Source organism: Mesocricetus auratus, unplaced genomic scaffold, assembly GCF_017639785.1.
Source record: "Mesocricetus auratus isolate SY011 unplaced genomic scaffold, BCM_Maur_2.0 Super-Scaffold_6730, whole genome shotgun sequence".
Taxonomy (NCBI): domain Eukaryota; kingdom Metazoa; phylum Chordata; class Mammalia; order Rodentia; family Cricetidae; genus Mesocricetus; species Mesocricetus auratus.
In genome coordinates this window covers 74,017,759-74,161,937 of record NW_024429184.1, presented here as the reverse complement: position 1 = coordinate 74,161,937, position 144,179 = coordinate 74,017,759, and the positions used below count along the sequence as shown (strand labels likewise).

At 41.5% G+C, this 144,179-nt stretch overlaps 1 protein-coding gene and 1 long non-coding RNA gene across 12 annotated transcripts; one reads left to right on the top strand and one right to left on the bottom strand.

The window, feature by feature from the left end:
- Nucleotides 1-36,703: 36,703 nt before the first annotated feature.
- LOC121138797 lies at nt 36,704-37,948 on the bottom strand. Its single transcript, XR_005875660.1, has 2 exons — nt 37,852-37,948; nt 36,704-37,748 (listed from the first exon to the last, which is right to left on the bottom strand). It is a non-coding gene; the product is annotated as an uncharacterized LOC121138797 (long non-coding RNA).
- On the top strand, nt 37,128-126,840 carry Rgs20 (regulator of G protein signaling 20). 11 transcript variants are annotated; one of them, XM_040741514.1, is made up of 7 exons: nt 38,498-38,767; nt 95,438-95,597; nt 99,491-99,655; nt 108,919-109,067; nt 114,119-114,202; nt 122,781-123,015; nt 125,928-126,840. In XM_040741514.1, the coding sequence occupies exons 3-7, from the start codon at nt 99,608-99,610 to the stop codon at nt 126,114-126,116; spliced, it is 705 nt and encodes a 234-aa protein (XP_040597448.1). In that variant the 5' UTR covers nt 38,498-38,767; nt 95,438-95,597; nt 99,491-99,607; the 3' UTR covers nt 126,117-126,840. The 11 variants fall into 11 exon arrangements, with proteins under 11 accessions (XP_021078569.1, XP_021078572.1, XP_040597448.1 ...); XM_021222912.2 differs by having other exon boundaries at nt 38,499-38,767; nt 99,491-99,631; XM_040741515.1 differs by lacking the exon at nt 95,438-95,597.
- The last annotated feature ends 17,339 nt before the right edge of the window (nt 126,841-144,179 follow it).

The window sequence follows — 144,179 nt, the reverse complement described above, 5'->3', positions numbered from 1 at the left end:
CAGATAGTGTCAGGCATGGGGTTCCACCTTACAGAGTGAACCTTGAATCCAGTCAGAGTGGTTGACTACTCCTACAACTTTTGTGCCACTATTGTAGCAACATATCTTGGAGATAACTATTGTGCAACAAAACTTTTGGGGGGAAGACGCTACATACATGTCTACTTACCCCAGATATATATCCCATGACAGATCAAAGCATGTCCAATTTAGAGAGCCAGTGAGTTTTACTGAGGTTACTTCAGGAACGTGGGTAAGGGGTTACTTATAGGAGCAGAAATGACTCACAAACAGCTGTAACACCAAAGCCCACTCCAGCATAAATCACAAAAACTGGAACACACTGCCCCACCTGAAGGCAGATCAACAGATTATAGAGATTAAACAGATTGAATTTGTTTTTGGCAGCTTGGCTGGGTTTTGCTTCTTTCCAAGGTCAGTGCTAACCACAGTCTTTGCAGCTTGTCTTGTCTGAGTCCTTTTGTAGCTCTGCTCCTCTGAGGAAAACTCTGAGCTTTTATTTCTTACTCTGTTGGGGAGGGGCCTAGTGAATCTAGTAAGTTTCAGGTACTTCCTGAAGCTATTTTGAGTTTACCTTCCTGTTTAAAGCGCTTTTCCTACAGGACCAAATATTTCAATCTCATAGGAAATTGTTACACAACAGCAGGTCACCATTGTAGATCAAAGGGTTTTAACTGTGTTGGTGTTTGCCTCTCTTCTCTGGTAGTATGCAGAGTACCTTCTGTCTGTGGGGTAAGCCTCCAACAGCACAGGGCTTTTACAGGAATCCTTGGAGTCTGTGAGGTTAAACTTTTCTGCCTGGTGGGGGGAGTATGGAAAAATGCACTCACAAACTCTCTTGATGATTTCCTTCTTTATTCTCGTGTTTCTTTATTTTCTCTCCCCCATTTTTTATTCTTGCTCTCATGTTTTTTTCACAGCTTTTATATACCCCAACAGAATTGTCCAGGCAGTACAAGAGTCAAAACAGCTGCACTCCATTTCTCAAGTGAATGGTTATAGGTAAAAACATGTTTTTCATCTCCCTCACATGTTTAAACATTTTATGTATTGCAGGTGAAAAACAAATTATTCCCAAGAACACACATACATTCATATCCAAGGAACTTTTTGTAAATTAACCATTTGGGCAAGCAAGGTATTCTTGTCAGGTCTTTTACTGGCAGGATTCATTTTGCAGTTGCAAACAAAAGGCCAATTATTTTATTACTTATCTTGAAAGGTAATCTTTTAAGGAATCTTAAAAGAATCACAAACCAAAAAATAAAAAGAAGAATCACAAACCTAAACTTTTATATATGAAAACAAATCAACTCTACTTTAAATCTTTAGAGTATATATCCATTCATGAATAATTTTTATATCATGATATTGAGGGCAGAAATGGGTATGAGGAATTAATCCATCCCCTTTGGTCAAAACTAGCAAGGAGAGTACATCAGCCAGTAATAATTGGGCTACTTTGTTCTTGTTCCCTGACCTTAAAGAGTTCCATATTTAGCTATGTGCCTTTCTAAAACTTTAGATTGTCTTCTTGGGTTTTTCATCTCAAAGTCGTTTAACTAAAACATCTTAGTCTAACTTTGTTGCTTTCAAAGCTTTGTTTCAGCTGTGATGCACTCCAAGACCTGTGAACACATCTTCCAACACTAAAATTAAAATAATCTAAACTAGTTGGGCTACTAGGACTCAATTGTTAAACCTTAACTTGAGTTACAATCCATGCAGCTCCTTAGATGAAACTCACAGACCCTGACTGTGAAACATATCCTTGTATTTATTTTTATTCATCAAAAGTCTGTATAGGCTATCATTATTATTGTCAAATTAGACAGTACAGATTAGGAAAGTGTCATCTTCTTGACAATTCACAGGTAAAAATGCCCAGTAGAATGGGATTTTTCCAAGAGATGAACACATTGGTATTGCAGGCATTGGAGATCTCCCCACATCTGATCACACCATTCTTGATACCAGAGAAAGAGAGCTGCAGCAAACATGTAAAGACACAGCAGAAGTAAAAAGACATTCCAGAGTCTGCAGTCCCATTGTCTTGCCTAAATGAGACTGGCCCATCAGAAGATTTCCTTCTGGTGGGGTGACACCTGGAACTTCAATTGCAACTGCTCCTCTGGCATGACCACCAGCAATAAACACAAGTCAGTAGGGGGTGAAGGCTCTAGGTAGGAACCAGTTTGACTTCTCTATATTCAATGAGTTGTGTGGTTGTCTTCAACAATAGGACCTTACCATCAGTTTGTAGAAAGGATATTGTGAATAGCTGTGGCAATAGCCTGAGTTGTTGGGGACTTTCCATGGGGTCCCTTTGGCCAACAACTCAATTAGCTGTAACCTTAGCACTAGAAGTTTCATGAAAGCTGTCTAGTTGTGGCTTTTGCTCTTCTATTATTTGATGACTCCATTTAGATTTCTTTTTTATATGTATATATCTAAAAAGCCTCTACTGTATTAGGTTTCCATACAACTTCTCAAATGGCCTTTAGTGTTAGCTGTCCCTCTCTGTATTCCCTCCTGGTCTTTGTTAGGGTTTCCATTGCTGAGAAGAAACACCATGACCACAGCAACTCTTATAAAGGAAAACATTTAATTGGAGCTGATTCAAAGGTTTAGTCCATTGTAATCATGGCAAGAAGCATGGCAGAATGCAGGCCGACATGGTAATGGAGAAGGAGCTGAAAGTTCTACATCTTGAGCTACAGGTAGCAGAAGGAGACTGCCACACTCAAACTAGTGTGAGCATATAAGACCTCAAAGCCCACCTTCACAGTGATTGACATACTTCCTCCAACAAGGCCACACCTCCTAATAGTGCCACTCCCTATGGGCCAAACATTCACCCACATAAGTCTGGAGGGGGCATTCTTTTTTTATTAATTTACTTTTTTACATTCAGATCCCAGTTCCCCCTCCCTCCTTCCCTCCCGCTACCTCCACTCCCCCCAACCTCTTCCCATCTGCTCCACGGAAAGGGTAAGACCTTCCCTAGGAAGTCTATTAAGTCTGTCCCATCATCTAGTATGGGGACCATTCTTATTCAAACCACCACACTTGCCTATCCCTCCTTAACACAGCCCTCTTTGATCCTCCCATTCTAGTCTCCCCAACCCCAGACCATCCATAACTATATATTTTACTTCACCTTCCTAGAAAGAACCTTCCCTCTGATCTAATCCCTTCCAGTATGCCTAACCTCTGTGACCTTATGGATTGTAAACTGTTTATTGAAGAATTACTAACATCCACATATAAGAACATACATATCATATTTATCTTTTGAGTCTGGGTTACCACACGCAGGATGATTTTTTTTCCAGCACTGATGCTGCAACGATAAACGGCACATTTACTGAAAGTATAAGTATTTATTGTAGAAATTACTCACAAGAGAAAAACAAGTAACCCAGATGAGCCGAGTAGTTTTCCGCCGCCGAACTGGAAGCCAAAAAAGAGGGCGAGACTTCTGCTGTTCAGTCTTTTATTCTTTCCTCTGTACATGCCCCTAGCCAAAAGTGGGCCTGGCTAGTGACGCAGTTCACCGACTACGTCCGTCCGTATACCTCTATAGTCATGCCTAAAGTGGGTGTGGTTAGCGGTGAGGTAAACTGTCCTTTTATTACCTCATCTGTATGCACCTCTAATAAGTCACATGGCTAATGGCAGAGCACTATTTCCTCCTACACAGGGCCATCCATTTACTTGTAAATTTCATTAATTATTTTTAATAACTAAGTAATACTCATTTGCGCAAATGTAACACATATTCTTTATCCATTCATCTGTTGAGGGACATCCTAGATAGTTTGCAATTTCTGTCTATTAGGAATAGAGTAGCAGTAACGTGGTTGAGCAGGTTTCTCTGTACTAGGATATAGAGTCCTTTGAGTATGTGTCCAAGAGTGGTATAGCTGAATCTTGATGTACATCTATTCCTAACTTCCTGAGGAACAGCTACCCTGGTTTCCATAGTGACTGTTTTGCACAACTGTCAGCAGTGGATAAGTGTTCCCTCACTAGTCCACACCTTTGTCAACACAATCTGTCATTTGTCTTATTGGTATTAGTCATTCTGACTAGTGTAAGATAAAATTTTAAAGTAATTTTGATTTGCAGTTCCCTGGTGATGAAAGATGTTGAACATTTCCTTAAGTGTTTTGCAACCATTTGAATTTCCTTGAGAATGCTGTTTAGATCTATACCCCATAATTTTAAATTTGTAAGTATTTTGTTTGTTTGTTTTACATCCTTATCATAGTTTCCCTCCTTTCTCTCCTCCCAGTACCTCCCCTGCACCTGCCTTCTGCCTCTCCCCCTGTATCCACTCAGGCAGGTCTCCCACGGATACCAAGGTTCAAGCTGTAGTAAGACTAAACATCTTGCCTTGTATTAAGGCTAGACAAGGTAACCCAGTATACACATCTTTAATTGGGTTATCTGTTTTCTTGATGTCTAGTTTTTTGTTGCTGTTGCTGCTGCTGCTGCTACTGTTTGTTTTGTGTTGTTTTTTTCTTTATAAATTTGAAATATTAATCCTCTATTGGATGTGCAGCTGGTGAAAATATTTTCCCATTCTGTAGTCTGTCACTTTGTCTAAACAATGGTGTCCTTTGCTTCACAGAAGTTTTACAGTCTCATGAACTTTTATTAAAATTGTTGACCTTAGTGGCCATGCCATTGGTATTCTGTTCTGGACGTCTTCTCTTGGGCCAATGAGTTCAAGGCTATTCCTCGCTTTCTTTTCTATCAGGTTCAGTGTACCCAGTGTTATGTTGAGGTCTTTGATCCATTTGGAGTTGAGTTTTGTGCCAGGTAATAAGCATGAATCTATTCACATTCTTCTACGTGCAGACAACCAGCTTGAACAGCACCATTTTTAAAGATGCTGTCTTTTCTTCCAGTGTTTATTTCTGGCTACTTTATCAAAACTCAAGAAGTGTCCATAGGTGTTTGGATTTATGTCTGGGTCTTCAATTCTATTGATCTGTTTCTATGTTGTTTTCTATTACTATAGCTCTGTAGTACAATTTGAGTTTGGGGATGGTGATACCTTCAACAGCTGTTTTATTCAGGATTTTTTTTAGCTATCCTGGGTTTCTTGTGTTTCCATATGAAGCTGAAAATTGTCCTTTAAATTTCTGTGAATAACTGTGTTAGAATTTTGATAGGAATTTCATTCTGTACAATGCTTTTAGTAGATTGGGCATTTTCACTATATTATATTTTTATACTATCTAAGCAAAACTATGAAACAAAATGCAATAGTAACCATTAGTTGTCATGACAAAATACTGTAAACTAGGCAGCATTATCAAGAAGCAAAAATATGTTTCTCAAGATAGCCTAGAGTGTATGCCTGCAATCAGGCTGGGGCAGCAGGATCTCCAATCCCAGACAATCCTGGGGTGTGTTTTGTATATTTGCTGTATTTTGTTTGTTGTTTTTTTTATTTTTGTTCTAAAAAGGGGGAGGGAATGCATTAATTTCTAAAAGATCTGGAAACTTTAAGTCCAGAATTAAATTGAATTCCTGGTTCTGATTTTCCTGTGTGTCCTACAAGGTGAGGAGAGAGCAGCTCCCTCTTGTGTTTTATGATGAGGGTTGGGTATTCTATTGGATCAAGTCTTCAACTTTTTAAACATCCTTTAAGCTTAGTTGCGTGCGCAAAGGCACAAATGCACTCACATTAGGGTTGGGAATTCAACATGGACTGAGGAAGAAAGAAAGTAGCACAGTATCAGACACTGTCAACCAACAGCAGGTACTCAAAGCCAATTTAAATTAACACTGAAGCTGGACACAGAAGGGAGGAGATGCTGTGTTAAATGAGCCAAAGAGGCTCGTGCACTAGGTATAACCACACAGCTTTCTGTTTAACTCGATGTTTAATATGGCTATTTCTGTGTGCACACTAATATAAAGTATAGAATGATAGCGTCAGAATGTACTATTCTTACTTCTTTTTACTGTGGTAGGCTTTGAAAAGCAGTGTCCCCACTGAGCTACATCTTCAGCTCTTTGGGGTGTTTCTTCATATGAATTAACTTGGGGGAACACAGTGTGATCTGCTCATTTTCCCTTTTTACTTTACTTTGTATAATTCTATGCATTTTCACCAGCAAGGATTACTTTGTTTTCTGTGGTTTTTATTTATTCTTTGATGTATATGTATTTTGATCATATCCCCTCATGTCCCCCTTTATCCACCTTTCACAATATCAGGAAGGCTTTCCCTCACATGTCCATCCTATTTTTGTGTCTTTTTTACTTTTTATAACCTACTGAGCTTTTATTCTTTCCTAAATTTAGTGTATTTTAATTAAAATATGACTGCATCATTCTACACTTCCTTCCCATGTTCCTCAGCTTCTTAAATTTATGGCCTCTTATTCTTTTCTAGTTACATATATTTATTCTAACAAATCCATATATGTGATAATTATAAAGCTACAACCTGTTGGGTTCACATAGTATTGTTTCTATGTGTATATTTTATGGCTGACCACTTGGTGTTGAAATACCAATTAGGGAGCTCATCTCTGGTTAATTCTCCCCCTTCTGCAGTTTTTAATTGCTTATAACTATCACATTGGCATGCCAACTGTTTCTGTCATTGTTCAGGTCTTGTTTAAATGGCCATTTTGCTGAGAGTTCATGGGTCTAGCTTCCCTATCATATCTAGAAGGTACAATCTTGCAGCAAACTTTCTGGTCTCTGGCTTTTACAATCTTTCTTTCTACCAAGATGTTCCCTAAGCCTTGGGTACAGGCTCTGTGTTGTAAATGTGTCAGCTGGAGCTGGGATCCCAGACCAGCTAGTTCTCTCCATTGTGACCAATTATGACTTCTGTAATGGTCTCTGTATGCTGCAAAAAGAGGCTTCCTTGATGACAGCAATACTTATCTGTGGGTATGAGCATAAGTATTTATAATACAGTTAAGAATTATTTAGGAAAATGGCAGTAGTAGGTTCTTCTCTAAGAACCATGACATCACTAGCCACAGAACCCACAGTTTAATTGGGGTTGCTTGCATGTACAAGTGTATGGTGTTATTTAGTAGAATATAGGCAACCAACTTACCAGTGACTATACGCTTCAGAAAAAAATACTACTCCACATCCCCCAGCAGCCATTAACTGCCATTAACCCCCTAGATAGAAGGGAGCCCCATGTGTCTATCTCCATCCAGGCTAGAATGTTGAAAGGCCTAATCTCATGTAGATCTTATGCAGGTAATCACAGCTGCTATGATTTCATGAATTCAACATCCATGTCCTGTACAGAAACAAGCATTTCACAACACTCCAATCCTCTGAATCTTACATTCGTTTTGAACCCTGTCTTCTGTAATACTCTCTAAACCTTGGATGAGATGTTGGTACATGTCCTATCTAGGACTAAGCACTCAGTTGTCACTTATTCTCAGTACTTTGATCTGTTATGATGGGCCTCTGCAGTAACTACTGCCCACTTCCACAAAAGCTTCTCTGACCAAGCTTGAGAGGAGCACTATTCTATGTGTATAAACATAAATATTTAGAAGACAGTTTGACAACATGTACATTCAACAAAAACCTCTTTAGCTTTTGACCAGTCAGAGATAAACTCCCTCCAATGGGATGAGCCTCAAACCCAATCAAAAAGTAGTTACCGCCGGGCGGTGGTGGCACATGCCTTTAATCCCAGCACTAGGGAGGCAGAGGCAGGCGGATCTCTGTGAGTTCGAGGCCAGGCTGGTCCGACAGCCTCCAAAACAATACAGAGAAACCCTGTCTCGTAAAAATAAAAAAAAAGTAATTACCTGTACAACATTTATGTTATTACTTTACTAGTGTCCATGGTATGTGTGTGTGTGTGTGTGTTTACACACCATTTGGATGCATGTACACATGGAGGCTAGTGGTTAGCCTTGGGTGTTTTGTTATTTCACTATGACTTGGGGCTCTCTGATTATGCTAGACTAGCTTGAGCAGTGAGCCTCAAGAGTCCTCCTATCTCTGCCTCCCCAGTATTAGAATTACAGGCATGTGCCACTGGGTTCTGGAAATCAAACTCAGGTCTGTATGCTTCTGTGACAGGTTACCGACTTAGCTGTCTCCCCAGCCCAATGTGTTACTTTTAACTGTGGAAACTAAAGTTAGGATTCAGCAATAAAGGCATGAAATTTGCCTTGTAAGAATACTTTTATATTTTCTATTTCCTATGTAAAGCTATTAAGGTAATTTATTTTCCCTTAACTGAACTTTGAGAGTTTGAATCTTTAGAGAGATTTATCCATTTTGCCTAATTACATAATTTATTAGTATGAAGTTGTCCATAATAATATTTACCTGTCATTAATCTATTGCCTTTAAAACTAGATATCAGATGAATTAGATAGCAGACTAAGATTATATTTTCCATTCCTGATATCAATAATTGATACTATGTTCCCCTCCACCTCTCTCTCTCTCTCTCTCTCTCTCTCTCTCTCTCTCTCTCTCTCTCTCTCTCTCTCTCTCTCTCTCTCTCTCATTTATGCCACTATCTCTCTCTCCAAAGTTAAGGACCAAACTCAGGGCCTACCTACTGGCTGAGGTTTTATTGACTGTTTTTTCTATCTCAGACAGAATTTTTTCTTCATTGATTGCTGTGTTTTTGTTGCTGCAGGTTTTTTTTTGTTTTACTTCATTCACCTAAGATCCAAACCATGTGTCCACACGTGATGGGCTCATATCCCACTTCCAAGTCATCCCCAACTCCTCATTACTAGTGTTTCCCTTGAAACAACCTTTAAGGAGTATTAAATCATTTTAGTATCTTTGTAATTAGCCTCAACCTTTACCATTTTGATTGGGGTTTTGATTATCATTTTATTTGTGCATTAAAAGATTTCATGTAACAATTATCATAGTTATGGTTCAATACTGATTAATTATTGCAGTCTTTGACTGTCTGAAAACATCTGTACTTTGCCTTCGTCTTGAGTAAAAAAATTCTCACTGACAATTTTTATTTTAGAGGCGTGATGTGGATTCTTTAAGTTCCCTGTCTTCCCGCCAGCATTGTCCTTGTGCACAATCCTCTTGTCTTCTTAGCTGAGTTTGTTTCTTACTCATTTTATGATTTTCTCTGAATGCCCTGAAGATTTATCTTTTTCACTCCTTTTATTAGTTTTAAGATCATGTGTCTTTTCATGGATTTTTAAAAATAGTTCTTAAAATTTATGTTTATTGACATTGTCTAATATGGAAACATTTGGACCTTGATTTCTTCCAGTTTTTCATCCCTTTTTAAATTTGTTTACTTACTCCTGTGTGCCATGGCACATATGTGATGTTTAGAAAACAATTTTTTTGTTGAAGTTGGTTCTTTTCTTCTACGACATTTGTCCCCTCCCCAGAGATCAAATTCATCTTCAGGCTTGACAGCCAGCAACTTTAGCTATTGAGCCATCTTGCTGACTCCTTATCTACTCCCCTTCCCCCCCATTGACTATGTGTATATTAGATGGCTTGAAAGTATCCCATAGTTCATGAATGCTCTGTTGATTTTTCCATTTTTTATTTCTATATTTAGTTGATAGTCTTCAAATTCACTGTTTATCCTACATTATCATCGAGTGAATTTTTCATCTCCAAAATTTTAATTTGAGTCACAGTTGTATCTCTCTTGTCACTACTTAATATGTTTCCCTTTCTATCTTTTTGAGCTTGTGGAATACACTGTAAAATACTGCTTAAATTTCCTACCTACTAATTCTATCATCTGTGCCATTTGGACAATAATGTCAACTGAATTACTCATTTCTGATTATGGGTCATATATAGTCCTGCTTCATGGCATGTCTGGAACTTCTTAGATGCCTTAGCTGGTGAATTTTACTTCATTGGGTGTTGGGACTGCTCTTGTGTCTCTACATAATATTGAGCATTGATCCAGGACATAGTTCCATCTCCAAGAGTTTGATCTTTTACTGTAAGCTTTGGTGGGGAAGACCTGGGTGGTGTGTGGCCTATGTTTGACTTGCCCAGTAGTGAGGCAAAACTTTTCTGAGTTCTGAGTACCCAGTGAGATATGGAGTACAAGGTCTTTGAGAACTGCAGTACTGTTCCCAGCCTCCCTCCTGCACTCTAACCCTGACTTCCCCTATTTGGGGGTGGCTTCATCCCTGACCTCATCTCATCTGTTCCCACCAGTGCACTAAAAGCGATCAAATGAACCTCTCAGAGAAACCTCTGAAGGTTTCAAGCCTCCACTCTGCATAGCTCTTCTTTCTAGCACTCTGCCTTAAGCACCTCATGCACAAGCATCAAACAGAGCCCCTGCTCAACACTTCACCTTCCACCTGAATCCAAGTCTAAATCCTTCCTCTCAGCATGCAGCTAGGAACAAATGGGCCTCAAGGTATTTGTTTTCTGTCACTTGGGAATCACTGCCCTTCAGTACTGATGTCCAATATCTGGGTACTGTTGCTTTTTTTTTTTATAGCTATCAAGCTTTTTGTTTGCTTCTCTGGGGAGAGTAAATCGGGCTACTGGCATTCTATCTTGACCAGAAATAGAAATCTGAATATTATTTTAAAAACAAATCTAAGAGGAAAGTTTTTGGATAGGAGAAGCAGAAAGTGATTGGGTACTAGTAACAAACTCCTCCAAAAGCTAAAACAGAGTTAACTTTAATGTTTTAAAGAGTCAAGAAAATAAGCCTATTGTAGGGGCACATGCTTATAACCTCCACGCTCTGGAGGTGGAGGCAGGAGGAGCCAGAGTCCAAAGTTAACCTTCATTACTTAGTAAATTAAAGGCCACCCTGAGCATGGGACCCTGTCAAAAAAACAAATAAATAAATAAGGCCAGAAAAAAATGCCTGCTTTATTCCCAAGAAACAACTGACAAATTAGATTTCCATCTAAATATCTAAACATATTCCTCATCTTTGTTCTCAGAAGAACTCCCTGCAATCTTCAACCAGCATCCTGCATTTTCCAGCATCATTCACATCCCACACTTAACAAGAGACTGAGATTCTAATACTGCACCTACTGCTACTGTTGGAGTCCATGCCATAGTGGGTGCCTTGACAACAGAGAATAGATGCACATGGCCAAGATGTGTACATCCTAATAAAAACCATGAGGTGCCAACAGTAGCTGAGAAGAGGGTGGAGATTTGAAGCAAATACCTGAGAAACCAAATATGGAAATCCTTTCTTCCTACAACTTCCATTAATAACTTACAGCTATGGCCTGTGGGTTGACTTTGAGTGAAACTGAAATGGGTGAGATTAGAAGAGTTCTTTCTTTCCAAATGTTCCTCCGTACCACCCACAAGAAGTTTCTTTCATAAGTCAGCTTGAATTCATGTCTTAGCTTACTATATCACATAAAAGCATTTTATACATATTATGCATTTGAGCAAAAGCTGAATTACTGTTTACTGAGCTTGTTTAAGTCTCTGGTGAAAGACAGTAACAAGGAGAGCAGAAGGACTTGAGAGACGTGCAGTTTTCTGAAGAAGGAGCTTGAGTGATTTTTGAGCTGCAGGCAAGAAAAGTTAAAAAACAGCCATATGATGGGGAATATTGTCTAGAAACAATCTAGAAACACACAGAAGATGAACCTTGGTGGCTGGAGAGATGGCTCAGTGATTAAGAACACTGACTGCTCTTCCAGAAGACCTGGGTTCAATTCCCAGCATAGCTCACAACTATCTGTAACTCCAGTTCCAGGGAACCCCACACCCATGGCAAAACATCAATGCTGTGAGTTCGAGGCCACCCTGTTCCCCAGATCGAGTTCCAGAACATTTTCCAAAGTAACACAGAGAAACCCTGTCTCAAAAAACCAAAAAAAAATGCATGTATATTTATACTTCATACTCATGAGCTCTGTAGCCATGGCAACTACAGTCTGAAAATGTTCTTGAAAATGTATTCCTTGAGGCTAGAGAAATGGCATAATAGTTAAGAGCGTTTGCTGCTCTTTCCAGAGCATGCAAGTGCAATTCCTAGCACCCACATCGAGTGGCTCACAACCACCGAAACTGCCCACTCTAGGGGCATCAGATGGCTATGGCCACAATGGGTACAAACACAGGTGCACACCCACACACGAACCAACATACACATTCAAAATTAAAAACAATAACTTAAAAAATCCTTTTTCTACTAGCTATACTTGAGTCATTTGCAGATGGATCCAAGTTTCACTTTGTGGCATGTCTGTGTATCAAGGCTCCTCCCAGTACCGACACAACCACTGAGCAGCAGCAGCAGCAGCGTTCGTCTCCCGGAGGCTTTAGTTTCAGAAAGGCACAAAGGCATGAGGCAAAAATCAGAAGGGTACAGTGAGCAGATGGAGGGCCTCCTCACAGGTTCCCTCAGGCTTTCACAACATATTCCCTTGCCTTTTGTTTAGCCCAGGGGCTTCTAAAGAAGAAAATTTACTTACTCACCTACAGAGGGCAGTCATGACATACGCACTCGGTGAGCCCTTCTACCTGGAATAATAAATAGCTAAGATACATGGCTAAGCCACTACTGATCCACAGTTCGGATCAGCCTTTTGCTTTGCTTAGTAACTTGTAACTCTACCGGAAGCTCCCCCAGCATAGTCAGACATAGCCCAGCATTAGCAAACGGAAGAACAGAGAGGATCCACTAGTGTTGGTAAAACCAGGTGACAAGATTCCCCATGAGGCATTTGTTGGGAAAATATGCCCAGCCTTTCCCAAGAAAACCAAGAGTACCTCGAGGAGCATCTTCCCAGGCAGGCTACGTGGGCACAGTTGCTGCATCTGTTCAGAGCAAAGGAAGATTATAATCTCAGTATTCACCAAGCCACAGAAAATAAAGGGGACTCTCAGGCTGTGATGGGTGCCAAGGTAAGATGATCTCCACAATCCCAACACCAACCTCAGCAGGGAAAAGGTTAATCCATAAAGTATATAAAACCAGCAGCCAGTTTCAATAAAAGCAGAAAACCTATACTTAGCTTGTAAAGTTATTGCTATTAGCTCTTGTGTATTTCTCTCTGATGTAAATACTATATGCCAGATAATTGTGAAAGAAAAACATAGGCTTCTTCCTAAAAACATTCCTACAGAATAATGATAAATTTCTATAGGGATATGAATATTAAAGAACTAAGAGGTGCTGTTTTTAAAATGTATAGCTTCCTGAAGTGTGAATTTCTGCCATGTGGCCATTTAACTGTTCTCCTACTCAGTGTTGAATGCTTCTCTGCAGACTGTACAGTGTAAGACTACAAATCCTCTTAACTATTTATAGAAGTATCTCTTAAAGGTTACTGGTATGGAGAGGAATGGGCATGTGCCATCGTTGAAGAAATAATTGACAGAGCTCAAGAATAAATGATGCAAACAAAACCAGGCCACAGAAAACCTGTTCAAGTATATGAGGCAGCACTGGAAAACTCAGCTGTCAGTCAGTCATGGTTTATATCCTGATCATCATGTGGCAGGCTCTGCACTTAATTCTCTAGATCTTTCCCCTGATGTTATTTTAACCAGTTCACACAAACAGAAGAAAGATGAAAAGAAAAGAAAGATAAATGTATTGTATTTTTCTGTAGAAATAATTTTACATTTTTAATGTAGGTGAGCAGCATAAATTTCTGCCACTCCAATCATCATCATCATCATCATCAACAACAACAACTAAGCACAAGTGTTTATTTGACTAGCTGGTCATCATCTAACTAGAATACAGAGATAAGTCATGAAGTCAATTAGCATCTAAAGATGACAAATACACAGAAAGACTTCCCCCAGCATCAACTACAGACAACAGCAAATTAAAACCACAGTGGGAAGAAAATTACTATATACCTAGCAGAATGGCTAAAATGAAAAAAAAACACAGCTATAAAATATTAGTAGACAAAACCCACAATTTTAAATGCATGCTAATATCAGATGCCACCATCAATAACAAATAATTAGGTGCTGAAATAAATATGGCTTATGGAATTTTATATAACTGATATTTTAAAATATGTAATTGCTAATATCAGTATGTCTCAGCGTTCCCAACTCCATAGAACTTTTTACAAGAATAAATCTGTAATAAGTTCTATGGAGTTGGGAACTGAAAAAAATTAGTAAACAAAAAAGAATGCCTCAAAAAGCCACAAAGAATCAGACTATTAACTATTTACAAAAAAAAAGAAAAGAAAAGAAAAACGGAACAAAAATCCCACCAAAACCTACAATGTGCATACTTCAGTGTATATATGCACTATATATAGTTATAATGAACTTTTCTTACCTGGGATGATGCTACTTCCTCCAAGATACAAAGACCATCTAACAAAAACTCCAATAATAGACATGAGAAGTCCTCTTCTGAGTTGTTGGCCAGAGATGTCTAAGAGACTCCCAAAACATACAGACTATTGCTGTTGCCCTTGGTTACCACTATCCCCCCAGTGGAGGAAGGTAAGTTCCTATTTCTGAAGACACCTTGTACTTTAGAAGCAGGAACAAGAGACCGCTGAGCTGGAAGTAATCTGAATGCCCCCCAGGGACTATTTTTCATGGTACCAAAGGAGGGAAACCAACCTATGAACCATACCAATAACTAGCATATCACAATAACCCTATGGGTGAAGTGATGACTCACATGCCTTGATAGTAACCAACAACTCTCTAATTGTACTTAAGATCCACTCCACAAGAATCACACCATGCCTAGTACTGAAATCTAGCTAACTGCTCAGTGCAAGTGAAGTCATGGATGATGGAGGAGAACCTACAACTACTAATTTACTAAGCTAGCATAATCCCTAACAGCAATCTATATACCTTTGTCCTTATACACCCACAAGTAAGTGTAGTTATCACTCCCCATGAAGGAAACTTCTCTTTGTACCAGATGGAGACCATTTCAGAAAAGCACAACCAATCAAAGTGCAGAGTTGTGGAACCCAGTCCCAGTGATACAGCTAGAAAACACTCCTGCACCTAAGGCTCATGGAACATTGTGGAAGAGGGGCAGAAAGGTTATAAAAGCCAGAAGATCAAGGAGTTCATTGTGAGATTATGTCTCTTAGTAATATTAGAAGGTACATCCATAAAGTCTCACCAGCATCTGAGCTGAACAAGGTTGTCACCAATATATACGCTAAACTGGATGGAGAAAGGCCCACAATGCCTCAACCCTAAGTAAAGAACTATAGACAAATGAGGAAAGCAGTGAGTGGGAGAGGTAGTCTTCCTCAGGGAAGTGCATACCAAGTGACTGTCCAGTGCTAAGTAGTCAGCCCTAAAGACATACATACAGTAACATTATACAGACTCAAGGGGTTGTACTTAGGAATGTGTATGTATATATGTGGTGCTTTGAGCTGGAAAGTCCTCCACAGGCTCGTGTGTTTGAAAGCTTGATCCCAACTTAGCAGAACTGTTTGAGAAGGATTAGGAGGTGTGGCCTTGTTGGAGAAGGTGTATCATTGGGGGATAAGCTTTGAAGTTTCACAAGTCAAAACCAGTGTCTCTTTCTGCCTCTGGATCACAATCTAAAGCTCTCAGTGACTGCTCAAGTACAATGCCTCCTGCTTCCTGTAGCTGAATGTTTTTTTTTCTGTCTCACCTGGTCTCACTCGAAGGTTTCTCTCCTGCCCATTGGTCCCCGCTGCTACTTATGAAATAATCACTCAGAGACTAATATTAAATATAATTGCTTGGCTGATGGTTTAGGCTTCTTACTGGCTAGTTCTCTCTTATAAATAAACCCATTTCTCCTAATTTATGTATCACCATGTGGCTGTGACATTACCTCTGTTCTGACATCTTTCTCCTTAGGCTGCAGCTGGCATCTCTCTTCTTGAGTGACTGGCTCGAATTTCTCTCAGCTTCTCTTGTATATCTGTTTGGATTTCCTAACTACCTGCCTAGCTATCTTCTGTCTCGCCATAGGCCAGAGAAGCTTTAATTATCAACCAATGAGAACATGCATTCATAGTGTACAGAAGGACACCCCACCTCATCTTCCCACCATGATGATCATGAACTAACCCTCTGTCTTAGGGTTTTTATTGCTGTGAAGAGACACCATGACCACAGCAACTCTTATAAAGAAAACATTTAATTGGGGTGTCTCACTTACAGTTTTAGAGGTTCAGTCCATTATCATCATGATGGGGAGCATGGTGGCATGTAGGCAGATGTAGTTCTGTGGTAGCTGAGAGACCTACATCTTGCAGGCGACAGGGGAACAACTGACTGAGGCACTGAGTGAAGTTTAAGCAAAAGGTCTCAAAGCCCACCCCCACAGTGACACACTTTCTCCAAGGCCATCTACACTTCAACAAAGCCACACCTCCTAACAGTGCCACTCCCTATGAGATTATGGGGGCCAATTACATTCAAACCTCCACACCCTCTAAAGCCATAAGAAAACCTCCAACTAAATGCTTTACCTTGGTCTTGATGTCTTTTCACAGCAATAGAAAAGTAACTAAAACAATAAACAAATACATAGATGCATACAATAACATTAGTGGAAAAAAGGCCATGAAGGAGTATTTGGGAGGGCTTGGAGGAAGGGAGAAATGTTGTAGTTATAATCTTAACAAAATACTACTAGATAGAATAACTAAAAAGTGGTACTACCTAATGCTGGCAAAAATGCAGAGAAACCCGATCTTTTTGTTGTTGTTATTTTGGGTTTTGTTTTGTTTTGTTTCGAGACAGGGTTTCTCTGTGGCTTTGGAGGCTGTCCTGGAACTAGCTCTTGTAGACCAGGCTGGTCTCAAACTCACAGAGATCTACGTGCCTCTGCCTCCCGAGTGCTGGGGTTAAAAAAGGCATGTGCCACCACTGCCCAGCTGAGAAACCCAATCTTTCACACATTGCTGTGAGGACTTAAAGTGGTAAGGTCAATCTAGAAAACTGAACATGAGGGCTGGAGAGATGGCTCAAAGGTTAAAAGCACTGGCTGCTCTTCCAGAGGTCCTGAGTTCAATTTCTGACAATGGTGGCTCACATGGTGGCTCACAACGGTCTGTAATGAGATCTGGTGCCCTCTTCTGGCCTGCAGACATATATGCAGACAGACCACCATACATAATAAATAAATAAATCTTGGAAGGAAGGAAGGAATCAAGGAAGGAAGGAAGAAAGGAAGGAAGGAACATGCCTCTTCCTGTACTTTCACTATTATGCATGTATTCCAGAGGGATGGAGAATCTGCATTCATACACATTTTGTACAATTCTACAGCAGCTTTATTTGCAATAGTACCCAAACCCTTTAAAAATGAAGTAACAGACTGTGATAATCAGTGTATCGTATCTTTGAATATTGTGAAGCAGCCAGAATTAAGCAACATTTTTAAACTTGAAACACGAGTTTATTACACAAAGGTTGATGCATAATTGGAGACTTTTCTACTTTGTACACAATTATTCTCACTCTCCACAGAAAGGCTGATTCTGAACTTCTCGTCTGGTGACACAAGAGTAAAAATGACCCTGTGACTTAAAATGAAAGCAAGATACTGGTATATGACTCTTGCACCCAGTATCAAGAATGTACAAACATCTTGATTTTAAAATATAAAATTAAAAAAAATCTGTAGATATGGACAATGACAGCAATAAGCCGTTATATTTTGCTAATGGAAACCATTAACTGATAGCTACACTGATCAGTCAGCCAACCTTCTGTCTAGTCATTTTCTTCAGGTGACTTCTCTGATGTCATCACAGAGGACTCTCCCCTAAGCTTCCCACCACAGAACATTGATAAGGGCAAAGCACTATTCCAGGAATTGAACATGCCACCTCCTACACCCCTCACATTTCACCCATTCCACCCATGCCAGGGTCCTTCTGTTCTGTAAAAATTTCTGTCACTACAACTTCTGCTGTAGTTAACAAGGAGGCCATCCCAGCAGCAGTCAGTAAAGCAGTTCTTACAACCTTTGTTAGATCAATGATTCTCTTTTCTACAGTTGTAGTGAGAGATGTAACTACATACCTGTGACACTGACCACTGGTCTCGTTTGGAAAAAGATGATTGGTAGTGGAAGTGTTTTTGTGGGACTGCATGGGAGTGCAGGAGGCTATCAGTGGTGAATGGGGGAAGAGAAACAACTTTTGATACAATACAGCTCATACAGAAATCAAGGCAATGCTGAACAACAAGAAACTGATTCCCAAAGATTGTACCGCATTATTCCACTTATATACCATTCTTGAAATAAAACATAGAAATGTAGAAGAGATTAGTTTTTGCCCAAGATTAGAGATGAAGGGAAAGTGGTGGGTATAGCTAGAAAAAGTGAGGAATGGTTTAGTGGGAGCCTTGTAGTGACAAACCTTGAGTGTCATGGCTGGTCTACAAATCTAGCATCTGATAAAACCTCACTACATGCATTTATTCACAAACACACAAGTGCATGTAATATATGGGAAATCTGAGTAGCCACTATGAATTATGCCCATGTTGATCTCCTGGTTTTGATATTGAACTGTAGTTATGCAATCTTCATAGGGCTAAATTGAATACCAGCAATGCACTTTTTAATAGCAATTTCCTGCACACTTATACTGATTGCAGAATAATTTTAAAAATCCCACAGATTAGGTTAGGTTGATGTTACTGACATGCTAATCACTTACATTTATCATTGTGGCTTTTCTGGTTGTTCCTTTCATTTGGATCCTTGCCCAGCTTCATTAAGTCAGTAGATTGAGGCTGTCAAACCAGGTTTAGAAGTTAAAAAACAAGTTTGGAAATACTGTTGTTACATATGGGAAATCAGAAGTCAGATGAGTAGTATATGAATCTGGGTTTTCTCACTGATTTCAGTGCTAAACGAAGAGTTGCCAAAAGCAATGCAGAAAGTAGATAGATGGGTTGGTCAGTAAAAAGTGCTTGATGTGCAAGCATGAAGCCATGGATTAGGACCCCTAACATACACCTAAAAGCCGAACATGGTTCCATGTGCCTGTAACCTCATCATTAGATGGCAGAGATGGGCAGATCTCAGGAACTCACTACCCAGCCAGCCTATCTGCAACAGATGAACTTCTTGTTCAGGGATAGACCCTGTCTCAAGGGAATGGAGTAGACAGCAATTGATGCCCTCTGCTGGCTTCCACATCATGTGTAGAGGAGTTCTGTACAGGAGCAGGAACAACTCACACACAGCAGTATCTCCAGAACCCCACTGCAGCGTGAGTGACAGCTTGTGAAGTCTGGATCCCCTCCAGCTTCCTGCAGAACTTGCAGTCAGCAGAACAGATGCAACAGATCAGAGGGTGTCTCCCTCAGGCAGCTTAGGATCAACTCTGTGGCCCGTCAGGAGGAAAGGCCTTTGTATAGTTGGTAAATTTCAGGTATTTCCTAAGATTTCTGAGCTTTGTCTTCCAGAATCTTAACGAGGCTCCCTTTAGAATTTACATGATCCTGTCCCTTTCTTTCTTTCCTTTCCTTTTCTCTTCCATCTCTTCCTCCTACCCTTCCTCCTTCCCCTTCCTTCTCCTCCTCTTTTTTTTAAACAGGTTCTTACTATGTAGTCCTTGTTGCCCTGAAACTCACTGTGTAGATAAGGCTGGTGTTGAAGTCATAGAAATGTGTCTGCTTCTGCTTCCTGAGTATTGTAATCAAAGGTGTAGGGTATCATGCCTGGACAACTGCCAAGACTCTACAACCTCAGAGGAAAATGCTAAACAACTGTGAAGCTAGCACTTGGTAGGGATGTAGAGGCAAGAATTCCAGACCACCCTTGACTATATAACAAATTCAAGACCCTGTCTCAAAAGAAGAAAAGTAAACAGATCTTAAGCATCTGAATACAGTATTCTCAGTGAATCTTTCTCCATGAATTAATTACAAGTTTTCTAACATGGCACTACCCACCAAAACTGCAAGTAGGTGAGATGAAGCATGTTAATAAACTTGGTGATTTAATCATGTAACGTGTTTATGCATAAAAACATCATCCTGCACCTCATAATTACACAAAATTGATATAATTTAAGTAAAAATAAAATAGAAAGCAGAGTAAAGGATAAAACAAATTAAACAAAAATAAAGTCAAATAATATTTTTTTGTCATAGGAAATTTTTGTTCCACAGCTATCTAGACAATTCTTTAAGTTGATGAGGTATCTAATATATCCGTCAATGCCTTGGCAGTGACAATAAAAATGGTGATCTATTTAAAAGTGATTGGCAAATGAAAACCTTCTCAGTGTCTCATAAAATGATTTTGTCATGAATCACAAAGAGATTTCACCTTTACTGACAAATAGCAGGTGCCAGATGTTAAATCTTCAAGTTATCTTACTGCCATAGTTTGGGTGTGTTCTCCAAACCATATGTTGGAGGCTTGATCCCTAGGGTGACACGGTTAGGACCTGGGGCTTACCCACAAGTGATTGATCACGAAGGTGTAGCCATCACAGTTAATGTCCTTGTCACAGGAGTGAGTTAATTATCACAACAGAGCTTTGCGACAATAGCACCTTTGGCTCTCCTCCACCCTCTCTTGCTAGCTTGCTCTCACCTTTCCACCTTCTACCATAACACAGCACAGCACAGCAGAAGCCAGGGTCGTGTTCTTGAATTTAATGATTTCTGAGATCTTGAGCCAAATAAACTTCCTTTCTTTTTAAATGATCTAGTCCATAGTACTCTGTGTTAGCAGTAGATGTGTAGCAAGGCATAACTCAATTCAGGCATCCTGTCTGTGTCAGCCAGGGAGGTCATATTGTGCTACAGTAGCAAACACTGCCTAGGCTATCACAGGGACGTGAGTCCCATGGCTTCACTCAGGTATTCCATGATCAGAACTAGGCCCTTAGACAATCTAATTGCAGAATTGGCTGGAAATGTAGAGAAGCCCAAGGTACCAGTAAACATTAACACACACACACACACACACACACACACCACACCCTCCAGTTAAATCATAATCTGAGCATCTATAAATCCCATTTGAAATTCTGATTGAGACACTGGTGGTTAATTAATCTTCACTAATAGTTTGACTAGACTTAGAATCACTAAAGAGGCACACCTTTGTGTTTGTCGGAGAGGATTTCTGGAAAGGACTGACTGATTATGAGTGGTGTCATCCCATGGACTGAGCTGCCAAGCACAAGAAAAAAGCCAGCTCAATGCCAGCATGCTCTTTTCACTGTGTCTTGATGCACTCAGATATAAGAAGCAACCTCACACCATTGTTGTTCCAGCAAGATGAGGATTCCACCATGCCTTCCCCACTATAACAGACAGCATCATAAAACCACGAACCCAAACAAAAAGCCTGAAAATACAGTTCAGTCGTAGAGTACTGTCTAGAGATCTTTAGGTTCTGTTTTAAAATACAATCAGTAAAAAGGTCTTAGAAAACTGCATGGTGTGATACAGGTTAGTTTTACTAGGAATTTCATGAATAAATTTTATAGAGGTTACAGAGAAACCATTTGCTTTTATTCAATGAATAAACATAATTCAGATCAAACTTAAGCCACTCAGGAATTTATTTTCAAAACTTGCACAGAATAGTTCATTTTGGGGGAGTAGTGAGTCAGGCTGTCTTGTAGCCCAGACTGGCCTCAAATTCTCTATGCCAGTGAAAATAACCTTGAGTTCCTGATCCTCCTGCCTTCATTTCTTAAGTGCTGGGATGCTAGATATATGCCATATTCTAGCTACAAGATGATTTTCATAGCAACTTTACTAAAATGACTGGAACGGGAATTTTTAAGATTAAGTAAATATGTTGCCAAATCATAGACACAATGGAAATCAAATGATGAAAAGTTTCTACACCCCATAAACCATTCCACCAATGCTGCAATCCAAATCAGACCAAATCAAACCTAATTAGAAAAATCCCACATTTAATGTATACAGCATTCCCAAATAGCCTTCTAGTCCCCCAGAGAGGAGACAGGAAAGGGAGACCAGAAAAACTACCGGTCTGGTTTATGGGGGGAAGTTTAAATATCCTGTGGGAGTGGTCTTGAGCATGTCTGGGGGAGGGGGTCATCATTTGACTAGCTTTCTGAGATGCAGCAAGGTTTGGAGGGAGATGGGAGAGTGGCTGCGGTGGAACTTCCACCATAGCATCCCAAGCTCTTTGGGTATATGGATGCCAGGGGCTGGGGCTAAGTTTTCACTATAACAATAGACATTATTATTGATCTACTTTTCAAGGTCCTCATTTTCTATGCAGTCTTGGTCAAAAGCCAAGTTACAAATCTGCCTTGGTTTAAACTCCCAGCATTAGGGGAAAAACAACACAGTAAACTTTAAAGATGCAGACTCTTCAAATGTTCTTAGAGAACCTGCGTCTGTGTGTCCAGAGTTTCATGAGTTCCTGGGAACCTGTGGAAGCCAATACGCTTGGTTTGTAGCCAGTTTTATATCCAGAAACTCCTGACTTGGTTATCTCTATCTACAAGTGGGGCTCATGCTTACTGGGCACATAGTAGGAACCAAATCAATTTTGATTGATCAATATATTAATAGATTTAAACAATGTTTCCCTGCATCATCTCCACTGTAATGCATAGTTTTGTTATTTATTGACTTCTTCAAATTAAAATTGCTTTAAAAAATCTTCTTTCAGACACTCATGTGTCCTAAAAGAACTTGATGTTAATTATGAAACCTGAATAGTTCCCAAAATGTGTCATTTCAAAACAGTGTCAATCTCTAACTTCACCAAGAAAAACAACCTTTAAAATGCTAAGCAAATCAGTCTAATTCAGTTACATCCAACTCAAAGAAATCAATGACCACTTACAAAATTTTCCAGTAGCCAGGCCAGAAAAGGAAGAAAATCAGAGAATAGCAGGCCTCTACATGGCCAAGCAAGGCTTCACAAAGCTCACTTCATTAGAAACCACTGGAAAAGCTACAAAGCCCAGACAGCCTTTCTTAGCTCTGCCTCAAGTTGCCCATTTGAAATACAAGAATGTCTTCCCTTGTTCTTGCCATTTTGTTTGTTGATTTTCTGAATCTACCAGCATGAAATTGAGAGATCCAGTCTGGAACCACGGGGAAAAGCTGGTGTTCCCTTTGGCATCCGGCCTTTTCTGAATACCCATTATGATAAACCTCTTACCTATGAGGCTTGCCCATGCAGCTGTGACTGCTTCTATCCCAATCTCTGATATGCTGCAATTGAAAAAAAAGATGAAATACAGTTCTTTAAAACATATCTACTAAAGGATTATAGGCATGATGGGCCATGCCTATAATTCAAGCCCTCTTGATGCTGAGGCAGAGTTCAGTGAGTGTGAGATCAGTTTAGGTTCCCTCTCTCTTTCTCTCTCTCTTTCTCTTTCTCTCTCTCTCTCTCTCTCTCTCTATATATATATATATATATATATATCTGTGTGTGTGCTATGTGTGTGTGTGTGTGTGTTATTCAAACATGTGTGGCTCAGCTCAGTTAGTGAAGTACTTGGTATGTAAACATGAAGCCCTGAGCATTCATTCCCAACTCCTGTGTAAAGAAAAGACAAAGTAGGCCCTCTTGGCCCACTCCTGTAATCCCAGTATTGAGAAGTGGAGGCAGGAGAATCTCTGATCGGTTAGTCTAGCCAACTGGTGAGCTCCAAATTCAGTGAGATACTCTTTCTCAAAAATAAGATAGAGAAGCTACTGAGGAAGATATTTAATGCATACAAATAAACAGAAGAAGAAATCTCCAATATTTCTTATCATAATGGAACTTTATCTGCACATTATAATAGTCAACTTCATATAACATTTCTAAGTTCAATCAGTTAACAAATATTCAATACATACATAGTTCATTTTATTATTATTTAAGTTTTTAAGATATGAGGCTGAATCAGCAAAATCCTGGCACTCTTAGAGCTTACAATCCAATAGGGAAACTGAGATCTAACACACAGCAGTCAATGCTGTGGTAAGACTAAGCCCAGCAGATGGTTAACCAATCCAGGAGCAGTTCCCTGAAGGAAATGATCTAAGCTGAACCTTGAAGAACTAATAGGAGATAGCCCATAGAATGGGGAAGAGGGGTAGACTTCTCGGTCCAAGAGAGGAAACAGAGAAATTCCCAGCAAAATTTAGAAACTGAAGGGGTATTAACCAGACCGCAGTTTTGCATTCAAAGGAGCAGTTAAAGAAAAATGGATCCAAATCAAGTCACTGCAGCTCTTGGATACCATAAAAACTTATCTAACTCCATCCTAGAAGGAAACAAGAGTTGTGAGTCACAGGATAATTAAAGAAGGCAATAATAGAAAGATCATCATGGGTAGTCATGGGAAGGGTAGGGGTAAACAGCAATGCTGTTAGGCCAGAAGCAGGAACAAGCAAGAAGGCTGCAGTGATTCCATTAAGAGGTCTGCAGAAATCCCAGACGAGGTGGTCTGAAGCGCACACCTGAGGAGGCAGGTTGGCTTTGAGGATTCTTCTCCACCTTTCTAAAGAAAGGCCTAGGCTTTGGGGTATGAGCGTGTATTCAAAGAGAGGCCTCAGGAGATTGGCATGATGGAAAGTGAGTGCTATGTTGAACTCCAAATTGAGATGGATAGAAGTCATCCTCCCTGAGTGCCTTGTTATTTGGAAGAGGAAACCAATGTCTCCATCTTAGACAGGGTTTCTGTTACTGGGTCAGGAGGAAAGGGCTTATTTCATTCTACAACTCTCAGATCACATTCTATCACTGAGGGGAGTCAGGGCACATACCTAGAGGTGTTACAGTCCAAATGAGAATGTTACAGACAATCATGCATATGAAGCCAAATCAGAGTCCTTTATTTAATTCAGATACTGAGAGCAGGATCTTGCCTCAAAGAAACTCTGAGCACCGAAGCTCAGGGGCACATTGTTTATAAAAGGAAAAACCACAGTGGCTAGGGAAACCTGGTGACATTTGTTTTGACTGTACATTCAGCAGATAGTTTGGGTTATGTATCTGGGCCATGGAAATTCCCAAATATATTGCCAAGATGGACGTAACCATTCCTGGGCAGACACCTGAGCAGACACAATTATGGAATAAGATCAGGAAGAAGGTATTACATCTCAGGTTCTTCAGAGGCAGGGACTGAAGCAGAGGTTATGGAGGAATGGTGCTTACTGCCTACCTAACCAGGGCAGAAATCCAGTTTCTTGTACACCTCAAGATGAAATTCATGAATCACTGGTAAAGAGGAAGGAGAGAAAACCCACATCAAAGACAGAAAATACTTTTAACAAAATTGTAGAAAAAAGTGTTCCCTAATTAAAAGACATGCCTATGAAGGTACAAGAAGCATACAGAAGCTGGAATGGTGGCGATGCATGCTTTTAATCCTTGTTCTCAGAAGACTGAAGCAGGTGGGTCTCTGTGATTTCTAGGCCAGCCTGAACTATAGAGTGACCTCCAAGATAGCTAGGGCTATCCAGAAAAACCCTGTCTCAAAAAAAAACAAAACAGAAGAAAAAGAAGGAGAAGGAGTAGGAAGGAGAAGGAGAAGAAGAAAGAAGAAGGAAGAGGAGGAGGATGAGGAGGAGGAGGAGGAGAAGAAGAAGAAGAAGAAGAAGAAGAAGAAGAAGAAGAAGAAGAAGAAGAAGAAGAAGAAGAAGAAGAAGAAGACTACAAAGGCAGTATCAGAAAAGAAATTCTCTATAATGTAAGAATCAAAGCACGAAAGCTGGGCATTGGTGGCACACACCTTTAATCCCAGCTCTCAGGAGTCAGAGGCAAGCAGATCTCTGTGAGTTCAAGGCCAGCCTGGTCTACAGAGTGAGTTCCAGGACAGCCTCTAAACAATACAAAGAAACCCTGTCTTGAAAAACAAAAAGACAAAAAACCATACACGCATGCATACACACAGTAACATATAAACCTATTGCTGTAAAATGGTCCTTTCTACACTATAAATATGCATTACTCTCATTGGTTAATTAAAAAGCTGACAAGCAAGTAGCTGGGCAGAGAGTGAGAAGGGAAAGCCAAACTGAGGATGATGGGAAGAAAGAGGGTGGAGTCAGGAGATACGCCAACCAGCTGCCAAACAAGCAGAATGTGTATAATAATATAAGTTAATTTAAATGCAAGAGTTAGTTAGTAACAAGCCTAAGCTATTGATAGAGCATTTATCATTAGTATAAGCCTCTGAGTAATTATTTGGGACCCAGAGATCAGGACAGGAAATGTTCATTTACAAGACATAACCATTAGAATGTCATCCAGCATCTCAATGGAGACTCTGAAAGTCACAAGAGACTGAACAGATGTGCTTCCAATTCTAAGAGACCACAGATGCCAACCCAGGCTACTATATCCAGCAAAACTATCAGGCACAATAGACAGAGGAAAATAATCCACAATGAATACAAATTTAAACAATTTCTGTTTGCCGGTCTAACTATACAGTAGGCATGTGATGACAATTCTTGTTTGCCAGCTTGACTCCATCTGGAAAAAACAAAAATGGAGAATACATCTGAGAGGGAGTTTTGTTAAGATCTACTTCGAATCCAGATCTTTAAATTAGGAACACAGGTCTTTAATCCAGATCATTTGAGCTGGGAAAACCCACCTCTAATCCGAGCCACACCTTCTGCTGGAAGCCTATATAAGGACACAAAAGGAAGCTTTTGTTCGTCATCTGCATACTCTCACATTGCTAACAAGTACATTTTTTCACTGACTAGTGCCTGCTACTTCAGGATTCCAGTGTATACTAAAGACCAGCTGAGACATCTAGACTGAGCAACTACTGGATTCTTGGACTTTCAATTTATAGCCAGCCATTGTTGGATTAGCTGGACCACAGCTAGATCAAATATTTCAGTCTGAAGAAGTTAAGAACACATATGAGACCTCTAGAACAATAGACATGAGGCCTCTAGAAAAACAAGAAGAAATAATACTTAAAAGAACAGACATGAAGAAATAATCAAATTCAGGACTGAAATGAATAAAACAGAAACACTCAAACAAAAAAAAAGAGAAGTATCTGCATACACATGAATTGGTACAATTAATACAATGAAAATGTCCATCCTACCAAATGCAATTTACAGATTCAATACAATCCCTATCAAAATCCCAACACAATTCTTCACAGAAATTGAAAAAATCTTCAACTTCATATGAAAACCCCAAAACACCCAGGATAGCTAAAACAATCCTGAATAATAAAAGAATTGCTGGAGGTATCACCACTCCAGATTTCAATTCTTATTACAGAGCCATAGTAATAAAAACAGCATGGTATTGATCTAAAAACAGACCCCTTTATTGACAGATTTGAATGAAAGATTCAGTCATAATTTATGTACCAATGATAACCTGAGTTTGGACAAAGAATCCAAGACACTGGAGAAAAGACAACATCTTCAACAAATGATGCAAGTCAAACTGGACAGCTGTCTGTAGAAGAATGCAAGTAGATCCATATTTCTCAACTCCATACAGAACTCAACTCCAAATGAATCAAGGACCTCACTTGAGACCAGATATCCTGAATCTGAAAAAAGAGAAGAGAAATGGCTCGAACTCACTCAATGGCTTGAGAAAGAACTTTCTGAACAGTACACTGATAGCAGAGACATTAAGACCAACAATTAGTAAAGCTGAGACACTTCTGTGTAGCAGAGAACACCATTATTGCTGGTGGGAGAGAAAACTGGTACAGCCACTATGGGAACTTGTGTGGTAAAGGACACCATCATTGCTGGTAGGCGAGCAAACTGGTACATCCACTATGGAAACCAGTGTGCAGGCTCTTAAGGAAGCTGAGAATCACTATACATCAAGAACCAGTTATACTACTCTTTGGCATATACCCAAAGGATTCTATATCCTACTCTAGAAATACTTGCTTCTCCATGTTTATTGCTGCCCTTTTCATGATAGCCAGAAATTGTAAATATCCTATATGTTCCTCAACTGATGAATGGGTGTGGTCACCCTCTGTATAACCCCACGTTGCTGCGCAATATGTGGGAAGCTGTCTGTTTGGGGCTGCAGTCGGAGCCAGCTGGACAGACCACAGCTCATACCTGAGAGGGGGACTGTGGACTAAAGAAAGGCTAGCTAAAGGAGTTAAGAGACAGAGACACAGGATAGGTGTCAGAAGGACCCTTCAAGCCATACTGACTGCCCTTAGTTTATTCTTTAACAATCTCCAGTACCCAACCAGAAGTGGGGACAATGGCAAAAGACTTCAATTACCATGTATAAGAGGCAAAGAGACTTACTTCCCTCAATCCTTCAGGTATTTGGTAGCCATCCAGCCTTCAGGGTCAAGAATAAATACACCTGAGCCAAAGTCTGTTGTTAATCACATAAAGATATCTACTACCAAAGCTGAAACATCTTATAGCAGCCAAGCTTAGTCTTATAGGTATAAAGACACTTTTGAACTTTCTGATCTTTAGTCAAGATGGAGTGAAGCCAATCTTCATGGGCCCCGACAAATGGGTAATGAAAATGTGGTACATACACAACAGGATATTAATCAGCTTTTAGGAAAAAATGGAATTTGCATGTAAACGGATTGAGAAAAAAATCATCCTGAGATAACCCCGATGCCCAAAACGTAAATAGTGCATGTTTTCTTTTATGTTAGCTTTTAAGGTTTTGGTATGTGTGTACAATCTGGATAACCATAGAGGTTAGGTACCTAGTAAGGGGATGGGGACAGGAAAGGCTCTCCCAAGGAAGGGGAATACAATTTAGCATTATGGAAAGATAAAGGGGAAACTAAGAGGATTAAATGTGGGGTTGAGGGAAAAGAGTAAAGGAGGGAATGGGTAGAAGGACAGCTGACACTAAAGGCCTTTTGAAAGACCTATTAGTTCTTGACCTGACGACACATCAGGTACCAGATGATAGGTTGGTATGAGACTGTTGTTAGCACAGGTAGGTCAGTCTTCCCCAGGTGAGGGAGTTGTGCCCTTTCCTTGGTCTGTAGTGTTTGATAAACTCCTGGGCCTGGTTTCCCTGATATGAATGCATGTCAGGGAAATATATATAATCTATATATATATTCAATATGCGTGTCAGGGAAATATATGTGCATACATATGCATATATATATGTATATATATATTCAATGTGCTTGCACCTACCTTTTCACTCAATCTTCCCCTCTCCCCATTCTCCAGGGGCCCAAGGGCTTTAAGCACTGTATATAGATTTTTTCTAAATATGGAAAAAAATGACCTGTTCAGTCCATGTAATGTGACTTGTATGTATATTCCTAAAAGTGCCCTGAACAAGGATAACACCAATAGATGTGCTAACATGGAAGGGGAAAAGCTTAAGAGGCCTTAGTTTTAGACAGAACTACAGGCAATTAAGGAAAGCTGAGAGTGCGAGAAATAATCTTCCCCAGGGTTTGTCAGCCCACTCTTGAAACCTCTGCTGTTTCTGTAGCCTCTTGTATTCATTCTGCAAACTACACACAAACACACACACACACACACACACACACACACACACACACACACTCGTGCCCAGAGAGAGAAAGAGAGAGGGAGGGAGGGAGAGAGAGATAGAGAGAGATTAGACTAAAAGAACCTGCATTCACCTTGTCCAGGTTACTATGGTAGGTGGAACTATCTGGCAGATTGCTGCCATTATAATTACTGTGCCTTGTGGAATTATGTGAAAGGACTCAAACATATTCTTTTACATTTCCTACATAATGCATCTACAACACCTCTTCATTTATTTCTGACCCTTTTAACACTTTTGGATCAGGCCATGATCATATGTCAAAATGTTATTGCAACAGTATCTGGTGTGGTTTCCTTCCCCCTCCCCCTCCCCAGGCGTACTTGTTTCTAAGGAGCACCAGAGGGAAAGAGATCTTTCTGAAGTACAGTCATGATCATATTGCCTTCCTGACTAAATTTTATCCATGGTTCATTCATAGCTAGACATCTTTCAAGCTCCACAAGCTGATTCAGTGTGCTCGTGCACTGCCCCACTTCCTCATTCTCCAAGCGCTTTCAACACTGCTTTGTGCTAATGACACATTTATCTTCCTACTAGAATTCTACTTTGAGCTCAACTCTCTCTTGGGGCAAACTTCTTGACATTTCTGTTGGAGTGACGCAGAGGCGTCTCAAAAACCCATGTCACAATTTTGTCACTTCAGCAAGCCACCCAGCTGTTCATGAGAGAGGGGCAACTCTAGAAAATAACCTTTATCCCCTTTGACCATCCTGTTCATTTGATCCACCCAAAGTTCTATGAATTCCACCTCTAAAAGTTGCACTAAATTTATCTTTCCACATTTTCACTAGCCAGACCTGCCTAGACTGTCATCTTTCACACAGACCAGTGCAAAGCCTCCTCCCTCCAGTCAGTCTAGTACACAGAATCTCAACCTTATCCTGTCATTTGCTTCCTTTAAGATTTTTAGCAACTTCCTGTTGCTTTTTAAATAACTCTTTCAAATGATTCACTTACCTGGTTTATTCTATATAGATTCTTCTTATCCTCTAATTCACCACACCATCAGGAAAGATGCCTATTTCCTTTCCTACTCACTTTGAATTCTAAGCCTTTAAACAATGTAGAAGATGTACAATAAATAGTATTGAAAGAATGACTAAAGTGGGGTATGGTGGTGTATGTCGATAATGCTAGCATTTGGAAGGCTGAGGCTGCAGAGTTCTAAGTATGAGGCTAGCCTAGGCTATCTATGGACACCTTGTGTTTTAGCCAGTGTTCTATTGCTGTGAAAAGACACCATGATCACGGCAACTCTTACAAAGGAAAGCATTTAGTTGTAATTGCCTTACAGGTTCAGAGGTTAGACTATCATCATGGTAGGAAGCGTAGCAGCATACAGGCAGACATGGTGCTGGACAAGGATATGAGAGTTCTACATCTGGATCCACATGCAGCAGGAAAAGAGAGACATGGGCTGGCTTGGGCTTTTAAAACCCAACAGGGCCATACCTTTTAATCCTTTAAATAGTGCCACTTGCTAAGCATTGAAATACACGATCTTATGGGGTGATTTTTATTCAAACCACCACATCTTGTCATTGAAAAAAATGTAGTGAAAGTGTAGAAGCATGAAAGTGTAGTCTACCCTTCTTACCCACTCCTTGCATCTGTGTCTGTTTTAGATATTTCTTTCTACTTCCCTATGTTCAATTTTCAGAATCAAGGTGGTGAGGGAGGGACCTAAAAGTTGGTGGCATGAGATTGTTTTTTACTTGGACAATAATAATCAAGTTGTGGAGACTATTTCTTCGGAAACCCACCTCTATGCTCTTGGGTCTGCCTTACTCTTTCCTAGGTAAAGTACCTCTCATTCTATTAACCCCTGTTTTAATTGTTTAAAAAATGTTTCTCTAAATAAACTTTCACTCTGCTTCAAAAAATAATAACCAAGTTGGCATTTACTGGTCTGATGAAGACTTCAGCAGGAGAAGGCAGTAAGGATCTGGAGTTTATTTTGGGTGTTGTCTTACTCTATCTTGATGTCCATAACAACAACAAAAAAAGGATCAGCTTTTATTGGCCACTGAAAAGTCCAGGAGCTTAGTGCCAGCATCCATCCTGTATCTGGCTAGAGCCTTCTTGCTGCATCATAACACACTGGGGGGCATCACATGACAAGATAGAGCCAGTAAGCTAGAATGAGCTCAAGGTTGTAATTCTGCCAGTCCAGAGATGCCAGAACCTTCATGACCAAATCACTTTCTGAAGTTCCCATCTCTGAACACTAGTTTACTGGATGCCAAATTACTAGCACATATAGTTTGGGGTGGCACATTCAAGCCATAAAAGATATGAAAAATACGCAAAGGCCCTTTTTTTTCTCCTAAGCCCTTTTATTGTAACTAATGCTGCAGATGGGCCCAGCTAGTTCTGAGTGTTGTCTGTCCCAACTTAATTGGCCCCTAAGTAACTCACTTCTGCCTCATTTTACTCTGTCCTCAGCCTCTCCTTCCTCATCATCACTATTCCCATTATACAATGTCTCTACAACTTCTCCACACAGGCCTTAGGTATAAATACATTTCAAAAGTCATTAAATAATATGTGAAGTCAAAACTAATTATGAGTTGTAGAAATATTGTTTAAAACCATTGTGTTTCCAGAGATAACATGGAGATTTTAAATAAATGCAAATACAAGTATGTTATTAATACTTGAGTGGTCCTTGAATTAATAATAATCTATGGCTCTATTATTTATTTCAAGCATCACCTCCCTATCTGCCCAATTATATCAGTGCAGGAAATCTATGCCTTTTTACTTCTTGATTGCTGTCTACTGGACCCTTGGGTCCTAGAAGAAGGATGATCTTCGTGTTTCCAATAGCAGAAATTTTAAAAATGCAACATGGCTATGCCACGGCAAAATAGAATTTTAAACATAAAGTTTTGTAAAAAAAAATAGACCACTTCATAAATTTAAAGCTAATTTCAAACTCTGTCTTAACTGTGATTAGCCTATTTTGGGAAAGGGGTAGTTTAATTTGCATTGGATATTACCTTTGTGAGTGCTTTTTATTTTAAATGCAAAGAACCTCAGTTTGCCTGGGAAGTAAGAAAGTACTGTTTACATTGATTTAAGTCTGTCTTGTCTACTTTGCAGAAAGTCATTTTGATGATCTTCAGCAGGCAATATGATTAATTAGGCAAGTCAATAGTCAATCAGCATAGAGCCTCTAAATGGTCTGTGCTTTCAGGAGTAAGGATTGCATGGTGATCCCACTTTGTGACTAATGTTACCTACACCTCAGACTGACTCTTAGGATCTAGATGAAAAGGCAGACAGGGGCCTTTGCAGTGCGGCCGGAGTGGGTGTAAGTGTTTCTGGATGGGTCAGGACAGGATGCAACAGGAGTGGGTCAGGTATTCTGGCACTCGGGAGCCACAGAATACTCAGTGTTACACAGCTCAGGTGGAAAGGTATCCTGGAGCTCGGGAGCCAAGGACCACCACAGGTTGCAGTAAGCTTGGCAGCTTAACAGCCTTGCCTCAGAGAAAGGCTTCTCCGGTGTATCAGCTCCGCTCCTGCAGGACAGGGTCTTCCAGCTGGGGATGTTCGCCTAGAGTAGCAGTTTTGCTAGGCAGGAGGTTTCTCGGGCGAAGTTGCTACAGTTCAGCTCTGCTCCTGGAGAGCGGAGAGCCGGAGTGTAACAACTCTGCTCTGCCAAGGAAGGTTTCCCCGGGCAAGTGTTACAGTGCTGCTCACTCTGCTCTGCTCTGCTCTGCCCAGGGTCGCCTCTACTTGCTCTGCTCTGCTCTGCCCAGGGTTGCCTCTGTTCTGTCGCTGCCACAAAAGAAGATCTTCACCCGAAGCTCATCCAAAGGGGTTTATTGGAAGGCAGCTGGACCAGCCAAGCTGAACATACACAGGGTTTATATTCTTGGGGTTGGGGGAAGATTTTCCAGAGTAGGGATTGGTCCGATTTCAGTGCTGAGCTCAGATTGGCTAGAGCTCTGCTTCCAGATTGGTTACTTTTTTACACAGGATTAGGGTCCGATTTGGCTCTGGTTTCAGGGCCAAAGTGTGTTTCTTTCTCTGGTCCTTTTTAGCCTTTTGGCTCCAATTTTAGGGCCAGGGTACATTTCTTTCACTGACTGATTCCAGGGACAAAGTGTGTTCCTTTGGCACTGGTTTTAGGGTCAGGGTACATTTCTTTGGTTGTGGTTGCAGGGCCAAAGTGTGTTTCTTTGGCTCTGCTCAGGGTGTGTTTCTTTGACTGGTCCCTTTTCCCTACAGTGGGGGTCTCTGCATTGCAGGGAGGGCAGACAGGGGGCCCTCTGCAGTATACAGGAGTAGAGAGTCGGGTGTGGGGCATAGGCATACAGCTGAGGTCTTTTCTGAGATAGCTTTTCAAAGATCGAATTTTGTGGCTGCATCAATATTCCGTGGCTCTGTTCTTGCTGTTGGAGCCTACAGATCACTACCACCCATACCCACCATACCCACACCTGGGGTCCCAGAGCAAGAGGCTTTTAGGCCAGAACTGGTGGGCAGGCTAGTCTAGGGAATCCAAACGGTGAGTGTCTCCAGATGAGTAAATGAGTACAAACTTTGTTTCTCTGGGATCTGCTAGGACTTTTATTCTGGCCAAACACTTCCACAGCTCCCTCAAAAGAGCCTTTGTGTTGAAGCAGAGGACCGGAGCAAAATGCCTAATGAAGCATACCCAGGAAAGGGGCTTGAGAGATTGGGGAAGACTGGCTGGGCATAGGGGGAGGAAAGGGGGGTCGGGTTTTCACAAACGATGGGGTCTACAAAAGGCCCTAAACTTTTTCAGGCCCCATGGAGGCAGCACAAACAGTCTCGGAAGTGTGCCGAGTGCTGCCAGCGTTTTGACTGCATTCTAACTTTCCTGGTGCGTGGGCGAGTTGCAATGGTTAAGGCTGGGCACGGCCTTGGTGTAGGTCGCTGGGAAGGAGCCAGTCCTGTTTTAACTTCATAGCTTCACCCAGCTTCTGACGTCCTGCACAGGCTGGCGAAGGGTTCTGGGACTGCCCTGTGGCCACTCTACACCTGGGGCTCAGGAGGTGGGAGCAGGTGTGGCCCGATGTGGTCCGGGTAGCTGCGCCCATAAGAAACACCCAGGCCCGGCTCCTCAGTTCTGCCAAGTATGTTGGCATGCATTGAACAATCCCCCTCCCATCAAAACACACACACACACAGAGAGAGAGAGAGAGAGAGAGAGAGAGAGAGAGAGAGAGAGAGAGAGAGAGAGAGAGAGAGAGAGAGAGAGAGGACAGGAGGGAGGGAGGATGTCCGCTGCCCCTCTCAGGGCAAGGCAATCCTCGATCTCTGGGTGAGATGGTAGATCTGAGTTTTCCAAATAGCTCATTTGCCCTCCACAAGTAAGCTGTTGGTATTTCTCCAGAAACTTCCAGTGCTCATAATCCCATCCGCAAAAGAAAATGCATCATGCAGAAGGCCGGCGCGGGGGCCTATGAATCTGGAGACTGAAAATTCTAGAATGACCCCATTCCCCCACAAAACGGTAGTGAAGGAAAGCAACACTGTGTGTACTTAAGCGGAAATCAACTCAGATCAACTCTCTACCACGCATACAAACGAAGAGACAAATCAGACAGGGCTAGGCGGCTTCCCAGAAAAGGCCTCATGAATGAGAATGGGTTGCTAGGTTTCCCTGCCCCACCCCCATCGCCCGACAAACCCTTCCCACAAGGCTTCCCACCAACAAAAGAAAACAGGCCGGGTGACTAGCGATTCCGGGAATTCAGCCAGGCCCGGGAGTGCCCGGGGCCCGCTCCCGCCTTCAGGACCCTGGAGAGCGCCCGCGCCTCGCCCCTGGGACCTGAGCCCAGCTGTCCCTGGCGCTCACCCCAAGGGAGCCCCAACACACTGTCACTTTTATTCGCTGCTCCCGCCTCCACTTTCATTTTTCTTGGCAACCACTATTCTTTTTTTTTTTCACAGACAGATTGAAATGTTTTTGTGTTTTGCTTGAGGGAAGTGTTTGGATTGGCAGAGTTAGATCGGTTTGTAACTACACTAAATATTAGTGCCCAAGAAGCTAAGAAGGACTTAAAGATAGAAGCCTAAAGCAAGTGGACTTCAAACAGCACCAAGGCACAGGGTGGCACTCCTCATATCCAGGAAACTGAGGTCAGAATGGAGTTTAAGACTGACCTGAGCTACTCAGCAAGGCCTTGTCTCAACAACAACAACAAAGAAACAAACAAACAAAAAAATCCAACTTTTTAAAAGCAATAAAACTTTTTTAGAAGTAGCTCTTTTGGCAATCTGTGTATTTTCTCTTTCTTTCCTTCCTCTCTCCTCTCTGCTGCCCCTCCTTCTTCCACTCCTTCCTCCTCTTGTTTGAAACAGATTCTCAAGAACCTTGAGTTGACCCCAAATTCACTAAGTCGAGGATGATGGACGATGGTACCCCCACCTGCCTCCCCACCTCCCCAGTGCTGAGATTACTGACATATGGGCAGTTTTGCTATGCTGAAGCCAGGCCTAGGTAAGCATGTTAGGAAAGCAACCTACCAGGTGAGCTACATTCCCAGCCTTAGCTGCTGTGCATCCTACACTCAGGCTAGACGCATTAAAGTTTAAAGATTCTTTAAAACAAACTAAGGTCTCTCTGTACTTTCTACATAGCCCTGGTTGTACTGGAACTCATTCTGTAGACCAGGCTGGCCTTGAACTCACAGAGATCTGCCTGCTCAAGTGCTGGGATTAGAGTCATGTGTCACCACTCCCAGCTAAAGGTTCTTTTAAAATACTAACTTCATTCTTTCATTTTATGAAAGAAGTAGATAAACTGTAAAGTTACAATCCATTCCACAGTTGGGGGTTGTTGGTGGGAAAGCTATTTCTAGGACCCTGTGCTCCTGACTGCTATACTAAACATGCCCAAGAATGCTATTTTTAACTCCCCCCCCCCCAAACATGTTTACTTTCACCCTCCCTTAATGCCTAAGTCTCCTAGGAACACATAGAAAGTATAAGAACTCTGAGAATAAGCTGTACAAATGGAGATCAGAAAAGAGGCCTGCAGTAGAAATGCTTACAAAAGCGAACCCTGGTCTCCTCCACTCTGCTGAACACTGAGGCCAGTAGGCTAGCTAGCTTTCTCCCCAAAGCCTAAGGCGGGTCTGGCATTCTCCAGTCACCTGCATCTACCATCCAGGTCTCACTTAATAGCAACTCCAGTAGGACCAGGTGACCAAGTGTATCACTGTCTCGGGTAGGTAATGATTTATTGGGAAAGGACACATCGAGAAGGATTCCGATGATGGAAGGGGAAGAATTGCAGAAATTATCTGTGAACGTAAACCTTCTTACACAGGTATGCCACGTTTAATGTACATGAACTAGGCTGGGGTAGGGACTCAAGTTTTGCTTTGCTATGGAGCCTCTGCGTATTGGCAACAGCTGCTGGTCCAGGGGCCACAGCGTAGAACCGCATCATTTTAAAGAGAAGTGAAGGGAGACTCTGACCTCGCACTTTCTGTGTTGCTTTCACCAAGCTTTCTTACACCCCCAAAGTAAATTCTCAAAATGCTTCATCAAGGGGCCTCAAGTAGTTGACTGGACAAGAGCCTAATGTGTTGGGTTTGTTTCTCTCTTTTGCCCACACCCTTCCCGCCGCTCGCCTTGCTCCCAGACTCTCCCGCCGTCAGGAGCTCCACCACCTTTCTCGTCTGTCCTGCAGCTTCATGCGATTCTTCTCGGGTCTTCTGCGGCGTCCTCTTCCTGTGGCTAGCCCGCGACTCTGGGATTTCTCCCCTCAGCTTCCTGCCTGGCCCGCCTTCTGGCGCTCTCCACGACCCCGCCGCCTCCTGCTCCTACTCGCGGCCTCAATGCCAGGCCGAACTCCGAGGGGTCGTCGTCTGAAACTGACAACTCCAAATCCAGAGTCCAGAGAAGAGGACCCCTGCTCCGGGAGGAGTTCGCCAGAGTCCGTGAGTACTGGGGACTCCACCAAACTCATCCTCGGTCTCCCGTGGCCCCAGCCTTTCCCACTCGTTCTAACACCGACTGACTCAACCCAGTCGGCACAAAACTGGACACACTGGGCTCCCTGACACTCCCACATCCGCGGAGGCACCAGAAGCTGCTTTCTCCCAAGCCATTCATTCCCTGTATGCAGTTCCTAGAAGCGGGAGGAAGCCCTCTGACGCCTCCGAGAATCTTTGCAGCTCCTTCCCCCAGCCTGGCTCGTAGAACATCCCAGCGCTTCGCCACCGCCCGCGGTTGAGTTGACGTTCGAACTGCTCTGCCCTCTCTGCAAGAGAGGGAGGAAATGACGTGGGGTTATTTTTGTGTCAGGTTACTTTGCTGCTTTAATTTAGCCCTCGGAGCTCAGGCGTACTGCCCCAGGGGCGCACCCCAAGGTTTACTCTGAGAGCCGCGGGACCTGGGCGCTGGGAGTCTTCAGAGCTAGGAGTCAGGTGGCGCGGCCGCACAGGGCTTCTCCTCCCTTCTCTAAGTCCTAAGGGGAAAAAGGGCGTCAGAGAGACTGCGTGAGACCCGAGTCCAGGCTTAGGTTGTCCCGCCATCCCAGTCGCCAGGTGGGACCATCCGACTCTGGCTGACCTGAACCAGGTGAGACCACCGTCTAGAGAGAGAACTACACCAAACGAGTTGGGAGCAGAGGTTGGTAGCTCTCGGGCAGCGGGAAGAGTGGCGTCTGCAGGAATTGTTCCGCAGAGGCCGCAGTTCACAGGCACGCCCCAGGGTACAGAGCATCTGCTCCTCTCACGACGCCTCCCCTTCATACCCGCGCTGAACCCCCAGCCTCACTTCATTCACAAGGTCCTAGCACTCATTCACTCATTCTGAATAGACCCGCGCAGGCTAAGGCCAGAGAATAAAAAAAGAGGGCTTTGCGGGAACCCTCAAAGCTCCTTCCGCATCGCACCCACTCTTTCGGTGCTACTGGAAAAGAGGAACCTAGGTAGGTGCTCCTCTTGCGTGCCTTGGGACTACGGAATGCCCCCAGCCTCCGAGTGCTGCGCGCCGCCGCCAGTAGGAGGCGAGCCGAGGGAGTGTCCAAGCCTGGGAAAGCGAGCGTGGAAGTGGAGAGGAGTCAGAAAAGGGAAAGGAGGAGGAAGAGAGAAAGACTCCGGAGCTTAGACCCAGACGCGCAGCAAAAGGCGGGAGGCAGGGAGCCAGCGCGGGTGGAGTAGGAACCGCGCTTGCTAGTGAAAGAAAACCAAGGCACACTCTGGACGCATGCGCACGGCCAACGGAGGCCAGAGGGCCAGCGCTTCCCCTCCGGCTAGTCCAGTGGACCCTAGCCTGGTAAGAACCTGGCGTTGTACCCTTCTTCCTCTTAGACTCTCTGAAGCCCTGGACCCGGCATTGGAAGGAACCCCGAGGGTGGGCTCGCTCGAGGGACCCTGAGGCGTCAGTCCCTACTTGCCCAGTGGTAAAAGCCCTGGTTAGTGATCTTCCCCTGGGTTAGTCAATGCCTATCGCGAGTGGGTTGTGGATTAGAAGCATGACAGTGTCTGAAGGAAGGCTCGAATCATCGTGAACAAATATCAGAGCCACCAAGCAGGTGGTCCCGGGCCTGAGATTCAGTGCGGGACGAGAAATCAAGGTCTAAAGTGCATATTGGCCGTGCCAAGCATTTTGGGAAAGCCTAAGCGCTCTCACTGAGTTGTGGGAAGGACATGCCCGTGGCCGAGAGCCGGATGCGAGCAGTTTGAGCGCAGGTGGGAAGGAGGTGGCACTCCGGGAACGCACCACCTCCCTTTCAGAGAAGCAGCCCAGGCGAGCCAGCAGATCTGGGTGGGAAGTGGGAGCTCAGACTGCACTCCGAGTGGTCTGAGGTCTGCACGCACCCCAGACGTCTGCATGCACCGGACAACTGAGCAGACACAACAGTAGTTGTTTAAGGGACCGGCGCTGGGGGCTTTTCCTTAGCAGGCCTGGCACTAGATTCTCCACACTCGGAGGAGCTTTGGAACCAATCGGGCCACTCAGGCGGCGAAGACTGGAGGTACGGGTGGTAAGGGAGAGGCTGCGAGGTGAGCGATGGATGGGGAGTCAGCTCTTTGTAAGCTGGTGCCCTGGGCCTTGGAAGAATTGTGTTGGCTAGGGACCTCAAGGGAGTCAGCTCCCTGGGACAAGGGTGGGCTCTTTCGGAGATTTGGGTGCCTGTGAATATCCCCAACCACTGCTTACTTAGAGTAGGTAAGGGAGCGGCCCGGCAGAGGTGGCTCCGGGTCGGGGTGGATGTATGGGGAGAGGCTTGAATGTACTTCAGGATTTCCACACACAGGGAGTGGGCGACCGGAGGTGGGCGTTGGGGAGGAGCGTGTGGGCGCTGCGACCCACCCATCCCACGCGGGTCTGGAGGTGGGGCGCCGGGAGAGGTGGCTCTAGGGGGCTGGGATAGGTTGGGAGCTTCCTGCATTCGACAAGAAGCAAGGAAACCCTGGGTGAGAGCAGCTAGTGACTCACACAGCCCAGCGGCTGATGGACGCGGGATGAAGGTGTTTGGGACCCAGCTTGGGGGATTCCAGAGGGAGCATCTGTTGCCTCTGCGTCCCCAGATGGTGAACAGCGCCACAGCGCGTAGAAGGTAGTGGTGCAGGATTTCTGTCCTGAAGGATGTTGAGGGAAGGGAAATCTCTCTTCCTTCCATAGACTTTTGTGAAGGCCTACCACTCTCTTGGGGTTCCTGGCTTCACAGCCAGATAGCTGTCCGGATGGGCCTGGAGGCCAGTCGCCACAGCAGTCAGTGCTCTGGATGCTGGCGATAGCCCCTAACCCACTAGCTAGCAGAAATGCTCCGGGGTTATGGGGTTCCAGATAACTCCAGAAATGTGGGAAGTGGGGAGCTCCAGCATCAATCACTTCCTACCACCACCTCTGCTTGGCCAGTCTGTACCCTTCTTCAGGGACACTGATGACAAGGTTTGCTAAAGGCTTTCTTTCATTTGCCTCCTTTACTAAACAAAGGTCCACATTCACTGAACTGCCTGACTTCCTCAAGAACATTTGTGCTAAAATGACACTTACCTTTAAGTGCTTTGGAACAATCTGAATACACACTACTTACTGTTTTTATTAACTAGCTTTTGTAGGCTTCATCCCATTTATCTTCTGTTTGTTAATGTGCATCTTTTATAACTTAAATCAGCAAACGTTACGACGTGAAGAGCCTTTCCTTCAATCTGTTACTGTGGTCTCAAATCCCAACCAAGCTGTGTGACTTTAAGTGGTTACTTCATCTCTCTGTGCTTTAGTTTATCATCTGCAAAAGGAGGAGTGGCCTACCTTTGATAAATTAATACAGTACAATTTCTGAGCTCATGCTATGCAAAAACCAGTCATAGGGCTAGAGAGATGGCACAGTTTAAGAGAATATGCTGCAGCTCGTGTAGAGTTCAGCTCCCAGCACCAGTGCTGGCTGCTCCCAACAACTTGTAACCCTAGTTCTGGGGGATCCAGTACCCTCTTGCCTCAGCAGGCACTGGGTACACTTGTGGTGTTCCCACATACAGAGTCATAAAATAAAAGAGAAGTATTGTTAAAAGTTATTCATACTATTGCTGTATTGATGCTACATTGACTTAGTGGAGTTAAAAAATCTAAAGACATGAAGGTATACATATACATGAATCACTAGCCCCAACTCCTCAAAGCTAAGGAAGAAAAAGTTAAGCTTTGAGATCAAGAGAGCAACATTTTGTCATGTCTCAAAAAATAAAATAAAAGAGAGAGACAGAGAGACATAAAGATCAGGAACATGAGGTCTATGTTCATGTGATATAAAGAGTATGTTTTACACACTAAAATGGGTGTTGATTGTCAAAATCATGAAGCAGTAAATGTTTTCTCTCGATATTTAAATTTAAATACAATTCATTTTTATCACATGGACTCTTTCGTTATGAATAATTATGATATATTTTCATATAAGCATCAAACAGCATTTTAAGAGGAGTTTATTCTTTAAAAAGATTTGGGTTTGGCACAGAAACAGCTGACCTGAACAAGGGGGGAGCTCTAGAAACCCAGACTGATGACTAGGAGGCCAGCATGGGACTGATGCAGACCCCCTGAATGTGGGTGTCAATGAGGATGCCTAGGCAGTCTATGGGACCTTGGGTAGTAGATCAGTATTTATCCCTGTCATACAAATGGACTTTGTGTGCCTATCCCACAATGAGGGATGCTCTCTCAGCCTAGACTCTTGGGGGGGGAAGGCCTAGGCCCTGCCCTGAAAGAAATGACAGACTCTGGAGATCCCCCATGGAGGGTCCGACCCTCCCTGGGGAATGGAATGGGGATTGGGTGGGGGTTGGGGGGCCTTGTGGGGAGGGATAGGGGTGGAGGGGAGGGAGAGGGAGCTGGGATTGACATGTGAAACAAACTTGTTTCTAATTTAAATTAATAAGTAAAAAAGAATTGGGTTTGATGAGATGTTAGAGCAATTAAAGGCACTTACTATGCAAGCCTGAGGACCTGAGTTTAAACCCAGGATTCCAAGAACACACATAAAGGCGGAAAGGAGAGAACTGATTGCACAGACTTGTCCTATGACCTCCACGTGGGCCATTATCTTGAGCACCCCTCCCATATACTACATACAAAAAGAAAATGGTAGTAATAAATATTTTAAAGAGTTGAGTTTATGGGGGCTGGAAATATCTCAGTTGATAGAGCACTTGCCTAAATGCACAAAGCCCCAGCACCAAGTAAACCACTGGTATCCATGCAGGTAATCCCAGCTCACAGGAGATGAAGGCAGGAGGATCCAGCCATGCTCAACTATATAGAAAGTTCAGAGCCAGCCTAGGCTACATGAGGCCTGGCCTCAAGAAAACAGAAAGAGAGTTTGCTAAACACACATTTAAAAATTACACAGTAAATCATGGTATTTACAAAATATCCAATATTGTCACTGAAATAAGGTACTTAGTCTTTTATTTAAGAAGGTTTGGAGACTTACTGTAGGAACTAGACAGGTTAACTTTTCTGAGAATTCTAAGAAGTCACTCCAAAAGCTATGAAAATTTAGGATTATGATAACCCAGTTACTTACTCTAGCTTCTTCATTTTATAAGCAAGGAAACATTCAGAGAGTTGAGGTTTTCAGGTATGGGGGCTGTAGGGAGGTTAGAATTCTTACTCTTTTCTCATAGCTCTCACAAATGGCACTGAAGATTTGTGACTCCTTTCACAAACAAGAGACTAGGGTGCATGTAAACGAAAAAACATAAAGTATGTGTTAGCTTCAACACTAAGTTGGTACTTGGTATTGTAAAGACATGATCACAGAGGTCACAGGACAAGCAGATGTCTGAAGATCATTCCCATGAGAAAGCTTTTTAGGCAAAGCCTTTACAATTACACAGGACATTTTGAATTCTTCCCCATTTTGTGGACTAGCGAGTGAAAGAGAAAACCTTGCCTGTTTGAGTGTAGGAACTTAGCTAGTGATGTGGAATGTCGGTTCTTAAAATTCCACTGTGTGTTCCCACTTGTGCGTTCTTGTCTGTATTTCTCTGAAGTCACATTCACTATCTGTGAGGGGGTGTGGAGGTCAGCATAAAGCAGCAGCCCTCACAGGAACAGCTGAGCAACTTCATGGTGGTGTCTTCTCTCACAAAGTTATTTTAAGGAACAGGGTGATTTCTGGGGAAGGTATTTCTAGGAATCGTGCCTACACCCTTGAAGAAGGAAACTATGGTTCTTTCTGTTGTGCAGGCTGAATGTTGCCCTTGACTTTGCGTCTTAGGAAGCCTACACATTCTTAGCACTGAGCAGGGGTGACTTTCCAGCGTGCTCCCATGTCAGTTCCACAGAAAAGAATTTTGAAATGACATGCGTTAGTCAAGTCAGGTCACAGTGCCATTATCGTGTGAATCACTGTCCAAGTGGAATTCTGAAGGATGGTTTTTGGGACACAGCAGGTGACTCACAATGTGAGCATCTATTCAAGTAAGCCCAGTGCCATTCAGCAGTTAATGGATTCACTCTGAGTCACAGTTTAGCATTTAGTACAATAAGTGTGAGTCACTGGCTACCAGCACTGTCTGAAATGTTCCCTGAATGTTACCTTGAGCTGAGAGTTTGGGGGTTTGGACATGGCTGCATGGGTAAGTCAGTTCTAGCACAATTGAATGGGCTCTGGCAGAGGCTGCTCACAATCGACTTCAATGACCCTCCAGTTGGAATGCTCAAGGTATTCCAGTACTAGGGATTCACAGAATACATTGCCTTGATTCTAGTCTGCTGATTTGATTGTTTGTACTGGGGATCATTTGTGAAACACAAGAAAGGAGCTGCCTTGCCCAGCAGTGCTATTTCACCTGAGCTCTCTCCCAAGTTATTATAGCCAGTTGACTGTTGGATTGTAGAGTAATTAATTTAACTCTAAATTGTAAAATCCCTTCAAATTCATATTGCTATTTGCATTTAAAACCAAAACAAAATTACACAGTAATTTGACTTGACGTGGAGCTGTGCCATGTACTTCTCTATCTAACAATGAGAAAACAGGCCTGGGATCTGGCTTGTCTTTTCTGTGTCCCTGAGTGAACTGCTCAGAGTTGCATCACACATCTTATACTGCTGTGTCAAGAATAACAACTCCTGCTGACACTGTGTCTGCACACACACCACACACACTTGTGTGTGTGGAGAGATACATGTGTGCATGTGTATGTGCGTGCACGTGTGTGAGCACATTCGTGCTTGGGATGAAATGAAAGGCCTCAAACGTATTCAGTTGTGATCATCACTAAACTACACCTCCAGCCCCAAATATGAAACACGTGTAACTCCTTTAGGGCTATATGGTCAGATACAAAGATAATAAAAATCATATTCCTTTCTAAACCTATAAATGACTGGTGACCGATAGTGAGGAGATAATGAGATTTAACGAACTAAGAGATTTCTTAATTTCTATATAGGTTTTGCTGATAATTAGCAATGAAGGAAACAAGATTAGACTAGTGTTTAAAAGTGAATGTAAGGGGCTGGGGAGTTAGCACATTTATAGGGCACTTACCTAGCAAGTGTAAAGCTCTGGGTTTGATTTCCAACACAGAAAAAAATATGAAATTGCACTTATGTTTTCTTTATTCATCCTATTTGAGTTTTTAAAAAGTAGAACATAAAGTTTTTCATCCTCCAACTCTGGTCTCCTGAGTATTGGGATTACAGGCCTGTAGCATTATGCTGGCTTCTTTATCTATGTTCTAATGCTTATAAAGAAATTTAGATCCACAAGCTGTAGGGGTTACCCTTTTGGGGAAGAAAGAGGTGCTCACCTGATACATAGGCATGCCATCTTCTAATTGCCATTTAGGTCAGGGCTCCCAACCTCAGGAATCCTATATTTCAAACTGTTGCTTACTGTGAAGGTCTTTTCCATGGGATGTATAACACATTCCCAACCTCTACCCCTGGGTGTCTGTAGAGCTCTCCTAGTCATGACAATCAAAACATCTCTAGGTTTTGCCAGATTTCCCTGAGGTTGGGCAAGAAATCACCTCTGCTCAAGATCAAACTATAGAATATTTCAGCCCCCACACATCAAGGTGCCATCTTGCTTTCTCTGAGTCTGTGTTCCTCAGCTCAACACATTCACAGCCTCTTATGTGCCAAATTCTTAACTTCATATGGAAATTCAAAATAATCATCTATGAGAAGTTTCTTTTTTTCTGCCTTGGAATTACATTACATAATTATTTATTTGTTTTTTTTGAGATAAACCTTCTCTGTCTGTATTTTTGGCTGTCCTGGTCATTTTGTAAACAACATTGCTGGCCTCAATTTCACAGAGATCCTCCTACCGCTGCCTCCCAAGTGCTGTGATTAAGGAAATGGTACCACCATTACTTGGCTACATTACAGTTTTATCTTTCTATTATATCGCTTGTTTTTTGTAGAACTCAGAAAATGCATAATATATTTATAATATTTGTAACTATAAGATAGACATGTATCTATGATTGTTAAATGTTGGAGAAGCTCTTAGGCTTTATAGTATAGCTCTATTATTAAAAATATTAGGATTGGAATAAAGAAAATTGGGTTTCAAATTTTGTTCTATTTATTACATTGCAAACCTCTGAGTTCAAATGCATATAATTCTCATAACATTTAGTAAGCATACAGACCATGGTCCATGAAAGCAATTAAAGACTCAGGCCTCCAGCATGTATCTATCTGTAACTATTTTGGCATTGGATCATGCATGACTTTAAACATTTGTGCTTTGACATAATTTTGTTTTGTGAAAAATTTACATTTTTTTACTATTTAAACATGGTTCTGAGAAAGGTTTTGAAATATAAAAGTCTGTAGCCATCACCTTATATCTAAGAAACTATTTCTGAATAAATCAAAAATTTACATTTTGCCAAATAATTGGTCATTTATAATTTTTAAAAAATTACCCTGAATCTGAAGAATTCAGATAAAATTTAGTTGTGGGAAATTACATTGATAATAGTCACTATTTATTGTTGTATGACAAAACTTCTTGGAGAAATGCAGCACACATACATGTCTATGCACCCCAGATAGGAAGACCTTGACAAATCACAGTATGGATACCATCAAAGTTCAGTGAAACCTGAGTTTTATTGAGATTACTTACAGAAATATGGATGGGAGTTACTTATAGAAGCAGAAACAACACAAAGACAACTCACCACCAAAGCCCACCTCAGCATGGTGACAGCTCACAAAACTGGGTGCCTGGAATACACTGCATAGCAGGTGCTCAACAGTTTTGACCCTGTCCTTCCCAGTTGATTTAAACCCGTCTTAGGCATCTGGGCTGGTTTTTGCTTCTTGTAGACACCTGTCTGGTCTCCCGAGTTGTCTTTGCAGCTTGCCTTGTCTAAGAATCTTTGCAACTTTTATTGCTTACTCTGGCAGGGAGGGGCCTAGTGAAACTGGTCAGTTTCAGGGACTTCCTGAAGCTCTTTTGAGTTGTTTACCTCCCTGCTTAAGGAGCTTCCCTGAACCATGGAACATTTTCAATCTCAGGGGAGACTGTAACACAACATCAGCAAAGCCTTCTTGTTATAGCCAATGTTTATAAGAAAACAGTATAAAGAAACATTAAGAAAACACTAACTGTATTTTCTATAAAGAAAATTTCTTTGTCCTTTACAAGGAAACATCTGTAGGGACTGTAAGTTATTTAAACATTATCTCTACTAATTATTTAGATATACTTAGTTGTACATTCAATGTCCTGTTACCAACGTGCTTTTTCCCCTATATCATTCACTTCTTTTCAAAAAATACTGTGATAATGTGTTGGGGGGGGTCACCTAGATTCGACTTTAAATCTGAGGTGAAAGCAGTAATCCTGGAGGCAGACAGCAGGAAGGACTATCCCATCTGGAGCAAGGACAGTGGCTTCTCCTCTGTGTGCCTGAGGCCTAGGCACATTGCCCTCTGCATTTCTGTAGCCTGAGCACAGGCTTCATGACTCTGGCACATTCAGGGAGGACTGAACTCCACACAACTATGAACAGATGTCAAGGCCTGTTATACATCAATCTGGAATTTACCAGATTCTCACTAGAGCTAAGTTTTGCAAATAATTCGCTTCTGGGGTTTTGAATAAAGTTGTGTAACATTAAGAAAAAAACACCATGGCATCACAACTCATCCCTACAAATAAATTTGGTGTAAAAAATAAAAAGGAAGTGTGAAAGGTTTAAAATCATACAAAACCAGAAGAAATGAAAAATTCAATCTGGATTTGTTGAGTAAATATCATAAAATAAAGGACTTTATTATTTTCCTCATTTTCTAGTATCTGTTTTCAAATTTATGAACCATGAAAAGCATAAATATGAGTTAAGAGAATATATTTGTTTAGTTTATATGAAATCTGTGTCCAAGAACCAAAATGTTACATTTTACATGAACTTTTGATTACTATACCAAGAAATGTGTTTCACAGTAACACATTTGTATTTGTTACTCTTGCAGAGGACCTGGAGTGGATTCCCATGGTGGTTTGAAACCATCTATAACTCCAACTCAAGGAATCAAATGCTCTTTTCTAACCTCCCTGGGCATGGAGCACATATGTGATACATATACAGACAAAGCACTCATTGTCTTGGTCACTGCTGTATTGCTGAGAAGAGACACCATGACAGGCAACTTTTAGAAAATAAAACATTTAACTGGGGGTTTGCTTACCATTTCAGAGTTTTAGTCCATTGTTATCATGATGAGGAGCATGGAGGAATTCAGATAGGCATAGTGCTGGAGAAGTAGCTGAAAGCTTCCTATCATGTTCCACAGGCAGCAGGAAGAACAAGAGAGACCAGGCCTGGTACAGGCTTTTGGAACCTCAAAGCCTTACAGTGACACTCCTCCTCTAACAAGGTCACACCTCCTAATCTTTCCTAACAGTTTATCAACTGGGGACTGGGCATGCAATATATAAGCCTATGGGGGCCTGTGATGGTTTGAAAGAAAATGGCTCCCAAAAAGGAGTGGCAATATTAGCATGTGTGGACTTGTTGGAGTATGTGTGGTCTTGTTGAAAGAAGTGTGTCATTGTGGAGGCGGGCTTCGAGGTCTCATATATGCTCAAGCTGTGCCCAATGAGACAGTCTACTTCCTGTTGCCTGCATGCTTCCATGTCCCATCATGATGATAATGGACTGAACCTCTAAACTGTAAATGAGCCACCCCAATTAAATGTTTTCCTTTGTAAGAGTTGCCATGGTCATGGTGTCTCTTCACAGCAATAGAAACTCCAGCTAAGAGGTCATTCTATTCAAACACATAAAATAAATCTTAAAATTCCTTTGAAAGAAAAAGGGATAAAAACTGAAGCAAAAGGAGATAATGTCACCCAATAATGATAAAAATGATAGAAACATTTAAATAAATGTATGAGGGAAAATGAGAGATAATAAAATAAAAATATGATTATATAAAATACTATTGACAGTATAGTAAAAGCAAGGATAAACACAAGATGCAAAAAGAAAGAATAAAAGGAAAAAATAAAAAAATTATGAAGTGTTGCAACATCTTTTCTAGGCTCTGGAAAATTGGAGACAGACAGACATATGGTAGGAGTGGACTGCTGAACTATGGATTCTTCCCTATGGTTTTTGCTAGTGCTGAGCCTGAATTGAACAAATGTTCAGTGTCTACAAGCTTTGTTTTTACTCAAGGGGCCATTGCTGGCCACATTCCACTTTTCAGTGCATGGGCTGGGCAGGTTCTCCCATCCTCCTAACTCTCCCCAGTTTTTGTGTCTCAGGGTTGCTAACTGAGGGTGTCTCCCAAGTACACTGAGACTGGGGGAAGCAACATAGCTTCCTTGAGGTGTGTACGGGTAGGCCTGTCTTTGTACTTTCAAAACCCACTTGCTTCAGCTGTGGGATCACTCCTATGTATTCCCAAAGCTCTTCTTCTTTCTGTCTTGGAAATAGAATCTACTTTTTCTTAACTTGACACTAATCACCTAATCACACAGAAGCAGTTTTTAAGGCGTTCCTTCTTAGAACCACACCACCTCAACAGGAAAGGAGATGGAATTTAATTTACTTTTGTCTAGCTTTTTATTGAAACTGGTCATGATCTTTTTACTTATCCTTTTGTGTGGCCCTGTGTTCAACTCTTGGGCCCCAGCTAGTGGTTCTATTTTGGAGGGTGAATGAAATGTGAAGTGGAACCTACCTACAGGAATTAGGCCCCCGGGGGTGGGTCTCTGGGGGGTGTATCTTCCAGAGGATCCTCTCAGTCTCAATTGGCTTACTGTCTGCCAGGAGCTGAGTGCCACATACTTTGGCTACCTTGATAGTTTTCTTTGCTGTGGACCAGAGTCCGTGTCCACAAAGACCACCAACTAAAACCATGGGCTAAGATTAATAATTCCATTTAAACTGTTTTTCATGTATTTCACTAAAGCAATGCAAAAGCAGTAATACAGGATTTTCTTCCTGAATCTCATGATCTCATGCCTGTATGAGTGCCTTGTTCTCTCTCTCTCTCTCTCTCTCTCTCTCTCTCTCTCTCTCTCTCTCTCTCTCTCTCTCTCTCTCTCTCTCTCCTTCCCTCCCTCCCTCCCTCCCTTGCTCCCTCCTCATCTCTCACTCACATGCACACAACACCTTTTCCATCCGTATTCAGCTGATTTAAGATTTTATTGTAAATATTTACTTTATATATAGGATATAGGGCACTAAAATTCAGTGTATATTTTGATACAATGAAAGAGTCAGGGAACAAAGACTACTTCATGTACTCCCTACGCACATCAAATCAGAACATTCCATCATCTCAGCCCGTAGAGATGCCTTGGGAACAATCAGGATGTGGAGGGATAAGGTTTCCATTCTCCAATTCTAAAAAACTGTACATGTGCTGAGGAAAGGCTCATTGATAGCCACCCAAAAATAACCCAACTCTGTCTAACTGTGGCTAGTGCATACCTATGATACGACTAGCATAGTTCTGTGTGGTGGTGATGTGCTTCCAAACATGGAGCTAAAATACCGGGATTCATGTCTGCCTGTAGGCCAACTTACAGACATCAGGGACCTTGTGGGATTCTGGGAGTCTGAATTTCTCCAGTGATTAAAAAAAAAAGGACCATGAGCCTGGAGATGATGGCCCATGCCTTTTTATCCCAGCACTCAGGAGGCAGAGGCAGGTGGATCCCTGTAGTTCAAAACCAGGCTACAAGAGCTAGTTCCAGCTTCAAAAGCCACAGAGAAACCTTGTCTCAAAAAACAAAACCAAAAACAAAAAATCACCAAATTAACTGAAAACTAAGACTTGAGGAAGGCATGTGTCTTAAGTTTCCATTGCTTTGATAAAACACTAGCCAAAAACAACTTGGAGAGGAAAGGGTTTATTTGGCTTACATACCCCAGGTCACAGTCCATTGAGGGAAGCCAAGACAGAAACCCAGAGGCAAGAACTGAAGCAGAAGCCACAGAGGAACATGACTTGCTTGATCCCCACGGCTTCCTTAGCTTGCTTTCTTATACATCTGACATCTAACTGTCCAAAGATGGCCCCACCTACAGTACTCTAAGCCCTCCCAAATCAATCACTAATCAAGAAAATTCAGCCAGTGCTAAAGTAGCGGATCACAACCAGTTACAGATTTCTTTGCCATGTGTGGTGTCACACACCTTTAATCCCAGTACTTGAGAGGCATAAGCAGGCAAATCTCTGTGAGTTTGAGGCCACCCTGGTCTAAATTGTGAGTTCCAGGACAGTCAGAGCTGTATCTCTATCTCCCCAAAAAGGAAAAAAATGTAAAGGAAATAAAAAGGAAATACCTGACAGTCTCGCCTACAGGCCAGTCTGATGGATGCATTCCCAAATAACTGTAGCTTGTGTTAAGTTGACAAATTATAACCAGGACAGTATAATACATTTGCTGTTGTAGCCAAGGAAGTGTGTGTGTGTGTGTGTGTGTGTGTGTGTGTGTGTGTGTGTGTGTGTGGTGAGGGGTTGTGCATTCATTGGAAACTGCTAGGGAAAAGGAGGCTCTAATAAGAAATGTAGGCTTATTCTAGTGTCATGGATTGGCACTGAAGTTCCCAGGAAGATGAGCATAAGCTAGCCCACATCTTAAGTCAGTAGGTTTTTATTATTCTTTTCAGGCCATTGCCCTTGTATTAGGTTATGCTATGCTACAAAATATCTAAGGCAGGCTCAAGAGTATGCTGCTGGCATTGATTGAGGTCTGGGGAGGCCAGCAGAATAGAATGCAGGTCAAAGTTTTTATGGCTGAGTTGATGTCCCAGTCACACTTCTGGGAGATTTGCATGGTTATAGAAGATGGCCAGTTTGGGCTCCATGTCCCCCATTACTAGGAGACTTCACTAGGGTCATTCTCAAAAAATTTAGGAAGGTTTCATTGCAGTATGTTTCTACATTGGTCCCCAAAATGTCCCCCAATTTCAGAAGTCTCTCCCAGTACTCTCTCCCTCTACCACCCCCACCACCTGAACCCTCCTGTTGCCATCCCTACCCTCCTGTCCCAAGTTCACCTTCAAAATCTGTTTCCCCTTCCCTGGAAGATTCATGTGTTTCTCCTTGAGCCCTCCTGTTTACTTGGCATTTCCAGGTCTGTGGCTTGTAGCATGATTACCCTTTGCTTAACAAGCTAATATCTACTATAAATGAATAAATACCATGTTTGTTTTTCTGGGTCTGGGGTATCACACTCAGAATGATTTTTTCTAGCTCCATCTACTGGTCCACAAATTTCATGATATTTTTAACAGCTGAGTAGTACTCCATTGTGTAGATATACCACATTTTTTATTATCCACTCTTCTGCTGAGGGACATCTAATTGTTTCCAGGATCTGGCTATTATGAAATAAGTTGCTATGAGTTGAGCAAGCGTCCTTGTGATATGATTGAATATCCATCCTTTGGATATATGCACAAGAGTGGTATGGCTGAATCTGGTGGTAGATTGGTTCCCAGTTTTCTGAAAAACCACCATAATAATTTCCAAAGTGGCTGTACAAGTTTACACTCCTACCAGCAATGGAGAATTGTTCGCCTTGCTTATTATCCTCTCCAGCACAAGCTGTCACTTGTGTCTTTGGTCTTAGCCATTCTGACAGGTGTAAGATAGAATCTAAGAGTCATTTTTAATCGTATTTCCCTAATGTCTAAGGATGTTGAACATTTCTTTAAGTATTTTTTGGCCATTTGAGAGTCATCTGTTGAGAATTCTGTTTAGACCTATACTCCACTTTTTAATTGGATTATTTGCTTTGTTCATGTCTAGTTTCTTGAGTTTTTAATATATTTTGGGTATTAGCCCTCTCTGAGATATGGAGTTGGTGCAGATCTTTTCCCATTCTGTAGGTTGCTGTTTTGTCCTGTTGATGGTATCCTTTGTCTTACAGAAGCTTTTCAATTTCATGAGGTCCCATTTATTGATTGTAAATCTTAGTGCCTATGCTATCAGTGTTCTCTTCAGGAAGTTGTCTCCTGTGCTGATGCATTCCAGCCCATTCCCCACTTTCTCTTCTGTTAGGTTTAGTGTGTTTCATTTTATGTTGAGGTCTTTGATCAACTTAGACTTGAGTTTTGTACACAATGATAGATATGGATCTATTTGCATTTTTCTACATGTCAGCATCCAGTTAGACAAGCACCATTAGTTGAAGATGCTATCTTTTTTCCATTGTGTATTTCTAGCTTATTAAAAATCAAGTATCCATGGGTGTGTGGGTTTATGTTGGATCTTCTATTCTGTTTCTTTGATCAACCTGTCTGTTTTTATGACAATACCACGCAGTTTTTATTACTATAGCCCTGTAGTATAGCTTGAAATCAGGGATGTGATGCCTCTGGATGTTCTATTATTGTACAGGAGTGTCTTAGCTATCCTGAGTTTCTTGTTTTTTTCATATGAAGTTGAGTATTGTACTTTCAAAGTCTGTAAAGAATTGTGCTGGAATTTTGATGGGGGTTGCTGAATCTGTAGATAGCTTTTGGTGAGATAGTCATTTTTACTGTGTTAATCTTACCAATCCATGAGCATTGGAGATCTTTCTATCTTCTTCAGTTTCTTTCTTCAAAGACTTGAAGTTTTTGTCATACAGGTCTTTCACTTGTTTGGTTAGATTTACCCCAAGATATTTTATATTATTTGTGGCTATTGTGAAGGGTGTTGCTTCCTTGATTTCTTTCTCAGTTTACTTGTCATTTGTGTATAGGAGGGCTCCTGATTTTTTTAGTTACTCTTGTATCCAGTCACTTCAGTCTAGGTGCTTATTATCTGTAGGAGTTTCCTGGTAGAATTTTGGGGGGTCACTTATGTATATTATGATATCATCTGTAAATAACTATACTTTTACTTCTTCCTTTCCAATTTGTATCCCTGTGATCTCCTTCAGTTGTCCTATTTCTCCAGCTAGAACTTCTATCATGATGCAGAAGGTTATTTTGAGACTTTCTTTGTGACAGATTATGTAGTCAAATTTGGAGAGTAGTCTATGAGGTGCTGAGAAGTTATATTATTTTGTCCTTGAGTGAAATGTTCTTTTGGTCCATTTGGTTGATGAAATTTATTAGAATTTCTCTGTTTAATTTTTGTCTGGATGACCTGTCCCTCGGTGATAGTGGGGTATTGTAGTCTTCCACTATCAATGTGCGAGGGCTGGCATGTGATTTATGCTGTAGTAGTATTTCCTTTACAAATGTGGGTGCCCTTGTGTTTGGATCGTAGATGTTAAGAATTAAAATGTCATCTTGATGGATTTTTCCTTTGAGGAGTATGAAATATCCTTCCCCATGTTTTTTGATTAATTTTGATTTGAAGTCTATGTTGTTAGAATGGCTAATACCAGCTTGCTTCTTAGGTCATTTGCTTGAAAAATCTTGCCAACCGTTTATTCTGTAGTAATGTGTACCTTTGATGTTGAGTTGTGTTTCTTGTATGAAGAAGAAGGATGGATCCTGTTTTTGCATCCATTCTGTTAGTCTGTGTCTTTTTATTGGGGAATTGAGTCAACTGACATTAAGAGATATTAGTGACCAATGATTATTAATTCCTATTATTTTGTTGTTGGTGGTGGTGGTGGTGATTCTGGTTGTATGCGTGTGGTTTTTTTTCTTCCTTTTTTGGTTCTGCTGATGTGAGGTTATGTATTTCCTGTGTTTTCCTGGGTGTAGTTAACCTCAAGTTGGAGTTTTCTTTCTAGTATTTTCTGTAGGGCTGGAATTGTAGATAGAAGTTGTTTAAATTGATTTTATCATAGAATATCTTTTTTTTTCCTGTCTACGGTGATTCAAAGTTTTGTTGGGTGTAATAGTTTGTGGTTTCTTAGAGTCTGCAGGACACCTGTTCAGGCCTTTCTGGCTTTTAGAGTTTCAATTGAGACTTTTCTATCATATCTTCAAATCCTGAGAGTCTCTGTTCAGTCTCTTGTATTCTGTTGATGATGCTTGCATGTGTAATTCCTGTTCACTCACCTAGATTTTCCATATCCAGAATTCCCTCAATTTGTACTTTCTTTATTAGTTCTATTTCTATTTTCAGATAATGGACAGTTTTAATTATTTCCTTCAACTATTTGTATTTTCTTGGCTTCCTTAACTTTAAGGGATTTATTCATTTCCTCCAATTTTTGCCTTTTCCTGTTTGTTTAAGGGATTTTTCTTTTCATTTTTCTCTTTAAGGAACTCTATCATCTTCATAAATTGCTTTTAAGGTCATTTTTTTTGTGTTTCAGCTGTGTTGATTGAGGTCTTGCTGTAGTAGCATAGCTGGGTTTTAGTGGTGCCATATTGCCCTGACTGTTGTTGATTGGGTTTTTTTTTTTTTGGTTTTACCAGACAGGGTTTCTCTGTATTGTTTTGGAGGCTGTCGGTCCAGCCTGGCCTCGAACTCACGGAGATCCGCCTGCCTCTGCCTCCCGAGTGCTGGGATTAAAGGCGGTTGATTGGGTTCTTACACTGGCATCAAGGGTCTGGGTTTGCCATGGTGCCAATTTCTGTGTTTGCAATGTTGGATGGGTGTGTTGTTCCTTGGTTTCTGTTACTTCTTTGGTCTTCTGGCCAGATTGTCCTGTGATTGAGTAGATCTCCACCCAAGTTGGGGACTGGACTTCTGATGACTATGGTCATCTCTGGTTGAACAGGAGATTTCCCCATGAGTTGGAGGCTGAAGTTCTGGTGACCAGCATGGCCTCTGGTCTAACCAAGGGCTCTCCACAGATATATGGTGATGTGAGGAATGAGGTAATTGGGGTCAGGCTGGATGGGCACTGAGCAGGAACAGTATGGACAGGCAGATTATCTGTAGTTCTGGTGGACCGCATGGCCTCTGGTCTAGCAGGGGGCATTCATTGGAGTTGGAAAACAGAATACCACAACAAGGGAGGAGTGATTGGGGGTAGGGTTGGTAGGAACTGAGAGAATGGGGTGGTCCACAGGCAAGCAGCCTACCTGGGGTTCTGGTGGTCAGTGTGCCATCTGGTGGGGCAAGGGATTCCATTGGAGTTGTCAGCTGGGATGTGGTGATGAGGAAAGGAGGGGTGGTTGTGGGTAGGTTGGATAGGCAATGAGGGAGTGGTGGCAGTCTGTGGGGCAGGGGCCTTACCTAGGGTTATGGCTGCCTGCATGTCCTCCAGTGGAGCAGGAGCTATTTCATTTTTTAACAGCTGAATAATACTCCTGTATAAATGTTCCATCTTTATTATCCATCTCTTGAGGAGCTTCCAGTTTCTTTGCAATTTCTGCATATTATGAATAGTGCAACAATGAACATGGTTGAACAAGTTTCTCTATGGCAGGATGTAGAGTCTGTCTTAGTTAAGGTTTCTATTGCTATGAAGGGACACCATGACTATGGCATTTAATTGAGGTGGTAGCTTACAGATTCAGAAGTTTAATACCTCATCATGGCAAGGAGCATGGTGGTATTCAAGCAGACCTGGTGCTGGCTACATCTTTACCAGAAGACAACAGGGAGTGGACTGACTGCCATACACAGTACAGCTTGTGCAAAAGAGACCTCAAAGCCCACCCACACAGTGACACACTTCCTCCAACAAGGCCACTCCTCCCAATAGTGCTACTCCCTTTGGGGGTCATTTTCTTTCAAACCATCAATGTCCTTTGAGTATATGTCCAAGATTGGTATAGTTGAATCTTGAATAGATGTATCCCCAGCTTCCTGAGGAACCACCATATTGATTTTCATAGTGGCTGTACAAGTTTGCACTCCCACTAGCAATGGGTAAGTGTTCCCCTATTCCACATCATCACCAGATTGAACTGTCACTTGTTTTATTGATCTTAAATTATTCTGATAGGTGTAAGATGAAATCTCCAATAGTTTTGACTTGCATTTGCCTGTTGACTAATGATACTGAGTATTTCTTTAAGTTTTTCTTGGCCATTTAATTTCCTCTATTGAGAATTTTCTGTTTATATCTATTCCACATTTTCAATTGGGTTATTTTTTTTGATATCTAGTTTTTTGAGCTCTTCATATACTTTGGAGATTAGTCCTCTATCAGATATGTAGTTGGTAAAAGCTTTCCCCATTCTGTAGCCTGTCATTTTGTTTGAATGATGGTGTCCTTTGCCTTGCAGAATCTTCTCAGATTCACAAATTCTCATTTATTAATTATTGCTCTTAATGCCTGTGATAATGATGCTCTGTTCAGAAAGTCTTTTCTGTGCCGATGGTTCAAGACTACTTTCTACTCTCTCTTCTATCAGGTTCAGTGTATCTGGATTTATGTTGATGTCTTTGAACCATTTGGAGTTGAATTTTGTGCAGGGTGAAAATATGGGCCTACTTGAATTCTTCTACATGCAACCATCCTATCTGGTCTGTCTTTTTTCCAGTGTGTAGTTTTTGCCTCTTTATCAAAAAACAGGTGTCCACAGGTGTTTGAATTTATTTCTGGATCTTCAATTTGATCCCATCAACATGTCTTTTTATGGTACCACCATTCTCTTTTTATTACTATAGCTGTCTACTATTATTTGAGAATAAGGATGGTCATACCTCCAGCAGTACTTTTATTAATCAAAAATGTTTTAGATGTCCTGTTTTTTGTGTGTTCCTGTATGAAAATTGTCTTTTCAATATCTGGGAAGAGTTGTGTCAGATTTTTATGGGGATTTAATATATCTCTGGATTGCATTGGGTAGGATGGCCATTTTTACTATGTTAATCCTACTAATCCCCATGAGCATGAGAGATCTTACCATCTTCTGATATATTCTTCATTTTCTTTCTTCAGTCTCCCATTTCTTAAAGGACCAATTACCATATACTGCTACGTGCTGGGGCCAGACTACAAACACTTGACCCTTGGAGAAAACCCTGTCTAAACCTAGAGGCTTTCTGAGGTGATTACTTAACTCTGCCACCATAGCTGGAAATCTTTGGAGAATAGAAGCAAGTGAGTGTATCAAGTTTTCATTATAATCATGTAGGCAAGAGACAGAACCTTTGTTAGGGATGGGACAGGATGGATGCAATGTGCAGACCTGACATACACCCCTGAAATGCAACCATCTGGTCAAGAGAGAAAATTGTAGCAACTCCCTGGATGTAGGTAGATTACCACTGTGTGTCTGGTCATGAAGAAAATAGGAGGAGGAGCAGAAAATGATTCAGGAGTCTATTTTGGATCCTAAGGTTGGTGGTCCCCACTAGAGCCCCGATTTTGGCATCGGGTAGGCAGCTGTAAGTTATTGAATACAATCATCAAAGATTTAGTGCTCTTCTATCCCTCACAGCATGAATTTGACTAGCCCTGATATATTACACAAATGCTGAAGGAAGACCCAAAACTCAAATAGGATGCAAGAACAAAGAACATCTATTACTATGACCGCATGCAGGGGTCGATACCTGTACAAAATGACAACAGCCCTCAGAGGAATGTGCATGCTAGAGTAATTTCCGGAACAGTTAGGTCATCTCAAGCATAGCTGATCAAGCAATCAGCAGTTATACTAGTATACTTTTCATTGGCTGAGGTTTAGTTTTACCAGTTTTGGACATATTAAGTCTGGACATGACTCAGAAGGGGGGCTTCAGGGCTTGTCCTTGAGCACTGTGTGTGCTCTCCTCCTCATCCCTGAATAAGGGGCATTGTTGATAAATAGCCCTTTGTTGAGAGAGACACCTGTTTTGCCCCTCTCAGAGAACCGAAACTTAATTCAGTTGTGAAATTTAAATCCTTCAAAAGAAAGCCACAGAATATTAAGAGGCTTCTAAATAATCAACGTGAAAGTGAATGTGAAGTTCAAACAATAATATTCTTTCTTGCAGAGACTGTATACTTTCAAATAAGTTATTGTTGATTTCCAAGGCCAGACATCAGGCAAAGGCAGACAGTTCTCTATGAATTGGAGGCCAGCCTGGTCTAAAAGGCCAGCCAGAGATACAATGTGAGACTCTTATCTCAAAAAAAATTTTTGAAAGACAGACTGGGATCTTAAGAGGTGCTTGGTGGTTAAGAGCACTTGCTTCTCCCCCTGAGGACCTGAACTCATCTCCAATTACCCACTTTGGGCAGGTCACAACTGCCTGTAACTCTAGTTCCAGAGGGATCCAGTGTCATCTTCTGGCTCTACATGCATCACAAGCACTTGGTGCCCAGACAGACAAGCAGGCTACTACATGCACACATAATAAAAATAAATAGAAAGTTTTTTTAAAGGTAGGCTGTCTTAATTAACTTTAATTGTCAACTTGACACAGCCTTGAGTCATATGAGAGGAAAGCCTTGCTTGAAGAATTGCCTAGGTCAGATTGGCTTGTGGGCATATCTGGGGGGGACTGTCTTGATTACCAATTAATGAGGGTCAAGGCAACTGTGGGTGGCGCCACCCGTGGGCAGACGGTCCTGAGCTGATAAGAAAGCTAGCAAAGCATGAGCCTAGGAGCCAGCCATGGAGAGTCACCAAGCAGTGTTATTCCATGGTTCCTGCCTTGGCTTCTTGCTTGAGATCCTGTCCTGACTTCCTCGGTGATGGACTGTGATCTCTGGAAGCATAATCCAGATAAACCTTTTGTTCCAAAGTTGCTTTTGTTTACAGTGATTTACTTTTGGAACAGAAAGGAAACTAAAACAAAGAGGGAAATTCCAACTAAGGACTGGAAATAAAATCAAAGGTGCCCAAACTTTCCTTTGAGAGTCCAGTTTCATATTAGCAAGAAAACTTAATGGCAATTAACAAGTCCCCAAAGTACTAATGAAGAAGGACCATGGGGAAATAATATGCACAGAGGTTTTGCACATAAGAGCTCAAACAACTTTCAGAGGAGCACGTTGTAGCCTGAGAGCTTTAAACAGGATGGTAGTCCGCTACTTCTTACCATCTATAACAGAGCACATCTGATGGTAGAACTTTCTAACAGTGGACGCAATGCGATGTTAGAAGGGCCAAGCTGCTATCCACAGGTATCACAGAGAATTTTCTGTATGGGTTAATGTAATTTATAGGAAAAAATATAAAGAAAGCTAGGTATTTATGCCAAAACTTTATGTTCAATTTTATTATGCTGAATTTCTATGTAATGCAACACATTTCACAGTCCATTATGAGTCATAGAGAAGTCCTCGTACAGTACAGACAAAAGGGCACCAACAGAGTGAACCAAAAAGATGTCTTTCTGCAGGACAAGCAAGACTGGTAGGCAAGCTGTTAAGGAAGAAAGGCATGGATGATCTTACCTAGCTGTGAACCCTATGAACTACAGTACCAACCTTCCAAATAAGGAGTATTCACTGGTGCAGCAGTGACACAAATATTGGGGTGGGGGTAATCAACTGCTTTCTGATTAGAATTGAAACCTGTTCCATGAGAGGGAATTCAGGCCTGGTACTATAAACCTAAACAACAAATGAACCAAAAACTATAGCTGAGGCAGTCTTAGGCCCTATCAGCGAACTTACTACTGTTGTTTAGCTAATTCTCATAGCACCAGACTGTCTTCTAAGTATGTTTATACCCATAAGCTTACCCCTGCCTTCATCAGAGAAGATTGCCTTTGCAATAAATTCAGAAACACACCGCTGCTCACATTGCTAAGATACAGTGACAGGCAAGTGATAAGACATTTATAACATTTCCTTTAAGTCTCGGGGATCAGTGTGAAAAGGTAGGAACAAGAGAAAGAATGGCTATGAAACGCTGTCTTCTGGGCACTGCTCAGACATGGGGTCATGATCTCACAACACCTGTGGCTGCCTGCACTGGTCATGCACAACGCTGGACCTTTAACAGCCAATCACGGGTCAGAGAGGGGAATCACAGGGAGCTAACCATTCCCACTGTTGGCTCCTGGTGGAATAAGGAAGCAATCTTCGTCTTCAGTTGTCTCCCCAATGAGGAGGCCACCAGGCTCCAATGAATAGTTCTAAACTCATGTTATTAAAATAGATACTAGTTAAACTCAATGGAGACATGAATTGTGAAAGAGAGAGGGTAATTAAAATGGGAGGACCACAGTAATCAGGATGTATTTCATACATGTTTAAAATTGTCAAAAATAAATTCAGTAAACTATGTAAAAAGTACATATGATTCTATGATACACAAATTCTAAATAATACTGTCCACACAGAAGCTGCAATATCTTTGTCATACCCAGCAAAATTAGTAACCAGTTGGGCTAATCTAATAGCTAAGCATGCCACATTCTTTCTCAATCTCTTTGTTACTTTTCCCTTATCCCCCAGCTTTCTCAGCCCCAGAGAGTTTTTTCTCATTTTCCATCTATTGGCTGCTTCCTTGTGGTGCCGACTTGTTTTCTTTGGTCCCTAAATCCCTGCAAACTAGATTTTAGCTCTAAAGACTCCAGGGAGTTTGGGACCAGCAGCTGAGGGAGAAGCCCCATTGAGGGTGCTTGTTTTTCCTGCTGTATCAGCTGGAGGGACATCATGGTTTCACAATAGGCCCTCTTTGGTGGCACATGGAATTTTATTCCCAAGAGCTGATGCATCCAAAAAGTGCTGCAAAGGTATTGGCAATGACCTTCCAAGCTGCCCTTGGAAGCCCTGATCCTCAATAGGCATGGGGGATGAGTCCCACATACTCCCTTTATTTCACTATAAACAGTTCTTCTCTGTCGCCCTGGTTGTAACTACCTGCCAGCATGGGGATCAGAAAGAGAGTGATGATGATGATACTTCTACACCATTAAATTTGGAAAAGGTTCCAGATAAGGAAAATGTGTTGTCTTTACAAATGTATCTGCGGGTTGCAAATGTTGCCTGGTCCCTTGTCCTGAGTGCCTAGTGTACTGAGGAACTGGAGAGTAATTTACAGTAAATTACAGCCCAGAAGTTCTTCATTGTCTTGGAAGTCCATGCTCCTTGTAGCACTTCAGTACTGGAGAAGATGCTGGCTTCATCACTCTCATCTTCACTCCAAGCACTTTATTAGAAAGAGGGATTTGTGCAGGATTTCAATTCACATCAGATTTCAATTCTCATTCTTTGGGTTATATGAAGCATAATACCCGGTGAGCTCTAGATTTACTTAAACTTCAAAACCAGAGATGGAAATGAAATGTGTGCAAAACTGAGCACAGCAGAGAATCATGTGGCATTAATTGCACATGTTCACGGTGTTTGTTATTAAATAAAACCTGAAGTATCATTAGTTCAGCTTTATGCACTGCTGTCTCTCCAGATGCACAGCATCGACATGGGAAAGTCTGGATGCCATCACTGGCAAGTATGTCAAGTGCTTTTCTCCAAGAAAAGAGCTTACAGAGTCTCATCTTCGCAGACTTAGGTCTGTAAGGGAAAGTGCTAAAATGCCCCAGCGTGATGTTCAATAAAAGTATTTCCTGGCACATTTCTTGCCAAATACACACATTGAAGTATCCTCTAAATATTACAATCTGTAGTGTGCTAGACTTGAGTTGGCATTTCCTTCTGAGTTGGGCAACTCCTCCCCGACTGTGGCTGAGATGAGTGGTGGATGCTGTAAGATGCTGATGCTGGCTGTGTGATTCCCCTGGGTCCTTTCTCCAGCAGGACATGCTGTGTAGGCCACTGAGGTTTGTCACAGTTGTTTGCCAGCACACCAAATCTGTCTTTCTTATCTCCTTGGTTTTCCTCCTTGGATATTTTTCTGTATCTCCTGTGCTGTGTCTCAGCACACAATCACAGAATCTTAAATGCCTGGGATAGAACTGAGGATGACTCAGGAACCAGCAGCCCAGAGCACACAGATACCTCATGACCTTGCAACCTGTGCTCCTGTGGATGCTTTTCTATTCTCCCGCTTTGCACTGAATTAAAATGCAGGCCTATGAAAGCTGTGTTATTCCCACGTGGCTAACATGCGATATGATACACCCTTACACAGAGTTAAGCAGATTCCCAAGGTGATAGAACCATCATCACAACATGCTTTAGAACATTTATCATCCCAAGAAGAAACCTGGTTCCCGTTAGCCATCACCCACAGACTCTATCCTGTGGCCCCTGGCCAGTTTGTGACGACTTGAAGGGGCAAGTATTGAATACTGATGAGTTGACGTGCTGTGTGGCTTGTAACTGGCTTCTCTCATGTTTGAACAGTTAAACCATGCTAGACCCTATAAAGGGAGAAAACTTGATCATCATGCTCCTCCAGTTTACAGAGTAGGTAAATCTGGGCCCAAGATAGCTTCACTGTCAAGGCCACAGAACCTATTGGTAGACAAGGGCACCAAATTGGAGCCTTCCAAACTCATTCCTCCTGGCAGACTTCCTCAAGATGCCTGGTATGAGAAAATGCTGTTCGGCAAACTGGCAAGATGACCTCCCTCTTCCTTAGCCTTTCCTTTCTCAGGTTTGCAGTGCTATTGCTTTCCCTGCTTACATGTGCTCAGGGGCATTCTGAGTTACTAGTTCTAGTCTGTGAGTGGTATGGGTACCAGATGCCTGAGTGGGGTTCCCCGTGGTGATATCTTGTTTGTACAAGCATGTCTGAAGATCAGAGAGATGAAGGAGCAAGCCATAGCCACACCTTACCTCGACAACTTCTCAGCTGAAAACAGACCAAGTTCCTGTTTCCTCCCACCTATGTTCCTCTCTCTGCCCAGACATCTCACTTCCTGTCTGTCTGTCTGTCTGTCTGTCGGCTAGTGGGAAAGTTCTACCCTCTGATCTTCATACACGGTTTATTGGTAAAAACAAGATATCACCACCATCACCAATCTGTCACTCTGCTGGCGATAGACACAAACACGCAGCACCAATGTGCCAGTGACCTTAAAAGAATGCGGGTTGAATATCTTTGAACAGAGATGCTTAGACTAGAAATGTTTTGGATTTTCGATTTTTTTCGGATCCCCATGACAAGTGTTCTGCCCACTGAGTCATTGCCCCAGCTCATCTGCTTTTTTAAAAAAACCACAATCCAGTTCATGAAGTCAGGTATGGACATTTCTATTTATGACATATATTGGTTCTCAAGTTAAGATTCCAAAGCATTTATTTCAGTTTTCAGATTTTTGGATAAGGTTGTTCAACCTGTGTAGTCTCTTTGTATTTCCCAGTCATCTTTCACATCAAGAAACAAGTGAAAGCAAAATGACTGGCTTGGGATATGTTTTCTTCTGGGTACCAACTGATATATTTTGGAAACTAAATCTCTTTCCTCTAAATCAGAATGAACAGGCTGGCTTATTGATCAGACATGTATGAACATTAAGCATGTATTTGTTGATGCACATATATATAGGCATGCACACACAGCTCGATTCACACAGAATTTCAAGTGTCTACTGTATGCCAAGTACTAGACTATCACGCCAAAAGTCAGAGCACTGCACCAGTGTCTCCATGGAGATTTCTTTTTATTCTGTTAAATCAATACCGAGATTTTCACAGCTGTTACAGCAGAAGCTCAAACTTGGAGAAATGCAGCAGATTGACTAATCCAGAGTGCTAGTGACCTAGTCTAGAGTTTGTTCTTATCCTACCTACTGTGGCCACATTTGTTTCCAGCTAGCCACTTTTCCCTAGCAGTGAAGTCCCCCCAAAAAACAAAAACAAAACAAAAAAAAAACCTGACTGGTTTCTGCCCTTTAACTTGCCAGCCTCTTCCAACTCTGGGACCTGGGTTAGACCACCAGCCATTTGGATGCTTCTTCCCTGAGGTCAGAATCTAAGCAAATCAACCTGTCAGCCAGTCTTCCCTTCTAACCTGCCCGCAATGAAGGTGCTTCTCTCAGGACACACTTGTCCCCAACCACTAACCATCCTAGTTAAGTCCCATTGCTGCTTCTGGGGAAAGAAGACTGAGTATGATGCTCTCCAAGATCACCAGATTTTACATTTTCTTTCATTGTTCACAGGGAAAATGGAGACAAAATTACAGAGAAACTCACCTCAAAATCTAGGTCCAAAGCGTAGAGCCAAGGAAAACACAAAAGCCCTCTGAGAGATAGAAACTTCATTTGGTTTTGTGTGAGTTAAAGGTGAAGAAGCTGAAACTACCCCAACACCACTACCACTGGTTTTTCTTTTTTTTTCCAGTTTAAATTTAGATAAGAAACGAGGTTGCTTCACAAGTCAGTTCCAGGTCCTGCTCCCATTCCCTCCCCTCCTCCTGTGCCCTCCCCCCAGCCCCCCCTTATCCCCTCATTCCCCCAGGGAGGGTGAGGCCCTCCATGGGGGTGTCCATAGTCTGTCATTTCATATAGGGCAGGGCCTAGACCCTTCCCCAAGAGTTCAGGGTGAGAGTGCACCTCACATTGTTCTATGGGAGTCCAAAGTCCGTGTGTATACTTGGGATGGGTACTGATCTGCTGCCCAAGGCTCAATAGGTTCCCTAGGCCTCCTCACTGACACCCAAATTCAGGGGGGTATTGATCAGTCCCATGCTGGATTCCCAGGCAGATGCCTGGGATTCAAGAGTTAACCTTTGTCTGGTCAGCTGTTTCTGGGGGTTAAACCAGCCCAGTCTTAATCCCTTTGATCATCAATCCTCCCTCTCTGTTACTGGCTTTCTTGAGTTCAGCTCAGTACTTAACCAGCCACTAAATGAAGTTTCTGTTTCCCAGACTCTCTGGCCATAGGATTGTAGGCTGGCACTCCCCAGATCTATGTCTAAAATCCATATATGAGAGAGTACATGCCATGTTTCTCTTTTTGTGACTGGGTTACCTCACTCAGGATGGTTTCTTCTAGTGTCATCCATTTGCCTGCGAATCTCATGATTCCATTATTTTTTTCTGCTGAATAGTACTCCATTGTGTAGATGTACCACATTTTCTCTATCCAGTCTTCGGGTGAGGGACATCTAGGTTGCTTCCAAGTTCTGGCTATTACAAATAAAGCTGCTATGAACATAGTGGAACAGACATCTTTGTTGTATGAATGGGCATCTTTTGGATATATGCCTAAGAGTGGAGTTGCTGGGTCTTGTGGTAGGTTTATTCCCATTTTTCTGAGGAATCTCCATACTGATTTCCAAAGTGGCTGAACCAGTTGGCACTCCCACCAGCAATGGAGGAGTGTTACCCTTTCACCACATCCTCTCCAGCATAAATTGTCATTGGTGTTTTTGATTTTAGCCATTCTGACAGGAGTGAAATGGTATCTCAGAGTTGTTTTGATTTGCATTTCCCGGATGGCTAAGGATGTTGAGCACTTTCTCAAGTGCCTCTCAGCCTTTTTGGACTCCTCTATTGAAAACTCTCTAGTTCTGCAGCCCACTTTTTAATTGGGTCCTTTGCTGCTTTGGAGACTTGCTTCTTGAGTTCTTTGTAAATTTTGGAGATCAACCCTCTGTCAGATGTGGGATTAGTGAATATTTTTTCCCATTCTGTGGGCTGCCTTTTTGTCTTGCTGACTGTGTCCTTTGCCTTACAGAAGCTTCTCAGTTTCAGTAGGTCCCATTTATTAATTGTTGATCTCACTGTCTGTGCTACTGGTGTTATGTTCAGGAAGCTGTCTCCTGTACCAATTCGTTCAAGGGTACCACCCACTTTCTCTTCTATGAGGTTCAGTGTGGCTGGATTTATGTTGAGGTCTTTGATCCATTTGGACTTAAGTTTTGTGCATGGCGATAAACATGGATCGATCCGCATTCTTCTACATGCCAGTCTCCAATTATGCCAGCACCATTTGTTGAAGATGCTTTCTTTATTCCATTGTATATTTTTAGCTTCTTTGTCAAAGATCAGATGTTCATACGTGTGTGGTTTAATATCAGGGTTTTCAATTCGATTCCATTGGTCTACCTGTCTATTTTTGTGCCAATACCAAGCTGTTTTCAGGACTATAGCTCTATAATAGAGCTTGAGGTCAGGGATGGTGATGCCTCCGGACGTTGCCTTGTTGAACAGGGTTGTTTTGGCTATCCTGGGTCTTTTGTTTTTCCATACAAAATTGATTATTGTTCTTTCAAGGTCTGTGAAGAATTGTGCTGGGATTTTAATGGGGATTGCATTGAATCTGTAGATTGCTTTTGGCAGGATTGCCATTTTTACTACATTGATCCTACCTATCCAAGAGCATGGGAGATCTTTCCATTTTCTGAGGGCTTCTTTAATTTCTTTCTTTAAAGATTCAAAGTTCTTATGATACAGGTCTTTCACTTCTTTGGTTAGCGTTACCCCAAGGTATTTTATGTTGTTTGTGGCAATTGTAAAGGGTGATGTTTCTCTGATTTCTCTTTCAGCCCTTTTATCATCTGTATATAGTAGGGCTACTGATTTTCTTGAGTTGATCTTGTAGCCTGCCACTTTGCTGAAGGTGTTAATCAGCTGTAAGAGTTCCCTGGTAGAGTTCTTTGGGTCATTGATGTAAACTATCATATCGTCTGCAAACAGTGAAAGTTTGACCTCTTCCTTCCCAATTTGTATCCCCTTGATCCCCCTTTGTTGTTGTATGGCAATAGCTAGAACTTCAAGTACCATGTTGAAAAGGTATGGAGAGAGTGGACAGACTTGTTTTGTTACTGATTTTAGAGGAATTGCGTTGAGTTTCTTTCCATTTAGTTTGATGTTGGCTGTTGGTGTACTGTATATAGCTTTTATTATGTTTAAGTATGTCCCTGTTATCCCAGATCTCTCCAAGACCTTTATCATGAAGGGGTGTTGGATTTTGTCAAGGGCTTTTTCAGCATCTAGTGAGATGATCATGTGATTTTTGTTTTTCAGCTTGTTTATATGGTGGATTACATTGATGGATTTTCGTATGTTGAACCATCCCTGCATCCCTGGGATGAAACCTACTTGATCGTGGTGAATGATTGTTTTGATGTGTTCTTGGATCCGATTTGCCAGTATTTTATTGAGTATTTTTTGCATCAATGTTCATGAGGGATATTGGTCTGAAGTTCTCTTTCTTAGTTGTATCTTTGTGTGGCTTGGGGATCAAGGTTATTGAAGCCTCATAGAAAGAGTTTGGCAAAGACCCTTCTGCTTCTATTGTGTGGAACACTTTGAGAAGAATTGGTATAAGCTGTTCTTTGAATTTCTGGTAGAATTCTGCACTGAGGCCATCTGGACCTGGACTTTTTTTGGTTGGGAGACTTTTGATGACAGCTTCTATTTCCATAGGGGTTATAGGTCTATTTAAATTGCTTATCTGTTCTTGATTTAGTTTTGGCAAATGATAGCTGTCCAGGAAGTCATCCATTTCCTTTAAATTTTCGAATTTTGTGGAGTACAGGTTTTCAAAGTATGACCTAATGATTCTCTGGATTTCCTCAGAGTCTGTTGTTATGTCCCCCTTTTCATTTCTGATTTTGTTAATTTGCGTGTTCACTCTCTGCTGTTTGGTAAGTTTGGACAAAGGTTTGTCTATCTTGTTGATTTTCTCAAAGAACCAACTCTTCGTTGCATTGATTCTTTGTATTGTTTTCCTGGTTTCTACTTTATTGATTTCAGCCCTCAATTTGATTATTTCCTGGCGTCTACTCCTCCTGGGGAGTTTGCTTCTTTGTGTTCTAGAGCTTTTAGCTGTGATGTTAATTCTCTGGTATAACTGTTCTCCTGTTTCTTCATGTGAGCACTAAGTGCTATGAACTTCCCCCGTAGCACTGCTTTCAAAGTGTCCCATAGGTTTGGGTATGTTGTGTCTTCATTCTCATTGAATTCGAGGAAGTCTTTAATTTCTTTTTTTATTTCCTCTTTGACCCAGGGATGGTGCAGTTGAGCATTATTCAATTTCCATGAGTTTGTAGGTTTTCTGCAATTTGTGTTGTTGTTGAATTCTAATTTTAAAGCATGGTGGTCTGATAAGATGCATGGAGTTATTCCAATTTTTTGTAGCTGCTGAGGTTTGATATGTTGCCAAGTATGTGGTCGATTTTTGAGAAGGTTCCATGTGGTGGTGAGAAGAAGGTATATTCTTTTTTATGTGGATGAAATGTTCTATAGATATCTGTTAATCCCAGTTGGGTCATTACTTCTATTAGACCCTTTGCTTCTTTGTTGAGTTTCTGTCTGGTATTCCTGTCTAGTGGTGAGAGTGGTGTGTTGAAATCTCCCACTATAACTGTGTGGGGCTTTAGATGAGATTTAAGTTCTAATAATGTTTCTTTAACGAATGTGGATGCCTTTGTATTGGGGGCATAGATGTTCAGGATAGACACTTCATCTTGGTGGGTTTCACCTGTGATGAGTATGTAATGACCTCCTTCATCTCTTTTGATTGATTTTATTTTAAAGTCTAGTTTGTTAGATATTAGGATTGCTACCCCTGCTTGTTTCTTGGGTCCATTTGATTGAAAAAATTTTCCCAACCTTTAACTCTCAGGTAATGTCTGTCTTTGAGGATGAGGTGTGTTTCTTGTATGCAGCAGAAGGAAGGGTTCTGTCTTCGAATCCATTCTGCTAGTCTGTGTCTTTTTATGGGTGAGTTAAGGCCGTTAATATTGAGGGATATTAATGACCATTGATTGCTCATCCTTCTTCGATTTGCGATGGTTGTTGTTGGTGGAATTATGTGTGGAATTTCACCCCTTTGTTCTTTTGGCTGTTGGTAGAGAGGGATTCTCTAATGCTTATGTTTTTCTGGTTGTAGTTAGCTTCCTTCGGTTGGAGTTTTCCTTCCAAAATTTTCTGTAGGGCTGGGTTAGTGGACACATATTGCTTGAATCTAGTTTTGTCATGGAATATCTTGTTTTCTCCGTCTATAGTGATTGAGAGCTTTGCCGGGTATAGTAGTCTGGGCTGGCATCCATGGTCTCTTAGTGTAGGTAGAATATCTATCCAGGACCTTCTGGCTTTCAGAGTTTCCATGGAGAAATCAGGTGTAATTCTGATAGGTCTGCCTTTATATGTTACTTGACCTTTTTCCTTAGCTGCTCTTAATATTCTTTCTTTATTCTGTATGTTTGGGGTCTTGATTATTATGTGGCGAGGGATTTTTTTTGTGGTCCACTTTATTTGGTGTTCTGTAGGCTTCTTGTACCTTCATTGGCATGTCTTTCTTAAGGTTGGGAAAGTTTTCTTCTATGATTTTGTTGAATATGCCTTCTGCCCCTTTGAGGTGTATTTCTTCTCCTTCTTCTATACCTATTATTCTTAGGTTTGGTCTTTTCATGGTGTCCCATATTTCCTGGATGTTTTGTGTTAAGGATTTGTTGGATTTAAGGTTTTCTTTGATTGATAAATCCATTTCTCCTAGTGTATCTTCAACACTTGAGATTCTCTCTTCCATCTCTTCTATTCTGTTGGTAATGCTTGTATTGGTAGTGCCTGACTGTTTGTCCAGCTTTTCTATTTTCTGCCTTTCTTCAGATTGTGTTTTTTAATGTCTCTATTTCAGTTTTCAACCCTTGCAGTGTTTTCATTGCTTCTTGAAATTTTCTGTTTATCTGTTCGTCCGTTTGTTGCCTTTTATGAATTTTTTGGTTTGTTCTTTCTTCCATTTCTTGCATTTTTTGGTTTGCTTTTTTTTTCCATGTCTCGCATTTTGTGCTTTGTTTCTTCTTCCATTTCCTGCCTTTTTTTGGTTTGTTTCTTCTTCCATTTTTTTTCATTTTTGCTTTGTTTTTTCTACCATTTCTTGCATCTTTTGCTTTGTTTCTTCTTCCATTTCTTGCATTTTTTGCTTCATTTCTTCTTCCATTTCCTGCCTTTTTTGGTTTGTTTTTTCATCCAATTCTTGCATTTTTTGGTTTGTTTTTTCTTCCATTTCTTTGAGGGATTTTCCAATAGCCTCTTTTAGGGCCTCTATCATTTTCATGAAAGTGCTTTTAAGGTCGTTCTCTTCTGCTTCGTTCGCATTGGAATGTTGGGGTCTTGCTGGTGTGGAGTCTCTAGAATCTGGTGGTGTCATATTTGTTTTTCTGTTGCTGACTGTGTTTTTGTATTGTCTCTTTCCCATCTCTTCTTCTAGTGGGTGCAGAAAGAGCCCCTTACTGGTCTGGGGACCAGAGTTCCCTTTTTGGTGGGTGCTAGCAAGTCCAATAATCTGGTGGTTCTTCTATTCCTTGTCAAATGCTGGTCCGTGGGTGGAGAAGAACAGGAATCTGGGGCGCTTAGCCTCCTACCTGGTCCCCTGGATCCTATGCTGGGTCCTGTTGTACCTGATCCGGAACAGCTACTCCCCTGGTCTCCCTGGCTCCTCTGGTTTCCTGGTCTCGTTGGTGGGAGAGAAGATCTGGAGTCTGGGGTGCTTGGCTCCCGCTAGGATTGGGAGCTCTGTGCAGTTCCCAGGCGATCTGCAGGCACTGGAACACAGGCTGGGAAGCCGGCCTGTTTACCTGATGCTGCCGGAGGGATAGCTACTTCCCTGGACTCCCAGGCTCCTCTTGTTTCCTGATCTCGATGGTGGGAGAGAAGATCTGGAGTCTGGGGTGCTTGGCTCCCGCCGGGATTGGGAGCTCTGGGCAGTTCCCAGGCGATCTGCAGGCACTGGAACACTGGCCGGGAAGCCGCTGGTTTTTCTTTTTTGTTTGTGTGTTTGGTGTCCTGTTTTGTTTTGTTTGAGGCAGGGTCTTGTTATGCAAATTAGGCTGATTTTTGAACTCAAAAGACTCCTGCTTCAGCTACTGCTAAAGAATTACAGACATTCATCACCATGGCTACTTAAACTACTGAACAAAGAGCAATGTCCCTTATCAAGTTAGGAGAAATAGGTATATTTATCCAGTGAGATGCTGTTTGATTTTACAAATTGATTTTCCATGTTGGAAGTATCTTGTTCTTTTAAAAAAAAACATTAATTTACAAAGATTGCTCTACAATTCTCAAACGAGAGTTCTTTCTTGCTGGGAACCTAAAAAGCTAGCAGACATGCTCACACAAACCAGTAAGGATTGGATGAAGAGGCTCTCCCTCAGAGAAAAGGTTTAATATGTGCTAAATGCTTTCAGAAGTACCCACGGTTAGCTTATCATTGAAGATACAACCTACCTGCATTCTTCCCAAGAAGCTCCTTTTATTTGGGGGTACAGAAAGCCAGGCAGGATTCATTCAGGGATGGTGAGCTCCTTGGTCATTTGCTGCTGCTAAGACAAGCAGACAATTGATAGCCCATGCCTGCAAACCAAGAACTCCAAAGGCTGGAGGAAGAGCGGGGTTGAAGACCAGTGTCAGCTAGGCTTCATGAAACCCTGCCTTGAAAAGCAAGAGAAAAAGAAGAGAAAAGAGATGCATAGTTTGCTAATATCCTGAAGATCATATTCTTATTTCTGGTATTTGTTCCAAATAACAGTAAGAGTTGTCTTATTTAGTATTTGTTCAGTAAGAGCAGGAGAGAAGAGAGACCACAGCTACAGTCAGACTTTTCTGTGGCTTCAGACCTACAGTGGCTTACAAATTTGGCAACAGCTATATAAGCAAAAGTATAAAAATTTCTATCTAAGTCCCTGCAATACAGTAACATGCTTAATTGGCTTTCCAAAAGGCAGGGAAATATGTGAGCAGCCACCCAGGGGCAAGAACTTAGAGCAGTCTTTTGTTACCAAGCTGTCGGCAGACTTCTATGTGAATAACTTGGAGACAACCTTTTCTTCACATTCATCCCAGGCTATTCAAACAATAAATCCACAGGCAGCACTTTTAAGATTTCATTATACTGTTGCTCACATAGAAAGACCTCTAACACCATTCATTACCAAAGGCTGGCTGCCTTGCAGTATCGTTTGTAGTCAAAGACAAAGCTGTGGTCTACTTATCCTGAAGTCCTTTTCATTCTAGGCCTTCATTAATATTCATGAGCTGGAGCTAAATGGGCTTTTTAACGGTGAAGGCTATGCCACAGGATAATGTACCAGCATCCAGTCTAACTTAAAAATCAGTTCATTTCAGCATCCTACTAAACAAAACAGAAACCACTGTTGACTGGGAGTCACTTCCCAGCAGTTAATAATAACAGGTAGCAGCCTTGGGCAGGCAGAGTGCCTGTTTGTGACTTAATTAGCATCAGGTGATCTGGCAGTATGCTGGGAGGATGAGATTCATGGAATCTGCTTTCACCTGTTGCTATTTTCAGAGTAGGCAGCTAAACCCATAGAAAGATTAGCATGCAATCTGCCCTGCTGCTGGCGGGGGATGTTTTCCAGTCTCATCATGAGGACTCTTGAAGGAGAGACAACGAACAATCTACGGCAGACATCCTGCAGACTGAACAGTCTGGAAGCCTGTCTCATTTTCTTGGACTTTTCCTTAGGTTCTAGATGCTAATGCCCATACATCTGATGTATCTCACTCCAACGCACTTAAGTCTCTTGTATGGACAAGTTGACTTTTCCTTCCTTTTCTTGCCCCCAGTTCATCTGGTTCCTTGCAGTTCTGCCCAATGTGAGAGGCACTGACTAAGAGAGGTGGGGTGATAGGTTTCTTCCCCTTCATCCACAAGGAAGCACTCAGTTTTAGAAACATACATGATGCTCATGCCCAACCTTTTGCCACTCTGCCCATCCATATTCATCTTCTATCTTACCCTTCATTCACCTCGAGATATGCTAACAATTGTACATCTATGAAAAACAGGCAGTACCCATGGCAGAATACAGCAGGAAAAGATTTTCAGGGGCAAGGCAAACCTAGAAGGCAGGAAAACCAACAGGAGGTAAAATTAGGAGCAAATTGGAACATATTGTGCTAAATTACTCAGAAATGCGGCTTCAGAGAACAAGAAAATGAGGGTGTCTCTGAAGGTCACAGGATGGAGATATTCCTGGAATATCTGTGCTTTCCACGCACTGAAGTACCCCAGCTCCCAGGGCCTCCATGAGCAGGAAAATTAACTGGAATAGGACTGGGAACAGCAACAAAACCCGATTATTGTAACCCACTCAAACCCAAAGCACTGAGGAAATGAGGTAAAATGATAGCATCCTGTCCTGGTACACGTCATCCACCTGTGGCGGGGAGAGAGAGCCTGCTGGTTGGTAGCTAGCCCTGGATGCTTTTATTAGAAGCAACAATACCTGAAAGCTCAGCTATGAAAACGAGACTGCTGCTCAGTTTGCTTCCTTGAAATGGGGGGACTTGAGGGTGCAAGCCTCCTGCCTCTGCCTTCCCCTCACCAGCTAGCTAGAAAATGGCTTAAAGAGAACAGACAAGCATGGCGTGATGGGAAGCAAAGCTGTAACCAATGACAAAAAGTGGGGCTGATTGATACAACTTAAAGGCAGTTCTGTGGTAAGCAGGGTCTGCAAGACATCAGGAATGAATTGTGGCACACAGACAGAGATGGGAATATTTTAAATCAAATGTAAATAATGTGTACAGGTTTTTGTCCCGGGTCCCACACGAGTTTAGTCCCAGACAAACACAGAGAGGCTTATATTAAGTATTAACTGGTTGATGGCTAAGGCTTCTTATTGGCTAGCTTTCTCTTAATTATTATCCATTTCTATTCATCTGTGTATCTCCACGTGGTCTTGGCTAACCAGTGATGCCAGGACCTCTTTCTTCCTCCGCAGCTACATGGCATCTTCCTCGAGACCCATTCTTTGCATTCCCCTTCTGAGAGTTCTCCTAGTCTGGTAACCCTGCCTATACTTCCTGCCTGGCTGCATCCTGCCTGTCCATTGGCTGCATCAGCATTTATTCATCAACCAATAAGAGAAACATATATTTACATCATACAGAATGACATCCCCATCATGCAAATTTATGTCAATATATTTGAACATCTTACATAGAATGGACACTTGTCTGAGAAAATATATGTAAAATGTTGGTATAGCATGGGGGGTTATAGTTTAGTGGTATAGTGTTTATCTACCTTACAAGGCCCTGGGTTCTATACCCATGAACACACACACACACACACACACACACACACACACACACACACAGCAAAAACAAACCAAAATAACATAAAAAACTGAATTAAGTTGGAAATCCTTACTCACATGAAAATTCTGTGCAGATGAATTGGAAGGGTATTGGTATATGTAATAGCCTCTCATTGGTAAATATCTAACAGAAAAACATAGAGGCAGATAGGTCCATTTAGGCTCATGTTTAAAGAGTCTCAGGCCCTTATGGCAAGGAGGGTGCAGCTGGGGTGCTTCACATCTGCATGGACCAGAAAGCACAGACGGCAGACAGAATCAGAAGTGGTCTTCACCCTGAAGGCTGCTGAGGTTCCACAACTTCCTCAAATGGCAATACCAATTAGAGACTAAATGTTTAAGCAAGCCTGTAAGGTTATTTCACACCCTAATCATAGTAAGTATTAAGAAATCTGACCCTAAGAAAGGCATCAGAACCAGAATTCCTGGGTTGAGTCATATCTTCAAGGATCAGGTGATTCCAGCATTCCAGCTTATAATATCCCAACTTAAACCTCCCAATCTCACTTTGCCACAGGACAGTCTAAGACTTAAATCAGATAAGGGTGGCCCAAACAAGAATATTCTTTTTATTTTTAAATTTAAATTACAAAGTTGCTTCACATGTCATTCCCAGGTCCCTCTCCCTTTCCCCCCCCCTCCCACCAACCCCCCAGTACCCCCTCATTTCCCCAGAGAGGGTGAGGCCCTCCATGGGGGTGTCCATAGTCTGTCATTTCATCCAGGGCAGGGCCTAGACCCTCCCCCCAAGAGTCCAGGGAGAGTGAATCTCTCATTGTTGGGTGGGCACCCAAAGTCCATTTGGATGTCAGGGATAAATACTGATCTACTACCCAAGGTCCAATATATTGCCTAGGCATCCTCACTGACACCTACATTCAGGGGGTTCTTGATCCGTCCCATGCTGGATTTTCAGACATCAGTCTGGGATTCAAGAGCTAACCCTTGTCAGGTCAGCTGTTTCAGGGGGTTAAATCAGCCCAGTCTTAACTCCTTTGCTCATCAATACTCCCTCTCTTCACTGGGTTCCTTGAGTTCAGCTCAGTGTTTAGCTGTGGGAGTCTGCCTCTGCTTCCATCAACCATTGGATGAAGGTTCTGTTCCCCAGACTCTCTGGCCATGGGATTGTAGGCTGGCACTCCCCAAATCTATGTCTAAAATCCATATATGAGAGAGTACATACCATGTTTGTCTTTTTGTGACTGGGCTACCTCATTCAGGATGGTTTCTTCTAGTGCCATCCATTTGCCTGCAAATTTCAGGATTCCATTGTTTTTTTCTGCTGAATAGTACTCCATTATGTAAATGTACCACATTTTCTCTATCCACTCTTCAGTTGAGGGACAAGAATATTCTTAAAGGGACATACTATTCATAAAAGACAGAACTCAGAAGGTTGCAATCCCTGTACATAGAAATAACTGCTTAGTGAACGTTCATTGAGCACCACTGGAGGTTACCAGCACAGCTCAGTTACTTCATGGTGTGTTCACACTTAATCCTCACTTCTCATCCTGGCTCTGTGGCTAAGAGAGGCAGAACCCCAGACATACAACTTCAGGTGATCAGCCTTGAACTGGAGGTTAAATAACTTTCCTCAAGTCCTAAGCTTTATCAATATGTGACGGATTTTTTTTTAATTTTTATAAATCTGACAAGTAAAATGTGATCCCTGGCTTTAAATTAAAACCTCCATGTCCCAGAACTTTCCTCCCTATAAATTTTATTTCTTATATTTGAATTACATTTATTTATTTTGTATCACTAATTCTTAGGAAATGCTTTAGTGCACACATTTCTAGTCACTAACAGGTTCATCCTGTTGTGCACCTGTTTAGCTGTCTTGGACACTCTGCTCTGGGTGCCAAGTGCTTTTAAATATGGAAAAAATTAACCTTCTTTTATAGATGGCTTAATTACACACAATTGCTGTGTTACAGGAAGTTCTTTCTCGCCAGGTCCTGCCGCTTCAGCCCCAAATGAACACACAGAGATGCTATAGTAATTATTAAACTGTTGGCCGATAGATAAGCTGAGCTATTTACTGGCTATGGTTCTATTAATCTAAGTATTTCCACGTGGTATTGGCTGATGGGAGAATGTCTGGACCTGTTACTCCTTCCTCCACTACATGGCATCCCTTTGCAGTCTCTTTCTATCTACCTTTCCCAGAATTCTCCTTGTCTCCTAGTCCTGCCTGTCTTCCTGTATCTATTGGCCAAGCACTGTTTTATTCATCAATCAATAAGAGAAACATATACAGAAGAACATCTTTCACCATTGCTGTTTACATGGAAAAAGCAGAATTACGATTCCTCCCCCTTGTTTACCAGCATTCATAGTTTTTTGCTTCACTAAAGCCTTCTAGAAATGATCAGTGAGATATTTTTGTATTGTTCAGTGCATTGTTGCTAATGTATATTTTTTAAAAAAATTCCTGTGTATGGGTGTTTTGATTGCATGTATGTCTATACACCATGTGTGTGCCTAGTGCCCTCAGACAGCAAAATAGAGTACTGGGTCCTCCGGAATTGGAATTATAGGTAATTATGAGCCACCCTGTGAGTGTTGGGGAATCAGGTCCTTTGAAACAGTAGCCCATGCTTTTAACCATTGAGCTACACCTCCAGCCCTACTAATATTATTTATGCTTCAGTTTGCCCATTCTTGGCCCGCAGCAGCCTTGTTTGTATTTATCTCTCGCGAACTGGAGATTTAGCATTTACATATAACCAGTCTGCCAACTTATTACGTGTGGTCACTGGGAACTATTAAGCATGCCAACTCTGTAGATCAAAACATCTTAACTATAAAATACAATCCAGCTGCTACAATGAATGTATATAAACCTTCAAAGATGACTTTTGAGCCATTTAAAAAATAAAAGCAATCAAGGAGTGACCCTTAGTGATAGTGTTTAGAGGTGTCAGGCTTAATCTCCAGCTCCAGAACAAAGGTCATATGAACATGTGTGTTAGAAATAAGTTTGGGGTTAAAAGGAAAAGACCGCCACGCCACATAAAGTGTCTCTGCAAATAAAACTTGAATTCATATCAGAACTACGTCCTGAATTCAGCAGCAGAAGCGAAAGCACACTGGAGCAGGATGCACACTTACTTTTTGTTCTAAATCAAGTGGTGACTGTGTCTTTCCCCACTGGCTGAGAGCCGGCCTCATGGTCTTTTGAGATTGGCTAACTTTAAAGAGCAAGCTCAGAGGAAAAGAAGGGAAGGGGGCAGCTGACTTCTGCCTAAGTCACTTAAGATCAGAGAGTGCAGCAGGCCTCTGTGAAAACAAAGGATACATACATAACCCCTAATGACATTTAGATAAGTGCCCCGAAACTATGTTTTAAACTAAAGTTATATATGTTTTTAAATTCATAGAAATTTCTCAGAAAATATTCACATTAAAAACTAATGCCACTTCTGGGACTAAAGAAGAGTATTCGTACGTGTTTGGGGCAGAGAATGAGAAATGTTAAGCATACGTATTCCTTTTGCATTAGGGACAGTGTTCTTTGAAATCAGTTGCTTCTTTTTTAAAAACCAATTTATTACAGAATTTAGTTATTGTGTGTGAATATGTGGAAGAAAGGGGTAGTCAGAGGACAACTTGCTGGAGTCAGTTTTCTCCTTCCACAACGTGGGTCCAGACTTGGCAACAAGTACCTTTACAGCCTGAGTCATCTCTCCAGCACCAAACTCAAGTGTAAATTGTTTTTCCTTTGAATAAAACTTATAGCTATCAATTTCATTTGGTTTCTGTATTTGAGACAAAACAAATGCAAAAATTTAGAGTATCAAGAGACAAAAGTGTGTTAATGTTTATAAAAATTTGTGGTTTCATGGGAAACTGATGTTTAGAAAAGTGTGTGTGTGCGTGTGTGTGTGTGTGTGTGTGTGTGTGTGTGTGTGTGTGTGATGTGGGAAGTAAGTCTATAGGATTGCACTTTTGACTAGTCGAGTGACGATCAGCAAACCCCTTACTTGCCCTTGGCCTGAGTCTGATGTGGTGGCACACATTATCAATACTTGAATTCCATGCCAGCCTAGGCTGGAGATCAAGATTCCTGTCTCAAGGCTGGGCATGGCTATGGATGTCCTTATTTCCAGCACTCTTGAGGAAGAGATAGGTAGATCTCTGTGACTTTGAGATTAGCCTGGTCTACATAGAATTCTAGGACAGCTAAGGCTATGCATAAAGAGGATGCCTCAACCTTTGCCCCCACTGAGAGAGAGAAGCAGAGAGAGAGAGAGAGAGAGAGAGAGAGAGAGAGAGAGAGATTCTGTCTCAAAACAAAACAATGAAACAAAAACCTCTCCTAGCCTAAAATATAAGTATTAGATTCTGTTAAGTAAAAACAACTCTTAATGCACGAGTGCTTTGAGGTGAATATGCCTGTAATGAGCCAACGAGCTGGTATAAAAAGGAGCATTAATTGGCACCTCAGTGACAAGGTTAAAAGCATACTGTGTCATATCAGGGAGATGAGTTATGCATATTTAATCCTTGTTAAGTCATACTTAAGAGTCATAGGAAGGGCAAAGTGAGATAACACATATAAAAGTTTCTTATAACATATAAAAGTATAAAACAAAATATTTTTAATCAGTCTTGAAGGTTGTGCATCAAATTGGGGCCTTCAAATATAATATTAATAGAAAGATTGCAGCATAGCAAAAACATAATCATAGCACAAGCATGCTTACCTGTGGTGCGATGGTCTCTGACTGGGTGAGTCACAGATTTTAACTTTGGAGCAACCCATAATGCCATCAATAATTGCATAAGAAAATACTGGGAATGGTAGGAGAACCTTGAGAGATTGATTTTGATATGGTTAGGTATTGCATTAGTTACTATTCTATTGCTGGGAAGAGACAGTATGATCAAGAAAAATTATCAAAGAAATTGTTGACTTAAGGGTTTTAGAGGGTTAGAGTCCATGATGACTGAGCAAACTGATGTTGACAGAAACACCTGAGAGTTCATGCCTTGATTCACAAGCACAAGGCAGAGATAGCTAACTTTAAATATCAAGAGTCTTTTGAAACCTCAAAGTCTGTGCCCAGTGACTTGCTTCCAACAAAGTCACATTTCCTAATCCTTCCCAAACATGTTCACCAACTGAGGACCAAGTATTCAAATATATGAGCTCCCTCTTCCCTATAGACTCTGGCCATATCATAATGCAAAATTAAACTTCAAAAATCTCTCTAGTCTTTTATAGTCTCAACTCTGTTTTAAAATTCAGAGTCCAAGTCTCTCCTGAAACTCAAGTCAGTCTCTTCAATGTAACCACCTGTAAAACCGAAAAGCAAATCCCATGCTTACAATATACAATGCCATTGAATGTATATTACCATTAATTTAAAGAGTGGAATTAGGACATAGTGAGGAAATACCGGATTAAAGCAAGACCAGAATCTAGCAAGGCAAATTTCAAATCCTGCAGCTTCTTGTCCATTGTCAAAGAGTTAAGCTGGCTCTGCCCTTCCAGCTTCCCCGCCTAAAACACACACACTTCTTTAGGGCTTCTTGCTCTCTGTGTTTACAGCTCTTGCTGGCAAATGTCTCATGATTCTGGCGTCTCCAGGATCTTGGTGTCTCCAACAAAACCCAGGTTTCACTTTCAGAGCTTCTTTCAGTGGGCTCTCAGGACCTTCATGCAAGGACTGCCCTGCCACACATTGCCTGACTTCCAAGACTCTCCTTAACTATGGAGGAAGATTCCATAACGGTTTACTTACTACCCTCTCAATACTCTAAAGCCAGATCCACAAGGACAATGTTGTCAAGTTCAGTTTTCCACTGATGATGGAGATTGCCCTACTTGACCCACATATGCTGCTTTCCTTTGCTGCTGGTTTTTAGGCCTTTACCTTTAACAAGCTGGAAGTTTTGTTGTGAGGGGTCAGAATTAAATCTTCTGGTGCTCTTTTTCTCTTCAAACTACACATTTTATATATCTTTGCTGCCTTACTTGCTATTTACATTGTAGACCTGTATAAGAGTGATTACTAACAGTGACATTACAAAGCCAATATTAGGTTTCCTTATAATCTGCTCTCACATGTAAATTTGTCTATTGATTTTGCTTTTCAATTTAGCCTCAGGCAAATTTTTTAGGAAAGGAGCAGAAAGCAGTCACATTCTTTGCCAGCATATCACAATAATTGTCTCTAGCCCCATCGCTATTGTTGTTCCTGTCTGAAACCTCTTGAGCTGGGCCTCCATAGTATAGATGTCTCTGAATACTGTCTGCCAGGGCCCTACTAGAAAAGTCTATGAAGCCTTGCTTACATCATTCCAGCACTTCTCTAGTCTAGAGTCCCAAAGTCTCCTACATTCCTTCAAAACACAGCATGGTCAATCCTATCACATCAAAACTCCACTCCTTCTGTCTTACTTAATTTTCTATTGCTATGAAAAAACACCATGACCAAGGCAATTTACAAAAGAAAGTGTTTAATTGGGCTTAGGGTTTTAGATAGTTAGAGTCCATTATGGCTGAGCAAACTCATGGTGGCAGGAACATCTGAGAGTTCACATCTTGACTCGCAAGCAGGAGGCCAAGAGAGTCCGCTGGGAACAGGAGGTTTTTCCAACCCTCAAAGTACACTCCCAGTGACACACCTTTTCCAACAAGGCTACACTCGCTAATCTTTCCCAAGCAGTGCTACCAACTGAGAACCAAGTCATATCATCCATGTTCTACTTTATGTTGCTGTATAAAACATTCTGATGAAAAGCAACTTAAGAAAGAATTTATTTGTCTTACACTTCAAGGCTGCCGTTCATCATTAAAGGTAATAAGGGCAGGAAGTCCAAGGCAGAAACCATGTATGAATGCTGATTGCTGGACTGATCATAGGCTCAGGCTCACAATTACTTTTCTTATACTTCACAGGAACACCTACCCAATGAATGATGCCATCCACAGTGGGGTGTGCCCTACATCAGTTAGTAATTAAGACAGTTCCTTACAGACATGCTCATAGGCTAGTCTTATCTAGGTAATCCCCAGGTCTGAGAGTCCCTTCTCAGATTACTCTAGGGAGAAGAAAGTTGACAATTAAAGCTAACTAGGCCATCCCCCAAAGTATCCAGACCCTCACGTACAGTTTTCCTTTTCTCAGGTTCAGTTACTCAAAATCAAACATAGTTCAAATGTATTTCATGTAAAGCTTCAGAAATAAACAATTCAGAAATGTTAAATTCTACTCTGTCTGAGTAGTGTGATGAAATGTCCTGCCCAGACATGATTTACCCCTTTATCCCCTCATCCACATTGCAGGCACTATACCCAATCATCACTTAGGTGTTAAAGTTATCAGACTGGACATTGCAGTACAGATATAGAGTCAAGCTACATTCATTACAGTGCATTGTAACTGCTCTGTTTCATCATCGTTAATTGCTTACTAAATCTAATTGATGACAAACATTATCATAGTATGTAGAGTAATAATACTGTATGTATAGGTTGGGTACTGTCCTTGGTGTGTGTTAGACATGCATTGGTGTGCTAGTTTGTTTTTGGAAGCTTGTCACAGGCTAGAGTCCTCTGAGAGGAAGGAACCTCAGTTGAGAAAAGGCCTCTATAAGGTCCGTTTATGGGGCATTTTCTTGATTAATGATTGCTGTGGACAGGCCCCGCCAACTGCAGGTGGTGCCAACACTGGAAAGGTAATCCTGAGTTGTATAAAAAATCAAGATGAGTAATCTGTGAGGTGCAAGTCAGAAAGCAGTGTTCCTCCATGTTCTCTGCTTCAGTCCCTGCCAAATTCGTGCCCTGCCTTCCTTCCCTGACGTACTCCAAACAGTAAGACAAAATAAACTTCCCAAGTTGATTTTGGCCAATGTTTTGTCAAAGAAACAGAATGTAAAGTAGGAAAACTAGGGTCTTGGGACATATCCTACCATATGTTGAAGTTCTGATCCTAGTAAGAAATAGAGTCAACAGTTTGGAAATAAAGTCAAGTTCAAAATAAAGTGAGGCCATGCTGGCTGAAGGTGTGCCTAATTATCAAAAAACTGTTCCCCTTGTAAGAAAACAGAGGTTTAAAGATACAGACAGATGGTCATGGGGAGTCTCTATGTATACACAGGAACAAGGATTGTATTCATGTTGCCACATACTGTCTCATAGAAAACTCATATATGCATGCATCAGGCATGCTAAGCAGAAATACTATCAACTGAACTACATTTCCAGCCCTGGGATAAAATTTGTATACAACATTCATTATTTTTCCTCTCACTTTGACCAAATACCTAACAAGAAGCAAGGTAGGGGAGAAATGATTTATTTGAGCTCAAAGTCTCTTGGGAGAAGAGAGAGAGGTTGGTGGTTGAAACTGTTGGTGATAATAGGAACTTGCAGAATCAACAATCAGGTAGCCAGATCAATGTCAGGCTATAAATCATAATCCTCACCCCTGAGACCTCACTCTCCCTGCTAGGCACTTCTTTCAAAAGTTTCCACACCTCCCAAGCCAGCACTGGCAGCTGGGGACGGAGTGTCCAAACACAGGAGCCTGTGGGGCACTTTTCCCGTTGAAGCTATAGCACACACTACGAAGTTCACTTTGTGTAGCCATCACCATGATACATGATTAGAGCATTTTTATCAAAGGAACCTTGTGCCTATTAGTAGTCCTTCCTACACAACCACTAACCTGTTCTCTGTCTCTCCAGGTTTATTTATGGACACTTGATGTAACTGGTATTATACAACATGTGCCCTTCGGGGTCTCATCCTTTCATTTAGGCAAACAATTTCAAGGTTGAGTCATGTCATAGAGTGAATTGGGTTGCTCATTTTTTAAAACTTGTGACATAATTTTCATATTTATTTGATTGTGTGTATACATGCATGTGTCACAGTGTGGGGTGGGAGTCGGGTGTCAGAGGACAACATGTGAGACTTAATCTCTCTCCTATTACTTTGTGGGCTCCAGGTATCAAACCCAGGTTGTCAGGCTTTGTTGGCAGCAAGAAACCTTAGCTACTGAGTCATCTAACTGGCCCATTTTTAAGTGTACAGTTGTGTGGGTTTAGTACTGTTATAAAGTTATGCAGTAGTCATACTTTCTAATTCCAGAACATTTTCACTGCCCCAACAGAAACTTTATATTCACATAAACTGTCACTCCCCGATCTCCTTACACCCAGTACCTGGAAAACACTGATTTATTTTCATCCCCTATGGATATGCCTAACCTAAACATTTCTTATAAATATAATTTTTTAAAAATAGCATTTTGCACCTATCTTTAGTCATTTACCGTATGTCTTAGTTACTGTTCTATTGCTGGAAAGAGACACAATGACCAAGACAGCTTATAAAAGACAGCACTTAACTGGGGGCTTGCTTTCTATTTCAGAGAATTACAGTCCATGATCAGCATGACAGGAAGCATGGCAGCAGCATGCAGGCATGGCACTGGAACAGTAGCTGAGACCTCACATCTGATCCAAAAGTTGCAGAGACAGAGGGAAACTGAGGCTGGTGTGGACTTTTGAAATGTCAAAGCCTAGCAACAGTAAAACACCTCCTCAAACAAGGTCATGTCCTAATCCCTCCTAAACAGTCCTCCAACCAGAAACCAAATATTCAAATACACAAGCCTATGGGGGATGTTTTCATCCAAACCGCCACACCATATTTTCAGGGCTAGGCCCTGGTGCAGCAGCATCCACTCCTGAAGTTCTGTCTACAGGTGGCTGATATTGATACTGGTACAGGCACTGCACTTTGCCCACTCGTCCATTAATAAATATGGGTTTTCTCCATTTCAGTTCTTGTGGATAATTTGAGCTTTTCTCAAATTTCTGTGTGAACTTATTTTCTGTTTTCTTATGTATGTGTAAGAGTAGAATTGATGAGTTATTTAAAAGCTCTATATTTTACACTTAGAGAACCTGCCCATTTGTTTTCTAAAGCAGCTAAGTAATTTTACATTCCCACCTGAATACAATAAATGAAAATTCCAGTTTCAACACATTCTGTTCAACACTAATTATTGCTATCTTTTTATTTTACTCATCCCAGTACAGAGTGGTGTTTCACTGAGGTTTAGATTTCACTTTGCTGGTGATAAAGATGGTGACCTTCTTTCTATATGTATATTGGCATAATCAATATAGTATTTAGAGAAAGAGCTAGTCAAATTCTTTCTTTCTTAAATTTGTACTTTCATGCCTGTGTGTGTGTGTTGAGTTCTTTCCTTACCCATCATAAGACTTGTCATAATTCTTATAAATAATTCTCCCTCCTGTAGGTTGTTTTTCATACTCACAATGATATCCTTTAAAAGATAAGAGTTTAATTTTATTAACCCAAACTATCAAATCTTGATCCCCATGGAGGGTGTCACTCTCCATGGGGAATGGAGTGGATTTTGTGGGGGGAGGTTGGGGAGGCTGGGGAGGAGGGGAGGGAGAGGGAGCTGGGATTGACATGTGAAGCAAGCTTATTTCTAATTTAAATTAAAAAACAAACTATCAAATCTTTTCTTTAAATTCTTTTATTACATCTTATTTTGTGTTTGTTTACTTATTCATTTTACAGACAGGACAGTATACATGAGGAGGTCAGAAAACAACTGTGGTAGTTGATTGACTCCTGTGGTAATTTGAGTGTATTGGCCCCCATAAACTCTTGGTAGGATCACTATTAGAAGATGTGTCTTTGCTGGAGTGAGCATGAACTTTTTAGAGGAAGTGTGTCACTGTAGGGGCAGACTTTCAGATTTCCTATGCTCAGGATACCACCCAGTGTTTCAATAGACTTCCTGTTGCCTAAAAGAGGTAGCACTCTCAGCTACTTCTCCAGCACCATGTCTACCTGCATGCTGCCATGCTGATAATGGACTAAACTTCTGAAATTGTAAATGAGCCACCCCAATTTAATGTATTTATTTATAAGAGTTGTCATGGTTATGGTGTCTCTTCCCAGCAGTAGAAACCCTAACTAAGACAGAAGTTGGTACCAAGGACTGAGTATTGTTGTAATAGCCATGGCCATATTTTTGTTTGGAGGAATATGGACTTTGAGAGATTGGGTTTGGAAAGCAGTGGAATGAGTTAAGTGCTGTTTAATGGGCCATACTAGTAGGAACATGGAAGATAGACATGCTGTGTGTGATCTGATTAACTATGGGACAAAGAGATTTTAGTGAAGAAAGTGACTGCTTTTTGCCCTTGTGTAAAGAGCTGCCTGAGTATAAAGTGGGTTAATCCCAGCATTTGGAAGGCAGAGGCTGGTGGATCTCTGAGTTTGAGGCCAGCCTTGCCTACAAAGTAAGTTCCAGAACAGCCAAGTTTAGGCAATGAAGGACTGAAAGCTGGTAAAGATGCAATTGAAAGATCTCTGAGTTCAAGGCCTGTCTGGTCTAAAGATCCAGTTTCAGGACGGCCAAGTTTAGGCACTGAAGAGCACAATCAAAACAGAAAGTTGGTAAAGTCATTGTAATTGAACTAGAAGAGCATGTTCTACATCCAGCAAGCAGCAAAACCTGGCAGCTTTGGCCACATGGTTCTGGCTTTAGAGTTAAAGATAGAAGAAATGGGTTATGGAATTTATCACTACACCTAAGGAAAGCTGCTGGGGCCAGGCATGGGTCAGGGGTGCCCCTGAATGGAGGTCTAGAGAGGCCACATTGTGAAGCTGTGAATTTGAAGCCTGGATTGCCTTGGAGACCCCTAGTTGTTAGAGATGCCAGAGTCAGGGGCACCTGCCAAAGAGAACTGCTAACAGGGAAAGGAGCCAGCCCAAGAAAAAGAAGTGTGTTGTAGTCAACAAAGCTGAACAGAGTTCTGAAGCACTTTTTGACATCAGACACAGAGATGCAGAGTTTAGAGTTTGCCCAGCTGGTTTTCAGTCCAGTATTTCCTCACTATGCTCCCTGTATCCTTCCTGTTGGAAGTATGTCATCTGATTTTTTATTTTGATTTTTACAGGTGATTATAGTTAAGAGATTGCATGAGTCTCAAAAGATTCTTTGAACTTTGAACTTTAAAATGTTGTTGAGACTATGAAAGACTATGGGGACTTTTGAAATTGGACTAAATGCATTTTGCATTATGATATTGTTATAGACTATGGGAGTTTGAGAGTAGAATGTGGTAGTTTGAATGTAATTGACCCCATAATCTCATAGGGAATGGCACTATTAGGAGGTGTGGCCTTGTTGGAGTAGGTGTGGCCCTTTTGGAGGAAATGTGCACTGTGTGGGCGGGCTTTGAGGTTTCCTATGCTTAGTTAGAGCCAGTGTCTCAGTCAACTTCCTGCTGCCTGCAAGATGTAGGATTCTCAGCTACTTCTCCAGCATCATGTCCCCTTTCACATCATGACAATAACAGACTGAGCCTCTGAAACTGTTAGTGAGCCACCCCAATTAAATGTTTCCTTTATAGAGTTGCCATGGTAATGGTGTCTCTTACCAGCAATAGAACACTGACTAACACATCTCCTCTACCATCTTTCACCTCTGGCAGTAAGCATCTTTACCCACTGAGCCAAAAATCTTTTGTGCTTTTGGTGCCATTTTTATTCCTGGGTTTTCTTCTAAGTATTTCATAGTTTCCATTCTTAGATCTTCAGATCTGGTATGCTTGAGTTAGTTTTTGTGCATGGTGTGAGCAAGGGGTTTAATTTCATTCTTTAGCTGTATATATCCATTTGTGTTAGCATTTGTTGAAGTATTTCCCGTCAGTGACTTGTCTTTGCCTTTTGTCAGTCATCAGTGGCCTTGGTGTCAGCTTTTACTTCTGCACATGCAGGTGATAGGTGTGGCTGCTCTTAGTATTGCACTTCCTTGATATCTGTCACTTTGTAGAAAGATTTGAAATCAGGATGTGACCTTCACCAATACTCCCACTTTTTGAGAGTTGCTATGAGTTTTCTGGGTTTCATTTATTTACATATGAAATTTTAGGATCAACTTGGCAATTTATACAAAAAAGTTGGCTGGGATTTTGATAGGAACTATATAAAATAATTTTTTGATTTATCAAAATATTTCCAGTGGGATGGTTTCCCATTTATTTAGACCTTCATGTTGAACCATGTTTTGTAGTTTTGTACATGTGTTAAATTTATTCCATTTATTTTATTCTCCTTGATGGTATTATAATTCAAATTATTTTAATATTATAACTAGTATGTAGAAATACAGTGGTTGTTTTTATTCATTTTTGCTTCCTTTAAATTTGGTTTGGTTTGAGACAAGGTCTTCTATAGCCCAGGCTAACCTAGAATTTGCTATGTATTCCAGGCTGATCTGGAACTCATAATTCTCCTGCCTAGGCCTTCTAAGTGTGGAGATTACAGATATATACCACCATGACTAGCTTTACAATCAGGTTTTGTATATTTACTTTGTGCCTTGTCACTTGCATGAACTCATTAGAATTTTTTCTAGAGGGCTTCCTAGAACTTTTTTATTTAAGAGTACATCACTGAATATTACAAGTAGTTTTACCTAGGCTGGGGAGATGGCCCCCTCAGTAAGTTCTTTCTGCACATGCAACCTGAGTTCAAATCCTTACCACTTGTATTTGGCAGATAGATTTCTGGAGCTTGCTGTCCATAAAGTCTTGCCAATAGGTGAACTCCAGATTTAGTGAGAGAGCCTGTCTCAAAAATAATGTGGAAAACTCTCAAGAATGGTTCCTGCCTTCACCCTTTGGTTCCTGGCATGGACACATACACATTTACTTGATTTCCAATTCTGGAGCTTTTCATTTCTTTTTTTAATCTCATCACCCTAGATGGAATTCCAATGTAGTATTGCATAAATGTTGTAAGCTTTAACATTCTTTATCTGTTCTCAGTCTTAGGAAGAAAGCCTTAGCCTTCTGGTGTCTGATATAATAATAACAGTAGTGTTTGTTAATGATCTTGATAATATTTTTGCTGTTTTTAATCATAAAATATAAGAATGTTATTAACTTTTTATTGAAACTGCTGTTTGCCCTTTATTCTATTAATGTGATTGTTGATGTTTTATATATAAATTAACAGTCATAGTGTATGCTGCTTCCATGTTGCTGATTCAGTTTGCTAGTACTATGATGAAGAGGCTTACAAGAATGTTCATAAAAGATGGTTGTGATGTGTATGTATCTGGTTTTTGTGTTGGTATAGTGTTGGTGTCAGAGAATAAGTTAGAAATTATTTGTTCCCCTTCCATTGTGTGAAAGCTTTCAAAGAACAGACCCTTAGACACTTCTTGCGAACTGTGTGGTGTAATTCCCCAGTGACAGCATTTTGATCTGTGCTTTTCTTCCAACATAAGGTGTGGGCCAGGTTAAAGGCATGTGTCATCCCACAGCTATTTTTTCTTCAATGTTTGTTTGTTTCTTGAAAAAGGGTCTCAATGTGTAGCCCAGGCTATCCTGGAACTCAATATGTAGGCCAGGTTATCTTTGAGGTAACATAGATCCACCTGCCTCTGCTTCCTGCACGCTGGCACTAAAGGCGCATGCCACCATGCCCAGCCAAATGTTTTTTTCTGTTCCAATACTGAAGTTAATTAACACAGCAAACTCTAGGCTGCTATCTTTAGAATCTTTCCAGTTCTACTTGCAATAGTGGCTCCTGGCTGGTATCTGGGGACTTGGCTTTCAGTGTTTTCAGTCAATGGTTAAGCGATAGCAGTTGTTCCCTAGTGTGTTGTACAAACAATATGATGTGTGCTGAACACCTGCTTTCACTTTAGGACTCTGGAATATTGTTTTTTATAAGCCAGAATGTTAATGTCCCAGTGCTCAGCCTAAACCTTAAGCACCAACACTCCACTGGGCTTCCTTGGCAGAGGCTGTACACACTTGTTGCTGGGGACGTGTTCTCTGTGATTAGTCATGACATGGGAAGGGCCTAGGGAATCCTGCACACAGGCCCCTCCCACTTTGCCCAACCATGTCTTTCACACTTGGAGATGCTACTGAGCATGGACCTATCTGCCCTTTGTGTATTGCTGCCAGTGTCAAGGAGTACTAGCCCTGCCTTGATTAATTGCCACTACAATCATCACCTTCTATCAGTTTCCTCAGTCATTTGCTCTTTCATTAAAGTTGTAGTTCCCTCAGGTAGAACTGCAAAGCCTTACCTTGAAAGCCTGGAACTTTCTTAACAAGAAGGTACAATACATACTGCATACTTCCCTGTAGTTACATCTCTACTCTGAGAATATAGGTAGACAGCATAGGTCTTCCCAGCTGGGTCCTCTCACTGTAGAATTCTTTTAGATTTTGTTTGTTTATTGTTTTGCCTGAGTGTATATCTTGGCACTACATATGTGGAGCATCCACCAAGGTCAGAAAAGACATCAGGTCCCCTGGAATAAGGATGTGGGTGGTTGTGAGCCACCATAAGGACATTGGGAATGATCCTGAGTCCTCTGTGAGTGCTGAAAGTGTTCCTAAAAACGAACCCTTCTCTCCAGCCCCTGAAATGTAGAGCTTCTGTCCTAGGTGTGGGAACTAGAGCACGAAGGGAGCCCTGATGTCCTGGCCACCGTCTTAACTACTTTTCAAATGTTGTGACAAAACACCATTACCAGCTGGGCGCGGTGGTGCATGGCTTTAATCCCAGCACTTTGGAGGTGGAGCTTACTCTGTAGATGAGGCTGGCCTCAAACTCAGAGATCTACCAGCCTCTGCCCTCCAAATACTGGTATTAAAGGTGTATACCACCAGACCCAACTCTAAACTTTTCTTTACTTCCTTTTCACAAGTTAGATCTTGTCCTGTGGTCACCCCTCCCTTTATTCCATTTCTTAATCTGTTTATCTTGTTGCTTAGCCTGCTCCTTTTCATTATAAATCTTCATTAGAATTACATGACAGAGTCTATACTAGGCTGTTTTGAGATTTCCTCTGTCAATGGAATTAATTAAAAAATCTTCACTTTAGTCTCAGGCAGACTTTTCAAACAAGGGCAAAAGGCAGCCACATTCTTCACCAAATATCACAAGAACAGTCTCTAGGCAACATACTGAAATCCTTCTCCTCTGAAACATCTTGAGGTAGCCCCCACAGTTCAAATCACATTCAGCAGCACTGTCTTCCATGTTCCTACTAGGATGGCCCATTAAGCAGTTCTGCCTCCTGAGCACTAGGATTAAAGTTGTGGTCAACTGGGCCTGGCCATTCCACAGTTCATAACAACTATTCAATTCTGTTTAAAAAAAATTGCAGACATCACCTTTACTAACATTTTACATTTGGTTCCATAAACAAACTTGTCAAAAATTAATCATATGTATATTTATAAAAATTTCATGAATATATACTCTTTATTACTTCTGAAAATATATTATTCTAAAGGTGGAAAGTATTCACAACAGACTACTTAAATTTTCATCCTTCCCAGTATCTGAAACATTATTATGTATACCACTGTTGTCAGGGTAGCTTGTTAAGCCCCCAAATTCCTGTTTCTCCCCATTTGTTGGAGATAAGTCTAACAGAAACCGTGATTATGAGCTATACATTCCTTCTCCTTGCACAGTAAAAAATACCATTCTTCATTTCTTTTTTCTTTTCCTTTTTTCAGTCCAATTCAGCCTTTGGTTCCAGATTTTCATTTTTAATTTGCCCTAATAATATTCTCATTTTCAGTGGGTTTTCCAGAAACTCAAATATGTGTATTCTTGATATCACATTCATTGGATTTCTGAGGACTCGCAGATGGAGCTCTGAGCTTTGCAGGAGTTCTTTTGGCACATGTACTGTTATCAGGCCGGAAACCCAAGCAGAAACCAAATAAAGGTCCTTTTCCTTCAGATTTTATCTTATATTCCATCTGCAGAGATGTCCATTGCAGCTGATCCTTGTGGCCTTGGAATTCTCTTGGCTTTGGTTCATGGCAGCCACCAACACTCAAAAGTTGGGTACAGACTAGTGCCTCACTCTATGGCTGCAAAGCTGCCCTTCCTCCACCTTTCCAGGAGAGCTAGGCTCCCAAGCACAGAGAAGGCTGAGCAAAAACACAGGGAGTGGGCTGAGACAGTCCTAACTGGCAGTTTTCATATGCTTTGCGCTTTAGGGTTGCAGGTTCATTTCAGTGAACTAGCTATTGTCACTTTTCTTTGTTGACAGCCATTTTCCATTTGTCGTAGTTACACTGGTTTTTGCCTAGAAAATTAACATTTCTTGCACTGTACATGACAGCATCCTACTAAGGACCTGGTGATGTTATGGGAGCTGTTAGGGCCAGACCCTGGACCCTGACAGCCCTAATAAGCCAAATTCAACTACACACCCTGGATAGGCCACTTAAAGAGAAAGAATAATAGTGAAAATCCTAAGAAGGAGTTTTATTTGATGTGGATACATTGGGAAGAGGAACAAAGAGGTCTGGTGACCCCCCCATTTTAGGTTACAAACACTAGATTTAAGTTTAAATAGATGTAAGAGGTGTGCATAGCTAAGCAGTACTGTTACCATGTAGTGGTCTTGATGGGTCCTCTTTTTTCTGCCAGCCAAAGAATGAAAAGGAAGAAAAATGCTAAGTGCAACAGGCAGCAGCAGAGGAATCTCAGACCTGCAGCCAGCAGTAGACAGTCAGCCTATGAGAGGGGCTTTGACTAATTACAGACTAAGTGGGGGACACATAGCAGACAGAGACTGCAGAGGTGAGCCCTGGAGACTGAAGCCCAGTCTGCCCTTGGGGGCTGGGAAATTTAAGACTCTTTGAGGCCTTCAATTTGGGGTAAATATATCCTAATAAGACCCTGAATTTATAAGGCCATTCATCAGCAAACAAGTCTAAGTGGAAGAAGGGGGTGCCAGGCCCTTTGTTTTTAGGTGCCAGGCTTTGTCTAAGGTCGGGAAAGTGAGGAAGAGGCCAGAAGCTTTACATTTTGCTACCTAGCTGGGTCTCCTCCTTTCTGTCTGCCTGTCAGGGATCTGTCTAACTTTGGTCCCTAAGTCCTGCTCCGGACACAATATCACCATCACTGTCTAGGTTCCTGACTGTCCAGCAAGGTGGGCTGACCAGTCACCAGCACTAAGTGGAATGCCCTCCTGGGAGACAAACTCTCTTTCTCTGCCAGGAACTGTGGTCCCCCAGGCCTTTTCCTTCTCCCAGTACAAGAGGAATTTGTGCAAATTCTAATTCCACTGGCTGCATTGTCTCAATAGTCTGATGGCCAAGGGAAGGGACACATGTGTCTCTTCAGAGTATCTTATTCCTGCCAGCAAGGTAACAAGAATAAGTCAGAATTCCAGCCCATGAAATACTGGGGTATGGATGATTTGTTCTCAGAAACAGCAACTCACTCATTCTACAGCTTTCTGCCATCTCACATGTAGGGACAGTAGAGATAAGCCATGGTGGTTTCCAGTGAGCGTTGTACACAAGAGAAGATTCTGTTCTGTAGCCTATGCTAACCCCACCTCCACAGATCCAGCAACTGCTACTTTCCCCTTATCTGATTACGATTCTGTCTAAGCATCCCCAAAGGTATCAGTTATTAAAGAGAGAAGGGGAGGGGTGGAGTTTCCTAGCAACCTTTTGAGATGTAACTTGACAGTCATCAAAATGGTGTATATGGCTGATGCTAAGATGAATTTGCTTCCTTCCCTGAGCTCACACCCACACTTGACTGCCTCTTTCCTTCTGAAACTCATCCTTTGAGAAGCCCACTCTCTGCTCTCTATGTATCTTACTATTCTGGGAACTTCTCTTTAGAGAAAGAGAAGTTATTCAGTCCATATTAAAATATTTTAATAAAATCTCCAACTCTGCTTCATAAACTGACTATCCCTGTTGTTATTTCAGTATTACAGCAATGAATCAGGGTGTGGCTGGAGTGGAGGTCCATAAGAGTCTATAGGAACTCCTCAGACTGCTGAAGGCAACAGTGGGGTGCTGTGTCTGTCCCTTAGTGTCCGACAGTTTCCATGCTATGGAGTTCACACCTGTTCCTCCCCAAATGCAACCTAGGTCGAAAGTTAACTCAGAGCAGAAAGGACATTAGAAGTGTCTATCTATCTGTTTATAGTGTGAATGTCCAGATTCCTCCTTACAGTACATAGTACAAAGGCACTTTTATCTCTTGGAATATAAGTGACATTACCTTCCTTCCTGCCGCAGACCAGTCCTTCCTTGTTGCTTGTTGCTGTTGTTGTTGTTTTGTTGTCATTGGTGGTGTTGTTTGAAGTAGGGTCTCATGTAGCCCAGACCCATTAAACCCACTGTGTAACCAAGGGTGACCCTGAACTCCTGATCTTCCTGCCTTCACTGTGTTGGTACTGGGATAACAGGTGCCCCACCGTGCCTGAATTTTGCTTGGTATAAGGAACTAAATTGGACTCTGGCTTCTTACATTTTAACTAAACACTCCACCAACTCCCCTCTTTGCATTTAAAAACAGTGAATCTAACTCCAGACCTCATTTAGCATGCACTCACTTTAATCACTTTTACCTTCTAGAGCAAAAAGCCAAGGAGGCCCACTGTTATTCCAGCCAGTGACTGACGTTTCCATTGCCTTTTTTGGCTTAGAGATACACTTGCCTTGTGTTTGAACTTGTCCTATGTCTAGATTTTTGCCTAGAAAGAAAACGGGTGATCAGAGTGGGAACTCAATAACTCAGCTTTATTAGACTCCCCAGGGCAACCAAGATGTGGATTTAAAAACTTCAGACTTCTAATATTTTATGTGTAGCAATGGCATAGAGCAGGCAGAAGCAGGGAAATCTCAGACCTGCAGCTAGCAGTAGACAATTTTCTACATAGAAAGTGTTCAGGAGTGAAGATCTAAGAACAGAATTTGATTAAAAGCAATAACAAAACCTGTGTAAAAGAAACAGATCCTACTGAGTAACCAGGGGATTGGGGTAAGGGGAAGGAAGGGGGATGAGAATATGGGGTAACGGAATGATTGAGGGGGGAGGGATGCACTGGAAGAGCAATAAAAGAAATATCTTAATAGAGAAAGCCACTATGGGGCTAGGGGGAATCCATAGCGGTGACCCCAGCTAAGACTCCTAGCAATAGTGGAGAGGATGCCCAAACAGGCCTGTCCCTGTAATCAGACTGGTGAATACCCCAACTATCATCATAGAGCCTTCATCCCGTAATTGATGGGACCAGGCGCAAGGATCCACAAACAAGCACCAGGCCGAGCTCCAGGAATCCAGTGGAAGAGAAGGAGAGAATACATGAGCAAGGGAGGTCAAGATGATGATAGAGAAATCTACAGAGACAGCTGAACCAAGCTTGCAGAAACTCATGAACTCTAGACCAACAGCTATGGAGATTCCAGGAACTGAACTAGGCCCTCCATATATGGGAGACAGGTGTAAAGCTTGGACTATTTGAGGGGCCCCTGTCAATAGGATTATGATACAAACCTGGTATGTGAGCTAGCTTGTTAGAGCCCATTTCCCATGGTGGATGCCATGCTCAGCCTTAATGCATGGGAGAGGGGCTTAGCCCTACCCCAACCTATTGCGTCAGACTTTGTAGACCTCCCATGGGAATCCTTACCCATTAGGAGGAGTGGACTGGGGATGGGCTGTGGGGTAGGTGAGGGGGCCGGGAGGAGGGGTGGGAAGGAGAACTGTGGTTGGAATGTAAAATGAAATTTAAAAGAATAACTAAATTATAAAAGAAGAAAGGAAACCAATCAGATATGTTCTCGGCACAATGATGAAGTGACAAGTTAAAACTAAACAGGAGGTGTCAAAAGACAAAGCCCCAACAAATTTGGTGTGAAGTTCTTCATTGGTGATCTGCATTTGTGATGCTAGGCTCATTCTGTAAAATGGAATTAGTGTTCCCACCAGCCACATGAGGAAGGATGACAGCTTTAATATGGGAGGGGGTTGAGGAAAACAAGCCTAAAACAAAGTCATTGGCCCTTTCAACTCCCTTTTCCTGTGAAGGTCAACAGAGGGATCTCCTTAGGGAATAGTACTGCAGTAACTGTAAACATGGCAACCACTTCTCTGTATCCTGACCCCTCCAAAGGTTATAAGAATCACCCAGCTTTAGCATGGTGGTGCTGAGCCTCAGCATGAGTGAACTGAGATCCATATGACCTGTTAGGCCTGATGTCAGAGTGGACAAATGTCAGAGGTCTGTGCCTGGCACAACTAACCTCGGGAGCACTGACAATTTCTCCCAGGAGTACTTCCCACTACCAGGAACAGGAAGCACTGACAAATTCTCCTGGGTACTTCCTGTTGTCACAGATTTAACTGAGACCCTGCTGTGCAGACTTCCTGCAGGGAAATGCTATGGTACAGCAAAGCAAAAGTAACACAAGTGCTATAAATGTCGGTGGTTTGGAGCTCCCTGGGACTTGCCTCTTGTATTCTGGCCTAAATCTGGAGCTACAAACATCCCTTGGAGGTAGGACCCTATTTCTAAGTGTCTTTGTCCTTTCAGTTTCTCTGTTTTCCTTGGTTGGGACCTCATCTACAATTCTGTATCCTTATGAAACAAGAACCTGGGTCTTAGGTCATAAGAGACAGATGTTTTTCCCTCCATAAAACTTTATTTTTATTATATGGATTATATTCTCAATGTGTGATGCAATGATGGCTATTTTCAAAAATTGGAAAATACAGTGACTATACTGAAAATAAACAGCTACTAATGAAATAAAGTCATCCAGTTTAGAGCCACCAGAAACTTCAAAATAACTTTACTGAGCTAATTATAGCTGAATATTTTTTCTGACTGAAGACACTATCTTTAATTCAAATTAATAAAAATACTGTAATCAAGACTGAGAGTGTGAACCAGTGAGATGACTCAGCAAGTAAAGGGACTTGCCCCCCTACACACACTACACATACATGATACACACATAACATACATACACATACCACATGCACAGTCTACACATACATATGCGTCATACATGCACACACCATATCACACACACACATACACATATCACACATACACATACACCACACACACACATACATGCACATACCATACACAGCATTACACATACACACATAAATAATAAATATTTTTAAATTAAGTTAGTGTATAAGGTTTAGAGTATGAGCAAGATATCACTACATTTCCCTATTTTGTCTAAAATTAAAAAAGGTTATAACTAATATAATAAAAACTATATGCAGTAAGTACAATAGCTACATACAATATATACAGGCAATAATATCAATAATGTCTAGTCCACTAACAATTGACAAATTCAGAGAAAATACTCCAGATCTATCCTATCCTGGTAAGTCCAAAAGGTTGTATCTAATTCACTATCTATCATAACTTGTATTACCAAAGCTATCTTTTATGTCTCTCAACCTTATACACTTTACCTTTCTTTAGTGAATTTCTTTTCTGAATCTGGTAACATGAAAACTATAACTATAAAGTCTTCAACTCCATCAGAGACCCAAGATGGAAATAATATTCCCTGAGTAAGCAGTAAGTACAAGCAAGAGAATTCCAAAAAATGTAAGAAATCACAGAAACAGCTGGCTACCTGGCTGTCACCCAAGGTTCCTCCGCAATGTTGGTGCATCCATCTTTGGCCTACAAGCCTATCATATCTGACAGACCTTTCTGTGAAGCAGGGTATTCTGAAGGGCTTGTCCTACCTTGTCTTGGCAAAGTTTGGCAGTCCTTTCTTATGTGTCCTGCTTGTCCAATTTGGATAGCATACTGTGAGCAGTCAAGGCAAGAACACTTTCTTGCCCAGTGGCTAACCTTTGCCACAAAGAAAGTAAACTCCAAGCAGAGGTTCTTCGATGCCCATCATCTTCTCTGAAGTAGATTGGTGCTGCCGGGAACAGACATGTCTCATTGCCATGAAGAAAAGAACCTATGTTATGACTGGCAGTGGTGAAGCATACCTTTAATACCAGCACTTGTGAGGCAGAAGCAGGTGAATCCCTGTGAGTTTGGAGCCAGCCTGGTCTACAAAGCTATTTCCAGGACAGCAAGGGCTGCTAGACAGAGCAAAACAAAACAAAACAAAAAACTTAAATTATTAAAACATATTAAACGCCACATTCTGCAGATCTCTGAAGTGTTTGAAGACAATCTGTCTAAAATATATGTCTGTTTGTCCTTGAAAACATACCTAGTATGACTACAAGTTCAATTGTAGTAAGTGACTAATTGCTAACCTGCATTTCCTTATTATCCTAAATAGCTGGTAAAAATAATTTTCAAGGCATAAAAAGTTGCATGATATTGTTGAATGAGTTGCATAGGTACAATACCTTGAACAAGATTAGAAATGTATGTACAGTAATATTCTAACAAAAATAATCTCAACTTTGTGTCAATAGACACAAAATCCAAGTCAATGAAAAATTATTAAAACTAGTAGTTGCCTTTATGGTTTAGAAATAGATTCAATAATCTACCTTTTTGTCCTATTTCTGTATCCCCCTTTTTTCTTTTCAAAACAAGAACTCAGAGTTCAACTGAAACCCTGAATAGGTATCAATGGTGTGATGCACATATTTTAAATTTCCAAATTCTATAAAATGAAACACATCCATCTGCCAGATTCCATTCCTTGAGTACCCTTTGGGTTACTTACTGCAGGTAGTGTAGTTTGGTTGTATAAGGAATAAGGAGGACATTTATTTATAATTCCCTTGGATTGTTGCCATGTGATGGAAGAATCTTTTTTTCAAACCATTGCTATTGACATGATGTTTTTTATGAAATTCTGAGACCTCCAGTACATTTCTTATCAATAGTTGATTTATTCCATCATTACCTTGTGCTAGAGGGTCTGGCAGGCAGGTATGTATGGGATTTGATGTGTGAGGGGTGTGTATGTATATGTGTGTATGTGTGTGTGTATGTGTGTGTATACATATATATGCATGTATATGATAATTCCTATTCCTGACTGTTTCTTACAACTGAATAGATAATACAGTCAATTCTGAATCATCTGGTACGAATTCAGCCGTTTCAATATGCAAAACAACTCTTTTTGCATATTGTTAATCAGTAACTATGTTGAGAGGTTCCATAAAATCCATTAATACCATGAAAATAGCATATAATTCTGACTTATGGACAGAATCAAAAGGGCTTTGAGCCACTTTACTTACATTTTCTGATTTATAACCTGCCTTTCCTTATTTATTTGCATAAGTATAGAATTAGAAGCTCCAGATATTAGTGTTTGCCATACAATGCAAGGAAGGCTTTAGATAGTTCTTTTTATGAATTGAATTCTCTTGGTTTGGGGATATTTGCTGTTAATCACTCCCAAAAGATTATTGTAACCTCTTTGCCAATGTTTACTTTCTGCCCATAATCTATTTCATCGTTAGTAAAAGGTGCTACAATATTTTCCTGCTAATTGAAAAAGTCTCAATTGTCCTTTTAGAACCAACTCAAAGACTTTTTCCATGTGTTAATTTTTTACTCTGCTTATGTGATAAAAAGATCCATTCTAAGATAATATCTTCCCTATGCATTAATATTCCTGAAGGAGAATGCTTAAAGGGTGAAATAACCAAAATGCAGTCAAGCTTTGGATCCAAACAATACACATATGCATCCTGTAATTTCTTTTCCACCAAAATCAATTCTCTCTTAGCTTCAGCTGATAATTCTTTTGGACTGTTCAAGTCCTTTTCCCTATCTAATGTTTTGAACAAATTACACAGTTCATTTTTTTCTATTCCAATAGTGAGCCTTAGATAGGAAATGCCTGCTAGTAATCTTTGAAAGTCATTAAGAGTCAGCAACCAATCTCTCATAATTTGTACCTTTTGGGGTTTAGTTTTCTGTAGACTTATTTTATATCCTAAATAATTAATAGAATCTTCTCCTTGTATTTTTCAGGATCAATTTGTAAGCTCCACCAAGGCAAAATTTTCTTTACTTCTTCAAACATTCTAAAGTATTTACATTTGAGTCAGTTAGTAAAATAGCATTTATATAATGGTCAACTATAGAGGGAATTGCTTACATATTATTTCCAATGGTTGACTTGCAAAATATTGGCACAGGGTGAGGCTACTCAACATTTCTTGTGATAGAACCTTCCATTGATATATGTTAACAGATTGATAATTATTGTAAGTAGGCACCAAGAAGGCAAATTATTCTGTCTTTTTCTTGTAAAGATATAGTGAAAAAACATTATTTTAAATCAATAACTATGAACTATAACTATTGCCATGCTTTAGGCAATAGAGAAGGCAAAGGAATTCCAGACTGTAGAGAGCCCATTGACTGTATCACCTTATGGACAACTTTTAAATCTGGTTCCATTCTCCATTTTCCAGATTTCTTTTTAACAACAAATACAAGAGAATTCCAAGAGATGGTTGATTCTTCAACATGCTAAGGATTTAACTGCTCCTGTACCAGCTCTTCTAAAGTTTGCAATTTCTCTGTCATTAATGGCCATTGCTCAACCTATACAGGTTTGTCTGCCAACCATTTTAAAGGTAGGGCTGTTGGTGCCTTTGAAAGATCAGCAGCTGTTGTGTCCTGTTCTTGTACAACCTGAATGGCCAGTGACTGTGCTTTATAATACCTTTTAATCTTTTTCCCAGAAACATATGTTAATTTGTGTTTTGCTTCTGTTCTGAGGAATGTTAATTTGAGTATTCCATTACTGTAACAAATTGTATTCATTGCTATGATAGCTGCATACAGCTTTAATTTTCCTCTCTATCCTTCTGGCCCTGTACGTTTGACCCATATCATTCTCTGTTTTACCTGAGATAAAGTTCCAATCCTAAAAGTTGAACATTTACCTCCTTAAGAGGCCAATTTGGTTGCCAAAATTCTGGTGCAATTATTGTGACATCTGAAACTATGTCTTCAGGGCCTTTAATGACAATGTCATTTATTCATGTTTTCAATTTTGGTCTTTGTTCATTTATAGAAGTTTGCCAAAATATTTCCAAACCAGTATGATTTCTTACAGTAGGCATTAGGTTCTTTAATTGCTGCGGGAAGGAGTTTACACTTCGATGACAGCAAACAGCTGAACCGAATTGGGGTCAATGAGAGACCCTTCCAGGCGTTTCTCCACAGCACAGGGTTACTTTAACTGTCCCTTGTTGACCTACATTCATTTGTCCAGTGCCTGCTTTTGCCACACATTTTGCATGATTCAGAAGGCAGGGGCATTCTGTTTGAATTATGCATGGAAGAAAACATTGTTTCAAAGAATGCCCATCTACAGTCACTTTTTAAGTGACCTTGTTTGCCACAATTGAAACACTTGACATTTTGATTTTTCTTCAAACCTCTGGAAATCACCTTTTCCATCCAAGCATCATCATGGTCATGGGATTCAATATTGATTATATCTCAGATCCATTCTTCTTTGGGTGCTTATCTTGCCTTTAACAGCCTAATTATCCTTTACATTTTTCATTAGCATTTTCAAAATTCAGAGAGTCAATTATTATTTGTCTAATAATTCAATTATTATTTTCAGTATTTCTGAATCTGGTATCATTCTCTTCACTCTTGAAGTCAGTTTTTGTAAGAAATCCATAGAAGCTTCATTTGGACCCTATTATAACTTTAATAAATGACTCAGTTTTCTTTCACACTTCTCCAATTCTGTCCCAAGCATTCAAAGCTGCTGTGTGGCATAGTCATCATATAGAGATTGCCTTTGTACATCAGCTAATCTCTCCCTCTCAAAAAAGTTGCTCTTGGGAGATTTCCATACTTCTAGCCCTACTTCGTAGGTCTTAGCCTCATCTTTCCACCAGGTACTCCATTATAATTGTGGACCAGTCTCCAAAACCGCTGTAACCATTTCTCTCCAGTTTTTAGGGATAATTCTATTACAAGTTGACCATGAGTTTGTATCTGCTTCCTTGAATCTCCTTAAATCTAGCATTTCCACAGGAATCCATTTAACTCTTGCACTGTATTGGGAATATCAGTCATTTGGCAGATCCCGTAGGGTGACTGGATGAATTAAAGTTGGTTGTTTGAAAACCTTAGACTGTTCCTCTCTACCATTATAATGCAATGCTAAAATTGATTGTACATTGAATTCCTCTGTCTGGATCTGAATATCTATGATCTAAAACTTGTACCTTAGTTCTCAGGTTAACCAACATTTTGGTGATAAAACAAAAGATAAAACTGATGATGTTTATAACTGACATTACATAAGTACCATATAAATTAGCTATCTTATTTAATTGTTCCATTTTCAAACTGTCCAGTGTATTATTATACAGAGACTTAAGTCCCTCCATTGTAATAGTGTTTCCCATTTTTTTAATGTTGAAAACCTCTCTTTTTGTTTAACTAACTCCCTCTTTAAGAATTCCCAATTGTCTCACCAAATCATCTGAGGAAGATGGTGGAGCTTGAAGCTGTGTAGGACATTTGATCGGAGAACACAGGCAGTGTACAGGCTGGCTGAGGACAGGGGCAGCTGCTAGCATGGAGCTGTGAGATGAGAGTGGCAGCCCAAGGAGAGCAGGTCTAGGGCAAGCCAGCCCATGGTGAGGGGGTGGGAGCCAGATGTCTGAAAAATGCACATGGGATTGTGCAGAAGCGGCACGTTTGGCAGGATCTGCCTAAAGGTGCAGGCGCAGAGGTGTAAATCATGTGACTTTGGGAGCCCAGGTGCTTCTGGAGTTTGGGTGACAGCTGTAGACTGTTTTAAGGAGGTGACGACAAGCTTGCTCAGAGGCTTGGGGAAAAAAGAAAAGAAAACCTGACGGGCGTGGTGGTGACTCCAGTGGGAGCCTCTTATGCAGCTCCAGCCCAGCCACCAGCAAGTGACTTTTTCATGAATTCCTGCCTTTAAGTTGGGTGACAATATGTAACACGAGTTCTAATAAGTCTTAATAATAAAAGCCCATAGTCAGACATAGCAGGAAATGCTGAGAGATCAGAGACCAAGGAGCAAAACCACAGCCACCTTACCTACTCAGCTTCCCAGGCAAAAAGAGACTGAACTCCTGTCTCTTCCTGCCTTATTCACTTCCTCTCTCTGCCTAGCCATATCACTTCCTGTGTGTCTGTACAGACCTCCAGATCTCTATGGTTGACTAGTGGCTAGCTCCACCCCCTGATCTTCAAACAAGCTTTATTAGTGTATAAACAAGATACTACTACAGGTTAATCTTGTAAATTGAAGGATTTATAGATAGGTTGATGTCTACCTTTCTCCTTTGATAGTGTGCAGAGTATATTCCAATACCATGTAGGGGTGAAGGCTTTAGGCAGTTACCAGCTCAACTTCTCTGTGTTCAATGTGTTGTGCAGGTGTTGTCTTCAATAATAGGCCCTTACCATCAGTTTGTGGAAAGCAACCTGTAGCCTGGGTTGTTTGTCCAACAATTCAATTGCATAAAACCCATTCTTAATACTGGTAGCTTTGTTTGGTGACGAGGAATGTCTAGTTGCTGCTCTGTCTCCCCCATTGTTTGGCGATTTCATTTAAGTCAGCTTCACATACGTATATATCATAGGAAGCTTCTATTGTATTAGGATTATCTTTTAAATTATTGTGCAATAATGTAAGGCACATTGTTTTGCCAATTACTACTAGTCATGATGAGTGCCAATGAATTTGAAAACAAGACAAAAATAGTTTCTGAAAAGTAAAAATGCCATACTAATTTAAAAAGTGGAATAAAAAAATGAAAGACTAGATACCAAGGAAGAAATTGTCATCTTGAGAGCTGGATCAGTGGTGAAGAGTACTTGCTAAGTTTCCGTAGGAACTGAGTTCAGTTCCCAGCATCCACCTCAGCAGGCTGGAAACTTTATGTAACTCCATCCACAAGAGATCCACCTCTCACTTCTGAACTCTTGTGATACCTGCACACATGTGACAAACACACATGCACACACCACAAATAAAAAAATAAAAAGTGGAAGAAATTGAATTTAGAATTCCAATAATTTTTACAAACATGTTGTACCAAATCTTCAGAGAATAAATAATTGCCTTATAAGAGATGATAGGTAGGCAGAGAGGTGGGTAGATAGGTGGGTAGGCAGGTGAGTGTTGTGGGGTCCATTCAGTTCAATCCAACTCAGGCACAAAGTTCAAACAAAAGTAAAAAGTGAATTGTGATCAAAACCATGACTGACAGGATCAGGGATTCAGAGCAGACTCAGGAGCTGAACTGTGACTCTGACTCATTTTCCCAGGGTTTTTAATCAAATCAAATCATAGCCAACCTACATTTATGTACACTTATTTACAGAAGCTTTAAATGATTTAAGATGTCAGAATTGCCAAGCCATATGTACAAATTCTGGGAAACCGTACAAGTGCTAATAACACTGAGGGAAAATTAAGTAGGTTACAAAGTTAAATCACAACTCCACAGAAAAAAACAAGACATGAAACACTGAGAAGAAAAAAGTGCAAGGATTTATAAATTAGAAAGCCAGCCTCCTGCAAATGAGTGTAATTACCAGGCAGTATTGAAAAGAAACGACAGCATTCTGTTACCGCTTTATACAGTAAGCCTCCTTGTGTTTCCATTTTATTTACTACCATAAACTCAGCGAGAGCCTCAACATCCTGGTTAATTTGGTCAATGTGATATACAGCTAGACATAGCCAGGAAGAGGGACTCCATAAAATTGACCTGTAGGCAAGTCTGTGGAGATTTTTTTAGATTGATCTCTGATGTGGCAGGGCCCAGCTCACTCTGGGAGATGCCTCCCCTGGACAGGTCATCCTGAGGAGTATAAATAAGCAGGCTGAGCAAGCCTTGGTTGACTCGCCAGTAAGATCTCTTGCCTCCATAGGATTCTCATTATGCTAAGAACTCAATTAAGTATAAAGCAGTCCAGTACTTAAAGCCTCATTTGGTGACAAAAGATGACCAGATGGGACTCGTCCGTCCTCCCCCTCAATATTAGATCTGATTTGAATCACCTTCATATGTTTTAGGGAGTTTCCACTGCACTAGGTTTCCATATGATCCCAATAATGCCCCTCAGTTCCCCCTGTCTTCCTGAATTTCCTCCCTCAATCCTAGCTCCCCTCCTCTCCACCTGATCCTCCCATTCCTGTTCCTGTCCACTCCTAGTCCACTCCTAAAATCTATGTTCCCCTCCCAAAGTGATCCATGTGTTTTGCACCCCCCCATACCTAGCCCTTTCTATGCCTAACCTCTCCAAATCTATTGAATGTAGGTTGGTTACCACCTACTTAAAGGCTAATGTCCACATATGAATGAATACATATCATATTTATCTTTCTGGGTCTGGGTTACCTAACTCAGGCTGATTTTTTTCTAATTTCATTCATTTGTCTGTGAATTTTGTGTTGTCATTTTTTTAACAGCTGAGTACTGTAGCATGAATAATAAAAACCCAGAGGTAGATATTGGGGTTCAAGCTGAAGATCAGAAAAGCAAAGCAACCAATCACTAAAGAGTTCTTACACCTAAAGGGGCAATCTTGTCCTCAATGTAACTGCAGACTGACTGACTCCTGTCTCCTCCTGTCTTATATTCCTCTCTAATGCTGGGATTGAAGGCGTGCACCACCACCACCCAGCCTCTATGGCTAACTAGTGCAGCTGCTGGGATAAAGGTGTGTGCCATCACTGCCTGGCTTGTATGGCTGACTAATGTGGCTAGCTTTGCCGTCTGATCGTCAGGCAAACCTTATTTATTAGGCCATAAACAAAATATCACCATAGAATAGTGTTCCTTTGTGTAAATGTACCTTATTGTCTTTATCTATTCTTCTGATGAGGAACATTTAGGTTGTTTCCAGTTTCTGCCTACCTTAGGATATTTTCTAATGTATGTTCGTGAAGTCAAGACTCTTCCAGGTTTTACCAGAAATTGGTGTGAATAAACAAATAGAATATCATAACTTGTGAGTAGAGGTGTAACTCCTCCATAGAATGCAAGTTTAGTATGTGCAAAGCCCTAACACCACACACAGTAAACATCTGTATGTGCACATGCTAACATGATGGGAACCCAACTTGCTTTCTGCTATGTAAGTAGGAGAAAGTTTGCTTAACTTGCAAATTTATCTTCAAAACCTCCAATAGATTTCAGATATACTGGAAAGCAATCTTGTGTTCTCATTAAAGAAAACCATGAAAAGGACAGAGTTAAGAGCACTTGCTGTTCTTCCAGACGACATAGGTTTGATTCTTAGCACTCATATGATGGCTCACAACTATCTGCAACTCCAGTTCCAGGAAATCCAATGCCTTTTCTGGCCTCCTCTTTCACCAGGTGTACAGGTGATGAACAGACATACATGATGGCAGAGTTCAAGGTCAGCCTGGTCTACATAGTGATTTCTGAGACAGCCAAAGCTACATAGAGAAATCCTGTCTCCTGTCTCAAAAAAACAAAAACAAAAACAAACAAAAAACAATGCCATTTTTGAACATTATGTGTTCTGGAAAGCAATTGAGGCTTTTATTTTTAATGAGACAATATTCTCAAACAGTTGGCTGAAGTCCTTTTGTTTACCTACATACATATCAAGGGAAGTCAGAGACACTGGAAGTACTGGGCTTCGGTAGTCTTTGTATCCTTCCGCGTTTGACAGTGTAGCAGACAGGCAGAAACAGCCATAGGCGGTACCCTCTGTTGTTACAGCATGTATGAAGGACGGGTACCTCAGGGTTCCTCAGCTCATGGCACTATTGGGGTTATAGCAGCTGGGCCTGGGCTTTCAAGCTGCCACAGCCTGTAGTGTTTGTTGTTGTTGTTGTTGTTGTTGTTGTTTTGCGCCTTAGCCTTTTATCCTTTACTCTGCTCTTCTCTCCTCTATCTCCCTCCTCCTCTTCTTCTCACTGTTTACCTATCTGCCGTTGCTATGACTGCTGCCACAGTTGCCACACTTGGCTGCTGCTACTTCAGACTGCAGCTGGTCTTGCAGCAATTTCCATTTTGAGGCTATCTATCACAGCAGCCAGCACTTGAGTGTCCCGCTCACCCTGTGCTTGCTCAGCTTACGTCTGCAGGAACACAGGGTGGTGTTCCTATGTCTCTGCTCTACTGTCTCTGCTGCCCCTGCTGCCTTCTTTGGGTTACCCATTCAGCCACAGTCTCCCAAAATAGGCAAGAAGAGACCAGTACCTTTTGTTGCCACAAGGAGGCAGCACAGGAGGGGTCGCTATGGGCTCACTTGCTGCTCTGTACTGCAGGGTTAGACAGTGGCTCAAGTCACATCAAATCTTGCATGCACACAAAGGTCTGCATTTTCACCAATCATAGTATTGTCCCTTTTGCACCAATCCCAACAGTCCCTTTGCTCACCAGGGAAATGCTCCACTCTGGCCTGAATGGAAATGGTTCCAGATCCTGCCAGAATTTGCTGAGGTATGTGGTTGCAAATAGTCCAGTGCCAACTGTTAGACACAGTTATGGTTAAGCCTGGCCCTTGGAGCAGGAGCAGCAAGTTGCAGTTGTTTACTGAGAGTTTCTTCAAGCAATGTCTTCAGAAGCCCTAGTGCTAGTATAAGGGTGGTTTAGCTGGCTGCTTGATTGACAGCCCTTTGATGAGTCAGCCAGGGCACAGTGGAAAGTCTGACATCTTGTTGGTGACTGATAGGAAAATAAATATGGAAGGAATCTATAATAAGAGCATATCAACATTGGTTTTGATTTAATCAGTTTTTCCCACTGCTTTAGCCAATGCTGAACACTGGCCCTGCATCTCAGAGAAAAAATGGGTCCTCCTCATTGTCTCTGAAAGGGGTATCAAAATCTGGAGATGTTAGGCTCTAAACATCTTTGTGAATTGTGAGGGCTCATCCTTGTGCCCCAGCATCTTGGAGTGGATGGTCTGTGTTTCTGTTGCAATGCACAGATGTGCTGAGAGCCTGACCCCTGGCGTTTCTGCCCCGGGAGACACTTGAGAATCTTTCTGTCTTTACAACATCTCCCAGAGGTACCTACAGAACATGGTAGAGAACTTAGCAAATATCTCTGCCTCCTTCTAACCAAGAAGACTGCACAGGCTTGTAAAAACCTTGGGCCGCTCAGTCCAGGCTAAGGTGCTAGGGAACAGTTATCTGGGTAGTGTGAGCATAGAGGGTCAGGAAGCCATTTGCTAATTCTCTTTTGTTAACCTAAAGCTTACGTGCCTGGATAATTAAAAGAAACCCAGATGCCATGCTGTTCTTCCTAAGTAGGGCTTAGGCAGGAGGAGCATTTGAGAATGAGTTCAGGGCTAGCTGAGCAATGTAACAAGACCTCTTTTCTGAATGAATGAATGAATGAATGAATGAATGAATCCAATTGCACATAGGATTACATCACAATCAACAGAAATAGACAAATCTAGCACTTAATTCTAAAGTCCTATTTAAGGTGTGTGTGTGTGTGTGTGTGTGTGTGTGTGTGTGTTGTTTTAGCTTTCAATTATTCAATTAATTCCATCAAGAATTGAATAATTTTTTCTTTTAAAACAATATTTTCTCATTTTACATACCAATCCCAGTTCCCACTCCCTCCCTCCTCCTGCTTCCTATACCTTCCTTCAACCCTGCCCCTTCCCCCTCCCCCCATCCAGTCCTCAGAGAGGATAAGGCTTCCCATGGAGAGTCAACAAAGTCTGGTACATCACTTTGAGACAGGACCAAGTCCCCCCTTCCCCATATCTAGGCTCAGCAAAGTATCCCTCCAAAGAGAATGGGTTCCAAAAAGCCAATTCAAGCACTAGGAATAAATCCTGGTCCCATTGCTAGTGGCCCCACAGACTATCCTAGTGATATAAGTGTCACCCACACTCAGAAGGCCTAGTATGGTCCTATTCAGGTTCCCCTGTTGTCATTCCAGAGTCAATGAGCTCCCACTAGCTCAGGTCAGCTGTTTCTGTGAGTATCTGCAAAATGGTCTTGACCCTCCTCCCTCTCTTCCACTGGACTTTGGGAGCTCAGCCCAGTGCTTAGCCGTGAATCTCTGCATCTGCTTCCATCAGTTGCTGTATGAACTGTCTATGATGATAATTTTCAAAAGCAAAACTGGATGTAGCAATTTCTCCTTTCTTATGCTGCCTGTATGCCCACATCTGTGATTCAATCTTCTCCTCTTCAACAACAAAAAAAAGCTGGCTGAAGGTCAGATTTGTTAGATGGCTTTGAATCCATGGAGATGAGCAAGAGCACTGTCCGTCAAAGGACTGGGCAGGCCCCTGGCTGACTCCAGGCCTGACTTTCTGGGAAATAGTAAGCAGTTACTATATCATAAGCAGCATTCTTAGTTCTATGTTGCTGGTGGAGAGTTAGGATCTTGGAAAATACCACACAGCTGGTGAAGATGTTAACATTGTGTATGGATCTGGCTTTAGACCCCAGGTGCGCATCACCACCACCTCCTAGTGTTCTTCAGAGGGCCAGGTTAGTGTGGCTGACATTTTCAGCATAGCTTACATCCATCTACCCATTTCTAGGCTCACAATCCTGGGCAAGTGTGATTGTCCCTTTTCACTGCCGAGCTGTGGTTCAGTCCAGAGGGAACCTGAAGCTGAGAAATACTTACCAGTGATCTCTGTATACTCATTTGTCTCCCTTACTGAGCCACCTAAGGTCAAGCCTGTTCTCCATTTTACTCCTGGAACTTACCCATGTTCCGTAACTTTGCTAAATCGGAGTCTAAGAACATTTTACCAGTTTGCAAAAACGGCCTGGGTATTATCATGTGGTGTCTTCTCTATGAGCCAAACAGACAAACATGGGGTTTAAATCGCAACTGTTGTTTTTTTTTTTTTTCTTTTGCAGCCTGTGGGACCCGAAAGGACTGAGATGCGGGTGCAGCAGATGTGCAGCGGAAGTGAGACCCAGGGCTCCACCCCAAGCCAGCAGGACACGGGTAGTCGTGGTTCCAATGCCTGCTGCTTTTGCTGGTGCTGCTGCTGCAGCTGTTCTTGGTAACGCTGGGGGCTTTTTACTAAGGTGCTGATGGGGAGGGGGCCTTTGACCACAGCCTATTTATGACACATCTGGGCAGTGGTAGCCCAGGCTGCCCTCCCAAAGTACTCTAGGTTCAATTCACAGCACCAATCCGGCAATTCACAATTATCTGTTCCAGGGGATCCAACACTCTCACACAGACACACGTGCAGACAAAATGTATATAAAATAAAAATATATAAATTAAAATATACTTTTAAAAAGTTTTTTTTAAAAAAGAAAGATAGAAAAGAAAAAAAAATCCCAAATTAGTAATGGTGGCTGTGAGACAGAGGCAGGTAGATCATTAGGGCTCACTGGCCAATCAGCCTAGCTTCAACCAATGAGAGAGCTTGTCTCAGAAAACCAGAACAAACAAAAACCCAAGGAAGATAGCACCTGAGGAAAGCCATTTGATGCTGTCCTCCGGCCTCCACATGCACACACATGCATAGGCTCCCCACAAACACACAGTCTCACACAACTGAATGAGCAGTAAAATAAAAAAAAAGAAAGAAAAGGTAAAACTTAGTTAGGCAAGACAATTACAATGTCCTTAATAAAGAATTCATATCCATAATATACTGATATGGGGTGTCCTTCTGCATGCTGTGAATATGTGATGTTATTAATTGGTTGACAAATAAAGCTGATTTGGCCAATGACCAGGCAAAAATAGAGCCAGGCCAGAAATCCAAACAGAGTTATGGAAAGAAAGCAGGCAGAGTCAGGGAGACGCCATGTAGCCGCTGGGGAAGCAAGATGTGAGGTAACAAGCCACAAGTCATCGTGGTAAAATACAGAATAATAGAAATGGGTTAATTTATATGTAGAGCTAGCCAGTAAGCATCCTGAATCATCAGCAAAACAATTATAATTAATATTAAGCCTCTAAGTGTTTATTCGGGAACTGGTGGGCAAGACAAGGGAAACCTCCAACAATATTCGAAGAGTTTCAGGACATAAAATGACCAAATGAAAACAAGCAGCACAGAAAACGTAATCTGTATGTGCTCCTGCCAACAAGATTAAGATAAATGCAAGCTGATAGCCTGATGTGCTGGTGCACACCTTTAATCCCAGCACTAGGGAGGCAGAGACAGGCGGACCTCTATGCATTCAAGGCTAAGTTGATATGTGTTTCAGAACAGCCATGGTGACAGAGAGACTCTGCCTCAAAAAAAAAAAAAAGGCAAGTTGCACGACACCCATTGAAATGTGTACCTAAAAGCCCCCCTAGGAAACAGTGACGTGAATGCAGAAAGCGTATCAATGAGAAAATGGAACCGGGTTCCATAGCTTACAAACTTACCTCAGGGTATCTTCATGCCCTTGTCACTGAAACTCATGTGCTACAGGGGGAAGAAATTACAAAGCAATGGGTATTGTAAAATAATGCTTATAGAACATCTGAAATGCATATGTGTGCATAGTAGCATAACTATGGATAAGAGTGATGAACAAATTAAGCTTGATGGTTAGCTCTCAGGTGGAGAATAGGGAGACCACACAACAAAGGTTATGTGGTTTGAGAAGAATTTTTCCCCCAAAGTTAACGGATTCATAATTATCCTGAAACAAATGTGTTGTTTTCACATCAATGGAAAACAATTCAATTTCCTTGATTTTTCCCCCTCAGCATTCTTTTAAGATGTTGATATACACTGTAGAGTAAATTTTCTAGAAAGATAGCTGGCAATATTTTCCTAAGCCCTTCACAATCCCAGCCCATGGCCTTCTAATATCAAGGGAAGCACTCAGGTTACTTATTCCCTACAATATAAACATTTAAACCACTGTGGGTTGTTCCTGCTCCTGTAAATAGCACTTCACCCACTCCCGTGTAAGCAACACTAACTGGGCAGGGACAAGAAAGGAAAGGAAGCATAAAAGTAGAAGGACGGGCTGGAAAGAAACGGGTTAGTGGGAACACGCAGAGGACAAAGGAGGGTAATGCAATAAATATGATCAAAACGCATCATATTCCTGTGTTGTGGTGATATTTTGTTTATGATCTAATAAAACTTGCCTGAAGATCAGAGGGCAAAGCTAGCCATAGCCATAGAGTCAGGCAATGGTGGTGTATAACTTTAATCCTAGCACTCAGGAGATGGAGGCAGATGGATCTCTGTGAGTTCAAGGCCACTCTGGGCTACATGAGAGTGAATAAGCCTAAAAGAGAAACAGACCTCACACCTCTAATCCCAGCACTAGGAAGGTGGAGAGAGGAGTGATGTGGCTGGGTGGAGAGAGGAAGATAAAGTGGGAGGAGACAGGAACTCATTGCAGTCTCAGTGTGCTAGAATTCAGGCATTTGTACTGGTCTGTCCTGATAGGATACACCCACAGCTGCAGGCACTAAGAGTACCACCTGTGCTTATTCACTATGTTCCTTTTAAAAGGGTCCTGCCCACCTCCTATCCTTCTCTTTCTTTCTCTCCCTTTTTCTGCCTGTGCTCCTGCGGCTACTGTCTCCAGAGGCCTGTCTCCACCCTTCTCTTGCCCTTCTTATGATCCCTTCCCCTAATTAAAAAATCTGCTTGAACCCTGTTGCATGGCGTCATTCTCCCGTGCACTGCTTAACATGCTGAGTCTGAGCAGCAGTGCAGCATGAGCAGGCTGAAGTTCAGCGGATCAACTCTTCAGTCTGAGCACTGAAAGAGGCTGACTGCTTCGCTCATCTCATTTTCAGGTTGAACCCAAATATCTGTTCCTGGGCTTTTATTATTGTGCTATAGTGTGTGAAAATGTCACTAACTATTACAATCAACATATCCTAATAAAATACACTTTAACTTTTTTCTGTCATGCTGGAGGGTATGCCCTTCCTTTCTCTCTGGAAAGGGAAGCCCCTGAGTCTTACAGAGCACTGATGAAGTGTGGTGAACAGAGCCTTAGCTTGTGTTCATCATCCTCTACTGGGATAACAGCCACAGAAGACCCTGTAAACATGGTGAACCAAGAGTAGCCTGCGATATCTCTCTAAAGGACACTGTCCCCTTTAAACCATTTCTGCTTTAGCAAAATAAGGTGGAAACTTGTCAAAGTTCACAATAGATCATCCAATTCTCTTTGCAGCCTTGTCTCAAACTCATAGTTCCTTTTTCTCTTTGCTTTTGTATACCCACTGTGCAGTCTATGTGTTCTGCCTACAAAGAAGCCAGGAAGTCAGGCAGGATGAATGCTCCTACAGATAGGATGGCACCCCAGTGCCTCTCAAATGTTTTTGTCTTGTTTTATTTTTTTTAAAACCCATTATTTATTGAAAAGTTTTACCCTTAGCTTCATAAAAGAAGTAAATCAAAAGGATTCCTGCATTTTTAATGATCTTGCCTTTATGTCAAAATAGATCTCTCCCTCCCTCTCTCTTCCTCCCTCTCCCTCTCTCTCTGTCTCTTTCTCTGTCTCCTCTCTGTCTCTCTCTGTCTCTGTCTCTCTCTGTCTCTGTCTCTCTCTCTCTCTCACACACACACACACACACACACACACACACACACAAACTTACCAAGCTGATTGCTAAAAGCAGACTAAAATACTTTCCTACGATAAAATGTTAAGACAAAGCATAGGGAATGAACCAAAGCACTAATAATACACAATAGCAAAACAAAAAGCCTCAATCATCAATGATACAAATTCATTTTTAGGGGTTGAGGGGGGTTGCTCAGCATTCACGAAACACTAGATTTAGTCTTCATCCTCAAAACAAAACATTAAGTTGTTGGGATTCTGAAACTTTCCTGCTAAAATCAAGAATAAGAGAAAGACATGACAGTTTCTCCCACTGTTTACCATCGTGTGGTAGGCATCAGACAAGAGGAAGCATGTAGATAGAGTCTAGGACTTGGAATAGAACAGAAAACTCTCCCATTTTTAGATGATGCAAAACACCCTGAAAGTCCAAAAGAAACTTTATTAGAACTGATGAATCAAGAAGAAGAATATAAAATCCATAAAAATAACTATCATTAGAGCTTGTGTCTAAACTACATAAAGCTACTACAGGTAAGAGCACTGGCTGTTCTTGCAGAGGACATGGGTTCAGTTCCCAGCATCCACATAGTGGTTCACAAACACTTGTAACACCAGTTCGAAGGGATCCGTCCAATGCCCTCTTCTGACCTCTGTAGACATGAAGCATGTATGTGGTACCCAGACATACATGCAGGCAAAACAACTGTGGAAGCAAAAATATAAATCTTTAAAATATATAAAGCCATACCTCTCAAAAGTAAATAATAACTGATATTTAAATATCAAGGAATAGAAAAAGACATGTCTTCAGAGAAAATATGTGAGACTTGACATCAGTCATTAGTAAAATACAAGTCAAAATCACAGTGACAGTTCATATCCACTAAGCAGATGTCCAAGGAGTGCGCCCAGGAAAGGACTCAGTTCCTCAAATGGTAGCAATGGCTCATGATTTATGTCTGTGGGTATAGAGCATTTTAGCAGTGGGACCTTTTACTCTCTGAGAGATCTCACCAGCCTCACCAAAACAAAAAGAAAAACTCATTTTCTTCTGTTTGTTTGGATTTTTGAGACAGGGTCTCACTCTGTACCCTTGGCTGGCCTAGAACTCATAGAAATAGACAGATCTGTCTCTCTCTGCCTTCTGAGTGCTTGGAGTAAAGGCATGTATCATCACCTCTGGCTTGTTTCCTACTTAAAAGATTTGCTTACTTTTATTTTTTATTTTGTGTGTTCATCCTACACATGTTAGTATTACATGTGAGACTGGTACCCACAAAAGTCAGAAGAAGATGTCCAATCCCTGGAACACGAGCCTCCACATGGGTGCTGGGAACTGAACCCTAGTTCTCTGCAGAAAGTGCTTTTTAATCCCTCAGCCATCTCTCCAACCCACTTTGGGTCTTCTTAAAAATAACAATCAGGGTCACATCTTAAAAAAAAAGAATAATTCTTTGAGTATCTAAAATTATCTTTAAAAATATTCATTTAGGAAATATATTCCTTCGGTCAACATTCCACCTCAGTCAACACGTAACTGTCTTGTTTCTTACAGTCTCACGGTCAGAAACCAGGAAGACCAGAGACCCAGGAAAGCCTCCCATGAGCTCAGAACAGACATCCCAGCGTGTGAAGAAAGGTGAACTCTTGATTTTATTAGCTCACAGAACTGACTGAGGCGCAACATCTCCCTTTTGCTTTTTGCATTGCAAGTTTCAGCAGAGCACATACATTTTCATTTAACTATCATGTAGTAACATCAGATCTCAACGTGGCTTTCCATTTTCCCTGCAGAATTCCTTCTAATTCATTTCACAACAGGGGACAAGTCAGCCCATGCTTTGGTTCCAATGCTGAATCACAAATAGAAGTTTATCCCTCTTGACAGCCCATAACAATGTAATTTTATTTTTAACATAATATATCTTTAAGAGTAAAAACCATACTGATACATCATATTTAGTCTTCAGGAAAATTAAAGAACTCCATTTTTCAGTTACAAATTAATTCTAAATGGCTGAAGTATTGTCGTATGACTTTTCCTGGAAGACATGAACTAGCCTCTACTTACCCTAGACAGGGCACTGACAGCAGATTAAAGACTTAATGGGCCAATGAGTGTGCTGGAGTTACTCACATGAACATAGCAAGGGGTTACCTGCAGAAACGTGGGTGACTCAAAGGCAGATTCATCATCAAAGCCCACTCAGCACAGGCGATGACTCACAAACGCTGCATCCCTGAATGTTCACAGGTACTGGGGGGGCTAAGGGTCCCCTGCCTGGCAACCATGACTGCTTGTAAATCTCAAGGAAGTGACTTGTGAATATCCCACACTTCTGCTTGCTGGATGCCTGGGTCTGTAAGCCTCCCTCCTCCTAATGCTTTTACCTTTAATTTTATGTTTCAGTATTTCATGTTTAACTTTGGGGTATTTGATACAGGAATGAGTCTGGAGCCCCAGGTCTGGTTATCTTCCAGTCCTCCTCCTGCCTCTTTTGATGCTGGGTCTTGGTGTGTAGCCTCCACACCCAGCTTTGTATTGCTTTTCTGTTTATATTTCTTTGTTGGCAAAAGCTCCTGTCCCTCCTGGTCCCGCAGCCACTTAGACCCAAATAAACACACAGAGGCTATATTATTTATAATGTGTTTGACTTATGGCTCAGACTTCTTATTATCTAGCTCTCTCTTAATTATTAACCCATTTCAATTAGTTTATGTATCTCCACATGGTCTTGGGCTTACCAGAGAATACCCAGCATCCTATATCCTATTTTCTCAGTAGCTACATGGCATCTCTCTCTCTCTCTCTCTCTCTCTCTCTCTCTCTCTCTCTCTCTCTCTCTCTCTCTCTCTCTCTCTGTCTCAACTCACTTTCTGTGTTCTTCTTCCCAGAACTTTCCTAGTCTGGTAGCCCCTCCTATACTGCTTGGCTACATCCTGCCTGTCCATCATCAACCAATAAGAGAAACATATATTCACAGCATACAGGACATCCCCATCATTTCTTCCCTTGAACCTTCTTTCTTTTATCAAATTTCCTATAGATTTATTTGCCTTCCTTTAACTATTCTTATACCTGTTCTTTATCCTATTCTTTCTTGAATATTTACTTCATGTGTATGAGTAATTTGCTTGCATATATATATGTGCATCAGGTGCATGCCTGGTGCCTATGAATCAGAAAGGGCTCTTGGGTCCCATGGGACTGGATTTGTAGAAGCCTGTGAGCCACCACATGGGTGCTGGGAATGAATTTCTAGTCCTCTACAAGAGCAGCAAGTGCTACTAACTGCCGAGTCATCTCTCCAGCCCCTTTATACCTATTCTTAATATTACACCTTTATAACTGCAGACATTAGACAAATATCCTAATAGCATTGCTCAAATAGTTTTCCATTCACTTGTTTATCTTTGCAGATAGAATAGCAGCCCATCCCAGTTATGTAAACTTCTTTTTATTTTTACCTTATGTGTATTTGCCCAGGTTTTTAAAGTCTGGGAGATACAGCAACAGCCCTGCCATACTTCCCACAGTACACAAATTTGTTGGAAACAGCAGGTAACTCAGAGACCCCAGGGTGCTGTATTTTGTGCCACAGCTCCCAAGCACCAGGGCAGGGTACAGAAAGCTGGTTGTCCTGCTGTGTGACCTTCAGCCTTGGCTTAATAATAGACACATTCTGCCTTCATTTGTGTGTGTGTGTGTGTGTGTGTGTGTGTGTGTGTGTGTGTGTGTGTGTAAAGCAAGGATGATGATAGTTTGCTGTAGCTAAGCCAGTCAAAGGTGGTTGTGAATACTGAGTAGGGGAGTGAGCCCAGCTAAAGGCAAGTGTCCAGTGTAGTTTGGCCTGACTTTGCTCTGAGTCACATCCAATTAGCAAAACACCATGGTGGTAAATGCCTGCCTTTTGGTGCTCACAGTGCTAAGTGGGTGCTTCACCATGGAGTCACAGCCCCAGGCCTAGAACATGGTCTGTCTGTGACCGAAGATCTGCATGGGTGCTAGGTACTCATATACGAGGCCACATTTGCTGTCATCTGCTGGGGACTCATGCAGTTGGCTGCACTTGCTGTCATCTGCTCAAGTACTAGTTACACATAATTAGCTGCATTTGCCTTGGGTGACTCTAAGTGTTGTAACTTTTTTGGTAAACATTACATGGCCTTTTGAGTCTGTCTTTAAGTGAGCACTTGAATTTAATTATATTGGCAGTCACCTTGATCATTATTATGTATTTAATCTAACAGTCAGTTTTGTGCCTGACGTCTGATGGGAAGAAAGGAATCATTTGGCTTATGCTTCCTAGCCATGGTTTATCACTAAGGAAAATCAGGATAGGAACTGCAGCAGCAACTTGAAAGAAGGCCCATGCACTATTTCATGCAGCATCACCTCTGAGCAGGGAGCCTACAGTCCAGGACGTACCACAGAAACTGTGGAGGACACTGCTAAATGTCTCACTCAGGCTCAGACAGCTCCTTACACAGTCTAGGACTGTCTGCCCAGGGACCTGTGCAGACCGTGGTGGACTGCACCCTCCCGTTTCAGTTAACAATCAGTCAGTCCCCCACCCATATACCCACAAGACAATCTGATGCAGCTAGTTCCTCCGTGGGGCTTTGCTCTTATTAGATGACTCTAGGCTGGATCAAGCTGACAATTAAGGCTGACTAGGACATCTGTGCATCACATTCCTGGTATACAGCCTTCACCCTTAATAAGCCTGCGCAAGGCCCTGTGTTCAGTTGTCAGCACCAGGGTGAAATAAAACAAACAATACTGAGATTCATCTTGCAGATCACAGAGTTTCCCATGGCAAAACCTTAATTTTGATGCATTTAAAATGTTGTGCAAAAACTAAGAAAATACGTGAAAAAAACAGCTCAATAAGTGAAAAAGTTGAGCACTGAGTTGTGACTGCTAAGCTCAGGAAGGCAAGGCGGCATCTTTCTCTAAGAAAGTATAGATTGCTCCCAGCTTACAATGGGACTTTATGATGGTGTGAAAATAATACATGGTGAGCAGAAATCACATTTCACATTCTGCCTGTGGACCTTTCCCAGGCTGGCAGTATGTTGTAGGGTCCTCTCAGGATTCTGGGAAGCACCCTTCAGCTGTCGCCCACATCAGCTACATGATAACTTTGCTAAGCGGTGATGCTCAGAGGGTAGAGGGGGCAGTGCCTTCCCACCTGCGGTATTGCCATCGGTGGTGGCTTTATCTAGGTGAGCTGACAGCATCCGTTCCTGGAGCCATGAGGGCAGACAGTGAAACTAAAATTCCCAGATCCCTGAAAAGCATTTAAGAGTCCTGGGCCAGCAACTCTTCTGAGAGCCCCAAAGAAGTCACTGCCTGAATGACAGACATCCTCAGTTTTTAGCCCAGACTTCCCATAGATTAGGCCAAACAAAAATGGGTTTTTGATGCAAGATTACAAAATGGGAAGACAGTAGCCCACCACAAGAGTCAATAAAACAACCTTCAACTGAAAGCTGAAAGGATTTCAGATGTCAAAGGCATCCATAATAAAACGTGGGGGAATGAGCTCTCACTTGGTTGAGGAAATGAAAGATAGAAAGCGAGGAGGAAGTGAGGTGACAGGGTGAGCCTTCGATTGGAAGACTGACACCGGAGGTCAAGGACTGTGGTCCTGCACTGTCCTCTCCCAGGATGTCCCCAGTGGGGAAACCGAGGACTGTGGTCCTGCACTGTCCTCTCCCAGGATGTCCCCAGTGGGGAAACCGAGGACTGTGGTCCTGCACTGTCCTCTACCACGATGTCCCCAGTGGGGAAACCGAGGACTGTGGTCCTGCACTGTCCTCTACCACGATGTCCCCAGTGGGGAAACCGAGGACTGTGGTCCTGCACTGTCCTCTACCACGATGTCCCCACTGTCGAAGCTGGCTAATCACCATGTGTAAGAGCTTCTGCATTATTTTTCCTCTTAGTAATACTTGTCTTTTATTCACAGTATTGTAAAACCTCTAATTTCAGTATGTATCCATTACTATACATCACATCTCTGTTATCAGTTGTTATGTTATCTTACAAACACATGGGCAAACTCATCATTATTCCAACATTTTTAAAAAATGTTGGCTTTAAAAAAAGGTACAAATTCTTGTCAAAATTTAAGCACTACAGGGCCAGGGATATGGCTTAGCTCTTCAATATGCTTGCTGCCAAGGGTGATGGCCTGAGTCCCATCCCTGAATATATACAAAGAAGTTCTAAGGAAGGCTTTCCAGGAAGCAAGAATAAGATCGCAAATCAAAATTCTTACTTACACGAAATGTGAGCACAGGGTTAATAGAGATGCAGATATTTAATATTTTATAAATACACATACACTGTGTAATAATCATAGATTTAGTTGATACATTTGAGACAGGTTCTCATGTAGCTCAGACTAGCCTCAAACTCACTGTTTTTGAACTCTGGATCCTCCTGCCCAGTCTATGTAGTGCTGCTGATGGAACTCAGGACCTCCAACATACCAGGTATGTTCTCACCTACTCACATATGTCCTCAGTCCAGATGATACTTGTCTTCAGGCCACAGAGCCAAACAATCAAGTGTAACTAGACAAAAAGATGGCAGAAATAAATCCAAACAATGTCAAAAAATAAATAAAAGAGATAAAAATAAGAGCAACTCTTTCCCAGATATTTAATGAAGTGACTAAAATAATTACAATTAATATGGATATTTACCATGTGCCAACAGCTGTCTGCACACTTATGCTGTCATTCTGGTTGTTAGTATTTGAGAGTGATTAAGTAACTGGACCACAGCCTTCGCGTTTATGCTGTCTTCTGCTGACCATCCTCTCCCTAAGAACAGTTGGCAAGGGGGAATCATGAGCTCAACTGTATACTACATTCTCCATGGCAAAGCTGTGTCCGTCTGGAAGAGTCCCCTTTCTTGATTAGCATAGATTGTGAGTAGTGCTTTATCAGGGCTAGTGTGGCCTTGGAAAAATAGTGTTGCTTCCTTTTAAACTCAGACTGTCTGACCAGCGTCTGCCCCTACCCTCTGTTCTATACCACATTCTGACACTCACACCAAATAAAATGGACTCAGTAGAGCAGCAGAGAGAAGGTCACTAACTACTTAAATGCTAAAGGGTGAGAGGACTTACATGTAACTAATATATAAGAGTAAGAAAAAGTTTCTAAGTAGATTTACATACCTGTTATCACATGGGTGTCCCAAAAGGGTAAAGAACTAGACAAGCTAGATATAGTTTATGCTAAAACAAGTTGCACAGCTTCTGTAAAAGCGACATTTGTCCATCTGAAAAAAATTCTGAAGCATACAGAAACATTTATAACAGTCGGCCAAGATTGTTCTCAGAGTTTGGTTTTGCTCTGTGTGTGTGTGTGTTTGTGTTGTTTGATTGATTTTTGCTTCTATTGTTTGGGTTTGGGACAGTACCAGGGATTGAATCCAGGGTTTTGCACATGCTAAGCAGTGTTCTACCACGGGGCTACCATGTGACGTAGAGCAGGCTGGCCTTAGATTTACAATCTTCCTTCCATAGCCTCCAGGGTACTGGAGTTGGCGGCTGGCACCACCACACAGGTCTGGCTTTTGTAAACTGTCTGAATATATGACTAGGATCACTATTGAGCAGACTATACTTTTAGCCCCAAAACAATTAAAACAAAAGTCAGGAGTTTTAAAAACATACACAGCAAAATCCTGTTCTGTTTGGCATTTCTAAGATCCCTTTCAATTCAGTACCTCCTCAATGAATAAAAAAGTAATCATATGAAAATGTAACTATATCAAAATGTGGAATGCTGAGAATACAATAAATAGAGAAAACATAAATCATAATACTTAGTTTTTATTTATTTACGCTCTATATTTTTATTTTTTGAGACAGGTTCTCTTTATGTAGCCCTAGCTGTCTAGCTGTCTTGGAACTCACTATGTAGAGAAAGCCAGTCTCGAACTCACAGAGATCTACCTGCCTCTGTCTCCTTCTACACCTGGCAAAAACCTTAATATTTATAAGAAAAGAAACTAATCATTAGTGAGTCAAGTCCAACTTCCACACAAGAGGGAGATACTAACATACAGCATAGAAACTTAAAGGGTCCAAATAGTTCCAAACTGTTAAACTGTATGAACAATTGATAACTCTCTAAATTTATTTGTCATTAAAAAGTATTTAAGCCCTGGTAGCTTAAAAGATATCACAGCTCCAAGGCCAGAAATCCAAGATCTAGAGCGTCAGCATGGCCAGGGTTTCTCTGTACCAAGTCCCTGGAGCAGACTCCTTCCCCTTTGTCCACTGACTTGTACACACCTTGCTCCAGTCATATGGCCACCTTCTCCATGTGTCTCCAGAGAATCTCTCTGCTTGCATCTATACCAAACTTCCTCTGCTAATAAGAGTTTCAGTTTTATTTCAGATTAAGCCCTGACTAGTGACCTCATCCTAACATGGTTATGTTGGCAAGGACCCATTTCTTTTCTTTTTAATAATTTCTGGCAATTGAACTGCCTTTGGGTGACAAAATCCAACCAGTAACTCTGAAGCCAGAGTCAACATTGCAGCCAGACCATTTTATAGACCACTTTCACAACACAGTCCAGAAGATCATTACTCTTCTATATGGTGTCTGAGAGACAGCTATTACCAGTGATGCCAAAATCTGTATAAAAACAGAAAGTGAGATGCGAATCCTACCCTCAAGGCAGAGACTTAGTGTGATGGGAAAAGCAAGTCACAGAAGACAATGTATTGGCCATCTTATAAATTTTGTTTAAAACTATGGAATACATCCTTCAGGGAAATATAGAGATATGGAACTGTGAAAAACCATAAGAAAGGAAATATCAAGGGTCACTGTTAACAAGGCTTTTTCTGACTGAGTACAGTTAAAATAAATTCAAAGGCTGGCCTGGCAGTGGTGGGTCACACCTTTAATCCAAGTGCTGGGGAAGCAGAGGGAGGCAGATCTCGGTGAGTTTGAGGCCCACCTGGCCTACAAAGCAAGTTCCAGGACAGCTAGGGCTACACAGAGAAACCCTGTCTCAAAAAACCAAAATCAAACAACAACAAACAAAAAAGAAGAAAAAAAAAGAAAAACCAAAGATGGTAAGATGAGGTGGAGCCCAGCATGCCTCCCAGGAGGAGTGGCTTCCCATACCACATAGATTTGGCTCTTCAGGTCAAGGATGCATTCCTAGCTGATCACTGCCACCATCTTGCCTATCTTTAGTGGTACTTGTCAGCTTCTGATGAACCGGCTGTCTCATGGCTTTGCAAAGGCTCTTTATTGTTACACGAAAGTCACCTTTAGCAGGTCAATTTCCGAATGCCAAAACCTCTTATCTGATCTGGCAGCTGTGAGAAGGAAGCATCACCTGAGCAGTTCTCCTCCCATTCCAGACGTCCTGGTTTGCCAGGTTTGTCTGGAGACAAAGTTGTGCAAAGGCTGTGAATCCTTCAGGAAGAGCAACTCAGGTAATAGTCCCTGACTGTTTACAAAAGTCACTGCAGAGCCCAGGTACCAACACTCGGGAACTTACAGCAGGTACAACGGATCTGGTAAACCCCTCACTACACCACCCTCATAATTTGGGATTATGTGTATGTTCTTTTCTCTTTCCCCAAATATTACATGAATCATAAAGTGTATTCAATTGGGCATTGCCCATTGATGCTCTGTTGGGCCAGGGTTAAGTGTGCCTTAGCTCTGTCTGAGATCATTGAGAAGTTTGGGGTCAGATGGCTGCAGGGTCCCTTCTTCACTTCTGTGGTTTAAACGTATTGCCAGATGTACCCAGATGTGAACAAAGTATGGCTGTAAGGTTAGTCAATGTGCTGGGCATGGTGGCACACGCTTTTGATCCCAGCGGGGGCAGGTAGATCTCTGTGAGTTTGAGGCCAGCCTGCTCTACAAAGCTAGTTCCTGGATAGTCAGGGTTGTTACACAGAGAAACCCAGTCCTGAAAAACCAAAAAAAGAAAAAAAGAAAAGAAAAGAAAAATGAAGAAGTTACAACATACTCCAACAGAGTCACTAGCTAAAGCTTGTAAGTATTTTGCCAAAGGCTTATGGAGACAGGAATGGTGCTCTCTCTTCCTAAAAGAGGCAACCATTTGTGTATTTTACAGCAGAGACAAAAGGCTTTGTGACAAACCTGGATGCACCAGCAGTAACATCTCCCTTTTATTTCTTTTGACCACTGCTCAGCCCCACCCCCACTCTGGAAGAAGTCTGCGCGTGGGCCCAGTCATTTGACAACCTAATGGTCACTCCAGCTGGAAGAAATGCATTCCGGGAATTCCTTCGGACAGAGTTCAGTGAAGAAAACATGCTTTTCTGGCTGGCCTGTGAAGAACTGAAAAGGGAAGCTAATAAAAACACTATTGAGGAGAAAGCCAAGATAATATACGAAGACTACATTTCTATTCTCTCTCCTAAAGAGGTGTGTGTGTCTGCAAAACTGTCTCCTTAGAGCCGGGGCTGACTCACCTGCTTCTATGTTTGGTCATGTGCTGCTTGCACAAGTAGGGATATTCCAGGCCACAGCCATGGGTTCCTCCCAGTCATAACATTTGGATTCAGGGGACCCTGAAGAAAGTGTGAAGCATTTTTCAGGGGTTTTTTTTTCTTGGAAAAAAACCACCCATGATTCACAGCAGCTTTGTCACAGAGAGTGCAGGCCCTCACACTGACACTGCCTTTCCTTTCCTTTCCTTTGCTTTGCTTTCTATTGTGTGGTCCTCAGGCTAAGTCCATGGCTGCCGTATGCTGGGTAAAAACTCTACAGCCTCCCTGTTGTTTAAAAACACAGTGCTCTATAAACACTCGTTTAAACAGAATTGTTCCACTATTTTGAGTGAAGTTTTTTTCTGGGGTGTCTTTCTAGTTGCAGTATTGCCAACAGCGCTGGAACTGTGAAGGTTTGCCCCTTGGCATCTTCTTAGTATCACAGAAAATGCCATGGGAGTGAAATCAAGCAGGTTCCCGTCTCTTAGCATTTGTTTCTTCAAATCTGCAGTCCTGAAAGCTAGGTTGATTTTGAGTGCAGGTGCCTGGTATCACCAATTTCACAATCAATGTTATCTCCTGCTGTGTTCTGCTAAGACGGCGGTTCTTAATAAGGCAGAAGCTCTGCTCTTCTATGGTCAGGAACCTCACAGAGGCAGGAAGAGCCATGAACATCCATGTGTGATGATGGCCCAGCATCCTCAGGGTGGGACAGTACAGCAGTCACAGAAAAAGAGGATGAAGATGGGCAAATATAGAGAAAAGGAAATTGCCAGAAGCACAGGGAATGAGGGCATCCTGGACCTAGGACCAGTTAAGCCAAGGTGGGAGTATTGCGGTTTAGGAGCAGAGAACATGGCAGCGGCAGGTGGCCCTACAATGCCGGGTACCAGCAAATTATCAGAGCTGTGGTAGACAAAGGCAGACCTAGAAAAGGGAGATGCTTCATGGCAGAGCTATACAAAATGAGGTTCGGTTTGGGCCTTGTTTTAGAACTAAAAATTTTTTAGTTTTCTGCAGTAAAAACTTCCAGCTTGGTCTTATGCTGACTCCCCTCTAGACACATGTCTGGTTACTATAAGGATCTTCTAGGGGACTTTATCAGTCAGGGCAGAGGGAAAAGCTGTCCCAGGCAGAAGAAGCAAAGCAAGACCATTCTAGCTTCTTCCTTCCTTCCTTCCTCCCTTCCTTTCTTCCTTCCTTTAATCCCAGGGAGTTCAGACACATTTTGAACTGAATAATAAGATGGAGCTGGAAATGAGAGGAAGCAAATGACCAAATACACTTTGAAGTTCATTCAGCAAACCAGGGCAAGGCAGAGATGAGTATCAGGATGGAGTTTGCACTTTAGGAAGAGCCCCTTGGCCAAATCATGGATGTGTTGGGAGGCCAATTGGAAAGCTGAGACACAAATCCAGCAACACAGGGTGTGGCAGAGGGGAAGGAGATAGACAGGTGTGTTAAAGAAGTAGGATTGTGGTGCACACCTGTAACCTGAACACCTTGGACACCAAGTTCAAGGTTATATGGTGAAACTGTCCAGAAAGGAAGGGGCGGGGAGGAAAGGAGAAATAGAGGGAGAGGAAATGGGAGGAGAAAGAAAAAGAATATAAGAGATACACAAGACACCAAATTGTGGGAATGGATGGTTCCATTGAAAGAGCTTGCTGGTTTTCATGCACTTTATTTCTAACAAAAATTCTTATAAACAGCTAGACAGTGGTGGCACACACCTTTAATCCCAGCACTTAGGATGCAGAGGCAGGAAGAACTCTGAGTTCTAGGACAGCCTGGTCTACAGAGTGAGTTCCAGGACAGCCAGGGCTACACAAAGAAACCCTGTCTCAAAAAAATCAAACAAACAAAAAAATTGTAAGCAAACAAACCTAGAAACAACCATCATTTCACTTTCCTTAATGAGTTCATTTATAGGAATTCACATTTAGCTTACATAGATCCAGCAGTGACAGCTGGGATAGTGGAAGACAAGGTATCAGCTCAGGACCTCCAAGGCCACGTTCTCAGCACAAAGGAGATTTATTTGCCCCCAGAGGGACAGAGTTCAGGAATAAGGGACAAAGACAGAAGATAGAGGAGAAGGTGAAAGGGGAAGGAACATTTGTCCCCTGCCTCGATAGAGGAAACAGATGGGGCTCATAGCAAATGATGGTTTATAAAGGTGAAAGGAGAAACCCTGGGTTAGAATTGGGTTAATTATAATTAGGGATGGAAAACAGATGAGCCAAAGAGGGTGCTTGATTGCTGGGTCTCAATACTTTGATAGGTGGACCTTGGTAGTCAGCCTCAAAAGGAGGGTGGGCAGTCCCTTCAAGATAGTGTCACTTTCAGGCCCTGTCATCTGAGTCCTTCACATTATAGACACCTTCCTGTTGGCCTGGCCTGGCACCAGATGCCTACACCCAGTTTCTAGCTGGGCAGGAGCCTGCGGCTCCCAGGTCTTCCCTTCATTAGCAGGGATAAGTCTGTGCATGCTACTTTCTATCTTGAAAAGCCATCTTACACTGGTTTAAAAGAAGCAAAGCAGTGTTTACTCTTCTAAAGCAGTCAGAGTTCCTTACGACTTGTGAGAAATATGAAGCCTGACCCCTCAGTATGACCTACTTGGTCCTCTGGCATTGGGCCAGCAATCTGCTCCACAGGCCTTCTCAGAGCCACTGGGGCCACTGAATTCCTAGAGTTCCCTTCCTCCACCTTTAGTTTCTCTTAGCAGTTCACACTTTTGGAAGATCTTGTTTGGTTTGGTGTCTTTTGTGAGATAAAACAATTATGGGCATTTGGATAGATTTACAAGAGAAGTAATGAATACAACTGCCTCTCTGTCCACAGGTCAGCTTGGACTCCCGAGTACGGGAAGGCATCAACAGAAACATGGTGGATCCATCCCAGCACATATTCGATGATGCTCAACTTCAGATTTACACCCTAATGCACAGAGACTCCTATCCCCGCTTCATGAACTCCACAGTCTACAAGGACTTGCTGAAGTCCTTAACTGAGAAAGCAGTTGAAGCATAGGTGGCTTCAAATATATTTATTACTAAATCAAGAAAATAACTCATGGACTACATCCAGCACAGGAAATCTAGAGGTAGGATGTTCTCTGCTAGAGTGATTCTCAGACTATTGTAGCAACAAATTCTTCCTCTGCAGAGAGCTACACAGTGTAACTGCAGCCTCCTTTAGTAATACTTGTCAGAAAAAAGGTTGTGGCAGCCTTAGAAAGGGAGTGCACTCACACTCAGTAACAGTAGTGCGTTCTCAGGGCAGGGCATGCACTAGCCTTTGTTCTGCCTGCAGCTCAGACACACAAAGAAAATGGGGATACTTTTGTTTTGCATGAGTTAATACGCTGTTACCCTTCTTCCCCAAAAAAGGCATTCAAGTCTTTCTCAACTAACCCTTCCTTCAGTCTGAATACTTCACTTAGAACCATGCCAGGATTGAAAGTCACATTTCATGAAGATGTGACTATTCCTTGTTAAAAACGGTAACTGAGTGCATGCATTGTGGTGGTGGAGCCCACGTCAGTGTCGGGTGTCTGGTAAGAAAAGCAATGCTTAAGTGATTCTTCAGTCAGAAGGGATGGCCATGTAATCAGCATCTACCAGCCTGAAGAATGAATTTTCATGTTCATTGCTTGTCGTGTTCACAAAGCTTCAAATAAACATATTTTAATTTTTGTATTGAAAGACCTGGGCATTTTCACTCTGAAAAATAAAACAGAAAGGTTTTCTCTCTATCTTGAATTCTTTCGTATGGAATTCCTGGGGAACATGGATCATATAAGATGCATGCAATTCATCTTTTACCTCCCAAATGAGTGTTCTGTCTTTATATGCCAGGAATATTTTTAATCATAGCAAATGAAATTACTTCATAATTTATAGATAAAGTGGTTGTAGACCTAAGCCACTGTCTTAGGGTTTCTGTTGCTGCAACGAAACACCATGACCAAAAAGCAAGTTGGGGAAGAAAGGGTTTATGTGGTTTAGACATCCACATTGCTGTTCATTGAAGGAAGTCACCACAGAATCTCAAACATGGCAGGAACCTGGAGGCAGGAGCTGATGTAGAGGCCATGGAGGGGTGCTTTTCACTAGCTTGCTGCTCATGGCTTGCTTAGCCTACTTTCTTATAGAACCCAGAACTACCAACCCAGGGACTGTACTACCTACAATGGGCTGGGCCCTCTCCCACTGATCACTAATTGAGAAAATGCCTCACAGCTGGATCTCAAGGAGGCATTTCCTCAAATGAGACTCCTTCCTTCCTCTCTGATGACTCTAGTTTGTGTCAAGTGGACTCACAAAATCAGCCAGTACAGCCACCCTGATGAATTCCATGTCTGCCATAAATGGGAACCATAAAAGGATGGTTTTCAGAAGCAGATTAGACATTTAATCCATGAAGACCATGCCAGCTCCAGCCCTTGTACAGGAGCCTTGGCCTCCCCTTGACTGGTCCTGCAACAGGCTGACTGGCCTTATTACTCAGCTCAACCCCAAATAGAAATCCCTTTCCCTCACTCTCAACAAGCATCTCACCTCAACTTTCCATGAAGACTGTCCCTCAGCCCTTCCACTGCCCATGAACCCATGAACATGCATGGGCCAGCATCCCTCCTCACCTCCTTCAGAGCATCTCAGAAAATGATCTACTGTTTTGTGCTTTTCTTGGTGCCGTGCCTTGCATATGCTTCTGATCCCATTTTTTCCAACTATTATTTTTACTGAACAGAGGTTGTCTTAGTTCGGGTTTCTGTTGCTGTGAAGAGACACCACGACCACGGCAACTCTTATGAAGGAAAAGCATTTAATTGGAGCTGACTTACACTTTCAGAGGTTTAGTCCATTATCATCATAGTACTACACAGTGACCGGCAGGCAGACGTGATGCTGGAGAAGTAGCTAAGAGTCCTACATCTTGACATGCAGGCAACAGGAACTAGTCTAAAATGCTGGGCGGGGCTTCAGGATATATGACACCTCAGATCCTGCCTCCGCTGTGACACACTTCCTCCAAGGCAATATCTCTGAATAGTGCCACTCCCTTTGGGGGCTATTTTCTTTCAAAGCACCACAGAGGCTATAACTGTGGTTCTCCAATTGGTTATATGCCAATGGCACCTACAACTACTGCCTAAGTTCTAAAAAGGAGCAAACACAGCTCAAAGAAATGTTATATAAAGACTTTGGAAGAAGTCTCACCAGAGTATACCCCTATAGAATAAGACTGTGTATTTCATGCCAACCACTATTACAGATGGAGAAGAAGGTATTTGAATGACTGCTCCGGGTAACACTAGGGAGATCGTTCATGTGCAGGCACCTGAGTGGCCAAGAGTCTAGGCTTGGAGCTGAGTGTGGTGGCACATACCTGCAATCCCATCACTCTGGAGGCTGGAGCAGGATTTTGAGTTTGAAGCCTGGATGAGCTCTACTATTACAACACATATTCGAGACTAGATGACTGGGTGGAGGGTGAGGGGTTGTTTCAGCAACAGACATTTGAGAATCCTTGGGAAGGTAAAGCATGAAGACTATTGAGAAGCCCTTATGTGGATGAGAAGAGATGAGTTTCAAAGAAAACCTGGAAGAATTTTCCTGTACATGTAATAATGAGGTGGGGACATACTGATAAGGACAGATGTCCCAGCAGAGTTGCTGACACATCATGTCCTAGGGGTCAGCCAAGATCTGTCCACTCTTCCACACCATTGCCCCACATTGTCGGCTTGCCTCATTCCCACTAAGAACAAACAAGCCTGTGTCCATTGGCACAGTTGACACTCCTTCCTCACTAGATGCTCACAGCAGTCCCCTCCTGCCTCCACCTCATGTCCCCATCTTCACTCACACAGAGGGAGCTCTTACTATTCCAAGAAGGCATCTTGGCTATAAAGTCATTTCCAATCATCCTCTCACAGTGTGGGGGATTCCTTCCTGAAAATACTACTCCTCTGTCTTTTATGGGTCTCTCTGTATAGTCACCATGTCATTCTCTGTTCCATGTTGGGCAGCAGAACACAATAATGTAGACAGAAGTTTCTGTCCCACCTGCTGCCACAGCTGTTTGGTCCCAAAAAAACACACACAGAGGCTACATTAACTATAAACTGTTTGGCCTATTGCTCAGGCTTCCTATTGGCTAGCTCTGTCTCAACTATTAAGCCATTTCTATTAATCTGTGTATCTCCATGTAGTCTTGGCTTACTGGTGATGCCCGGGTCTCTTGCTTCCTCGGCAGCTGCATGGTGTCTCTCTTACTCTGCCTACTTCTTTTCTCTATCCCTGTTTGCTTTTCCCACCTGACTAAATCCTGCTTGACTACTGGTCAAAACAGCTTTATTCATTAACCAATAAGAGAAATACATATTCACAGCATATGGAAGGACATCCCCCATCATCTTCTCTTTTCTATCTAAATAAAAGGAAGGTTTTAATTTTAATGTAATAAAATTACAAATAACAAAACATTTAACAAGCAAGTTAACAATATTTAGTCCATTAACACTTGGCAAAATTTAAAGAAAATGTTTTATCTATCCTATTTTTGAGTCTAAAGTTTTCTATGTAACTTACCTTTTATCATAACTAAGCAAAACTATAACTATAGCTGTCTTCAAGTCCACCAAAGATCCCAGCAGGATATAACATAAATTCTAGAATTGACAGAGATATCTCGCTGCCTGTACAGTCACCCAAAATTCCTCTGTAACATTGGCGCATCCCTCCTCAGCCTATGGACCCGGAGTGTCTGACAGACTTTTCTGTGAAGCAGGAACCTTGAAAGATCATCCTGTCCCTTGTCAAGTACAGCAGTCACCTTTCTTTGTAGCCTGCTTGTCCAGTTTGGACAGCATATTGTCAAGCAGTCCAGACAGGAGCAGGTTTCTTGTCCAAATGGCTATTCCTGCCATGTTGAAGGTAAACTCTATAACGAGCTTCTTCAATGCCCATCTTCCTCTCTGATGTAACTGGTGTTGCCAGGAGCAGTTGTGTCTCATTGTCATGAAAAACCCTAATAAACCATTTTAAATACCATATTCTGTAGGTCTTTGAAAGGTTTTGAAGACTATCCATATGTAATATATTTTGTATATCTAGAAAACCTAAGTAATGTAACTACAAGTTTTGACTATTATATGTCATTATCTATAACTTGTGCTTAATTATACATTACATTTTTTAAAGAGCTGTATAAACACAATACCTAAACAAGAGCAGAAATATACATAATACCAAACTGACCTTAAATTTGTATCAATAGCTGGGCATTGGTGGCACATGCCTTTAATCCCAGCACTTGGGAGGCAGACGCAGGCCGATCTCTGTGAGTTGCCAAGAAGAGCCTGGTCTACCAGAGCTAGTTCCAGGACAGGCTACAAAGCCACAGAGAAACCCTGTCTTGAAAAACCAAAAAAATTTGTATCAATAAACCAAAATCTATATCAATGTCACATATTTATTTCTATATCATATTTCTTTTTTTGGAAAGAGATTGACTGTGATCATTAACCATTTATAATTAACCCTGTTTAAATGAAAACAAACATTTATAAACAATATTTGGGAATTTGGTTGTAGTTCTCTCCAAACTGCTTTCTGCTGTTTGGAGGTACTGTCAATTCCAAGGGGATTCTGAGGAAACCCAGAACCATGTCCAAATCCTGGCTGTAACGGTCTATCAGTCTGCACCATCTCAGCTGTTTTGGATGTTGGATCACCTGGGCCACTGCTTTAGGGGGTTTTGCTAGATCAAACCATATTAGTTAGCAAGGAATTCACAGCTTGTCATCTTCTGTTGAAACAAAAGCAGAACCTCTTTTCCTAATAACATGTCCTTAGTCTTAAATTTTTACCTCAAGGCATTTTCAAAATATATTGGTTGGATTAATTCAGCAGCATTTATACTCAACCATCTTTTAGAAGCTACTGCTCCTTCCTCAGCAGTCTAAAAATTTAAGGACAACACAATAACATACACTACCCAGACTCACTGTGTATTTTCCATCTTTTCATGGCTTTTTTAATTACTCAATTTCTCTTATTTTTATTTTTTTGTTATTTTGAGACAGGGTTTCTCTGTGTATCTTTGGTGGTCCTGTAACTCACTCTGTAGACCAGGCTGGCTTTGGGAACACAGAGATCTGCCTGCCTCTGCCTCCTGAGAGCTGGGATTAAAGGCATGTGCCACGATGCCCAGCTACTCTATTTCTTTCTTAAGGATCTTCTCTATCCTTTTTCTTTTTTCTCCCAAGCCTATATATCTTTATCTTTTTCTGACCACATGAGTCTTTTATTTGCTAAGTGGTATGGCTAGGATTAAAGAGGAGGTTTTGGCTGCTAACTCTACCCAGTTTGGCTTTCCAACATGGTGGTAGTATGTTTACTGACAGCTATGAGGACTGTGCTCACCACCTCGACTTTGGTCTATGCTGCCATCAAGCATCTTGTAACACACTGCCCATAAACCTTTTTTGTCTGTTGTTGGGGTCTGCGTAATATTATAGAAATATGTTCTACCCAGCCACGAGTTCTAAGAGCTCAGAACTTTTATTGCCTTTTAGATATTGGCTGATTACCACAGGGTGCCTAGCCTCAGTGGGAAATGGCTTCTGTTCTGTATGACAAAAGATTTAGGCCAGGGCGAGTTTACACCCACCCTGAAGGCTAGTGATATGTGCTGGTGTGGAGGGTCTGGGGGTTTGGGTATGTGCTGTAAAGAGGTGTCTCTGGGATTAAGGGAAATATTTGATACCAGTCCTTTATACAAGATAATACATATCTTCTGCCATTGCCCCCACCTTTGGGATGGTTACTTAATATGATGCTTCAATAAACCATGGCTTTCAGTATTAACTGGGAGCCTTCCTGATATGACCAGATGTCTCTGTCTCATCTTTTAACATTGTTGGATAGCTAGGTCTTCCCTCATCCACACTTCCACTCAGGGTCAGACCCGGGCTGTTCGGCTGGTTCCGATCACAGACACGAAGACATCAGCCGGGAGTAGATGGCCCCTACAGCATGGGGCTAATACAGATCGGACAACAAGAGTCAGTATGAGTAAATGCTAAATCTTTCATGCAGCACATGCTGTGTGGCTTGGAGACAACCTCTCTGCACTGTGGCGGGAATCCACTGTGCTGTGCTCAAGCCTGAATGCTACAGTGTCTCTACACTGTGGCCTGCATGAGACTATGAGACTAGGAAGTCCAGTGTGGCTCTGTTTCTGTATGTTCAGAACCCTTTTCAAGCTTTTGTCAGGTTTTACATAGAAATTTCTGCCAAACATTTGGACACGTAGATAGAAGTTTCTGTCCCACCTGGTCCCGAAACTGTTTAGTCCCAAATACACACACAGAGGCTATATTAACTATAAACTCTTTGGTCTATTGCTCAGGCTTTCTATTCAGTAGCTCTGTCTTAATTATTAACCCATTTCTATTAATCTGTGTATCTCCATGTTGTCATGACTGCCCAGTGATTCTGGTGTCTCTTGCTTCCTTGGAAGCTCTATAGTATCTTTTTGACTCTGCCTAGTACCTTTCTCTATTCCTGTTTGGATTTTCCACTTGGCTAAATCCTGCTTGCCCACTGGTTGAAACAGCTTTATTCATCAACCAATAAAAGAAACATATATTCACAGCATACAGAAGGATATCCCCCATCACAGCAGCCAAACACAGTCAGCATTCCCCACAACTCCACAGGCATGCCAGTGATGGTGGGTAGTAACCCCTTTGGGGTTTGTCTCCTCCTTCATAGGACTGGGAATAATAATAACAGCACTCTGTAAGGATTTAGACAAATCCATGCAGACTCCAATTAGTACAACATGCTCATCACTGCCATCACCTTCCTATTGAAAGTGATGGCCCCTGAAAGTTGAGTTTTGGTTTGCTTTCCCTGATGTTTCCCTATTTACTTAAAATGCACTGAATATCTACCAAATCAGGGTCTGATCTGAAATGCTGCTTGAATTTAAGTGAGCTTATGCCTGGACATCTGGTATATGTCATAGATAAGGGATACTCAGGCTCTCTTAATCTTGACTCACTGCCCCACTGCTTCCTAACCCTCTAAGGCAACTACATATATTCTAGCCCATCTTCTGAGTTCTCAATTGGTGTCAGTGCTGGGTGAGTTCTTCTTGTGTATTCTTTCCAAGGCCATCAGGGATTCCTATACATTTCTCAGGTGTCTCTTTTTCTCTTTCCTTCTCTGACACAGTACTTCTCACTGTATCACTGTTAAGAAGAATTCCACAGTTGGGTAGTGGTAGTGCACACCTTTGTTTGCAGCACCTTAATTCAAGGCCAACCTGATCTACAGAGTAAGTTCCAGGACAGCTAGGACAATACAGAAAGATGCTGTCTTAAAAAACCAAAAAGAAAAGCCCCATAGCTAGTCTTCTGTGTCAACTCATGGCTACTAAGAAAATCAAAAGATAGTTAACTGTAACATTGTCCTGTCTAGGGCAGGAAGCAATTGATGTGGTTCCTTGTACAGATGGTTTCTCTGGTGTACTCTACCAAATGTTTAAAGAATTGATGTCACTTTCTTCTGAATCTTTCCAAGTTTTCTTTGTTGATAAAGAAAGGACATCTTCATACTTATTTTGTGACATCACAATTATCCTGATACTAATCAGAAAAAGTGGTATAAGAAAAAAAACTTATATACAACACTTGGGAGATTGAGGCAAAAGAATTTCCATGAATTTGAGGCTGTGCAGGGCTTTTGCAGCAAGACTTTCTCAAAAATTAAAAGTAAACATACACATATACACACACATATGTACATACATATGTACATACATACACACATACATACATAGACAGAGCATACCGCAAAACATACACCAACACATATATACATACCACCCACATATACACATACCACACACACCACACCACACACATACATACACATACATACATACACACAACACACACACCTCACACCACACACACCACTTCCCCGCACAATGCACCATAAACATACACACATGCAAACACATAGCACACACCACACACACAATACACATAGATAATACATGTATACACACAAATACATATGCACACACAGCACACCACATAGCACACATTGTACACATATACATACATATACACACAGCACACCACAAAGCACACACCACACATACACACAGACCACACACACATACTCACACAGGCTATTGAGGTGGCTCAGTGGACAGCATTTTCCACCAAGCCTGTCCTCTGAGTTTGATTTCCAAGTCTTACATGGTGGAAAGAGAGAACCAACTATTTCAAATTGTTCTTTGATTCCACACATGTGCCATATGTGCATGCCTGTACACATATCTACAGACACAAACACATGCTCCATAAATAAATGTATGTAGTAAAAATTTAATAAAAAGAAACCCCACAGGTCAACATGCCTGATGACTGTATCATCAATATCAACAAAACCATAGTGAACTGAATCCACAGCACATTAAAGCACACGCATGACAGAGAAGGCTTTGCCCCTGAGATGAAAGCATGAGTGGCTCAGCACTGGGAATGATGAGTCTATGATCTATCATGCTGTATCAGTTACTTTTCTATGTTGTGATAAAATAGCATGATTTAAGGAAGAAGTTTATTTTTGGCTCATGGTACCAGAGGGTTAGAGTCCAAATGTCAGGGAAACAAAACACCAGACAATCAGACCAGGAGTTGACTTGTCACATTTGGTCAGCCCAGAAAGAGATTGAAAATTAGAAGTGGGGTGAAACTATAAATTCTCAAAGTCCACCAACAGTGACAAATCCTCCAGGGAGGTTTCATATCCTAAAAGTTTCATAACCTCTACAAACTGTCATTCAAGAATTAAAATACCTAAGTCTATTGGAGACATTTCTCATGCAAACCACCCCACAGTTTAATAGAATCAAGAAGTTGGACATGGGTACATACCTTTAATCCCACAAGTTAGGAAGCAGAAGCTGGTGGCTCTCTGTGAGTTAGAGGCCAGCTTGGACAAGAGAGTCAGTTTGAGGCCAGTGGGAGCTACATAGTGAGACCTATCTTAACAAAAAAAAAAAAAAAAAAAAAAACCTTCCATCAAACTAGAAACATAAAGAAATCCTCTCAACATAACCAGCACAGCTCACAACCAGCATCATACTTAGCCCTGGAAAGCTGAGCACTCCATTAAGACTAGGTAAAGGGCAAGAATACCTGTTCTCACTTCTGTTTTAGCATAGTACTGGAAATTCTATCAGAAACGTTAGTTTGGGGAGGGAGAGATATATTAGAAGCTAAAAATACTTGCTGGTCTTGCCAAGGACCCAGATTTGGGTACAGCACTCACAAAGATCTGTAACCCCAGTTCCAATGGATCTGATGCCCTCTTCTGACCTCCGCCTGCATTACACACGGTACACTTATAAACACACAGGCAAATCCCTTGCGAAGTAAAAAATTAAAAGAAATATTAGGCAAAGACCAAAAAAGACAGGCATTCAATTCAGTTCAATTAAGAAACAGTGATGTGAAATTATAGCTGCAGATGTAAGAATAATGAATATCAAAAGTCTTAAATACTGGAAAAGGGAGGGGAAGTCAACCCTTTTTAAAGTAATATTGGAAGGGCTAGAGAGATGGCTCTGTAGTTAAAAGCTTGATGCTCAAGCAAAGGGCCTGAGTTCAGTTTCTAGCACCCACACAGAGACTCACAACTGCCTACAACTCCAGTTTGATAGCTTCTATGGGCTCCTGCACACATGTAATGAACACAAATCAATGCAAAAATAAAATAAAATAAAAATGGAATGTAGTAAATCTGCAGGGCACCAAATCAACATACAAATAATGGCCTCATTTCTCTACTCCACGGTCACTGTAACAGATGTGTTTGTAGAACTGGAGTTTCTAATAAAAATACACCCTCATTTTACACCACACACAAAACCCAACTCAAAATGATAAAAGATTCGCACACTAAGACCCCAAACTGTAAATCACCTAGACGAAAATACAGCAGAAATGTCCCCAGACTTCAGTGTTGGTGATGGGTTTTAAAGATGGCTCCAAAAAAGAAACCATCAAAACAAAAATGGAGAAGTGGGAGTACATGAGAATCAAATAGTCCCTGTCTACGCAGGAAACATTCCACAGAAGGAAAAGCTGCCTATGTAGTCAGAGAGCCTGATCACAGACCCTACAACTTAAACCAACCCTAACCAGGTGATAATCATCCCTTATTCAGTGATAAGAAAACAATAAACAAAAGTACCTTATACCAACTGTAGAGAATGTGGGCATTGTTTTTGTTGGAGTTATTTCCTGCTGAAATGGGACAGCAGTGACTTTGTGGGATCCTGTAGGAAAAAAATAAGGTAATGGGAAATCTGAGGGAACTAGTTTGTAGCTAATGTCTGAGTGGTCTGAGTGTCAAGAGATGCTTGACTGAAGTTCTTTTTTTGGGGGTGGGGTGGGGTTTCAAGGCAGGGTTTCTCTGTGTAGCTTTAGAGCCTGTTCTGGAACTCGATCTGTAGACCAGGCTGGCCTTGAACTCACAGATATCTGCCTGCCTCTGTCTCCCAAGTGCTGGGATTAAAGGTGTGTGCCACCAACACCTGGCTTGACTGAAGTTCTTCTCTGAAGCTCTGGCCAGAGTGTTGAAAGAAGGTGGACCATTTCGGCTAGCTAGTCTGGAATTGTTTATAGCAATATTAATCCTAAATCTGTTTTAGAGTGGTATTTACTAGTTCAGAGACAACAAGTTGAATCAAGTTGAATAGATGAAGTGGGACCCCATCTTCTTTCCGGAGACTTATATAATTGCTGATAGGAAATGATATTGTTCATTGTGGAAGACTTAAAGATTAGTATCAACACAGAAAGTTCAACTTTTATAGGTATGCATACTAGGAAAGGTAACAATAAGGATGAGAATTAGTATGAGGGAAATTAGGATTTTTAGAGATATAACAGAGTTTAGACAAATGATTGTCCCTAGATTTTGTTTTCTTCTGTCTTATACCAATTGGCTTCTTGATATAAGACAGAAACTCTGAATTTTACTCTAACAACATGCTTGAATTTAGAGAAGGAAAGTCAAATCCAACTCCAAAGCCAGCACTGGCTTTACATGAATTGGGACTAGTGAGTACTAGGAAGTAAGAATATAAAGACTCTATATAGACAGCTTTCAACAAGAATAGATATTGGTACCATAAATCAGATTCTTCTTTGTTCGATAGTTCTTTCTGAATAGCTATCCTTTCTTCTTTAGGCATCTATACATCCAATGTCTTTTGGCTTCTTGAAGCTGGGTGTTTTCTATTTTCCTGTAATGTAAAGAATAGAACACTCCTCCAACCTTTGTGAGGTCTCCATACAACTCTTGGGATATACTTTGGTGGATGACCTATCATCTATCTTCATCAAGAGGTTTTTCCTGTTCAACACGGATCTTGATCAACTTTGATGGTATCCAAATGTTTCTTCTCCTGTGGAAACAAAGGTTAAACCCCTACCCCAATGTAACACATATCCTGGTTTACATACTGAGGTCAATGCACTGATTTACCTCAGAAGTTTCTTCTATTGCCCAATGTCTTTCCACGGCTGTTTTTCCTTTTTCATTAGCATTTAGAAAGCTTAAGGTTAGTAGAGCTTTATGTAATGTTTCTGGGTGTCTTGGTTCCCCCTGCCTGCTTTGTTTGATAGGTATACACACTAGGAAAGGTAATAATAAGGATGAGAATTAGTGCTAATAGATCTCTCAACAACTTCTTGTCCTGTAGGATTGTGTGGTATACCAGTAACAAGCTTTATGTTGTAATATTCAAAAAACATTTACAATTTACTGGAGACATATGCTGGAGCACTGTCAATTTTTATTTGTGTAGGTATACCCATAATAGCCATTACATCTAATAGTTGTGTAATAACAGAATCGGCCCTTTCAGAGCTCAGAGCAATTACCCATTGAAATACTGAAAATGTATCTATTGTATGGTGCACCTATTTTAATTTTCCAAATTCCTGAAAGTGAAACACATCCATTTGCCAAATTTCATTTCTATGTGTGCCTTTAGGGTTACTACCTGCTGGTAAAGGAGCTTGATTATAGTAGGATATTGTTTTTTCTATTTCTTTAGCTTGTTGCCAAGTGTTAGAAAAATCCTTTTTTAAACCTTTGCTATTCACATGTTGTTTTTATCAAATTCTGAGGCTTCCAGCACACTTCCTATTAATAAACCATAAATTTCATCATTACCTTGTGCTAGAGGACCTGGCAGACCTGTTTGGGATCTGATGTGATATATATATCTATGACAAGTACTATTCCTGATTGTTTCTTGAAATTGTATAAACAATGAAGTTAATTCTGTATCATCAGGAATAAATTCAGCAGTTTCAATGTATAAGATGACTCTGTCTGCATGTTGAGAGTTGGCAATTATATTGAGGGGTTCTGTAAAATCCATAAGTCATGAGAATGGTGTACATCTCTGACTTTTGTACAGAATTGTAAGGACTTTGAACTACTTATATTTCCTGATTTATATCCTGCTTTACCTGATTTGTTTACATTAGTGTAGAATTGTAGGCACTCCAGAGATTTGTATTTTACTTACAATGCATGGAAGTTCCAAATGGTTTTCTTTATGAGTTTTATTCTCTCACTTTTGGGATAATTGTTGCTAATGGTTCCCAAAAAGTTACTGCAAGCTCATTGCCAATATTAATTATCTTTCCATAAGGAAGACGTTTCCTCATTAGTTAAAGGTACTATGATTTCTGCTGGGTCCATTCCTGTCAGTTGACAAAGTCTTTTCTATATATGTTTTTAACTTTTTATTCTGTTTATGTGGTAGAAATATTCATTACAATATGATAGCTTCCCTCTGCATCAAATTTCCTTAAGAGTATCCTAGATGGTAATATAATCAGAATATAATCTATCTTTGGATCCACATGGTCTGCATGTGCCTCTAGTATTCTTTTTTTCTACCCATTCTAATTCCTTTTCAGCTTCAGATGATAATATTCTTGGACTATTCAAGTCCTTGTCCCCTTTTAGGGTCTTTGTCACATTTCTTAGATCATGATCTTCTATTCCAATAATAGTCTGTAGCTGGGAAATCTCTCCTAGCAATTTTTGAAGATCATTAAGAATCTGATACTGATCCCCCCTGATCTGTACTTTTTGTGATCTAATATTCTGTAAATCTATTTTATAACCTAAATAATTGATAGAATCTATTCTATATATGTTTTTGGGGGGCAATTTGTAATCCCTAGCAAGGTAAAACTTTCTTTACTTCCTCAAACATTTTTTTCTAACATCTCTGCCTTAGAATCAGCTAAAAATAAATCATCCATATAGTGGCAAATTAGGATTGTGGAAACGGTTTACTAATTATTTCTAATGGTTGTTGCACAAAATATTGGCACAGGGGTAGGGCTGTTTAACATTACCTGTGGCAAGACCTTCCATTGATATCTCTTGACTGGTGAGAATTATTGTAGTTAGGCAATGTGAAGGCAAATTTTTCCTTATCCTTTTCTTGTAAAGGTAGAGTGAAGAAATGATCTTTTAAATCAATAACTGTACTAGGCTATTCTTTAGGTATCAGAAAAGATAACGGCATTCTAGACTGTAGAGAGTCCATCGGCTAAATTACTTTATTGAGGATTCTCAGGTCTCTAAGAATTCTCCATTTTCCAGATTTCTTTTTTTTTTCTTTGGTTTTTTGAGACAGGGTTTCTCTGTATTGTTTTGGAGGCTATCCTGGAACTAGCTCTGTAGACCAGGCTGGTCTTGAACTCACAGAGGTCTGCCTGCCTCTGCCTCCCAAGTGCTGGGATTACCAGATTTCTTTTTAATAACAAATACAGAATTTCCAAGGGCTGGCAGATTCTTCAATATATCCAGCATTTAGCTGTTCCTGAACCAGCTTTTCTAGAGCCTCTAGCTTCTCAGAGGTCAAAGGCCATTGACCCACCGTGACAGCTTCATCAGTTAGCCACTTTAAGGATAGGGATTTTGGGTCCTCTGTTAGTTTGGCACTTGCATTCTGTTTTTGTACAGCCTGGATAGTTGATGTCTGTTTTCTATAGTGTCTTACAATATTTTTTCCACAACCATGAGTTTGCTTATCATATCTGATACAGGAGGAATGTTAATTAAGAACTCCACTGCTGCAATAGATCATGACCCCATAGATTTATTGCTATGTCACATATGGCCTCAGTCTCTTTGATCTTCTGGCCCTATACAATCAACCCATCTCTTGCTGTTTTACCTGAGATAGGGTTCCAATCCCTAAGAATTGAATGCTTGCCTCCTGCCAAGGCTGTCTGGGAGGCCAAAATTCTTGAGTTATAATAGTAACATCCACCCATGTCCACCAAGCCTATTAGCATAATGTTATTTATTTGTACTCTTAATTTCAGTCTTTTATCATTTATAGAAGTCTACCAAAATACACATTTTTTGTTTCCTCCATGTATGTTTGATTCATCCTCCAAAGCTAATCTTCCTTTCAGAGCAGTATGATTTTTTACAAAAGGCACTGGATTTTTCAATTGTTTTGGGGAGGATTGTTTTCCACAGTGAATGGGAATGACCAGACCACTTTTGACATGGGGGGGCCTTCAAGAGGCCCCCCAAGGAATTTCCCAAGGGTTTCCTTGCTTGACCCCTGCTCAATCTACATTCATTGGTCCAGTGACAGCCTTAACCACATCTTCTACATAATACAGAAGGTTGAGGCCTTCTGTTTGAGTTATTCCTATAAGCAGCATTATTCCTAGAATTGCCTTGTCTACAATTTCTTCTCAGATATTTATTCTACCACAATTAAAGCATTTCATATTTTGATGTCTTGTCATACCTTTGGAGATAGCTTTTCCTACTCAAGTCTGTGTGCAGGATACATTCATCCAAAGGTGCTGATATAATCTTTAAGGGCCAAAACACCTTTTTGCATTGTGAATTTGCATTCTCATAAGCTAGAAATTCTATGAGCATTTGCCTAGCTTCTGGATCTGCTACCCCTATTTGAACTGCTCTAGTCAATCTTTGCAAAAATGCACTATAATGTTCCTTTGGGTCTTGTAACACTTTAGTATAGGCCTCAATTCTTTCCACTTGTTCTTGAGTCTTATCCCAAGCATTTAGAGCTTCTCTATGGCATAGGGACAAGATGTGCTCATCATAAGCAGCTTGAGTCTCTGCATCAGCATAAAAACCTTCACCAAGAATTTTATCTTGGGGAGACTTGTAATCTTTCCTTTGACCTTCAAGTTCAAGTGTTTTGGCCTCGTCCCTCCATAAAGCCCACCATTCGATTTGAGATGGGGTTCAGGGACAGCTGAGATTAATTGACTTCAATCCTTTGGGGTCACCCTATTTCTTATTGCCCATGACTCTACTAATTGCCTCACATATATGAACGCATGCCATAAGAGGCTACCACTTGCTTTATAGCTTTTAAATCTTTCAAATGTATTGGCTCCCAGTGACATTCAACAAATCCTTTTGGGTGTCTTTTAGTTGCTGGTGTTTCAGTGACCATAACGGAGTAAACCATAGAGGATGATGTAATGACCTTTTGTAGGTCATCCCTGACTCTAAAAGATACTGGTAATGTTAAATCATTTTCATTCTCTATGATTTGTACCTCCAATTCTGGTGTATCAGCCTGAAGGTGTTCTATGGCCTGAAATCTATTCACCATTGTTTCTCTGAGTATTTGAATCTCCTGGACAATATAAATTTCTAGGGACTTCATTAAATCAGTCAGTTTCTTGTTCTCTTCATGTATGATTCTAAAGATTTAATATTCTCATCCTTAGAGATTATCTAAATAGCATGTAATTTGCCATCCAAAAACAATGTTCTATCTCTAGCTTGTCATTAGTCTCAGACAGGGAACAAATTATTTGTTAGTATTTCAATCTTATGTTCCATTCTTTGCATTCTGTTTGTCAAATCATCAGACATGGAACAATTTTTTTTTGCTAGCTGGTCAGCTTTATGTTCTATATTTTGCATTGTTTTGTTAAATAACCACTGTCGTTTTTCAATGTAATGAATCCTTTTTTCTAAGCTCTCAGTATTAGTCTGTAAAGTATTTTCAATAGTATGAATCCTTTTTACTAAGGTCTCATTATCAGTCTGAAAAATTTGTATGGTTTCTGTAAGTTCCTTATTCTTAGCTCTACTGTCCAATCATTTCTTTAAGGATAGTATATGGATTATGAAGCTAATTGCCACCATGAATAATGTATGTATTCCAGGTAGGTCGTAAACCTCTTATAAGATCCCATCCATATATGAAACCAAAAGGTTTTTCACTTCCTCTATTATACTATTATCTGTCATTGCTATGGGTAGTTAATTTACCCTAAGTAGATTCCTGAACTGTGGAGATCTGGGTGATTTTTGGCTTGTAGGGAACCTTGCCACTAGGCATGTAAATCAAGTGGAAGAAAAACTGCTGGGACTCAATGCCTTGGGCTACTTTCCACAAATGTGTGCCTGCAAATCCAAGGTATTCAAAAGGCACAGCAAAGTACTGGTACCCCCCACCCCCACCCCTCTGCCACAGGCCACAAAACTGTGCAGCCAACTCAGTAGCCAGAGCAAACTGCAAAATGTACAGCCAGTCATAAGGCGATCTTGGGGACTTACCCAAGCAAATGTTGGGTGCCAATAGAAGGCGAAGATGTAATTATATCACTTAACCCAAGATAAATGATAAATGGGTCTTTATTGGGGACAATTACACAGAAAATCACAAAGAACCACTGGAGTGTTTCCCTGCTCTTCCTACCAGATCTGTTGACCCAACAGAAAGCACACAAAAGGAAGCCACGCCTCAAGCTCCTCTCTTTCAGCTTCAATCTCCCTGAAGACACATGCAAAGGGGTGTGGCCACCGTTTCAGGTCCACAGACCAGATGCCTACAGGCAGGGACCATGGCAGCAGGAAAGTAGGCATGGGAGTAAAGCAGTATTTGTGGGTCCACGTCTTGATCCACAAGCCCTGGGCAGATAAGGTTCAAGGGAATGGCATGTATTTTTTGAAACTTCAAAGCCCAGCCCCAGTGACTTATCTCTTCTAACAGGGCCACACCACTTAATCCTTCCCAAACAGGTTCACCAACTGTGGACCAAGCATTCAAAACGTATTAGCCTACGGAAGCCATTCTCATTCAAACGAGCATAGTTCTCCAGCCAAAAATTGTAACATGTGGCTAAGCAGGACATTTATAGCAGCTAAAGCAATGAGTCTAGTCAAAAACATACATATTCTATCTAAGGTTTGCTGACACTGTCTCAGGGTAGAAAAAGGACTATTCCACTCAGACCAAAAGAATTCATTATATTCTAAAATAACCACCTTTATCTTTGTGAATCTCCACAACCTCAAAAATAAATTAACCTAAAAATTTACTCATGTATATGGCTCTTTCGTGCACATGACTATGTTCTATTAATATGCAGTATCCTCGGAGGCCAGAGAAGCAAGTCAGATCCCTCTGAACTGGGGTTACAGGCAGCTAATGGCCATGTGGATGCTGAGACTCAAATCTGGATGGGCTGAAAGACCAGGCAACTGCTGGGCCATCACTCAGCCTCTGTCTTAGATACAAATATAAACCTTATTTACAAACCTTTCAGTAGTAGTTACTCTTTCATTTTGGCTTTATTTTGTTTTTGGCACTGTACTCACTGGTTACCACCTTACAGGTCTTCTTATGCATTTTCCCTTATTCTCAATACATAACCAACAGTGTGCTCAGCATGTTAAGATTTGTGTGTGTGCATGCATACTGTTGGGTGAGTTACTTCGATAGTGTGCACAAAGGTACTTGTAGAGGCTAGAAGAGGGTGATAGGTGCCCTAGACTGTGTTAGAGTTATAGGCAATTGTGAGCTACCACCCAGTGTAGGTGCTGGGAATCAAACATGGGCCCTCTAGAAGAGCAGCAAGTAATTTTACACACTGAGCCATCACCTCAGCCCCACCCCCATGTTCTTTTATTAAGCTGAAATACTCATTTTTAAGTTACTTTGACA

What these genes read in the sequence shown, in the direction of transcription:
- Rgs20 (XM_021222910.2), top strand. Translation starts at nt 37,180, where the DNA reads ATGCGATTCTTCTCGGGTCTTCTGCGGCGTCCTCTTCCTGTGGCTAGC. An exon ending in ATCCCAGCGTGTGAAGAAAG is followed by an intron (nt 114,203 to 122,780) that starts GTGAACTCTTGA and finishes ACCACTGCTCAG; the next exon opens with CCCCACCCCCACTCTGGAAG. An exon ending in CTATTCTCTCTCCTAAAGAG is followed by an intron (nt 123,016 to 125,927) that starts GTGTGTGTGTCT and finishes CTCTGTCCACAG; the next exon opens with GTCAGCTTGGACTCCCGAGT.